Source organism: Zingiber officinale, chromosome 9B, assembly GCF_018446385.1.
Source record: "Zingiber officinale cultivar Zhangliang chromosome 9B, Zo_v1.1, whole genome shotgun sequence".
Lineage (NCBI taxonomy): Eukaryota > Viridiplantae > Streptophyta > Magnoliopsida > Zingiberales > Zingiberaceae > Zingiber > Zingiber officinale.
The window spans coordinates 17,429,560-17,573,738 of record NC_056003.1 but is presented as its reverse complement, the minus strand read 5'-3'; the positions used below and the strand labels follow the sequence as shown (position 1 = coordinate 17,573,738).

The following is a 144,179-nucleotide window of genomic DNA, read 5'->3' as shown; positions in this document are numbered from 1 at the left end:
ATTTACATATGAAAAGTGAGCAAATAGTCGATTTTCTAGAGAGGCGGTTGGAAAACGTGTAGCAGAAGGGATATTGTTGCCTTCTTTTTGGAAAAATATGGTTTTTGAATTAAAAGTTGGCAGCCCATTAGTGACAGTATTGTCGAGGGTAAACGGTGAAAAAATGTCTCCTATGGGTTATTATTATGAGTTAATGGACAGGGCCAAAGAAGCTATTGTTCCGTCATTTAAAAATGATGAAGAGAAAATATCGTAGCGTTTTTTGAATACATTGACACAAGATGGAACACGTTCAACTCCATCGACCTTTGCACGCAGCTGGATATTTCTTGAATCCACAGTGTTTTTACTCAAACCCTGACATAGAAAATGATACAGAAGTGATGGAGGGTTTGTACAAATGCATATCTAGATTGTTGAGAGGTGAGGATTTACAAGATAAGATCACAAATCAATTGGAAAAATACAAGAAAGTAGAACTTTTTGGTTTGCCAATAGCTATCGGACAAAGAACTTCAAAATCACCAGATAAAGTTATAAATAATATATTGTGCAATATCAATATTGGATGGTAATAAAGTTAATCTTATAATTTATATGTTTTTGTATTTCAAGTTGATTGGTGATCTTCTTATGGTGCATTAAAAACATTTGCAATGAAGATTTTAAACCTCACATGCTCTTCTTCATGCTGTGAACGTAATTGAAGTGTTTTTAAATATGTAAGTTGAAGTTTTTTTAATACATATTAAAATTTATATTATGGACTTAATCTTTTGCTTTTTAATTTTTTTAGATACATTCTAAGAAAAGAAATAGGTTGTCTCAACAACGATTGAATGATTTAGTATATATCAAGTACAACAGAGCTTTGAGGCGAAGATATGACATGTGAAATAAGATTGATCTTATTACTTTGTTCGAGATAGATGATAGTAATGAATGGTTGTTAGGAAAATTGGATGACAGTGATAAAGACAATGATAATGATTTTGTCTATGAAGGTGAAGATTTGCGTTGGAGTGATGTAGCACGAACATTTGGGGTTGGTGAAAGTGCATATGACTTTTGATCTCGAAATGCGTCTTCTTTAAAAGGAGCATCATCATCTGCTTCAGCAAAAAGAAAGGAATTTTCAATTTAAACTAGTCTTGTAGATAAAGAGATTAACCTTAATGATGAAATTGAAAAAAAAGATACCGATGGATACAAATCAAGCGATGGAGCTGATGATGACGTAGATTTGGACAATGAAGATGAAGAAAATGATCATTTTGATATTTGATATTTTATCTATCACATTTTCAAAGACTTTTGATTTTTTTTTTGAGTTTTTTGAATAATCTACAGCTTTATCAAAGAATATTTTATTTATGGTTATTTGGATTTTTAAAGATATTTTCAAAGACTTTTAATAAATATAATAGTCCTTTTGTTTATTACGTTTTTTTTTTTCTGTAAAGCCCGCGCTTCGCCTTGTGCTTTAAGCCCCAAGACCCTTGAGTTCTTCTTTGCGCCTTGCACTTTTGACAACTATGTAAGCTTAGATAAGAAGAGTAAACAAGCTTGAACATAATCAAAGTTAACTTGTTGACTGCAGTAATAATTGAAAAGCAAAGAAATAAAAACAACAAAACACAGCATATTTGTTGGATCCAATTTAAAATGAACATAACCAAATGTCTTAAAATAATAAACCAAAAAGAAAACTGCAAGCACGTTAGGAAACAATATAATAATGAGGTGATAGAATAAATTATGCTTGTGCTGTGAGAAGGATAGAATTACACTCTAGACTTGTAGAAGAGGATAAATATGTGAATATATATATATATATATATATATAATGCCCCAATTAAAAATGGGGAAATAGGAAAGAGAAGTTGATGGAGAAGAAGATATGTTTTGATGTGAGAAAAAAATTAAAGAAAATAGTGGTAAGAGAGGATAAGCTGCAAAGCAATCTACAGAAAAAAAAACAAACTAAATTAAAGTCGAGATTAAATGAAGAAAATTCTACCAATAGAAGAGAAGAATAGACAAGAGAAAATGGCAAAGACAGAGAGAAAAGGAGGAACATGATTGAAAGGTTGGAATGATTGTATGGAATTACATAATCAAAGTTTTAAAGTTCTTATCCACTTAAACGATAGATGGGTTACATAATACATGTGCAACATATATAAGCACAATTGCAAGAATATATGGTCCTATTAAATAATTTTCTAAAATTAATCACTCAAAATAAATTTAATAGCTGTGGAGAATTTATGCAACACCAAATCGAATCTTTAAATCACATTGAAGATTGAAGCAAAATTAATGAAGTAAAAGAAAATAACTTGCGATAGAGAAGTGAAATGCAAATTCTTATTGATTGAAACAAGACAATCAAGACAATTAGAGGGACTTTTTTTAATAGAGCCTACCCTAATGAAAACTAGGAAACAAATAATATAAATCAAAAAATCTTACCAGACCATATTTGAGAATACAATTATTCCTAATTAACTACCAAAAAGAAAAAAAAAAATATGACAACCCTGAATTACGAAACATTTTTCTCCAAATGATAAAAATCTCTCTTTAAATTAAATTTGAAGATGCACCAATTTTAATATATTCTCTAATTATTGCCTTAATTAAATCTTAAATTATTCTCTAATTTATATCTAATATTGTTTCTTTTAATACGCTATTAATTTCCTTCTATCCATTATTCTCCCCCACTTAGGAGAACTCGAGTACAAGTGAATTGTTTTCTGTTTTTGGGTTGTCGCTTCTAAGTACAGGGAATAATTGTTTTACTAACTTTGCTTCATTTTTGTTGTCTTTGAGCGTCTCTTCTCTGAGTAACAAATCAATGCACTTTCCTCTTACAACGCCTTGACTTTATGCTATTCATTTTTGGCCACTCATTCTAAAATAAGCAAACATACAAGTTTGTATAGGATGAAAATGTTGGATGTGAGGTAGTTAATGGTGAGGATGAATCTACACAACGTGATAGAGTTAACATATGAAGGTGAACAAATTCCTCTTGACAAATTAGCATATTTTCCAATTTTAAAATTGAATTTGTGTTTAGATAAGTTAGAAAGATAAATAAATAAGCATTGTAATTATTTTTTCTTATAATATGGTCGAATAAATTAGATACCAAGAATATGAATGCATTTAAAGTAGACACGATGAGGAAATTAAATCCATAAATGTAGTTATCGTATTACTAAGTGCTTTATAATAAACATTACTCAGAACAATTTTTTCTAGTATCGATAGATATAACTCTCATATACAAAGTGGAACTCTCAATTTGGTAGATATAAACAAAATTTAATTAAGTATAATGAACATTGTGGTCATAATTAATTATGAAGGAATCATGCCAAATAATTTGTAAATTTTTAAGTTGATATGCATTAGTAGTTAAAGATGTTGATGATCGAACACACTAGGTGTCACCGTTTGTAGTTTGGAGGCAAAGGTGTCTTAGACGATTATTGAATTTAAGTGGAGAGGAGTCAACTATAGTGCAAAAGAATGTGTCATGGTCAAGTGATATAATCTTTGAGAATTTTACTCTATATTAAATTCTCTCCTAGTCTTGCCAATCCTGAACGATAACTGAATCAACATTAATGCTACTGTAGAATTTAGTAATTTAGTATGTTTAGCGACAAATAGTTGATTTAAAAAAGTAGGTATGCATAGAACCAAACCAACTTGTAAAGATGGTTGAGGGACTAAACGAGCATTCATTCGTAAGATGATATGTAGGTTTTAAATGCAAAGAGAAGGGAGATATTATTAGACATGCTTAAGGCTTTAAACTCTGAACTTGAAGTTTGAGTGGTGCAAGCAATAGGATGACCTCCAAGAACTAATGAATGTTGAAACTAATTGAGATGTAAGTTGTATACTGAGCAACTTGCCACTGAAGAAAGTCTCTCTACTTGTCAATTTATATATCGATGGTATGCCCGTGTTGAAAGCTTTACCATCAAAAAACCATTCCAAGAAGGTGAATTTTTTTTTCCATAAATTGGAGGTTTCACAATTCTGGATCACTGAGATATGGAAATTAAGGCTTAGCATATCAGCAATAATAGGTGCTAGAAATCTGGAACAGCACTAGTCTGATCATTTTTACAAGATTGGAGATCCTTGTTGCTGTCACTACCAGAGATAACCTGATGAAGAAATATTATTCTCACTGTTCAGGAGCAAATCTGGTCATATTCACAGCACTCTGCAGTGAAGTAAATAATCAAACTAATTTGGGACCAGCATTTGTAACTGAAATTGGTATAACGAACAGTGGAATCTGCAGGGTTGCAGAATAGGAATCTGATGAAGAATTGCAGAAGTGAACTGTTATGAATAATCCTTGTTAAGCAGAATACAGAACTTTTCTCAAAGAATTATGATATCTGCACTACACAGAGAATGAGAAATTGTAAACTGCTGGAGAGGAGGTTGCTTTCCTGTTTTTGGATGAGAAGGAAGCAGAATTGGCAGATAGATGGACTTGATGCAAGACATAAGCTTACAGCTACAAAGAGTCAACATGCAGAGAGAATCATGCAGTGGAAGACTCAATGTGGAAAATTTGCTAGTTGAAGTCAGGCTTGTGTGAAACACATGCTCATTGGGGAAATTAATTATTAGGGTTCTTTCCCCTTGGCAGTCCCAACCATATTGTTATAGATTACACATTATTAGTTTTTTATGTATATGCCCCTCAGGTTGGTTTACTTACACTTAATCCCTGTTCTATTTTGCACTTTAATAGTCATTCAGATGTGTGGTGTAACCAGAAAAATAATAATAATACGCCCTTTTAACTTTCTAGCTGGTAAATGAACTTGGTTTCCTCTCTGTCTTATGTTGTTTTTTTATCATTATTTGCTATCTTAATAATATGTTTGACTGGCTGATCCTGTTCTCTCTTTTACCAGCTAGTTTCCATGTGGTTCCATTTTCCTGTTAACATTTTAGTAACATTTTTACCACATTATGTTGTCTTTTTCTTTGTAGAGCACTCTTGATATTCCTTTGGCATTGGTCTCACTAGCTGTCTTTTGGAATTTCTGCTCTCTTTTTAATTCAAAGATATGGTGAGTTCTTCGTGGCTTTGCTATTATTAGTCTACGTTTACTTCTTTTGCATCCAGTAAATAGTTTTTTTTCTTCAGGCGGCACACATCAAAAAAGAATGGAAGTGCATTGCAGCAAAACACATCGTCCCATAGGCAAGCTGAATTTTTGACTCCTACATCTAAGAAGATGACAAGAGTACTTTGGGCAAGCTCAAGTCCATACACCTTATCTTCGCCGCCAATAAGAGGTTTGAACATGTTCGCTTGTGGAACTTATTTTTCTATGCACATTAATGGAATTTGGAAAAATAATTGGTTATTATCAAGCAATCTTAACTGGCTGAATCATATGTTGGACAAATTATATTTATGTGCATTACACTAAAAGATCTGTTTCTGATTTTGTGTGCCCTCCATTTCTCCAAGGGCTACGTCAGTGGTGTTTTGACTGGCATAATTTTGCTCACAATAACACTTTCATCAGTGGCGATTCTACTGGTTTGTCATTCACCAACTAAGTATTGCTTTCATATATGTATTACAGGAAAGAGCTATTCATCACTAGCTAAACGAGCAAAGCAGCAAAACAATCACTACTACTCAACCTATCACAAGATACCAGCAAAAAAGTTTACAAAAGAAGAATGGGAAAATCTTACTCGCGAGTCAACTAAGGTTGCGCTGCAAGAATGGGCTTCAACTCCTGAAGTGGCCAAATGGATTGCTGATAATGCTAACCGGATGCGACTAGACCAAGGGAATAGCTGCTCCACTGACACAACAGAGAGCTCATCAGATTCATCTGAAGAGACCATAGAGAACGACAGTAGATTAAGCTTCTTCAAATGGTTATGAGCTTGCAGTATCTATTGCATGGTAGTGTTGAGAGGCTTTAGTTTAGGTAACAGCTAATTTTGCAATACTCAATCCTTTTGGTTAGCAGGAGTTATGCAAAAAAGAAAAGGATGCCCGGATTTTATCGGAATAGGGTTTTTTTAGTCTGAATCATATGGCTTCGTTGTTATTTGTTGCACATATTATGCCAATTAAATGGTGCTCTTTTGTCAAGATAAAAACAAAAAGAGATCCTTTTAACGATAGTTAAAAAGGAGCACATATAGTATTTTAGGATTTTAAAATTAATTTTATTATTCAAATTTCTATTAAAAATATTTTTTATATTATTTAGTTCTTTCATCAAAAGGGCTTGGTATTTTTGTCAGATGAGTGTCTGTCTAAAGGGCTTGGTATTTTTGTCAGATGAGTGTCTGTCTAAAATATTTTTATATTATCTTATTATATGATTGGGTAGATTTAAATAGACAAAGGAGAAGGACAAAAATACAAGAACACAAGTTACTTTTTTTTTTACTTAGTTTGTAAAAGACAAACTAAGTATAAGAAATCTTTGCTTTTCTACCCAACAAAGTTAGTATAAGAATAATATAAATAATAATTCTGTAAAATAGAATTATGTAATAGATAATAATAATATGCATGAGTAATATAGATAGATAGGATTATCTTGATCTCGACTAAAAAATCTCCTAAGATTTGTCTCAATTGGGACACGACTTCATTGTTCTTTTTTTCAAAAGAATCACTCTACTCTGGGAGTTTATCTTAACTTACTTGCAAAACATCTAGTTCTCTAGATCTATTTAGACTTCATCTTTCCATTTAGTGTTTAAGTGACTCAATCCACTAAAACTTTCTTACAATGCTGAATTGGCACAATAGATACAAATAATAAATGTAAAACAATGTTAGTGATATCCAATATAATGGTTCGGTCGACTGTACTCCTCTAAACTTCTCACTACTTCCCTAAAGTTTTCTGTTTGCTTAGAGTTTACTCTTTCAAGACTTCACCACCTAAGGCTCACTCCTTTAAGATTTTTTTTTGCCAAACATTCGGTTACCTTAACTTACTTGAACTTGTTAGTCACTCGGTAGACTATTTATCCTTGCTAGACATTTGCGCACCTTGATCTGCTTGGATTTATCAGTCACTTAGTAGAGTACTACTCACTCTTGCCAAATATCTAGTCATCTCGACCTGCCTAGACTTGCTAGTTATTTGATTAGGTCAACTTTGACCAGACTTTATTAAATATATTGTCAAACAAATATTAAAACCCTGAAGATTGATCGCATTAACAATAACTTTTACAATATGTAAAAACTAATACCCTTGTATTATCTGATCACTAGGTCGTGTAGAAGCTAATACCCTTGCATTATCTAATTACTCGATCGTGTAGAAGCTAGCATGCAACTTTTACAACATATAGAGTTAGTTGCTAGCTTCTACAACAATGAATTTATATTATTTTGATTTTGCTTATATGAGTAATAAATTGATTAAAATAACATTTCAACTAGTAAAATAACTGATGTAGACTCCATGATACTCATTACACTTCAAATAAATATTATCTATCATGATCCACCGTAGAAGCTGTTGGGTTATTCGGGCCGCGAAAACCGCTTTTTCGCGTCGCGGAAACCCCGAAACCCCCGGCCACCGGATCTGTGCGAAGGAAAAATAAAACAAAATACGAGTACGAGTTTCTAAAGTCTAGATCTACACTAGATAAGAGCGTTACCCTCGATGCGATGCCCTTCGCTATCCCGCTAGTCCAACGGTTTGCCGAATCTCAAAATTGTCAAAGTAGACAACCCTCTAGAAATATCCACACGAACAAAATTAGGTGGAGGGGACCAAACAAAGGTGTGCTAGCACCTAGGGTGTTCAGCCAAGAGAGGAGGGAGAGCAAGAAGAGAGAGCTCTAGGAAGAAGATGAGTTGAATGAATCAATTGAATGAAAAATTCATTCCACATTCATTTTGTGTGGCCGGCCACAATTGTAACTCCTTTACAATTAATGTGGCCGGCCACATTAAATGGGAAAGAGGTTTGTAACCTCCATGATGTGGCACACACATGTGCTAGTCTTGATGATGTGGCACATCAGCATTAGTCCTCTTATTGCCAACTCACAAATGAGGTGGCAAATGGTCAAGTCAAAATTGACCTTTCATCTTCCTTCTCAAGTCAAGTCAAAATTGACCAAATCTCTCTTATGGTTGATCTAATCTAATCATTTGATTCAAGCCAACTTAATATAATGAATCTAATTCATTTAATTAAATTGATTCAATGAGTCATAATCTAAATTAGACTCATTGAACACATGAATCAACTTGAGTCCAACTCAATTAGCCCAATTAGGATTACTCTTAATCCAATTTGATTCATCAAATGAATATAATCCTCTTGGTTCATCATATGAACCTAATCTCCATCTAATTGTCCTTAGTGTGTGACCCTATAGGTTCTTGTAACGTTGGCAATGCCCCTAAACCCATTTAGGAGCATAAGTAATGAGCGGTATCTAGCAACACATCATTACTACCCAAGTTACAAGAATGTTGAGATCCAACATCACCTTGTGACTACTAATTGTGACTCCTCACAATATATGACAAGTGTCCTTCTATCCTAGACATCTAGATTGATCAGTGTGAGGCATAGACCGTGTCATCCTCTGACCAATCTAAATCTTGATCTCCAAGTAGACTCACTAAATCAAATGAGCTCAATATCTCATATTGACTCATTTGAGCATGGGCATGCACTTCGTGGTCTCACTCTATCAAGAATATCGATGTCTCTTCCGTCATATAGGAGGGATAGATCTCATCTACATCACTCACATCCCTCTGCATAATTCGTTACATACCCAGTAATCGCCTTTATAGTTCACCCAGTTGCGAGTGACATTTGACGAAACCAAAGTACATAACTCCTTATGTAGGGATCCATGGTGACTTCAGGTCCAAGGACTAGTAGTCATACTAATAGCCACATGAGAAAGTATATGACACTCATATAACGATCCATGATACTTTCTCATGGCGGGTCATTCAGTATACATTCTCCAATGCATACCCATGTGTCAACTTGATATCTCTATATCCATGACTTGTGAGATCAAGTCATCGAGTTGACCTACATGCTAGTCTTATTGCATTAACATTGTCCCTGAATGTTAATACTCGACTAGGAATGATTAAGAGTAGTGTTCCCTATATCATCTCACTATCGGTTCAACTAACCGATTGATATATGTGAGAACCTTCTATTCAAGGACGCTATTATACTTAGTTTATTTGACACCAATACAAGTAAGTATAATAACCAAAACAAATGCCTTTATTTATATAAGAATATGATACAACAAGTCCATGATACAATCATCAAATGATTGGCTCTAGGGCTCTAACTAACAAATCTCCCACTAGCACTAGTGCCAATCAGTGTAGACTCTAAGCCCCAATGACCTAGTGTGACCATTATGCTTCCTCTGTGCCAAAGCCTTGGTCAAGGGATTTGCGATGTTAGCCTCTGTAGGTACTCTGCATATTTTCACATCTCCTCTCTCGATAATCTCTCGAATGAGATGGAAGCGCCGTAGTATGTGTTTGATCCGCTGGTGTGAGCGAGGTTCCTTCGCCTGTGCTATAGCTCCATTGTTGTCACTATAGAGTTCAATAGGGTCAACGATACTAGGAACCACCCCAAGTTCAGTGATGAACTTGCGGATCCAAACTGCCTCCTTTGCTGCCTCTGATGCAGCAATGTACTCGGCCTCTGTCGTAGAATTAGCGACTGTGTCCTGCTTCGAACTCTTCCAGCTCACAGCACCACCATTAATGCAAAATACGAACCCTGACTGCGATCGGTAATCATCCTGGTCGGTCTGGAAGCTAGCATCACTGTAACCTTTTACAACTAGCTCGTCATTGCCTCCATATATCAAGAAATATTCTTTAGTCCTTCTTAAGTACTTAAGAATATTTTTGACCGCTATTCAGTGACTTTCACCTGGATCTGATTGGTATCTACTCATCATGCTCAAAGCATACGAGATATCAGGACGAGTACATAGCATGACGTACATGATAGATCCTATGGCTGAAGCATAAGGGATCTGATCCATACGGTCTCTCTCCTCTCTAGAAGAGGGACCTTGAGTCTTCGAAAGACTCATGCCATGTAACATCGGCAGAAATCCCTTCTTGGAGTTCTGCATGGCAAACCGAAGGAGTACCTTGTCAATATATGTACTCTGACTTAGGCCAAGCAATCTCTTAGATCTATCTCTATAGATCTGTATCCCTAGAATGCGGGATGCCTCACCTAAGTCCTTCATTGAGAAACATGTCCCTAGCCAAGTCTTGACAGACTGTAGCAAAGGGATGTCTTTCCCAATGAGTAGTATGTCATCCACATACAATATGAGGAAGACAACTATATCCCCTATAACCTTCTTGCAGACACAAGGTTCATCTTCATTCTTGATGAAACCAAACTGTTTGATTGCATCATCGAATCAAAGATTCCAGCTCCGAGAAGCTTGCTTTAGTCCATAAATGAACCTATGCAACTTGCATACTCTGCTAGTATGCTGTGGATCTACAAAACCCTCAGGTTGTGTCATGCACACATCCTCGAGTAGGTTTCCATTCAGAAACGTGGTTTTGACATCCATCTGCCATATCTCATAGTCATGGTATGCTGCAATAGCAAGCATGATCCGAATAAACTTAAACATCGCTACTGGAGAAAAGGTTTCATCATAGTCAATACCATGAATTTGCTTGAAACCTTTAGCTACCAAGAGACCCTTATAGATAAGTCCATCCATGTCAGTCTTTCTCTTAAAGACCCACTTACACCCAATGAGTTTTACCCCTTCAGGTGGATCAACCAAAGTCCATACTTGGTTGGTGTACATGGATTCCATTTCGGATCTCATGGCCTCTAGCCATTTCTCGGAATCTTGTCTCATCACAGCTTCCTGATAGGTGGTAGGCTCATCCTCTATGAGCACAACGTCATCATGGTCAGACAAGAGAAATGAATATCTCTTAGGCTGACGACGTACCCTATCAGACCTGCGAAGAGGTATGTCTACTTGAACTGATTGTTGTTTCTCAACTCTTTTTGGAACAACATCATCCACAACACTTTGTGGTTCTAGTTCAACTTCCATCGAGGCTTCAGTGTTATGGTCCACATCTTGAATTTCTTCAAGATCGAACGTACTCCCACTAGTCTTTCTAGAAAAAAGTCTCTTTCTAGAAAGACCCCCCAGTCTTTGCCACAACTACCTTGTGCTGACTGGGAATGTAGAAGTAATATCCCTTAGTTTTCTTGGGATATCCAATAAAGTAGCACTTGTCGGATTTGAGTCCTAACTTGTCTGAGACTTGACGTCGAACGTAAGCCTCACAACCCCAAATCCTCATGAAAGACACCTGGGCATCTCTCCGAGTCCATATCCTATATGGTGTCTTTATCACGGCCTTGGATGGAACTTGGTTGAGTAAAAAAGCTGCCGTGTCTAGAGCATAGCCCCAAAGGAATGTCGTAAGATCTGTGTGACTCATCATAGATCGTACCATATCTAATAGGGTACGATTCATCCTTTCGGATACACCATTCCACTGTGGTGTCCCAGGAGGAGTGAGTTGGGATAGAATCCCACACTCAGCTAGATAGTCACGAAACTCATGGCTAAGGTATTCTCCACCTCGATCTGATCGAAGTATCTTAATACTCTTGCCAAGCTGGTTCTGTAATTCATTCTTGAATTCTTTGAACTTTTCAAAGGATTCAGACTTATGTGTTATCAAGTACACATAACCATGTCTACTGAAGTCATCAGTAAATGTGATGAAGTACCTATAACCGCCTCTAGCAGCGACATTGAAAGGGTCACATACATCACTATGTATAAGTCCTAACAAATCAGTCGCTCTTTCGCTGTGTCCACTAAAGGGAGTCTTGTCATCTTGCCTAGTAGGCATGACTCGCACGTCTCATAAGATTCAAAATCAAATGAGTCCAGCAAACCATCCTTATGGAGCTGGGATAAGCGCTTGTCATTTATATGACCTAAGCGACAGTGCCAGAGATAGGTTTGGTTCAGGTCATTTGACTTGAACCTCTTGGTATTTATGTTATAGATAGGGCTTTCAAGATCTAGAATGTAGAGTCCGTTCATCAGAGGTGCACTACAATAGAACATATCTTTTAAATAAACAGAACAACATTTGTCCTTAATTATAAAAGAGAAACCTTTCTTGTCCAAACAAGAAACTGAAATTATGTTCTTAGTTAATGCAGGCACATAACAACAATCATTCAACTCTAATACAAGCCCAGAGGGTAGAGATAGAAAATAAGTCCCTACAGCAACAGCAGCAACCCATGCTCCATTGCCTACTCGTAGGTCCACCTCGCCCTTCGCCAATGCCCTGCTATTTCTCAGCGCTTGCACATTAGTACAAATGTGAGAAGCACATCCGGTATCTAATACCCATGATGAAGAAATAGATAGATTGACTTCTATAACATATATACCTTAAGTGGAAGTCTCACTTTGCTTCTTCTTAAGATCTTCCAGGTACACCTTGCAGTTCCTCTTCCAGTGTCCGGTCTGACCGCAGTGGAAGCAGGTAGCATCCTTGGCGATCCCTCCTTTAGGCTTCAGTGCCTTGCCTTTGCCCGTGGCTTGGGACTTTCCTTTGCCTTTGGGCTTGCCCTTGCCCTTATGTTTCTGAACCATCAGAACAGAGTGGGGCTTTGCCTTCTTAAGGTTCAGCTCAGCAGTTCTCAACATGCTAAGCAGCTCGGGCAGTGACTTGTCAATTTCGTTCATATTGTAGTTTAGAACGAATTGACTATAGCTATCCGGCAAGGATTGCAAGATCAGGTCAGTGGCCAGCTCTTGGCCAAGCGGGAACCCCAACCTCTGTAGGTTTTCTATGTACCCAATCATTTTGAGTACATATGGGCCTACGGGAGCCCCATCTGACATCTTGCACTGAAATAGTGCCCTTGAGATCTTAAATCTCTCATGCCTCGCTTGTCCTTGATACAGTTGACGAAGATGTTCAACCATATCGTAAGCGCCCATCAACTCGTGTTGCTTCTGAAGCTCAGAGTTCATGGTCGCGAGCATTAGACAGGACACATCTAATGCGTCATCTTGATGCTTCTTATAAGCATCTTTGTCAGCTCGCGTGGCATTGGCAGGAGGAGCCTCCGGAATGGGCTGCTCCAGAACGTACAATTTACATTCCTGGGTGAGAACTATTCTCAAGTTCCTGTACCAGTCCAGGAAATTTTCTCCGTTGAGCTTGTCATTCTCAAGGACAGAACGCAGAGAGAAAGTGTTCGTGTTTGACGTCATGGTTATCTACAACAGAAAAATACAGAAAATAAATATCATATTCTTTTAAATCATTTAATTAGGCCTTTAACTAAATGATGCTCCCACTAAATTCTATAATTCATGTGGGACAAGATCCACATCATACTACGCCTTGAGTTAGCTTTGGTTAAATCGCCCAAGACTTAGTATGATTGGTAGGTAATGATTTACCAATTACATCTCTATGCAACTCTTGTTTATAGGATCATTATCCACAGTTATATTAAAACTTGAGTTAGATTTGGCTAATACGCCCAAGAATTAAAATAAATGTGATTATGTCCTATCTTTCCAACCATTGGAAGAATGTCTATAGTTGTACTCGATCCAACCGAATTAACTAGGAATACTCAATCTAATTGAGTTTGTACTCGCCCATGCGTTGATAAGCGGGACCAAGATTGTCTCTCCGTACCCTACCAAGATAATATGTGTTGCTCTGCTTTGGCAGATTCAACAACACATGTAATCAAGGTAGTGATAGGTATTACGGCACGGTAGGCATTAGAGTTGATGCGATTGAGATATAATCTAATCGAGAGGGTGCATTTTGTACACGATTTAGATCTAATCTAATCGTTAGGCACTAATTAATTACTAATCATGCATCACATACACACAAGCAATTAATTAAATTAATTTGTGATTAGTCATGGCCCTACTACGATCTTCTCAAGCCAATGAGAAGATCGGATGGTCAACCTAGGGTCAACAACTTCTCAAGCTCCTCCCTTTGACCACCTTGTGTTGCTCGCGCCCTCCTCGTAACTCCGTCTCGAGTGGACCTTCCACGACTCCAATTTTATACATTACAATTTTGAAACTCGAGTTACATTCGAGTCTAAACTAATTTACAACAAGAATAAATGGAGAAAGGCACGACGCGCAGGTCGTGTATCAAATATACAGCACACACAACACAAATGACGGCGCGCAGGCCGTAATATGAATTACAACACAAATCCAATTAGATTGGGTCTTTTTGGGCCATGACTATCACAAATTATACATAATTCTAAATTATGTAATTTCCATAATTTTCTGTAATTTTAATACTAATTTTTACGAGTAAAATTTCTCGGCGGTCCCGTTTAGCGGTTTTCGGGCGCAATTACGGAACGAATCCCCTTGCCGGGCCAGGGGCAGTGCCCCTACCCGCGATCTAACCATCGCGAGTGTCCCTAAGCGATCCTACAGCGCCTTAGCCCGCTGTCCCAAAAAGTTTTAGGGCGAAACCTTGCCGTTTCGGAAAAAACTTCTCGGTAGTCGAAGCCTACAAGTGTCGAAACACTTGTGCTTCGCTTCTACGAGAAAAATACCCATAAAAACTCTAAAAATCATAAAATTACAGAATGTTACAGAATCTATATTTTTCATAAAAATACAAACTAAACTCGTACAAGTCTTTGCACGTGACTCTGATACCACTGTTGGGTTATTCGGGCCGCGAAAACCGCTTTTTCGCGTCGCGGAAACCCCAAAACCCCCGGTCACCGGATCCGTGCGAAGGAAAAATAAAACAAAATACGAGTACGAGTTTATAAAGTCTAGATCTACACTATATAAGAGCGTTACCCTCGATGCGATGCCCTTCGCTATCCCGCTAGTCCAACGGTTTGCCGGATATCAAGATTGTCAAAGTAGACAACCCTCTAAAAGTATCAACACGAACAAAATTAGATGGAGGGGACCAAACAAAGGTGTGCTAGCACCTAGGGTGCTCGGCCAAGAGAGGAGGGAGAGCAAGAAGAGAGAGCTCTAGGAAGAAAATGAGTTGAATGAATCAATTGAATGAAAAATTCATTCCACATTCACTTTGTGTGGTCGGCCACAATTGTAACTCCTTTACAATTAATGTGGCCGGCCACATTAAATGGGAAAGAGGTTTGTAACCTCCATGATGTGGCACACACATGTGCTAGTCTTGATGATGTGGCACATCAGCATTAGTCCTCTTATTGCCAACTCACAAATGAGGTGGCAAATGGTCAAGTCAAAATTGACCTTTCATCTTCCTTCTCAAGTCAAGTCAAAATTGACCAAATCTCTCTTATGGTTGATCTAATCTAATCATTTGATTCAAGCCAACTTAATATAATGAATCTAATTCATTTAATTAAATTGATTCAATGAGTCATAATCTAAATTAGACTCATTGAACACATGAATCAACTTGAGTCCAACTCAATTAGCCCAATTAGGATTACTCTTAATCCAATTTGATTCATCAAATGAATATAATCCTCTTGGTTCATCATATGAACCTAATCTCCATCTAATTGTCCTTAGTGTGTGACCCTATAGGTTCTTGTAACGTTGGCAATGCCCCTAAACCCATTTAGGAGCATAAGTAATGAGCGGTATCTAGCAACACATCATTACTACCCAAGTTACAAGAATGTTGAGATCCAACATCACCTTGTGACTACTAATTGTGACTCCTCACAATATATGACAAGTGTCATTCTATCCTAGACATCTAGATTGATCAGTGTGAGACATAGACCGTGTCATCCTCTGACCAATCTAAATCGTGATCTCCAAGTAGACTCACTAAATCAAATGAGCTCAATATCTCATATTGACTTCGTGGTCTCACTCTATCAAGAATATCGATGTCTCTCCCGTCATATAGGAGGGATAGATCTCATCTACATCACTCACATCCCTCTGCATAATTCGTTACATACCCAGTAATCGCCTTTATAGTTCACCCAGTTACGAGTGACGTTTGACGAAACCAAAGTACATAACTCCTTATGTAGGGATCCATGGTGACTTCAGGTCCAAGGACTAGTAGTCATACTAATAGCCACATGAGAAAGTATATGACACTCATATAACGATCCATGATACTTTCTCATGGTAGGTCATTCAGTATACATTCTCCAATGCATACCCATGTGTCAACTTGATATCTCTATATCCATGACTTGTGAGATCAAGTCATCGAGTTGACCTACATGCTAGTCTTATTGCATTAATATTGTCCCTGAATGTTAATACTCGACCAGGAATGATTAAGAGTAATGTTCACTATATCATCTCACTATCGGTTCAACTAACCAATTGATATAGGTGAGAACCTTCTACTCAAGGACGCTATTATACTTAATTTATTTGGCACCAATACAAGTAAGTATACTAACCATAACAAATGTCTTTATTTATATAAGAATATGATACAGCAAGTCCATGATACAATCATCAAATGATTGACTCTAGAGCTCTAACTAACAGAAACTAGTTATTAGCTTCTATAATAATGATTTTATATCATTTTGATTTTACTTTTTTAGATAATAATTTAATTAAAATAATATTAATAACTAATGAATATTCTACGTTACTCATTATATTTTAAATAAATATTATCAGATGACGATGTATCATGTAAAGTTAGCATATAATTTTTACATATTGTAAAAATTAATATGTAGTTTTTCCGTGACCGAATGATTAGAGAATAAAAATATATTGACTTTAGTTAGGGATGAAATGCCATTTTGATAATTTTATAAATGATGGACGTTTTTTTTATTTTTACTTTTGCCGTTTCTTTTTTTATGTAAATTTTTAAATCCGGATGAAAAAGATTAAAGGTTGCTGCTTTCTTTGGTAAACAACCCAAGTCTTATACAACTTTGAAAATTTTCAAAAGTTGAATGCCCCTTTTTGTAAAATTTTCATTACTTTTTGCTACTTCTAAAAATTACACAGTTTAATTATTTTATGAAGTATTATTAGGTAAATAACTTTAAGTCCATGTATTTTCTATGGACTAGCCGTATTTTCTATGGACTAGCCGTTTACCTTTCTATATTTAAAAAATAAATTTAAAGTAAAAAGAAAAAAATTAGCAAATGATCAAAAATAACTTATTACTGACTAAATCCTAATTTTAAATGTTAAAATTATTTGACTAAAATACTTTTATTGAAAAAGTAACCCTAAATTTTTAGAATAAAAATAAAAAAAAATCCCACATGTATGTTGAAAGCTTAATCTTAACTTTCTAGAAGGTGAAATTATTAAAATCTTGTTCTTCTTCTATTTCATCTATTCATCATAAAAACTCATATCCATCATTTTTTTAGATGCAAATAGTAGCTAACATCTATTAGATGTTATTAGTTTTGGGTTTATATGATTATTAAGATGTTTGAACCCAAATCTGGTAGTCACAACAACCTATAAACTTCCTTTCTTATTTTGTAAAGTCTTTGACGTGTGTATTGGTGTAATTTAACACTTCACTTATATTTTATTATTCTTTACATTTGATAATGAGGAAGAGATTTTTAATAATGAACTTTATTCTATCTTCATTTAATTTTAATTTATCAATTTAAAATTCTGATTTTTTTAGTTTGGTGAAGACGATGGAATAAGTTTTTGGATGATTATTCTTTTCAGAGTTGTTATTTTTTTATTATTTATGCTAATTCATGTATGAATTTAAATTTTTTTTTTCAGAAACAACTATAATTTTTATCAGATTTGATTAAGGTTAAACTTTTAATCATTTTAGAGGATTTTTTTAAGAAGTATAAAGTTATTTTTAGTAAGTGTTCAAATCAGAATAATTTTAATATTTAGAATTTGAATTTAGATTAGCAAAGTAGTCCTTTACTTTTTTTTTTTCTTTTGATTACATATTAAGGGGATTAAATGCTATTTTTTTAAATAAGGGGCAAATTAGTAGTTGATAAAAACTTTAGAGCTTAAAGTTATTTAGTCTTCTTTTTTCCTTCTTCTTCTTCTTCTTCTTCTTATTATTATTATTATGTTTTTTAGTTCTATTTGAATTAACCATTTTAAGCAGGTTTAATTTGACTTTTAAAATATAAGTTGCCACATTTGGGACTATACGCAGTCACAGATAAGGAAGGAAGGAAGCAGCCGGGAGATAACGCGCTGAAGGGACGATGCAGCATCAGGTTACTAGCTTTGCTAGCTATGGTGCATTCAGGACGAGCACGCCGCCTCCACCGATATCTCCATTTAGCGGGGCATGGAGGAATAAAACGCGTGGAATCAAGGTCCAATGCTCCTTCCTCACCCTCCCTCTGCATCATTCGGCAAAAAAAAACCCTTTTTTTTCTTCTCGTTTCCTTCTTCTTTGGTTTATGAGGAGCATAATTTCATGGAATGCAGACGGAAACAGTCGGGACACGCCTCCCGAGGCACGCCGCCATCGTCGCCCAATTGGAACTGAAGCCCCTGCCTTACTCTTTGGTACACGAACTTAAACTACTTCCTTCCCTTTTATACTTCGGCTTGTAGTTCATTTTTGATGCTTGTTATTGTTGTCATCGTCGTAGGATTGCTTAGAACCGCACATGACGCGGCAGACATTGGAGTTGCATTGGGGAGGGCATCACCGGGCCCATGTTGTTCGCCTCAACAATCTCATTGCAGGGACGGACCTGGATGGGAAGGGACTGGAAGACATCGTGCTTGCTACATATAACAAGGGCAACCCACTACCAGCCTTTGTTCATGCGGCGCAGGTAATATTGCCCAACTGTTGCCCTAATTGAATTGCATGTCCTTAGCCTTTTATACCCAGAAATGCCTTCTTGCTCGCCATCTTCCGGTAGAAAAGAGGTCATATTGTGTCAAATATTTATGTTATATATGTTTACTGCTGCAATTAGTCAGCGATGTTTAATCCTTGATTATCTGTGCGATGCTTGCTGGACATTCCTAATGCACTCGATGTGCTTGTAAGTTTGTATCTTAGGTCTGTAGAGAATTTGGAAAATCTGAAATTGCTTGATCTACATGCCTAGTCAAATGCCTAATTTCGGATAAACCTCACTTCATCTACACGGATTGAGTTGTAAATAGTATCCTACTTCCCTAACTGATTGAGGATATATTGTAAGCCTCAAGGTTAGGGATATCCTTAAGTAGCCTTGGATGTTGCTGATTCCCTTGGCTACCAGTCTTTCGTTGGATAAACCCATTTACAAGTTACAACCTATAAGTTTTTTTCTATAGCAACTTCACCAATGCCCACGTTTTGTTTTTCTCTAATGCTTCTGTTTTTTCATTCATAGCTTGTTTCTATTTCTCATTTGATAAAGCCTCGGATAAGGTGGTAGGTGGTGTTTAGATAACTAAGAAGGCTCTATGTGATGGTCAAAATAATTATTTAAATGATAGGATTGCACAAGGAAGTGTGCAAGAGGATATAAAGGTCGTTTTTTGCACTCTCTGGTTCCTTTCCTAATAGTAATAGAAAGGTCTAGGCTCTCATCATCTACATGAAATTGAGTTTGAACTTGTAATGCAAAATTAGAAATTGTTACCTCATTCTTAGCATCTGGGTTGGATTCTTGTACTTGTACTAGTTCAGGGATAGTCATCTTCTTCTTCTAGTATGCCTTGTTAAATTTCACATTCTCAATGACAGAGTTGAGAGATTTAGACAAATTTGGCTCAAGTTCTGACATAGGATTTGGTATGAACTTAGATACTAATTTAGATGCTAGAAATAATGACAGGTTGAGTAAGAATCCTTCATCCGTATCTTCTAGTATAAAATTCTCCACTCGAAGATAAGGCGTGGTGAAGTAAGATTCTTACTTGTTAAAAGTAACTTTTATTAAGACGAAAGAACTTTGTAACCCCTTTTAGAGTTGAGAAATAACTTACAAATACACATTTTAGTAACACACACTCAAATATGCTAAGGAGTAAGGATAAGATTATTTGTAGTGTACATTTTGGATAAAAGTTTTGAATCCCAAGATTTTGGAAGATAAACAATTTATAAGATGAAAACTATAAGAACTTTCTTCGAAATGATTTAGGCACACTTTTATGGAATAAAAAAGCTCAGGTTGACTATAGGAGATGACCATTTTTTCCTTTATACAATTTTGTTTTGTTGTCTTATTTGCATTCCTTTTTCTTTTATCAGTAAAATTTTGAAAAAACTAATTTGATTTCGAAATTAAAATTAAAACTGAGAAACAACATTCTTTTTTCCACGCATCTGAAAACAGGTATATGAGTAGTTGTGGGAACCTTAAACTTCATTCCTGTATGGCTTAAATTGTTTGGCTACAGGTTCATAGCCTTTTTATGAAATAGAAACAAGAGTCATGGCACCACTGACTATGCTTTGAATCTCTTTGTTATCCACATTTTTATTCCTTGTTGTATGAGAAGTCAAACAAAATCCAACACATTTATCTGGAGTTCATCATGATTCTTCTTGGAATTGCAAATTACCTCTTAAGCATTTTTACATTGTTCTTGCCTGCTAGGTTTGGAATCATGATTTTTTCTGGCAATCCATCAAACCAAATGGCGGAGGACATCCATCTGGAAAACTCATGGAGCTGATTGAGAGAGACTTTGGTTCATTCAATACGATGTTGGAAAATTTCAAACAAGCTGCAGTAACACAATTTGGTTCCGGTTGGGCATGGCTTGCTTGTATGTAATGATATGGTCCTTTGTTCAAGGCATTGCTACCAAACTCTAAGCACAATTTAACGAGAAACCAAAATAAATGGCTTGCAATAACACTTTTGCTTCTTTGGAATTGATATCCTCGTTTTCTTCTGTTTCAGATAAGGCAAATAAATTAGATGTTGGCAATGCAGTTAATCCTTGTCCTTCAGAAAAAGACAACAGGCTTGTTGTGTTAAAGTCTCCAAATGCCATAAACCCTCTAATTTGGAATTATGCTGTAAGTCTTATTTAACCAAATAAATATACTATTGTGATTTTATGTAATCATTTAGTAGTTGACCTGGGCATTATTTCTATGTAGCATTGCTTCTAGATTTTAATTGTTTGTTGAGATGCTCATAATTGGAACCAACCAATGGACATGCTAGCCTATGTAGGCAAGATGTATTTGGAGATGCTAACCCATGTACGTAAGAGTACATTTTCTCTTGTTCGATCCCAGTTTAAACTTGAATTTTAGCCTGAATCCAAGCTTGATCTGAAAGTGACTTTCCATGCCTATGTATTAAGCTTTTAGTATTACAACAAAAAGATATTGTCATTAAAATAAACTCAAATTATAATACCGTTTGGGCATTTTCATTGGTTTATGTCAGATAATTACCTCTGCTCATCATTTAGGCATTTGTATGAGTTTTGAAATCATGATTATCAGCAACCTAGACCTTAGTGAACATCTTTCTTGTCTAGTATTAGATAATTGACTATTTCCTTTACCGAGGAACATTTGAATCTTTTATCTTTGTTTGCTTCCTTTTCCATAGAAAATTCCATGCACGCAATACTAGCTCTTCATGGAAACTCTCAACAATGCCTATATACCTTTCTGGACTCTTGGATATTGATGAAATGATCAAATAACGCCAACCAAAGACTTCTCTTTCTCTTGATTGATCATTTGGCACCTATGTTGGGTGTTAAAAGATTCAATTATGTTTTCTTCCTCAATTGAGTCAAGTTTTAATGAAGAAGAAAGTATGATAAAATAATGATTGGAACTTCTTACTTTTTTAAAAAGATGTGTTGTCTGAATTTCACATAAAATGATTTCTTGTTTTGCTTTACTGTCTCTAGGGAAAAATTATTCTCACTGGTAGTGCCTTTTCCCTCTATCTACTTTTATTATTCATAGATGTAAATTACAATTTAAAAGAAAATCATCAATATTGGCTGCTTTCAATTCAGATCCCTGAATTGGATCAGAATTGGTAAAGGCCGATCTACATTTTTTCTGAGAGATTTGTTATCTCACAAAAATTGTTCAAGAAGTTTATAAACTTCAAGTTTCAAAGAAGTTATCTATAATAACACACTAGAATATAGCTGAAACCATTAAAATTTGGTCAAATCAATAGCAGAAATTGATGATCACTTGCAATTTAGAACTCAGGGATTTAGCAAACCATGCCTGAATCCTAGTAATTATAAACACACACAAGAGGATGAGAGACTCTTCTTCACTCTTTTTAATTCCAACTTGAAATTTTCAAACTTGCCACTTGGCCTTATTGTCACATAGATTTCTCTATCTTAGAGTTAATTGAGAAACATACTATTGATTGAGAGAATCCGATATACCCAATTTCAATGTGGTTTGATTCTAAACTTAGACTTATAATATCAAAGTATTTGTCAATGTGAGTTAGTTCTAAACTATGCCTTATAATACCAAATTTTAATTTATAATGTGAGATTATTTAATTTTATAATAATAAATTTAATTTTGTTATATATATTTTTAACTTTATTATTTATTATGACACAATTTTGTCATTTATTGCTTCCATATTAATAGATATGATTTATTATTTATTAATGTTCATGTATATATGCATTTATATTAATTAAAAGTTCTAAAATATATATTATCAAATCATAAGTTACAACAATCACAAACTCGTTACAATCATTAGAAAATGCATGCATGAATGACAATATTAAAGGTATAAATATGCAGTGGAAAATAAATATAAAGAAGCACAATGCTAAAATGGATATTTGTGTCTTCAAGACTCACTCATCCATTTATGGCCTTTGCTGTGTCCTATTGTGACAACACCAGTAGAACCCATCATCATCATGCTCCTTAACCAAGGCAATAAAGTAAACTTCTTCAAAACAAGGATGAAACTCACAAGCTAGAGAGCTTTGCAGAAGGAGAAACTTCATGGAGGATGCAGTCACACAAAAAACTTGGCTCAAATTTGCAAAATTTTTATTACAAGATGAAATCAAATAAGGATGAAAGCTTGATGTAAACAATGAGATTTCAAATCTTGTCGCTCTAAAAACCCTTGAGAGATTCTCACCTCTTACCCAAAATAACAACATCAACCAAGCTTTTATCCCACTAAGTGAGGTCGGCTATATTGATCTTTCTACGTTATTGGGCTCAATCCCTCTACTATATCATCATTTTTATTTAAATAAATTTTATCTTATTTTAGATTGCTTCAATAGCGAGCCAGCAACTGATGTTACCAAAATTTGTTTTCATCGTTGTAGCTTCATTTCTTCATTGCCTAAACGTATATCTGTATATGAACATTCTTGTTGCATGGCTGGTAGGAATATATTTTGTTTCCCTGTTTTGTGAATGCTAATGCTGCTTTTTACTTACCTAACTAAAAATTGTAATATTGTTGCAGCCGCTCCTTGCTGTAGATGTCTGGGAGGTAAAACTTACCTTTTCTTGAGTATTTCCTGGCGTTACTTCCTACATTTCTTTGTACTAACTGAATACCAATCTTGGCTTAAATCCATTTTCCCCCAGCATGCATATTACCTTGATTATGAGGTCAGTTTCCTTAAAATGTGATTTACGGAAGGAGTTAATATGTGTAGAGAACAGTGTCATCACAGCTTTTACATCTGCAGAATAGAAGGGCTGATTTTGTTTCAGTATTTGTGGAAAAGCTTGTTTCTTGGGAAGTTGTCAGCCATAGACTTCGGATTGCCATGGAACAAGCAGCGGAGAGAGCACGCGAAGAGACGAGAGAAGATGATGACGAGGAGGCAACTCGCAGTGACGCGGTGGAGATGTACTTGGACAGCGAGGGTGATGACTCGGAAACTGAATGAAGAGTAATCGGACCGAGACTGAAAGTTTTAGCCAACTAGCAAATGTTCTACAGTGGGAAGTTACCTTAGATAATGTAGCTGGATATATTATGCTGAGTGTATTTCTAGCTCATTTAGCATAAGCATTTTATCTGTATCGAATTGTATCGTTTTGATCTACAGAAATACACTTGTATCTGTGCTCGTCAGCATCGTAAACTTAGTGAGAAAGATGCGTGTCTATTACTCACTCACTGCAGAAGACAAAACGAACAATCTAAGTTTACTCAGTTCGGTTCTACTGGAAAAGCTAAGAAATAGACAGTGCGAATAAAGATTAACAAAAAGGTGGAAGGGAAGGATAATCAGCTCATGAAATTGAATTCCTCCATCTCCTCTGGCCTTTCTTCTCAGACTCCCCTCCCGGTGCCCCTGGCATCTGAGAGCCAATCTCATGCGCCTCGGTCGACGTCTTGGTGAGCTTGCTCAGTCTCTTCCACCCTGTGGTCCACGGCGACGACGACTGCTTGCTGGTGGGTTTGGAGGACGGCACCTTCTCCATCTGTCGCCGCAAATTGTCCATGTCATTCTGCAGCTCCAGGTACTTGGTCTTCATGCTCTCCAGCTCGAACTTGAGCGTGTTGATGTCCTTCTTGGCGGCCGCCCATCCTTCTTGGAACGACTGCGGAGTCCCTTCCAGTAGCTGCCGGCGCGTGGACACCATGGATTGAAAATGAGACTCCACCGTTTCCTTGAGCGATGAGTTTGCTAGGGCGTTGCTTATTTTGACTTGCTCCGAGAAGAGCACCTGCACCACCACGCGCAGAGGCAATCGCTCGTTCTGCGCGGCGTGCATGCACGCATCCACCGACAGCTTCTGGCAGTCCATCACCCGGCATAGCCTCTTCCTCTCGTGCTCTGTTAGCATCGGATGAGCCTATATAATTTATAATATACAATATATTCAGCCTTTGATCTGTGTCTAAATTCTAAAGAGAGATTGAGATCGCCAATTCAATAATCCGTACCTTGAGATAGGAGTCGACTGCTCGGTACAATCCGTCGTCGCAAGCCCTGGCCGCCTCCGGCAGAGCTTCCGATAGAACTTGGAATTTGGTGAGGGAGAGATTGCGGTCCCTCGACACCTCTGTGAGATAGCTGTCGAGCAGCCTGGCGACTCTGTTCTTGGCAGTCGGGCCAGTGGCATTTCTTGGATTTGCCTCATAGATGCCGTGTTTCTCTAGGCACGGCTCCCTCCCGGGGCTGGACGATTCGATCTGTTCTTGAACCAAGAAGTGCTCCAGCAATCTCTGTACCAAATCCACGTCGTACATCGTGTCCATCTTCTGGAAGGAAGGGATCAAGAGATCGGGCAACGTGGCTTGCTCCAGCTGCATGCCCACCCGCTTCTCCAACTCGGTCACCAGCGCCGGCGCCACCTTCAGCATATTGGCCAGTCTCAGAAGCCGGAGAAGGAAGCTGCAGGAGACGGAGTCCTTGTGCGGCGGAATTATGCTGATGAGACTCTCGATCACCATGCGCTGCTCGCGAATCTGGGAGCTCGACAAATCCTCTTTGCTGGCGATGATCAAGTGGAGTCCGGTGCTGCTCCCTAATTGAGTACCACTCCACGACTCCTCGCTGGCGGGCAGCGAGGGCTCCTTGGCCATCCCCGGCAGCCACTTGGACGCATAATGCATGATGGCGGCGCCGATGAGGTCGAACCGCATGCCCTTCACCTTGATGGCGGTGACGACGCGGACGAAGTGGTCGATGCGGAGGATGGAGACGTCTTCGAACCACCAGTCCGGGGGCACCGGTTGGCTCCGGCTGGGACTGTTTGGGTCTTTGGAGTCGGTCCCATTCCACCGAGGACTGGAAGAAGCCTTGGCGGGCCTGCCGGTGTAGGCCCACCGGATGCCCCGGGGATTGGCGCAGGCCTTCCAGGCGATGGACTCGCTGCAGCGGCGCACGATCTGCAGGTTTTCCGCCCAGGGCGACAGGCTCTCGCAGCTTTTGAGGACCACGATGGAGTCCCGCCAGGAGGAGAGGACTACGTAGCTGAGGAAGGCCTCTGTTTTGAAGATCAAGTTCCCCTCTTCCAAGTCCTCCGTCATCTCCAGGTATTCGGCGGCGCAGCGGAGCCCGGAGATGTTGGAGGCCGACAGATCCACAGCGATGCCGTAGCAAAATTTAGCCGCCAGTTGGAACGCTTCCGGACCGCCGGGGATGTCGTCCAATTCCACCATGCTCGCTTCACTTTCCCTCGATGATTCCTGGATCATCCTGTTCATTCGTCCGCTTCTCGACAGCAAAGGATACTGCGATCCAGAAATATATCCATACATACATACATACATACATACATATCAAACAGTTCATCGTCAAAAGCTCAAATAAAAGCTAAATCAGCAAAAAGATTCTATAACCTTGTGCAGATGGAAGCTGACACATCCCACTTTAACCAGCAAATTGCTAGGAATATCGCTGGAAACGTACCTGCACATTCCAGATTGTTATTATTGTTTCATTATTTAGTTCGATTTAACTTGCGCCATCTCCAAGAACAAAAACACAAGTTCTCTCTCTCTCTCTCTCTTTTAATTTTTTTTAGTAAATCTCATGCTTACTGTTTAACAGCTGAATGAGAAACATACCAGGACTGATCTCTGCGCTCGAACACATCGGTCTTGAGGCTGTCGTGGTTGTCGAAGTCGACCGAGCTTACTCCGGGGTCTCTTCGGCCGCCATGGGCCTCGCTCTCATACTCCCACATGCTCATACTTGGACGATTGGAAGACAGAAATCAAAAGAGACGCCTCAAAACACGGAGAATTCGACAGACAAACGCCGCAAAAGGTTTCACTAAACGAAACTAAAAAAAAAAAAAAAAATAGAAAGTCAGGAAAAAAACACAAGAAATTTCTGGAATCAGCTTCTTGTACTCTGCCTAGTTACTTGCCATCCACACAGCTCGGACTCGAATAGAAAGCAATGTGTACCTGAATCAACTACGCTATAAAACTCTTCAGATTACCTGCGAAGATTATAGCTTACCTCAGTTAAGAAAAGGAGAAATGGGCACTCTGCGAGAGTGGAGGATGATCATGAAATTATCACATGGGATGTATTCTGTCTCATGGACTTTTCCAAGATGTTGTATCATGGGCGCCCCTCACATACTCTGATGTTTTCCAGATTTTTTTTTATTTTCTTTCTCTTTATCTAAAAAGAAACGTATTTTTTAATCAGATGGAAAAGATGTGGATCTGTTCATTTGCTCGATCTCTATCCTCCTCGATCTAGTCATCTGGCTGAAGACGATGGGTCAGTCTTCGTGGCTTTTCTGTTTGCTTCTTCCATTGATATGTTAGTTTTTTAGCCGCTCGAGAGTGGATCTACCTCACTGAAACTCCTCGGCATTGGACATCGTTCCATTATTGGTGGTAATTGGTAAATATGTCGATCATTAGTATTCTCTTATGCCATAATTTAACCGGATATTATACGTCGATCGTCTGAATCAATGGCTACTTGGCAGCACTAGGACCTCGTCTTTCACAATTAGATATATATATTTTCCTTCCGTTTATGGAAGTAATTAAACCACGTCGACATTCTCTTTCAAAGAGTTTGGTCTGTTTCTGGACGCGAAGCATCAACATCTTCCCCGAGAGTCTTCTGCAGCTCTATGTGCAATTAATTAATAAAACGGGTATTCAGATCAGATCAGATCAGATCAGAGAATTAGACAAAACAGATCTAAGGGGATTCGAGACAAAAATTCTGCTTGTTAATGAATAAAAGAAATTATTTAGAGTTGATGCTTCGCACGCTGTATACGCACGCCCCCAAAACTAATCTTATGTGAAATTTTACGAGAACTGATGATAAGCGAATTCTACCCACACTCAGATAAACGTTAGAGACAAGAAATTAAGGAAAAAATCTCTGATGCAAGCCCTCCGACATTTAAGTCAGGTCATTTTTCTCCAGAAGAATAGTGTACTAAAGAACAAGAACTGTTGAAGACGAGTGTGTATGTGCACGTACCTGCTCAAGGGAGAGGACCTCCCTTTTTATATGACTGTGCATACCTGCTCAAGTATGACCGATGTTAGGGGATGTCGGGTGTCAGGATTTGTCGGGTGAGAGAGGTTGTACGGTGACATCTCATTAGTAGAAGGAAGGTTCTATTCTCAGGGAGTGGCAGACCACTAGAATATTTTTTGATGGATGACAGTTATTCTCTGACAGGATGTTACAATTCTTTGACACTGTTGTCGCCTAGTGCTATCTGCCCTGCCCAGGTTTTAGCAGAAGGTCGCTCGGGCTTACCGCTCAGATGTGCTAGCATGATTAAGCCTTGATGAAGAGAATGAGCTGTAGTGGGCCACCCGGGTTTTGTCTAAGACTGTGGCGAAAAGGCTAGCTTTCACGATCTGACCGCTGGGGAGCCAGTCGGGAGCTATCTTAGCCAAGTACCCGGGCAATCTATAAAGTATGAGCTGGGAAGATCTGATTAGTCGGGGGCAGGTCTAGGGCTAGTCCAAACCTTGTTTTATGTCCCATATCTGAGGGTCTAGTCTGATGATGACCGACCAGGAATTATGTAACTAGTGGCGTGGGGCAGTTTAACTCCCATCCTTTCTTGACTGTTGATTGTCACGTCCTTTTTGACTATTGACTGTCACGCCCCTTTGACTTTTGACTGTCACATCCTCTTGATTTCTGACTGTCACGTCCCCTTCACTTTTAACTACCACGTCCTCTTGACTTATGACTGTCACACCCCCTTGACACTTGACTGCCATGTTCTCTTGACTTTTGACTTCCTGACCCCTTTGGGGCCCTCATTTATGCACAGTATCACAAGTCTCCCCTCCAAGTCTAGTCGAAAGAGGTTCAAGTCCGACTGACTAGACCTTGGTCCCTTTGTTGCTCCCTCCATCGTGCAAGGGACTAGGGTGTGGTCGACTATCTCAGTAAAGGCCGAATATGTTGGTGTAGTTTGCACTAACGGTCTAACTCAAGTTTTGATGAATGACAAGTTAAGTTAGGTTGTGTTGTGATCTAACCACTTGATCAAGTGTGCAGGAAAAGTCCAAATAGGTCAATTGGCTGACCGGATATCTGGTAGAAAATCTAGCTAGGTCAACGAGTCGACCGGATAGCTAGTATGGAATCCAGATAGGTCGAAAGGATGACCAGATATCTGGCATGAAGTCCAGCTAGGTCAACGGGCCGACCGGATAGTTGGCATGAAGTCTAAACAGGTTGATGGGCTGACCGAATGTTTGGCAAGTTGGTAAGTTAAGGCAAGTCACTAGAGGAGAGTGACATTGTGAGGATACGTCCCGGTTGAGAGACAGTAGGCGTCGGTCCATTTTAGATCCATTTGGGATCTTTAAAACTGAGACTGTGACTAGTTCCTAGTCCTGGGAGGACAAGAACTAGCTACTACTCTTTATTATTAATTGTTATTGTCCTAATAATTATTTTGTAAGTTATTTGGACTAACCTTGTTTTGCGGGAAAAAAGAACAAATTTTTCTTCGGATGAACAGTGTCCGAAGGCACCTTCAAGCAGTGAAGGCACCTTCATACTATTCATAGAAAGCGCCTTCTGCAGGATGAAATTTTGACTTTGCCGCGGATAAGTGCCGGTCTGTTCAGGATCAAATTTTCCAGGTTGAAGGAACATTCAACAGCTATGGAAGGCACCTTCCATGCCTTATATAAGGCAGACTCGAGAATGCTTCAATACAACACTCATATATGAGTTACTGTGCATCTGTTTGAGCTTCCGACTACTCCAGGCTCCTGCTACGACTTTGCTACGAAGCTACTGTGCCTGGCAACTGTTCCGAGGACTTCTGATCGCGGCCGGTAGACCGACACCAACACACGAACGCTCTCACACTCGATCCTTACGTGTTGGTAACAAGTTCTATTTGTGTACTTAATTATTGCAAAAGGACAAGTGCAATGTGTTGCACTTGTTCTAATCTTCTTATACTCGATTCCCTTTTCCAGAGGTACCAGAAGAAGCTTTTTAGTGGATTACCCATCGATAGGTCCGCGAGACTTGGGTCTTGGAGTAGGAGTCGTCGAAGGCTCCGAACCAAGTAAACCGACTATGTTTTCTTGTGTTCTTTGTTCTCGCTTTCTTATTTCTTTCTCCGATACGTACTTTGTTTTTAGATTTTAAAAAGAAAAGATGAGTTTTTAAAAATCACGTGATTCACCCCCCCCTCTCACGTGCGTATAGATCCAACAAAATCTTGCTTGAGTACGAAGATGGCTAGCACTTTCTGCAAAGCGGCTCCATTGCAGTTGTTAGTCAGGTATCATTGATGCTTGAATGGGGGTGATAATTCGGCAAGACGATAGGGAGGAATGGGGGCGATAATTTAGCAGACCGACAAAGAGGTCGTTGGTTGCGAGAGCATGCTCGCTTATAACTCGCGCTAGGGTGAGAGTCTAGAGAGCTGACCGAGAGGTCGTTAGTCGTGAGAGCATGCTCGCTTATAACTCGCGCTAGGGAGAGAGTCTGGAATGCCGACCGAGAGGTCGTTGGTCGTGAGAGCATGCTCACTTATAACTCACGCTTAGGAGAGAGTCTAGGACGCCGACCAATAGGTCGTTGGTCGTGAGAGCATGCTCACTTATAACTCACGCTTAGGAGAGAGTCTAGGACGCCGACCAATAGGTCGTTGTTCGTGAGAGCATGCTCACTTATAACTCGCGCTAAGGTGAGAGTCTGGAATACCGACTGGGAGGTCGTTGGTCATGAGAGCATGCTCACTTATAACTCATGCTAGAGTGAGAGTTTAGAAAGCTGACCGAGAGGTCGTTGGTTGTGAAAGCATACTCATTTATAACTCGCGCCGAGGCGAGATTTTAGAACGTCGACCGGGAGGTCATTGGTCATGAGAGCATGCTTACTTATAACTCATGCTAGGGCAAGACTCTGGAACGCCGATCGGGAGGTCGTTGGTTGTGAGAGCATGCTCACTTATAACTTGCGTTGGGGCGAGAGTCTGGAATACCGATGAGGAGGTCATTGGTCGTGAGAGCATACTCACTTATAACTCGCGTTGAGGCGAGAGTCTGGAATGCCGACCGGGAGGTCGTTGGTCGTAAGAGCATACTCACTTATTGTTAGGACCTTTGGTGGTCGGCTAGAGGGGTGAATAGCCCCTACACAAATTAAACAAAATAAATACTTTTCTCAGACTTATAACTTAGAATAAAACAAATACCTTTCTCAGACTTATAACTTAGAATAAAACAAATACCTTTCTCAGACTTATAACTTAGAATAAAACACCTGCATAGATAAAATAAGAAATAAATTGAAAAGACAAAGACACAAAGAATTTTACTTGGTTACAACCGAGGAGGTTGTTAATCCAAGGAATAAAGTCGAGCTAATTTCTCCTTCAGGCGGAGAAGCCTCTTTCCATCAACGAAGCACAAAAAGACGAAGCTAAAACAAATAAAGAAGCATGTACAAGTGTTGCTTGAATAGTTCTTGTTCTTTTTAACTTCTGGGAGCAGGGCTACTTATATAACCCTGCTCGGGGCACCTGGAAGGGTTCCAAGTGCCTGGAGGGGGATAAAACTTTATCCCCAATGCGCTGGTCAAAGGTCACGTCGATCTTGATAAAATTTGGGTTCTGGGCGCATGAAGTCCAAGCGCCCCAACCAGGTCCAAGCGGCCCGAAGGGTGAAAGTCAACAAAATGTTGACTTTCACTTCGGGCCTCCAGCTTCGGCTCCGTTTGCTTTGGTCCGGGTCTTCCGCTCTAGCTCTGCTCGCTTGATTGATTTCGATTATCCGGAATAAGGCTCACCCGAACCCAACTTCCGGCCTTCTCGAGCAAGCTTCCGCTTCGACTTCTCGTCCCTAGGAAATACCGCACGCCTCCTTCTCGTCGGCCTGCGTACTCTTCCGCAGCCCTCGTCCCTCAGACGCACTGAGCCCGTCGGCTCTCTCCAATGCTGTCCTTCTCTCTAGCTGCATCTTTTGCTCAACATCCTGTGCTCCTAAGTTCCTGCACACTTAGACACAGGATTAAACACAACATGACCTAACCTAACTTGTTTGATCACATCAAAACAACCTTAGGGTACCAACAATTTTTTCATTTTTGATGTAAGCAACCCAAGCTAAGTTAGGGTAAACTAACATAAAGTAAAAGAAATAAATTTGCAATTTAAAGTGCAAAAATTTAAAACAGTTAAACTAGCTCCCCCTAAACTTAATCTTCCTTTCTGCCTCTTTGATCACATAAAAAAATGGAGTAGCAAAAAAAATCTAAGGGTAACTTTTTAAAAAAAAAAATAGTTTTTTTTTGTTTTAAAAAAAAACTTATCAAGTTTTTGAAAACTTTGAAAAAATATAAAAATTATTTTGATATCACTTAGAAAATTTTGCAATAATTTTAGAAACTTTAAGTTTTGCAAAAAAAAATCAAAAAAAAAAATTCTAAGTTAAAAACACTGAAAATATTTGAGTAACTATTTAAAGTATTATTTAATTACATTTAAATGATTTTGTCAGTTAGTCAATTAAACATTTTATTTCATTAATTGACTTCCAGGCTATAACGAGGCACTAGGTCTTCTTCGTTATTGGAGCAACAATTACTTTCTAGACAAAACCTCTCAAGGAAATCAAACATTTAATTTTTTCACTGAAAGCGCTAATTCTAATTATGATTTAACTTATATAAGATTTTGAAACCCAATATAGTTTCCTTCCAACTGGATTAATTACAAATCTTTTAGGAATATATTTCTAATTTGTCCCTTGTGGTAATTAAAATACCAGTTCAAATTATATTTCCTAATATTTTGATTTTTAACATTTAAGCATGTATGATTTTTCAAATTTTCTACTTGTATTTTTAATTTATCATTTTTCAATTTTAATTTTTCAAAATCTTCTAATAGACAAGATTTGGCTAGAATTTGCTTTAATTATTTATTTTCTTTTTCTAGTTTGCAACAGTCTTTAGATAATAATTTAACAAATTTAAATAACTTATCGAGAGAAAAAGATCGTACCTGACTTACCTTGTCGATCTCGTTATCCGTAGCTCCCCCTAATCTACTGCTTTCTTCCGATGTTGCTGCCCCTTCATCGATGCTCTCGATGCTCATTTCGGACGAGCTTGCTTCGTTTTCATCTTATTGATGACTTGCCATTAACGCAAGTCCGAAGAAAGCCTCAATCTTTGATTCGGACAACGTTTCGTCCCACGTCGCCTTCAAGTTTTTTTGCTTGTTTGTTTGGATGGACTTCTTGTTCTTGCCCTTGTTCTTCAATTTAAGGCAGTTATCTTTAACATGTCCTTCTTCATTGCAGTGGTAGCATTTGTTTTTCCTTTTCTTTCTACCCTTGGATGGTTAGTTTTCTAGATTTAAATATTTTTTAAATTATCTTACTATCATTATTGTTTCATCGTCGTCCAGAGAGGATTCTGAATCTTGTTCGTCCATCTTAGCCTTGAGGACAATATTGTGCTTCGACTCCTTCGAATCTGCACATCTCGTTTTATTGACTTCAAATGTTTAAAACATTTCTTCTAAGGTGACATCTTCTAAATCTTTAGAAATGTAGTAAACATCTAATAATGATGCTCACTCAGTAAATCTAGGAAATGCATTAAGTGCGTACCTTAGTGAATCTCGGCTGCTTACTTTTTCTCCGAGATTTGTGAGCCCGCTGATTAGTTCCTTCATTCTTGACTGAAGATGTGCAACGATTTCTTCTCTTCCAATTTTATGTTGCTTAACTGATTCCTTAGCAGATCTTATCTCGCGAGCTTGGCTTCGGACATCTATTCGTGTAGCTCAAGGAACTTCTCCCAAAGCTCCTTTGCTGAGTCGTAGGCGCCAATCTGGTTGACTTCTTGTGGTAGTAGGACGCTCAACAGATGGAACTCTACTTTATCGTTTGCCACGAAATCAGCCTGCTCCTTCTTCCACTAGTATTCTTCCTTGCCTTCGGGTGTTACAAAACCGAATTTCATTATTAAAAGTAATTCAAAGTCGGTTTTAAAGAATATCTCCATTTTCTTTTTCCAGCTCGCGAACACCCCCTCGAACTTTGGTGGACAGTCCGGCTATTTTGTGTGTTTCATTTGGCAGTTAGTCCTCCTGAAGCAACCTGGCTCTTATACCACTTGTTAAGACCTTTGGTGATCGACTAGAGGGGGGGGGTGAATAGCCCCTACACAAATTAAACAAAACAAATACCTTTCTCGGACTTATAACTTAGAATAAAACACTTGCATAGACTAAATCAGAAATAATCTGAAAAGACAGAGACATAGAGAATTTTACTTCGTTACAATCGGGGAGGTTGTTAATCCAAGGAATATAGTCGCGTCAATTTCTCCTTCAAGCAGAGAAACCTCTTTACAGCAATGAAGCAGAGAAAAACAAAGCTAAAATAGACAAAGAAGCGTGTACAAGTGTTGCTTGAATAATTCTTATTCTTTTTAGCTTTTGGGAGCAGGGCTGCTTATATAGCCTTGCTTGGGGTGCCTAGAAGGGTTCTAGGTGCCTAGAGGGTTCTAGATGCCTAGAGGGGGATAAAACCTTATACCCGACGCGCCGATCAAAGGCCACGTCGATCTTGATAAAACTTGGGTTATGGGCGCGACGCACCGGTCAAAGGCCACGTCGATCTTGATAAAACTTGAGTTCTAGGTGCCCGGAAGGGTTCTTGGCATCCGGAGTCCGAGCGCTTCGGATTGGTTCAGGAGCCCCGGACTAGTCCGAGCACTCCGGGCCTCCAGCTTCGGCTCTGTTTGCTTCGATCTCGGTCTTTCGCTCCGGCTCCGTTCGCTTGGGTGATTTCGGCTATCTGGAATAGGGCTCACCTGAACCCAACTTCCGGCTTTCTCGAGCAAATTTCCGCTTCGACTTCTCATCCCTCGGAAACGTCGCACGCCTAGGGCTGTAAATGAAACAAGCTTGGTGTTCAGCTTGGTAAGAGCTTATTTATGTTTATTCAATATACACAAGATTAATTAAACAAACAAGCTTGAACAACTCGTTAAGCTAAACAAACAAGCTTGAACACATATGTGTTTAGCTTGTTAATGTTTGTGAACAACGTTCGTGAACAATGTTCGTGAATAACGTTCGTGAACAACGTTCGTGAACAATGTTCACGAACCATATTCATCAATAAAACTCTTTTCAATATGTTAAATAAATAATAAAATAAATAAATTTAAATTATCAAGCTCAATAATCAATCAAACAACTAAAAGTTTCAAACAATCAAATAAGGTTGAATTGAGAGGTTGATAACATCTAAACGAACTAAGCTCAAGTCAAGCTCGAACTAAGCTCAAACCAAGCTCAAGCCAAGCTCAAGCTAAGCTTGAATTGAGAGCTTAATAACATCTAAATAAACCAAACTCAAGTTAAGCTTCAAACAAGTTCAAACTTATAAAAATAAATCAAGCCAAGCTTGAACACTCATTTCAAAAGTTTGGTTCATTTTAAGCTCGGCTCGGCTCGGCTTGGTTACCTTATCAAACAAGCTTGAACACCCCAAAACTCAGCTCAACTCGGCTTGTTTACAGCCCTACGCACGCCTCATTCTCATCCACCCGCATACTCTTTCGCAGCCCTGGTCCCTTAGACGCACCGAGCTCATCGGCTCTCTCCCGTGCCGTCCTTCTTGCTAGTTGCATCTTTTGCTCGACATCCTATGCTCCTAAGTTCCTGCACACTTAAATACAGTATTAAACACAACATGACCTAACCTAACTTGTTTGATCACATCAAAACAATCTTGGGGTACCAACACTTATAACTCGTGCTGGGACAAGAGTCTAGAACGCTGACCGGGAGGTTGTTGGTCGTAAGAGCACGCTCACTTATAACTCGCACTGAGACGTGAGTTTGGAATACTGACCAGAAGGTTATTAGCTGTGAATGCATGCTCACTTATAACTCGCATTGGGGCGAGATTCTGGAAAGCCGACCAAGAGGTCGTTGGTCATGAGATCAGAAATCAAATCCTCTGTCCCCAAATCTCCTTGTCCCCGTGTCCCACACATCGTTCCAGCCAACCGTCGGCGGCCTCCGGCCGTTGCCCCGATCAATACTATAACCCTTGGGGAAGGTGAACCCAAGGGGGTCGCCATCGGTACGATCAGTGCCGGAATCCGACCGGATCAGAGTAGGGGCTTAGATCGACGGTAGAGGAAAGTTTGCTCAGATCCGGCAGGATTTTGGCGCCGATCATGCCGATGGCGACCCCCTTGGGTTCACCTTCCCCAAGGGTTATAGTATTGATCGGGGCCGCGGCCGGAGGTCGTCGGTAGTGGGCTGGGGTGATGAGTGGGACACGGGGACAGGTGATATTGGGGACAGAGGATTTGAACTCATGAGATCATGCTTACTTATAACTCGCGTTGAGGCGAGAGTCTGGAATACCGACCTAGAGGTCGTTGGTCGTGAGAGTATGCTCACTTATAACTCGCACTAAAACAAGAGTCTGGAACGCCGACCGGGAGGTCGTTGTTCGTGAGAGCATTGGAATGTCGACCGGGAGGTCGTTGGTTGTGAGAGAATGCTGACTTATAACTCACGCTGGGGCGAGAGTCTGGAATGCAGACTCGGAGGTCGTTGATCATGAGAGCGTGCTCACTTATAACTCGCGCTAAGGAAGAGTCTGGAACGTCGTCCGGGAGGTCGTTAGTCGTAAGAGCATGCTCACTTATAACTCGCACTGGGGCGAGAGTCTGGAATACTGACTTAGAGGTCGTTGGTCATGAGAGTATGCTCACTTATAACTTACGCTGGGGCGAGAGTCTGGAACGCCAACTGAGAGGTCATTGGTCGCGAGAGCATGCTCACTTATAATTTGGGCTGGGGTGAGAGTCTGGAACGCCGACCGAGAGGTCGTTGGTAAACAAAGGAGATGCACCTGTGGACTTAACCTTTGTGACCAAATTTGAAACTTCTCCTGATTCCGAGGTTGGGGTGAGGCATCAAGTTTTAATCCGCGATTCCCGCCACCTTCTAATCCTTTTCCCAAGGTAGCCGCATGAAATTTTCGATCCTCGAGGCATGGTGTCGGTGAGACATGGTGTCAATGCTCCCATATCGGGCTTATGATTTTTCTATCATTTCCATTATAAATTCCCTTTCATAGGAAACTGACACGTGCCCAACTAACTTTCTTCGATACGATGCCTGACGCAGGCTTTCTGCACGCGACTCAATGGTGCTTCATTTCCTTTGATCTAATGGCTACCATGTGCAACACTGTTCCGATTATCCAGCTCACATCCCTATGTTCCTTAAGGTTTTTGGTGTAAAAGCCCTAAAGTCCTCAAGCGGCTATTCATTACCGCTTCTTCTTCCCCTAACCTTTCCTTCTCTGCTTGTTCACATCACCCTTCATGCGTCTTGTTTGTAAGTGCTTCTTCTCCCTCTCCCCCTACTCTTGCATTTTTTGATTCGATTATGGCTAGAGAGACTTTAGTCCCCTGGTATGCTTTCTTCCGCTCCAATTTTGATAAGAATGACCTTAAGTTGGTGCATGCTAGCTTGTAGCTTTCTAAAACATATTAGCTTCACATTCCTAGGCCTAACGACCATCCTTGTTATCCTCCCTCTAGTTTTGTGACTTCTTCAAGGATCAACTTCTTGGTGATCTGCGTTTCCCCATCCCTTCTTTTTGCTCGACGATGAGTCAATATTTTTGTATTCCTTTATCTCAGTTTGCCCCCAATGTATTCCGTGCTATGTGCAGGATGGTAATTTTGTGTCATCTGTATGACATTCCTTTAACTCCTCAACTCTTTCATCATTTCTATTCTCTCAAACAATTGGAACCGAGTGTTTTTATGGTGCAGTCTAGGACTGGGTATAAATTCTTCCAGGGCATGCCTTTTTCCAATAAAGGTCAGAAGTCTCGTTTCTTCTATATACAACTACCCGAGTTTGTGGCTTGACCCACTGAGTGGCGTTCAAGCCTTCCCCTTACTTCTGAGTTAAGTGACCACTAGCATAGGCCATATTGTTTCACGGCTTCTAGGAAATTGGGTTGGGTGCAACTCCAACTCTCCTCCTTGTTATGGGAAAGCGTGTTGTACACTTTCAGGCTGAGCCCCATCCGGACGCCCTTGACTGCACCTTTCGGTAATATCAAATGACTCCTCCTTCATATCTTCACTAACTAAGGTATCTTCTTTTATCTACAAAAGTCATCATGTTCAGAGATTTCACTCTTGACTCCTCTACAATGCCCAGTGACATTCTGCGGAAACGTGGAAAAGAGATCATGTCGGGCCAGGAGGTTCACCAGACCAGCGCCTCTACAGGAGCCTCCTCTCAGCAAATGGGAGAACACGAGACCCTTGAAGAGGAGTCTCGCCCTTTAATGGAACCACCGGCCATTGTTGCAGACAGTTAGAATACCTCTTCTTTAACTTCAGAGCGCCCCCTGCGCCCGCAACGCAAGAGGTGACGAGTTACTCCCTCAGTCCAGTCTTCCCCCCAGAGGCCGCCTCTATTACGAGTGCCTGCCCAAGCTACCCAGGTCAAGACTCCCACTCGGGTAAGCACTCCAGCCTCCTCGATAGTCGCAGCATCTTCTCCCATCCCCACCCAAGTTCAGGAACAAGCACCCTCCCGATCGGAGGGTCGGCCAGCGACTTTAGCTCCTTCTCTTCCTCTGGCTTCCTCGAGTCAACCCTCTTCGGCGTCTCCTACGCCCTCTTCCCAACCCAAGGGCCGCTCCAAGGGGCGGTATGCCTTCACTCCATCTTTTCGACTATCGTCCCTTTAAATGCTGGACCCAACCCCTTCTTCCAATACTTTCCCAGACTACAGCTAGGTACAACTACATGGTTCCCTGGCCAACTCATGGAAGAACATCGCCGACCAAATTTTAAAATGCCCTTCACTGGGCTTGGTTGATGAGTTGTCCCAACGGCTGGTGTCGGTAAGTTTATCTACTCCCTTTTCATATCCTCAAAGCGTTACTAATCATGCATTTTCTATAGGCCTGCATCATGGGACTAAGCATCTCTTAGTTTGTGGCCGGTCTCCAATGGAAAAATGAATCTTTGAGGGCTCAAATTTAAGAGTTGGCATCTACTATGACCGCTGGTCGCATTTTTGACCTGACAACCCCTGAGAGCTTACTTCAATCCCACCTATATAAGGCAGAGGACCAAACTCGCACCACCTGAGATCTGGCCCATGTCAAGTCTGATAAGGTGAAATCCCTGGAGGTCGCCTTGAAGACCAACGCCGCTAAGCTTAAGTCTGAGGGCTTGAGGCAAGTTCAAATCTTAGCCAACCTAGAGGCGAAGGACACATAGGTTACCAACCTCTCCTCACAGCTATTGGACCTCCAGGAGGCCCATGCCTCCTTGCAGACAGAGCTGGCAGCTAATACGACTGACTTGCCCGCCAGCTCTGATTGGGAAGTTGCCCTTTAGAAAAAAGTGGACGCATCCTAAGTTACACTCAAGTCTTTACGGGTGGAACTTTCGGTAGCTAAGATTGAGGCAGCGACTACCCGCCAAGAGTTGGCTGGAGCTCGAGATGAGGGGTGCAAGGCCCAGGAAGAGATGAAGGATTACTGATAACCATGATTTAGCTATATTATTTTAATTCATAATGCATGCTTTTGATGGTTTATTCATAGCCTAATCTCACATTTACATTACATTTCATAAATTGCATGTGATCTTAGACTTAATTGCAATTTAGCTAATTATCACGGTATTTGATACTAATATTTGATTATCATTTTGTAGGCATCAAAAGAGTTGTGGACCCGATCAGATCAAGCCACACTTGGGCTCAAATCTAGGGCTAAACGGAGCGATCAAGCCTTGGAATATTTTGGACCATCCATTGAAGATTAAACAGATATGAGACATCCATTGAAGATCCGGCTCATCTAACCTAATGAGGAGCAGATCTGGACCGTAGATGAAGATCGGTACTGTTGGATCAGATTTTTGGATATTTTCCACCGTTGATCAAGCTTCGAGAATTCTTAGTCGTCCGATCAGATTTGGGAGAGTTTAAATACCGTGAGAAGCTACAGAGTACAGTGAGCTTGGTTCGCGATTTTGAGCTACAATGCCTTTGTCTTCTTCGCCTCAACGCCGACGCTCCCATTCCTCAAATCAGATTCGAGAGCTTACCTTCTTCAACGACTGCGATCCTGAGCTGCAGGCGTTCATCTTCCGGTGACCAGAGAGCATTGAAGGAGGTTTCCTGATTGCGATTTTAATTCTGTTCCACTGCCGCATATCCGGTTGAGGAGGTTTCCAGATCGACGTTATTCGTATCCATCAGATGCTTAAGGGAGGTCTCCTGGAAGCTACTGATTTCTTTCCAATCACCATTTCACAACAATACTTGGACGATGTGGCCATTCGATCCGGTTTGCAAATTCACATATTCATGCTCTGTTTTTCAGATGGTGAGGTTATCAGTTGGCTATGAGCTGAAGGGAGGTTTCCTGGAGTTATGATCGTTCCCTGGTAATAGCTGGAAGCTTCGGGATTGTGTGTTGAATGCTTAAGGGGTTCCGAGAGCATTTCTGTTGTTACAGCAGATTGATGAGGAGTTTTGTTCCGGATTTGGTTGAGGAATGCTTAGGGTTTTGTTTTCTTTATCTTTGCCTTTAATTTGTTCTTGAACTGGCTCAGATCTGAAAATCTGATTCTTTCTTTGCAATTTCTTTCCTATTTGTTTTTCTTTGTTGCAATCCCAATCTTGTTTAACTTCTAACTAATTTCTGATTTGAATTTGGTATTTCTGTGAATACAAATCTGTGTTTAGTTTTTAGTCTTAAATTCAGAAAATTCTTGTTATGTGCTTGGATTTGTTGAGATAGTGCTTGAGTTTAAATGTTGAATGAATCATTGAGTATTTACATTGTTGCCTCTTTTTACATTCTTGATTTAGGAGGTGAATTGAAGTTTTGCTAGTTAATGAATTAATTTCAATGGTGCAAGTTGAGCTGTTAATGAATTATTTGATCTTTGAGTAAGATTCAGAGTTGAATGTTAGATTGGTTCATGTAAGATTGGTTAAGTTTCAAGTCTTAAATGTTGAACTCTTATTGTGGTTATCAATTAAAGGTTTAGTGATTGTTTTTCTTGCTTCACTGATGCATTTAAATTCTATTAGTTGATGTTGAATTTAATTGTTGGTAAGTTGGTGTTGAATTAACCTTGATGATTTAAGAGTATGATTGGAACCAATTCAAGAATGCACACACACTTATTAGTTATCCTTGGAAAAATACGACTTGGGACTCCTTACTACACGTGTTTCATTTAGTTTATGTGAGTTCCAATCTTTATTAATTTGGGGTGCCACGTGACATGCAAATGGTGAACACCAATTACCAGGCGAGTTTGTCCTCATTTGTAAATTGTGTGACATCTGATGGGCTCCTAACCTGTTTCACTGTTTTTTCACTCCTCGACTCCATAGTGAGGGTCTATTTCGTTTCTAAGCTCGCACTAGGATAACTCCGTTCGTTCCCCTACCATCCTCCGAGCCAGAGTAGAAAGAGAAGTATTTCTTTCTACGCTTCCCTTTTGTTGTAGCTGGCCCACCACATACCACTCAGCTCTCCCTTCTGTGCCTTTTTTTGGAGACTATCGCTCGGACTGGCATTTATAGAGGCGTAGGAGCAACTAGCGGGCTGGCGCTTTGACTTGCACGTGCTACTGACGGAGGACGTTCTGTATTTGTTTGGGTTGAGCTTCGTTTCTTCAAAGCTGTCGCACTCTCTGGGTAAGTACTTGCCCTAGCTTGCTTTCACCTTCCTATTTTGAACATCGCTTTGCTGCAGTAGACACTATTGCCTAGGCGTCTATGATCAGACCTCTCCCACTAAGTACCTTAGAAATAAATCGTCGAGGGCGAATAATCCTGAGCGAGCAGGGCATCTCATCCTCCATTCTAACTGCACCCCGGATGGGCGTGGTTGCTGCTACCTCTCATCCTTCCGCCCCTCCGGTGACACAACCGGTCCGTTCTTCCTCAGATCCTACTCGACTAACTCCTCTTGCTCATCACCCCTGAATCCAAAAGAGAAGTCAGATTCAAACGAACAACCACTTACGCGTCGGTTGAGGCGCGGACCTGCTGGAGCCTCCCCTGTGGTTGGGACCTCCTCTACGGTCCATATACCCAGGCCGGCTCCAGCTTCTGCTCTAGAGCTAGGACCCCTGGGTGGCTCTACTATTCCTCCGGAAGTTCAAATAGATCCTGACAGAGGGAAAATTGTTAGAATATATACTAAAAGTCTAATTTTTTGTAAACATTTATTTTGAAATAAGAATCACATTGGTCAAATGTCTACATTTATGTTAAATGTAGTTGCCCATTTAATTTATATTGTAGATAACATAGTGTGTGGTGCCACATAGAATATCATGTTATCAGTTTCTTATAAATTATAAATAGTAGCTCACAACTAAGATGGAATGGGACAAACCATTGGAATGATTGTAGTGCAATTTGGTATTAGTTTATCTTAACTATAAAATTACACTAGTACACTATGTGTGTATTGAGCATGACTATTTGAGGTTGTTTCTTTTTATACTGGCTACATAAAAGAATAAAATCTTTATTATTATGGATGTGCGTACTCTTAATCCCGATATAATAACAAGCACGTATACTTAGTATTTATTTCTTTGATTTATCAATGGGTGAGATTTAGTTCGATAAATCAATAGGCCAAATAAGTTGGGAAATGATATTATTTATATGGTGTGTTGTTGATTATAGAAGAAAATTATGTCCTAGTAATATAGGTTGATGATGTCCCCTTGAGGAGCTCATAAGGATTGTCATGTAAACCTTGCAGGTGGACCTAGTCCAGCATAACAATGAAGTTGAGTGGTACTACTCTTGGAGCTAGATATTAATTAAGTGAGTTGTCAGTAACTCATTTAATTAGTGGACATTCGATATCTTAAATACAGGGAGATTAATGCACTCATGATAAGAAGGAGCCCATAATGTAATTTGGGATTGGTGCGGTAGTTCAATAATAACTCTTTAGTGGTATGAGTTATTATTGATGAACTTGAGTTGGGTGTTCGAGGCGAACACAGGAAAGTCAATCTCATCGGGAGGACAAAACCAATTTCTCCTCTCGGTCCCCGTTGTAACCTCTATAAAGCCTTGTATCCATCAAGTCCACTTCTTACCCAAGTAATGGGTCGGACACATCCTTGCTTGGAGCAAGGGGGTCCGCCAAGCATTTACTTGGAGCCCAAAAGGTGGTCGGCCAAGCCATGCTTGGTGTCCAAGCATGGGGCCGACCACACCATTAGAACTAAAGAGAAATTTTATTTTTTGTTAAAATCTTTCCTTTTGTAGTCATTCATGAAGAGATTTAAAAGAGAAATTTTCATTTTAAAATTTCCTTTTATAGTCATCCTCATGGTTTTAAAAGAGAGTTTTAAAATTTTAAAATTTTTCCTTTTATAGTTATCTACAAAAGATTAAAGAGAGATTTTAATTTTGTTAAAATCCTTCCTTATTTGTAGTTATTTATAATGTTTAAAAGAGATATTTTAATTTTGATAAAAATTTTCTTTTTGTAACCATGATTTAAAAAGAGAAGTTTTAATTAATCTTTCCTTTTTTGTAGAGAGAGATTAATTTTAAAACTTTCCTTTATTGTCATGTACAATAGGAAATTTAGAAAAAAGAGATTTTAATTGTTGTTAAAATTTCTTTTTTAATGGGAGGCCACAAATAAGGAAGTTTTAATTATGTTTAAAACTTTCCTTTTTTGTCGTGACCAAGGATTATAAAAAAGAGGTAGAGGGTGCCTCATAAATAATATACACATAACCTTAAGCATCCTCTCTTTTCCTTGGTGTGGCCGACCCCTTCCCTTCTCCCTTTCTCTTAGGTAGGTGCCACACTTATCTCCTTTTTTTTTGCTTCCTTAGGGCCGATGGTATCAAGGATTGAAAAGTCCTTGTGGTCGGTTACTTGGAGAGGAGGAAGAAGAAGAGGAGAAACACTTGGTGGCCGGTTGCTTGGAGGAGAAGAAGAGGAAGAAAGTTTCCTATTTTGGCATCCCTTGGTGGCTCGAGAGTCTTGGAGGAGAAGAAGTGGTTCGGGTGGATTCCATCTTGGTAGATTGTTGCCCACACAACGTCCAAGAGGAGGAGAGGAATACAACAGAAGATCAAGAGGTCTTTAGCTACGAAGAAAGGTATAACTAATTAATGGGTTTCACTTCGAATTAATTAGTTAGTTTTTTTTGCATGGATTCTGAAACACCAACACAAGAGGCTAGTGATTTTATGTTTCGATTTCGTGCTATCGATTTTGTATTTCTATTTTGCGTTTCGATCTTGTGTTTCTATTGAGGTTTCTTTAGTTAAACCTAGAGCTACTGTAAGAAGTTAAAAATCCATTTTCTTTGAAAGGCTTTGTCTAGGAAGTAGTAGATGATCCTATACCCAAGAAGGCCAAGTGTTTCGCCATGTTTAACCTGGAAGCCAATCTTTGAAATAGATATTTAATCAACTTCTATAATATGATTTAACTTAGGAAGATCACATCGGTTAAACTTGGATTAAAAATATCAAGTATCGTTTCCAATCCAAGTTTAACATCTGAAGAGAAACTTGAATTAATAATGTTAAGTATCGTTTGCAATCCACCTGTAACTTCAGTAGAGCACATGGGTAGCTAGGTTAAGTTTTGTGCTTGTACAAATTTTTGTACAGGGGAAACAGAATGGTATTCCGAGTAGCAACCAACAAAAACTCCGATCGATCAGGTGAAGAGTGCTCCGAAGAGGCGATCCTCACGAGCTGCCCCGGTCGGACCTTCCTCCTCTCGATCGTCTGCTTCCTCAAGATTGCTCATGGATCCTCTAGGACCCGGATATTTTAGTTTCACGCCTCTGTGCCTTCCCAGCGGGGCCTACATCATGACCCCCTCTTCATGCGGGTACAATTTTGTTGTGGGGTAAGCTAGGGGATGCTTAGGCGGAGTCTATGGAGCAAACAAATATCTTCCCCTTCCTGCCCAAGCGGACGTATTTTCTGAAGATGCTACTACGGTAAGCCCTCACCCTCCTTTATTAGTCTTCTCTTCTGATTTTGGTTGACCTTTTCCATTGCTAGTTCTTTACCACGGGGTTACGCTTAAGCTAGGCAGTCATGGACATGTATCAACAGAACAAAATCTTGAAGGACCGCATCGAGGACCAGGAATCCCATCCTTCTAACTCCATCCTAGCACTGCGCCAACTATAGGCAGAGGTGGAGTCTTTAAAGAAACTAAATGCAGTCCAGGAATAAATCCTCAATGAGGCTTTATTGGCGGCTAATGTTTTACAGGAGGATAAGAAGAAACTTGAATCCCTTCACCAAACGACCGATGCCAAATATCAAGAGGAGTTGACCCTCAAGGAGAAGGCACTGTTAGAGCTGGCCCGGCAGACCGCGGCCCTGGATAGCTTCAAGCTCATGCATAAGTAGGAGATGGACCACTTAACTAATGAGCTTAATTCCAAAGACCTGCTCCTTATGGACTATCACAAGGATTTGGAATTCCAGACTATCGAGCTTGGCTCCTTACAGACGGAGCTATCTCAAACCTGAGCTACCCCGTCCAACTCTGTCATCGCCTTAGAAGCTTATAAGGCAAGGGAGAGTGATCACCTTCAGACAAGCCAAGAAGAAGACCTGCGCTCTTTAGAGTTTGGCTCCCAAGTAGGAGATCACTTTGTCATATCGCTCACGTATGGCGCAATAGGAGTAGTCCAACAGCTCAGAGAAGGAGAGTACCTGTCATCTGGCCCTCTAGCGGATTTCCTAGAACATCATCGGATCATCAAAGAAATGCCCGATGATGTTTTTTCAGAGTTCAAGTGACTTCTTGTCTAACACATTTGTTGTTTCATTTTTCTTTTACTTCCTTTGTCTATAAAGGCTTATTCTAGTTCTTTCATCCTTGTTCTTCATTCCTGCTTCACGACTTCTCTTCAAGCTAGATCTCGTTGTAGGAGTACCTGTAGGAGATCAGTGGTCGACTAGAATGGGGGTTGGATAGCTAGGTCACCCCCAACTTCGATTTCTTCTCTACAAAAGATTAGTGCGTAGCGGGAATACGAAAACTAAAACAATGAAAGCAAACAAGAGAAAATACAAACGCTAACATGATTCCTTTACGTGGTTCGAAAATTGCTTGCTCTTACTCCACGACATGTTCTTGAGGTGGACGAACCTTTGATCCCTCGGTGAATTAGTCCCAGGCAATCTCCGGCTAGAGCTTACTCCTTCTTGGTGGAGTACAACCTCTCACAAAGCTCTCTTCCTCTTACAAGATGGAACTTAGGTTTGGAGAGGAAGAGTGGACTTGGAAGCTTTGGGCAAAGACTTAGGAGTTATTTAGCAATCATGAGTAACCCTCTTCATGCCCCAAAGCTTCCTATAAATAAGAGGAAAGAGTTGATCTTCATATCAACTCAACCGCGACATCAGTCGACTGATGTAGCCGTTAGACACAGCCAATGGCTCTCTGCAGAACTCATTTTCTGCCAACGGCCATATACCAGTAGACTGATCCCAGGACCAGTCGATTAGTCTTCACAGCCAATGAGCACAGAAGCATTTTGTGCTCTTCGTGAATTTGGACCAGTCGACTGATCCAAGTACCAGTCGACTGGTACCTTACATTCACTCACACTCATCATTTCCGGAGTCGCCTTTGAAGCCCTCTTCCTCAGCCTTCGTCCCTCAGATGCACCCGAGCCCGCGGCTCCTCTCCGTGCCATCCTTCATGTTGCCTTGAAGTCTGCTTCCCTCGGCTCCACTCCATTGCTCCTCGTCCGAAGGCCTCTCGGATGTCTTCCACACCATCCTTCACCGACTCAAGAATCCGAGCCCTTGGATGAGCTTTCCAAGCTTGGTTGCACCAAGTTCTTCATATATTTCATCAAGTTCTGCAAGACTCAAACACACATCAAACACATATGAAAGCCAAAATTAAACTTTTTGACACACACATCAAAACCATGATCGTACCGATCAAACCTAGGTCGATTACACCAATAATCTCCCCCTTTTTGATGTGTGGCAATACGTTTAAGTTAGGCACAAATAATAACTTTGAAAATTACAAGTAATATGTAAACATGAAGCATAAAACCCAAACTCCCCCTTAACATATGCTCTCAACCTTAATTTTGAAATTTTGTACACGAGTATGGGAATAAAGGTTTCTAACTTAAACCTACCTATTTCTCCCCCTTTGACACCATCAAAAAAGGTTGTACCAAACAATCATACACTATATGACATCAAGTATGACCAAATTTTGACCAAAAAATTGAGTTCAGAAAGAAACATAATGCTAGAAGGCTGGTACCAGTCGACTGGTAACTGATTCAGTCGACTGGTATACAAGCAGCTCGAATTTCAGCTTTCTGAAGATAACTTCAGAAATTTAAAAAAAAATTCAAAAAATTTGAAAAAATCATGAAATTTAGACAACATATTTCTTGAAATGCCTTTTAACTAGGAAAAATATGTTTTCATGAAAAGTCAAAGTATTTTTGAAATTTTGACCAAATTTCAAAAATCACAAAACATGCAAGTTTGTATCAAATTAAATCCTAGTTTTGAATTCATATGTTTCAAAATAACTATTCACTGTAAATAAAATATAGAATTATTTTCAAAACATTTGAAATGTCCAACTATGATCTATAGGCAAGATGTTCATTAATTAAACATTTGCTTTACCTATAGTTGGTATATGATTACTAAAAATTTGATACATTTCATAACTCATCAAAATACCATAACCATAAGTGAATTACAAGTATCATTCTATCATCTCACATCTATGTTTAGAAAATAATGTAAGTCATTATGAGATGAAATAAAGGTAACCTCTACTTAGCCCTTTTGATTATGAATTTCTATCAAGGCTAAGTGCTCCCCCTTAAGGTCTCAAGTCAACCATAAAAAAATTAGAATTTATGACTATCATGGTTGACTTGACCCAAAATCATCTAATCCTTGAGGATTAATTTTGACACCCAATAGAAATTCTTTCTAATTGGGTTAACCAAGTATTCCTTAGGGATCCATTTTCTATCTATGGTCTTAGTTTTTGTTGCCCCTAGCAAGTAGACAATGATAGGTCTTTTCATTGTTGGGTTCATTGTATCCTAACCCATTTTTCTTAAAACTTTTCCTTTGACTTCCAATGATCATATTTAGGATTTTGGATCCAATTTCAAATTTTCTAAGGGTATTGGTAAGGTAATCTACCTTTTCCCTTAAGGCCTTATTTTCTTCTTCTAAACATGAATCATTCGAATTAGTAGAAGAAGCATGCATATCATTATCCTTAAGAGGCATGGATTCTAATTTTTCCTTAAGCATGTAAATATCATTTTTCAAGGATTTATTTTTCCTTTTACCTTGAACAAATCCTCATTTGTACTTTTAATAATTTTAATTAAAACACAGGGAGGAAGATTATGTACCTCACTTACCGAGAAGTCCGAATCCGATGTTTGACCTCCCCCTTCACTTGAGCTCCCTTATTCATCTTCACTTGAGCTCTTTCCTTCTTCTTTTTCGGATGAGGTGGAGGCAATGTCATCAATTCCCATTAGTGCAAAATGGGATACGTGGTGTTCTTCTTCCTCCGATGAAAATGGGTCAGCCCATGTTGTTTTTAGATTGTGAGCCTTCTTCCCCTTTTCTTTTGTCTTCCTCTCCTCTTTCTTCTTCTTTCCTTCCTTCTTCTTCAAGAGAGGACAATCATCTCTCATGTGTCCTTCTCTTTGGCAATTGTAGCATTTGATCTTTCTTCTTCTACTCTTGTCCCTTGAACTTCTCCTAGAATGTGATTTGTTAGAATTAAAATTCTTAAATGTTTTTTCATCTTTCTTACCATATATGCCTCTTGATCGCTATCCATTGAGGCACTTGACTCTTCGGAATCGGAAGATGGTGGAGATGGAGATAACTTCTTCTTTCCCTTTCCCTTGTTTGTAACAAGGGCTACTCCTCTTGATCTATTGGCTTCTCCATCTAATCCTTCAATCCGAGTCTCATAGAGTTCCATTGTTGAGAAGAATTCATCTAGAGAAGATTTATCTGGATCCTTTGAAATGTAGAACGAGTCTACAATTGAGCTCCATGTCGAGGTTCTTGGGAAAGCATTGATAGCTTTCATCGTAATGTCCCAGTTGGAGAGTTTCTCACATACACTCGTTAGTCCACTTAAAATTTCTTTAATTTTAGCATGAAGTGAAGATACCTTTTCTCCTTTTTCAAGTTTGATGTTGATGAGTTGAGTTCGCAGAAGGTCTCTTCTAGCTAACTTTGCCTCCGATGTGTCTTCATGAAGCTCTATGAGCTTTTCTCATAAATCCTTGGCACTTGTATAGTTTCCAATCCTAGTAACCTCTTATTGGGGAAGAACACTTAGGAGGTGATGCATTGCTCTTGAGTTTGCTACATGCTCTTCCCTTTGCTTCTTGCTCCACCTTACTTTCTCGATTAGTTCATTGTTTTGATCCCTAGGCATCTCAAAACCATTTTCTATGATTAGCATGATATCAAAATCAGTTTCAAAGAATACCTCCATTCTCCTCTTCCACCAAGAGAAGTCTCCTTCGAATTTGGGTGGATGGATGCTTGAACCGGCCATTTTGATGAAATGTTCTTCTCGGCGATTAGTCCGTTGAAAGGTGTCCTCGCTCTGATACCACTTATAGGAGATCAGTGGCCGGCTAGAAGGGGGTTGGATAGCTAGGTCACCCCAACTTCTATTTCTTCTTTACAAAAGATTAGTGCGTAGCGAAAATACGAAAACTAAAATAATGAAAGCAAACAAGAGAGAATACAAACGTTAACACGATTCCTTTGTTGTTCGGAGATTGTTTGCTCCTACTCCATGGCGTGCCCTTTAGGTGGACGAACCCTAGATCCTTCGATGGATCAGTCCCCGGCAATCTTTGGCTAGAGCTTACTCCTTCTCGGTGGAGTACAACATCTCACAAAGCTCTCTTCTTCTTACAAGATGGAACTTATGTTTGGAGAGGCAGAGTGGACTTGGAAGCTTTGAGCAAAGACTTAGGAGTTATTCAACAATCATGAGTAACCTTCTTCATACCCCAAAGTTTCCTATAAATAAGAGGAGAGAGTTGATTTTCATATCAACTCAACCCCGACACCAGTCGACTAGTCCATGCACTAGTCGATTGATGTAGCCGTTAGACACAACCAACGACTCTCTGTAGAACCCATTTTATGCCAATGGCCATATACCAGTCGACTGGTCTTCGCAGCCAATGAGCACAGAAGCATTCTGTGCTCTTCGTGAATTTGGACCAGTCGACACGTCCAAGTACCAGTCGACTGGTATCTTACATTCACTCACACTTATCCTTCATGTTGCACCCGAGTGTCATCCTTCACGTTGCCTTGAAGTCCGCTTCCCTCAGCTCCACTCCATTGCTCCTCGTCCGGCGGTCCCTCGGATGTCTTCCACACCATCCTTCATCGACTCAACGATCCGAGCCCTTGGATGAGCTATCCAAGCTTGACTGTACCAAGTTCTTCATGTGTTTCATCAAGTCCTGCAAGACTCAAACACATATGAAAGCCTAACTTAAACTCTTTGACACACACATCAAAACTGATCCTGCTATGGGAAGGGTAGGGGTGGCACTTGGGTTCGGGTTCGGGTTGACTGGTTCGGGTTGGCAGGTTGGTGGGTTGACAAATGACAACCTGAACCCGACCTGATTATTAATTCGGATCAAAATATTCAACCTGAACCTGATCTGTTTATTTGCACTTGACCCGAACCCGACCCGTTTGACCCGTTTAACCCGTTTAACCCGTTTAACCCGTTCGACTCGTTCGACCCGTTTAACCTGTTTGACCCATTTGACCTGAATCTGACCTGAATTCATTAAATAAATTTTATATATTAAATTAAAAATTTAAAATAACATTTATCTACACAAGTTGAAAATTCATATCATAAATGATAAGTCATAACAACATTGCAATCAATAGCATAACATATCTCTATGTTTAGGGTTTTTAACTTTTTAAAATTTGTAATTTTAGTTTAAATTTATAATTATTTATAAACGGGTTCGCGGGTTGTAATTGGGTCATTTCAGGTTGACCCGAACGCGACCTGTTTATTAAATGGGTCAAATGGGTCGACCCGATTTCGACCCGAACCCGAAACTATCCAACTCTAACCTGATTTTTTCTTATTCGGTTCGGGTCGTGTTTTCGTGTTGGGTCAAAAATTGCCACCCCTAGGGAAGGGGCTCTCCGCCCGAGGAGGGTTAGTGACATATGGAAGGTCAAAAGGTCAATGCGGTCAACGCCAGAGGAGCTCGGCTGAACGGGCCATTCACTTCCCCGATCGGATAGAGGGACTACCTGGCACGACACTACTATAACTTGGATTAATCCCGAGCTTCCGACGGTTATGGGCTCAGGCATGTAGGAAGGATATTGGCTGAGCGGGCGTATCCCCGGCTATGCAGCTAGGGCATACGGGCGACCCGGTGTGCATCAGGGCCGAGCGGACATCACGCTCGGCCCGGCCAGGCTGCCAGCTAGGATAGCAAGCGGCTCCCCCGCTCGGCTCGAAAAGGGCTAAGGGGAGCAGTTGGCGATATCTTCTCAGGGAGCAGCGTCGCCAACAGGCGACAAGGTCGGCAGCAGAGTCAGACAGAGAATAGTACGGTGGAAGCTTCCACTATCACGTCAGGGATATGCTCGTACTATTGAGGTATGGTGTCAGACACGCTTTTCTGACACACCCATTCCAGGTATGCTTCGAGGGGCGTGCACATCTCAGGGAGCGTGCATGTGCCTCTGGGGAGCCCTATATACGGACCCCTATGCTTTGACGGAGGTATGCTTACATCTCTACTGTAGCTATAGTTCTCGCTTCTACTTTACTTCTTTCTTTCTTTCTGCTGGAGATTTGACTTGAGTGTCGGAGGGTCATCACCGGGGAACCCCTCCTCGGCTCGACACTGTGCTTACAGGTCCACGACGGCAAGGGATCTATGTCTTTGTAGTCTTTGACTCATCAACAGGAGCGCCACGTCCCCAGCGTCCATCGACTCAGCACTCGGACAGGATCAAAAATCATGATCATACCGATCAAACCTAGGTCGATTGCACCAATAGTACCTTCGGGTTATTGCGTACTCAAGCTAGAGGAACCCCTTATGCTGAGAGCCACAAGAGCTAATCATGAATGAGATTTTAGATCCTCGCCCGATCGAGCTCGGGCGATTAGGCGGAGTCTGGAAGAGCTCTACTTGGGGCTTGTACAAGGAGAAAGGGCATAAAAGACTTAAGTATAATCCTGGCCAGGTTTACCCGACCGGGTACTTTATGCATATGCCTGTAGTACTCATTCCCCGATCGTGGATCTTTGTCTCAAACAACTGTTAGTACAAAGAGTAATATTTTCAGACATGATAAGGTTGAAGGTAATTAGCACTCCATGGGCGGTCCAACTTTCTACCCTGAGCATCCTGTAGGTAATAGGCACTAGATGCTAGTTTTTTAATGATCTTATAAGGGTCGTCCCACTAAGGTGCTAACTTAGTTACCTCTCCTACCGATCTGATCCTTTTCCATACCAAATCCCCTTCTTCGAAGAAACAATGGATTAACTTCTTATCATAGTTTTGCTACATCCATTGTCGGTATGTGGTTAAACGAGCGGTCGTCCTCTCGTGGATTTCACTAATAAGATCCAGCTCTAAAAGTCGTCGCTCGATATTCTCAGGGTCATACAGTAATCGTCAGATGGATGGAACCCCAGCCTCGACCGACATGACTATTTCATTGCCATAGACGAGATGAAAGGTAGTGACAATGTACTTTCTCGTGGAGTCGTTCGGTATGCCCAAAGGATGCTGGGAAGCTCTTCTACCCAATTGCCACCCACATGGTCCAACTTAACCTTCATCCCCCAGACTATCTCTCTGTTAGTGACATTGGTCTGCCTATTACTCTGAGGATACGCCACGGAAGTGAAGGTTTGAGTGATACCAAACCCTTGACACCATTCCTGGAGCTTGCGCCCTTAAAACTATCTCCCATTTAAGACCAATTTATACGGAATTCTGAATCGGCATAAGATATTCTTCCATAGGAACTGGATAACGGCTCCTTCCGTTATCCTAGCTAGGGCCTCTGCCTCCACTCACTTGGAGAAATAATCCACCGTAACGAGTAGAAATTGTCTTTACCCAGGAGCTATGGGGAAAAATCCCACGATGTCCATACCCCATTGGTCAAAGGGATAAGAGACTATTGAGGTCTTCAAAATATCAATTGGTCGATGGGTTAGGTTCTGATGCTTTTGTCAAGAGAGGTAAGTGGCCACCAACCGTTGGGCATCTCTATGTAAGGTGTGTTAGAGTGTATACTAAAAGCCTAGCTTTTGTAAACATTTATTTGTTGAAATAAAAGAATCACATTGGTCAATATTTGTATTTATTTGTTAAATGTAATTGTTCAATTAATTTATATAGTAGATAACATGGATTGTGGTGTCACACTCAGAAGATCATGTTGTCGGTTCTCTATAAATTATAAACAGTTGCTCGCGACTAAGATGGAAAGGAACAAACCATCAGAATAGTCGTAGTGTAATTAAGTATTAGTTTATCTTGACTAATAAATTACACTGATACACTTTAAGTGTTTTGATTATGATCATTTAGATATGTTATTTTTGTACTGACTTAGTAAAAGAACTAGACCTTAGTTATTATGAAAGTGTGTGCTCTTAATCCTAATATACTAACAAGCACATATATTTAATATTTATTTCTTTGACTTATCAAAGGGTGAGGTTTAGCTCGATAAATCAATATGCCTGATAAGTTGGGAAATAATATTACTTATAGTGTGTGTTGATTATAGAAGGAATCTGTGTCCTAGTTATCTAAGTTGAGAATGTCCCCAAGAGGAGCTCATAAGGATTGCCATGTTAAACCCTGCAGGTGGACCTAGTCCGACATGACAATAAAGTTGAGTGGTACTACTCTTGGAGCTAGATATTAATTAAGTGAGTTGTCAGTAACTTACTTAATTAGTGGACATTCGTAATCTTAAACATAGGGAGACTAACACAGTCATGATAAGAAGGAGCCCATAATATAATTTGGGATTGGTACGGTAGTGCGGTAATAACTCTCTAGTGGAATGAGTTATTATCGATGAACTTGAGTTGTGTGTTCGGGGCGAGCACGGGATACTCAAGCTCATCGGAAGGCCAAAACCAATTTCTCCTCTAGGTCCCTGTCATAGCCTCATTATAGTCTCAAGTCCATCCAAATGTAAGGCTCTTCTTGGTGTCCAAGAAGAGGGTCGGACCATTGCTTGGTGACCAAGCAATGGCCGGCCACATCCTCTTGTAGGGGCCGGACCTATAGCTTGGTGACCAAGCTTGTAGGGGTCGGCCATAATAATTCAAAAAGGGAGGGTTGTTTTGAATTTTAAAATCTTCTCTTTGTGGAAAACTATAAGTTTTAAAAGAGAGATTTTAATTTTTAAAACTTTCCTTATTTGAATTAGGTCACATGTTTAAATAGAGAGTTTAAAAGTTTTTAAAACTTTCCTTTTTTTAACCATCCTTATGGTTTAAGAAAAAAAAGGAAAAGAAGTTTTAAAATTTAAATTTTCTATCACCATGTTAAAAAAAAGAAATTTTATAAGAGAGTTTTTAAATTTAAAACATGGTTTTAATTTTTAGAAACTTTCCTTTTTTAACTTCTACTTTAGGAAAGAGAGCTTGTAAAATTTTGTAAGAGTTTTTTCTCTTGTAAAATTTTATAAAAATTATTATTCCTTTCACATGGTGGCCGGCCACCTTGCTTGGTGCCCAAGCAAGGGGCCGGCCAAGTTTAATCCTAAACCAAATAGGATTGATCTCAACCATTGATTGATGATTGATTTAATCAAGAGGAAAGAAAAGGATAAATAAAAAGGGAAAAGGAAAAACTCTTGGATGATTTTATTTTTTGTAAAAGTTTTTTTTTCTTATTTTCCTTGGGCAAGTAATATAAAAGAAGGGGTGAGGGGACTTCATGAGAAACAACTCTTATTCTTTTGCTTGGGTGATCTCTTGGTGTGGTCGGCCCTCTCCCTTTGCTCTCTTCTCCTTGGTGGTGGTGGTGGCCGGATTTTAGAAGAAGAAGGATGAAGCTTTTGGGTGGTGTTCATCTTGGAGGATCGTTGCCCACATGACGTCCAAGGTGAGGCGAGGAATACGGCAGAAGATCTCGAGGTTATTAGCATACAAAGAGAAGGTATAATTAGCAATTGTTTTCCGCATCGTGCTAGTTTTTCTCTTTGTAAGAATTCTAAATACAAGAGGCAATTAGATCTAGTTTTTTGAAATAGTTTTTCGAGTTTGTGTTTTCTTCTTTTTCGAACTTGTGATTCGATTGTTCCTTTTGGTTAACTTAGAGTTATTTAAGGAAATAAATATTAGCTTTCCTTAAAAGGCTTTGCCTAGGCGGTGGTGGTTGCTCTCATATCCAAGAAGGCCATGTGCCTCGCCATGTAGTCTTGGAAGCCAAATTTGGAAATTAATATTTATGGAATTAATAATCTAGGTAGATTTGAATCAATAGTATTAAGTTCCGCTTGCGATTCAAATCTAAACCATTAAGAACAGATAAGTTAAATTTGGAATCAATGATGTTAAGTTCCGTCTGCGATTCCTAATTTAACTTCTAAAGAACACAATAGGTTATTTAAGAAAAGGTTTGACACTTATACAAAAATTTTGTACAGTGGAATCGGTACGTTTTCCTAGGATTAACCAACAATTGGTATCAGAGCGAGGGTTTGGCTCTGTGTATTTTTAGAATTCAAATAGGTTATGCACATGTCATACATAATTTAGACAGGAAAATAGTAGGATGTGCTAACTCTTTGGTTGCAGGCTCCAACTATTATGGCTTATTTATATTGTGTGTGATTGGACCCTTGGACATGTCAAGGGCATTATTTGTGTGCATGATTGTATGTATAAAATACAGCAGGAGCTGTATTATTTTTAGAATTTTATTTTTTGATCTAGATTACATGTACATTTCCTCAAGGAATATAGGATCGATATATGTAAAATTCTTTTCTTGTCGCGAATCAGATTCTTGCGAGGCGTGGTACATTGTAGCACCAGAGGCGTAGCGGAATAAGAAGCAAGATGGATGCGACAACTCGACCCGATGGCGGTGGCTAAAGATGACAGTAGCTAGGGTTGGAGCATACTGAAGACAGTGATGGAAAATGCCATAATAGTTGGAAAATTAATTTCCAAATTTATTGCTTTTATTTACTGTGATGTTTATATGCATGTGATGTATGCTAGCATAGGATAAAATCCTCAATTTTAAATAACTAAGTGGGAGAGGGATTTTAATAAATCCCATGGTCTCCATTACTGGTTTGTAAGTGATGCAACAAGCCTGCGTGTTGGCTCTGAGTGCCTCCCTCCACAACGGATGAGTTTGTTGCGGATCACTAGATCAAACTTCCTTTTATGGATGGTTATAGGAAATTATTTAGGAGCGTGTGATCTTCTCCAACTGAAGGGGCACAATCCTATTTAATGGACTTAGTATCAAGTAATGGTATACACTTAGACGCATTCAATAGTATCCTCCCCAACGGAGTCACTGCTATTGTATTGTGTGACCAAAGTAAAACCAACTATTAATTTTATTTGTCATAAAGTTAGGATGACAAGATAATAAAATTAATGGGTCACACCCTTCTCTTACAAATGTTGAATTTGTATACGTCCACACTAACGTGGCATGTAATATTCACGGTGATTTGAGGTGTTGGTTAATTTAAAATAGTATTGTTTGAGGAATCAATATTATTCTAAATTTAGAGTCTTGACCAAAGTTTATTTTTGTGATTCTTAGGATGACTTTCAATCCACTAGCCATTATACTGAAAGAGAACAAACTTACTGGTCCCAACTATATTGATTGGAAAAGAAACCTGGATATTGTTCTTACTACTGAAAGCTATAAGTTTGTACTGACTGAGGCTTGCCCTGATGCACCTTACGGTGACTCTACCCAGAGGAGATTGAGTATCATAAGAAATGGGTAAAGGTTGATGAGATGGCGCAGTGTTACATTTTGGCATCTATGTCAAATGTATTGCAACATCAGCATCAAGATTTACCAACAGCTTATGATATAATGAACAATCTCAAAGAACTCTTTGGGCACCAGAGTCGGACTGCTAGGCAAGATGCAATGAGGAAGCTAATGACAGCCACCATGTCTGAGGGGACACCCGTAAGGGATCATATCCTCAAAATGATGGCTTATCTAAATGAAATACAAGTCCTTGGAGGAGAAATCGATGGGGAAACTCAGGTCGATATAATTCTCCAAACGCTACCCAGGAGTTTTGAGCAGTTCCGCCTGAACTATAACATGAACAAAAAAGAATATACGTTGGCAGAACTTCTGACAGAACTACAGGCAGCAGAAGGAATATTTCGTCACAGTTCTCAGATTCACTATGCTAAAAATGGTTCTACTTCTAAGTCGAAAGGTAAGAAGAAGAAGAAACAGGTCTTTTCAGCAAAGAAGGTAAAAAACCTCAGAGTACAGGACAAAAAGCTAGGAATGAAGAAGCCAAAGGGTAAGTGCTTCATTTGCAAGCAGTCTGGACATTGGAAAGGAGACTGTCCTCGAAAGAACCAGAACAATAAAGGTATATCTCATACTCTAGTAGTTGAAACATGTTTAGCAGTGTTATCTACCAGCACCTGGTGTGTAGATACGGGAGCCACTGATCATGTCTGCAATTCTTTGCAGGGGTTCCAGGAAACCCAACGACTATTTGATGGAGAGATAGCTGTCTACATGGGCAATGCTACTAAGGTGACGGCTTTTGCAGTGGGAGACGTCTACTTATCTTTTGATAGGAATAGAAATTTAATTTTAAGAAATTGTCTTTATGTACCCAGTTTTAGAAAGAATTTAATTTCAGTTTCTAAACTATATTTGGATGGATATTCAGTCTCTTTTAGTAACAATGTCGTTATAAAGAGAAATAAGGTGATTTTCTGTTCTGATACGTTGGTTGGCAATTTATACACTTTAAATTCAATTTCTCCCACAAAGCAAAATATGAAAATTAATAACACATCTTCTAACTCTAATAAGAGAAAAGAACCTTCGGAAATGAACCAAACATATCTTTGGCATCTAAGGCTTAGACATATTAACTTAAGTAGGATTCAAAGGCTTGTAGCCGATGGACTCTTAGGTTCATTAGAGTTGGAAAACTTTCCAACATGCGAATCCTGCTTGGAAGGTAAAATGAGCAAGAGACCTTTTAAGGCCAAGGGGTATAGAGCCAAAGATGCGTTAGAACTGGTTCATTCTGATTTGTGTGGTCCTATGTCTATCCAGGCAAGAGGTGGTTATGAATACTTCGTCTCCTTTATAGATGATTATTCAAGATACGGATACATTTACCTGATGCACCGCAAGTCTGAATGCTTTGACAAGTTCAAAGAATATAGGGCTGATGTGGAGAAACGTCTTGGTAAAAGACACTACGGTCTGACCGTGGTGGCGAATACCTCTTTGGAGAGTTTAGGAATTACTTATCAGAAGTCGGGATTCAATCCCAATTGACTGCACCTGATACACCCCAGCAGAATGGTGTGGCAGAACGAAGGAATAGGACTCTTATAGAAATGGTTAGATCAATGATGAGTTATTCAGAATTACCGAATTCGTTTTAGGGATATGCTTTAGAAACAACAGTGTACATTCTGAATATGGTACATTCTAAAACAGTTCCTTCTACTCCCATGGAATTATGGAATGGGCGTAAGCCTAGTCTGAATCATATCCGGATATGGGGTAGTCCAGCACATGTGCTGAAGGGAGATACTGACAAGTTGGAATCACGTACAGAAGTTTGTCTGTTTGTGGGATATCCTAAGGGAACGAAAGGTGGTTTGTTTTATAATCCTAAAAATCAGAAGATCATTGTTAGCACCAATGCTCGATTTTTAGAAAAAGATTATGTAATGAACCATAAGCCCATGAGTGAAATAGTTCTAGAAGAAATTAGAGAGGACACGTCTACTTTAGTACCAACAGTACAAGATGAAGTACCACAAGAAACTGCAACACGTGTCACACAGCCAGAGACAGTGTCTCGTCGTAGTGGGAGGTTTGTGAGGCAATCTGAGAGATTCATGTTTTTGGGTGAGTCTTCGGACTTGATCCTAGGTAAACATGAACCAGATCCCCGAACATATGACGAAGCACTCCAAGATTTAGATGCAGTATCTTGGCAAAAGGCAATGAATTCCGAAATAGAATCTATGTAGTCTGGGAGCTTGTAGAACCACCTAATGATGTAAAAGCCATCAGATGCAAGTGGATCTACAAAAAAAAAAGAGGGATAGATGGGAAGGTAGAAACCTTCAAAGCAAGGCTTGTTGCGAAAGGGTATACTCAGAAAGAAGGAATCGATTATGAGGAGACTTTTTCACCGGTAGCCATGCTTAAGTCTATCCGGATACTCTTATCCATTGCTGCTCATATGGACTATGAGATTTGGCAAATGAATGTCAAGACAGCTTTCCTTAACGGAAGTATTGAAGAAAACATCCATATGAAGCAACCAGAAGGGTTCATTGAAAAGGGCAAAGAGCATCTAGTGTGTAAGCTCAATCGGTCCATTTATGGACTAAAGCAAGCTTCAAGATCTTGGAACATCCGATTTAACGAAGTAATCCAATCATATGGATTTATTCAGTGTCCGGATGAGTCTTGTGTATACAAGAAGTGTAACGGAAACGTGGTGGTATTTCTTGTACTATACGTAGATGATATTTTGTTAATTGGCAACAACGTCAAGGTATTATCAGATGTAAGGGTATGGTTGTCCAAACAATTTGATATGAAGGACTTAGGAGAATGTGCACACATTCTTGGGATCAAAGTTATAAGGGATCGCAAGAAAAGAATGTTGTGTCTATCCCAAGCTTTATATATAGACACAATCCTTGCTCGTTTTAGCATGCAAAACTCCAAGAAAGGTTTCTTACCTTTTAGACATGGAGTAGCCTTATCTAAAGAAATGTCCCCAAAGACATCAAAGGAGATTGAGGACATGAAGGCAGTTCCCTATGCTTCGGCTGTAGGAAGCCTTATGTATGCAATGCTGTGTACGAGACCTGATATCTGTTTTGCCGTGGGCATGATTAGCAGATATCAGAGTAACCCTGGACAAGGACATTGGACTGCTGTGAAGCATATTTTAAAGTACCTGAGAAGGACTAGAGATTATATGCTAGTCTACCAAGCAGACGATTTGCTCCCTGTGGGTTACACGGATTCAGATTTCCAATCAGTTAGGGATAATAGTAAGTTTACGTCAGGCTATGTGTTTACTCTAGGAGGTGGAGCCATTGCATGGAGGAGTGTTAAGCAGAAATGCGTCTCAGACTCAACCATGGAAGTAGAGTATGTGGCAGCCTCTGAGGCAGCCAAAGAAGTTGTATGGCTCAGGAACTTTCTATTGGACTTAGATGTGATTCCTGGTTTACCCAAGATCATCACAATTTATTGTGATAATAGCGGTGCAGTTGCAAACTCGAAGGAACCACGAGCTCATAAGGCAAGTAAACATATAGAGCGCAAGTACCACCTGATACGAGACATCGTCAAGCGAGGAGAAGTTGTCGTCGCCAAAATTGCATCAAAAGATAACCTAGCAGATCCTTTCACAAAGGCTCTTCCGGCGAAAGCTTTTGATCGGCATGTGGAGGGGATGAGAATCAGATGTAAGGCAACAGATATGGCAGCTTAGTCTTTTAGTATAAGTGGGAGATTGTTAGAGTGTATACTAAAAGCCTAGCTTTTGTAAACATTTATTTGTTGAAATAAAAGAATCACATTGGTCAATATTTGTATTTATTTGTTAAATGTAATTGTTCAATTAATTTATATAGTAGATAACATGGATTGTGGTGTCACACTCAGAAGATCATGTTGTCGGTTCTCTATAAATTATAAACAGTTGCTCGCGACTAAGATCGAAAGGAACAAACCATCAGAATAGTCGTAGTGTAATTAAGTATTAATTTATCTTGACTAATAAATTACACTGATACACTTTAAGTGTTTTGAGTAGGATCATTTAGATATGTTATTTTTGTACTGACTTAGTAAAAGAACTAGACCTTAGTTATTATGGAAGTGTGTGCTCTTAATCCTAATATAATAACAAGCACATATATTTAATATTTATTTCTTTGACTTATCAAAGGGTGAGGTTTAGCTCGATAAATCAATATGCCCGATAAGTTGAGAAATAATATTACTTATAGTGTGTGTTGTTAATTATAGAAGGAATCTGTGTCCTAGTTATCTAGGTTGAGAATGTCCCCAAGAGGAGCTCATAAGGATTGTCATGTTAAACCCTGCAGGTGGACCTAGTCCGACATGACAATAAAGTTGAGTGGTACTACTCTTGGAGCTAGATATTAATTAAGTGAGTTGTCAGTAACTTACTTAATTAGTGGACATTCGTAATCTTAAACACAGGGAGACTAACACACTCATGATAAGAAGGAGCCCATAATGTAATTTGGGATTGGTGCGGTAGTGCGGTAATAACTCTCTAGTGGAATGAGTTATTATCGATGAACTTGAGTTGTGTGTTCGGGGCGAGCACGGGATACTCAAGCTCATCGGAAGGCCAAAACCAATTTCTCCTCTAGGTCCCTGTCATAGCCTCATTATAGCCTCAAGTCCATCCAAATGTAAGGCTCTTCTTGGTGTCCAAGAAGGGGGCCGGACCATTGCTTGGTGACCAAGCAATGGCCGGCCACATCCTCTTGTAGGGGCCGACCCTATAGCTTAGTGACCAAGTTTGTAGGGGTCGGCCATAATAATTCAAAAAGGGAGGGTTGTTTTGAATTTTTAAAATCTTCTCTTTGTAGAAAACTATAAGTTTTAAAAGGGAGATTTTAATTTTTAAAACTTTCCTAATTTGAATTAGGCCACATGTTTAAATAGAGAGTTTAAAAGTTTTTAAAACTTTCCTTTTTTTAACCATCCTTATAGTTTAAGAAAAAAAAGGAAAAGAAGTTTTAAAATTTAAATTTTCTATCACCATGTTAAAAAAAGGAAATTTTATAAGAGAGTTTTTAAATTTAAAACATGGTTTTAATTTTTAGAAACTTTCCTTTTTTAACTCCTACTTTAGGAAAGAGAGCTTGTAAAATTTTGTAAGAGGTTTTTCTCTTGTAAAATTTTATAAAAATTATTATTCCTTTCACATGGTGGCCGACCACCTTGCTTGGTGCCCAAGCAAGGGGCCGGCCAAGTTTAATCCTAAACCAAATATGATTGATTTCAACCATTGATTGATGATTGATTTAATCAAGAGAAAAGAAAAGGAAAAATAAAAAGGAAAAAGGAAAAAGGAAAAACTCTTGGATGATTTTATTTTTTTGTAAAAGTTTTATTCTTATTTGCCTTAGGCAAGTAATATAAAAGAAGGGGTGAGGGGGCTTCATGAGAAACAACTCTTATTCTTTTGCTTGGGTGATCTCTTGGTGTGGCCGACCCTCTCCCTTTGCTCTCTTCTCCTTGGTGGTGGTGTTGGCCGGATTTTAGAAGAAGAAGGATGAAGCTTTTGGGTGGTGTTCATCTTGGAGGATCGTCGCCCACACGGCGTCCAAGGCGAGGTGAGGAATACGGCAGAAGATCTCGATGTCATTAGCATACAAAGAGAAGGTATAATTAGCAATTGTTTTCCGCATCGTGCTAGTTTTTCTCTTTGTAAGAATTCTAAATACAAGAGGCAATTAGATCTAGTTTTTCGAAATAGTTTTTCGAGTTTGTGTTTTCTTCTTTTTCGAACTTGTGATTCAATTGTTCCTTTTGGTTACCCTAGAGTTATTTAAGGAAATAAATATTAGCTTTCCTTAAAAGGCTTTGTTTAGGCGGTGGTGGTTGCTCCCATATCCAAGAAGGTCATGTGCCTCGCCATGCAGTCCTGGAAGCCAAATTTGGAAATTAATATTTATGGAATTAATAATCTAGGTAGATTTGAATCAATAGTGTTAAGTTCCGCTTGCGATTCAAATCTAAACCATTAAGAACAGATAAGTTAAATTTGGAATCAATGATGTTAAGTTCCGTCTGCGATTCCTAATTTAACTTCTAAATAACACAATAGGTTATTTAAGGAAAGGTTCGACATTTGTACAAAAATTTTGTACAGTGGAACCGATACGTTTTCCTAGGATTAACCAACAAGGTGGGCTAAAAATACCCAGTCAGCAATACTTTGCGACCTAGTGTCCTTCCTCCTACGTAATTACCACAACATCCCTGGTGAATTTCTTGCAGGGCATGCTCCGCCTCATCCGGGCTTAAGCATTTGAGCGGCGGTCGAGAGAATGCCCGCTTGTATAATTTATCCCCGATCAGTGTGTACGCATGAGCTCTCCTTTTAATCGATCTAGCTGCTTTAGCATCAGCTAGTAGGATACCTTGCTGAAGATAAATGATCATTAGGACTCTCCAATCGATAGGTTCTTTCAAGTTGTTCTACAAGTCGATCTGAGCTATCAGGAAACTCTGGGCTATCGACTTGTCCAGGGCCTAAGTGGTTAAAGAACTGGCTATCTTGAGTAATTCATCTGCTTTTTGATTGTCTGCCCTAGGAATTTTGGTTATGGTGACTTCTTTAAAGCCCTCTTTCATCTTCTCATATGCTTCTCTGTAAAGTTGTAACTTCTCTTTGTTGATCTCAAAGTGGTCAGCCACCTACTAACCCACCAATTGGGAATCTGAGTAAATGATTACTCGTGTGGTTCCCACATGTCGAGCTGCCTGTAATCCAGCTAAAAGCACCTCATATTGCGCCTCGTTGTTAGTAGCTCTAAAGTTTCACCTAACGACTAGTTGCATAATATTTTCTTGAGGGGATATAAGAAGCATCCCTACTCAATTTCCTTGCTGAGTGGATGACCCATTTATATATATCTTCCATATTTCCTCGGAATCATACTGATGAATTTCTATCAAAAAGTCGGTCAGGGCTTGTGTTTTGATTGTTGCTCGGGGTTGGTATTGTATATTGTACTCTCCCAGCTCGGTTGCTCATTTTATGAGACGATTGACTATTTCAGTGTTGGTAAGGACCTTTCCCATGGTGTTGTTGGTCAGTATAGTAATGGGATGAGCTAGAAAGTAAGGCCTTAGACGATGAACCATGAAGACCAACCAGTAAACTAACTTATCGAGGGTCGTGTGCTGGGACTCGACCCTTTTAAAGAGATGACTGAAGAAATACATTGGTTGTTGTGCATCGTCTTGTTCTTTTACTAGAACTACCTCCACAGCCTCAGGGTAGCCGACAAATACACCCAGAGCGGCTCCCCAGCAGTAGGTTTAAATAATGAGGGTAGGGTCTCCAGGTGTCGCTTCAGGTTCTCAAAAGTTTTGCTGCATTTTTTGTCACACTGAAACTTGGCAGCCTTTCAAAGCACTTTAAAGAAGGGAAGCGCCCGATCTGCAGACCGGGATATAAACCTGGAGAGCGTCGTGATTCTACCCACCAGCTTTTGGGCTTCCTTTAGATTCCAGGGTGCCCGCATGTCTCAGAGTGCTTAAACCTTCTCCAGGATGGCTTTGATTCCCCGTCGGTAACGAGGTATCCCAGGAATTTTCCTCCTCAAGCTCCAAACAAGCACTTCAAGAGATTTAACCTTAGCCCATACTGCCTCAGCGTGTCGCGGGTCTCCTCCACATCGGTAATCAAGTTTATTGTCACACCAGACTTGATCAGTATGTCATCTACATAGACTTCCACGTTCCACCTTATTTGCTCCCAGAAGATTTTGTCCATCATCCTTTAGGAAGTAGCCCCGACATTTTGCAATCCAAACTGTATAACAGAAGGTACTATCTACCATAATAAAGCTAACTTTCTCCTGATCTTCTTAGGCGAGAGGAATCTGGTGGTATCCTCGGTAAGCATCGAGCATGCAGATTCTTTTGCAGCCCAAGGTTAAATCCACCATCTGATCGATTCTTGGTAAGGGGTAGCAATCTTTGGGACTGATCCGATTGAGGTCCCGAAAATCGATGCAGACCCTCCACTTATTGTTAAATTTGGACACCAAGGCTACGTTAGAGAGCTAGGGCGGGAATTGTACCTCTTTAACGTGTCCTGCTTTCAAGAGCTGATCACTTTAGCTTTGATGATCTTATTTTGCTCGGCCGAGAAGTTTCTCTTCTTCTGCTTGGCCGGCCAAGAATCAGGCGGGAGATGAAGCTTGTGTTCAGCTACCTCGGGCTTGACTCCTCGCAGCTCCTTGGGGGACCAGGCGAGGACGTCCCTATTGCGCACCAGACATTTGACCAAATCCGTCTTAATTTCGATCGACAGGTTATTTGATATGCGAGTGATGCTCTTCGAACAATTCAGATAAAGCTAGACCTCCTCCCAGGGAATGAGTTTTTCAGTTATAGGTAGAGGCTCCTCTTGGATGACGTGGATTCCTCCATCTTTGGTTCTTTGAGCTTTGCGGGACTTGACCTTCACCATGTCGACATTGTTGATACAGTCTGACCTGGATGTTGTTTTGCTGTTGACACTGATTTAAGTTTGTATCAGATAATTAACTCAGATTAATTACTAATCCAGGTTGACTAGGTTGACCTGATTGAAGCAGTTGGAAAGTCCTGGTGAGTGAAGCCAGGTGAAAACCCTAGTGAGTGAAGCTAGGTGCAAGTCCTGGTGAGTGAAGCCAGGTGAAAACCCTAGTGAGTGAAGCTAGGTGCAAGTCCTGGTGAGTGAAGCCGGGCAAGGGAAAATCCAGATGGATCAAGGGTGATCGGACATCTGGTGTTGAAAAGTCCAAGAAGGAAACTTGGCATGCAGAGTCAGAGAGGGTTCGGTAGCTCGTTCTCTAGGACCAGATGAAGTCGGAGAGGGCTAGGAAGCTCATTTCTCCGGACTAGGTCAGAGAGGGCTCGACCCGGACTGAGTCAAGAAGCTGGATCGGTCTGCAGACCGATCTAGTGAAACCTTTATACCGATCGCCGACCGATCGTGAATTGATGGCTATGAACGCCATCGGTGCGCCGATCGAAATCGATCGAGCCATCAGGATTCTTACCGATCGATCTGCGGACCGATCGAATCGATCAATAGCCCATCGGATTTTATCGATCGGTGCGGACCGATCGAAATCGATCGTAGCTCATCGAGATTTTACCGATCGGGAGCCGATCGCAGGCTTTTCTTGGACGGCGACATTACGATCGGTCCGGGGACCGATCAGATTATGCCTCGATCGGTCCGCCGATCGTGTCGCGCACCCGAAAGAGCGACGCTGATCGGTCCGGGACCGATCAGATTAGTTCTGATCGGTCCGCAGACCGATCAGCGATGATCAGAGCTGTAGACCGACCCACGGTATTGTTTGCTTTGCATGCACTTTTTCTGATTGCCGTTTTTGTATTCACCTATCTGTTTTTAACCATTTGCTGTGAGTCTTTCTAGCTTGCAGGTTGCAGGTCACATTCTCATGTTTGGATTCAAATTAAGCTTCATTAAGAGAAGGAGACAAGTACCCTTTTCACTGTAATGTGCTGCAACAGATGCATTTGAGGCATCAACGTTCACTGACGAAATCTGATTACGATTGGGCTGCTCAGTTTGACCTCTAGCTATTGGTTCGTATCCAGAGACGCCAGTGATTTTCATTGGCATGGGTTCAGAGAATCAGAAGAGGAGGAGGTGTGATTGGCTACGCCTGGCTGGCAGCAGCGATTCTGCAGACGGCGGTGATTCGAGCCAGTGAAGCAGAGAGACATAAGAAGGAAGAAGAGGAGTTCAGAAAGGTAATTCTGAATTCTCTGTCTTTTGTGATCAAGCCTTCGAGAAAGCAAGTTGGTGAAGCTGTGAGCTCTTTGCTGAGAAGGTTGATTGTGCGCTCTCTGCTCTGTTCTCTTCTCCGCGTGGCTGTAAGCTCATCTTAATATTTTTCTCAGCCACTGTAAGTCTTGTGCTTAAATCTATAATCATCTGAGACTTTGTTGAGAGGTTGCTCCACCGAGAAGGAGACATCTTTAGCCGGATCTTGTCCGGGGTGTGATCTACCGAAAGATCAAGGAGTCGTCCTCCTTACGGACACGCCGAGGAGTAGGGGCAAGTTATCCCTGAACCTCGTATATCCTTGTGTCTGCTGTGTGTTTGTTTTCTTCCGTTTTAGTTTTTCTACTTCCGCTGTGCTGTGCTAACAAAGTTCTTGAAGAAATTTCTATTTAGTGTTTTTCAAAGAGGCTATTCACCCCCCTCTAGCCATCTAAGATCCCAACAAGTGGTATCAGAGCCTGGTGCTCTTCATTACGGCTTAACAACCCAAAGAGCTAAACAATGGCCATGAAGGAGGGACTCAGCACCAACCGTCCACCTTATTTCGATGGAGCAGATTTTCAATACTGGAAAAGCCGCATGGAGTATTACCTCAAGACCGATATCTCCATGTGGTTCTCCGTCAAGGAGGGATTCTCACCTCCAAAGGATGAAGAAGGTAAGGAACTTGACTCATCGAGATGGTCAACCGAGCAAACTCGCAAGGGACAAGCCGATGCCAAGGCGGTTGTCACTTTGCAATGTGGGATAGCCAAGGATCAACTTGTCAAGGTTGGTCCTTTCACAAGTGCGAAGGATCTATGGAACAAGCTCATCGAGCTCCAAGAAGGGACTCGAGACTCTCGGATCGCCAAGAGGGATTTGTTCCTAAACCAACTACAGAACCTTGTCATGAAGGAAAATGAAACTGTAAGTGAGATACATGGAAGGTTCAAGGAGATCATCAATGGTCTCCATTCGGTGGATGAACGAGTAGAAAACCGTGACCTCGTAAGGTATGCTCTAAAAGCTTTTCCTAGGAATGCCTTGTGGTCATCTATGGTGGATGCCTACAAGGTATCCAAGGATCTTTCCATTGTTAAGTTAGATGAATTTTTTTGTGAAATGGAATTACATGAACTTGCTAACAAAGGGCAAAAAGAGAAAGGTATTGCTTTGGTTGCAGAAGAAAAGAGCAAGGAGGGAAGAAGGAAGAAAGAAAAGAAGAAGGAGAAAGAAATTGTTTCATCTTCATCCTCCTCCGAGTCCGATGATGAAGGTGAATCATCATCAAGCGAGATGGCCAACTTCGTGAGAAGAATCATGAGAAGGAGCAGAAGATACAAAGGGAAAGGTAAACCTAGTGAACAAAATATTGACAAAACTAATGTTACATGTTATGAGTGCAACAAAAAGGGACACTATCGGAGCGAGTGTCCAAATTAAAAGGAAGGAGGAACGAGCCAAAAAGAAGGAGGAAAGAGTCAAGAAGAAGAAGGCTCTAAAAGCTACATGGGATGAGTCTTCTTCAAGTTCATCTGAGGAAGAGAAGAGGGAGAAGAGTACATGGCAGTTAGCCCTCATGGCAAGAGAGGAGTCCGAGTCCGAGAGTGAGGACTCAAGCTCTTCAGCCGCGACTTCATCATCTTCGGATGATGAAGAGGTAACATCTCCCCATTTAGAAAAGTGTTATAAAACAATTGCACATTTGTCTACTTCCCTTAAAAAATCAAAAACAGAAACTAAACTGCTAAAAGATGAAATAGAGAAATTAAGGGCCCTTAGGGAAGATGAGGTCGATGACCTTTATCAAGAGGCCCTAGAGGATGAAAACAAAACCTTGAAGGGTGAAATTGAGAAGCTCAAGAAAATGCTTGAGAAATTCTCAACCAGCTCTAAGACCTTAGACATGATTCTAAATGCCCAAAGGGCGGTCTACAACAAGGCTGGATTAGGATACCAACCTAAGGAGTCTAGTTTTATTTCTTTAGTGTCAAGAACCCAATTTCATAGATCGCATGTTTCTAGGGTTCATGAGACTAGGAAGAAGGTAACAAAGGCATGGGTGCCCAAGTCTTTCATTGTAGATGCATTATGTCCCAAGATTTGGGTACCTAAAACATCTATCTTTCGTGTCTTGTAGGCATTGGTAAAGGGGGAGCGTCTATCAACTTGGTTTGTTGATAGTGGATGCTCCAAGCACATGACCGGGGACAAGTCACTATTTTCTACCATTCAAAACAAAAATAGAGGTAATGTGTCATTTGGTAACAATGGTAGTCTTAAGGTTGTAGGAGTTGGAGACATTCATATATCCGAATGTCTCCATATCAAGAATGTCCTTCTAGTCAAGGGGATGACTTTTAATCTCCTAAGTGTCAGTCAATTGTGTGATACGGGTTACACAATTGAATTTCATTCAAGTCAATGTTTGGTTAAACACATTGACACACTTGACACGGTACTAGTAGGCACAAGGGTTGATAATATTTATCAAGTATCATTTAAAAGTGCTACTAATGCTTTGATTAAGTGTTTCATGTCAAAAGAAGAAGAGTCTTGGCTATGGCATAGAAGGTTGGCACATGTCAATATGAAGAACATCCGGAAGTTGGCCAACCAAGGATTAGTGCGAGACTTACCCAGCATCAAGTACCACAAGACCAAACTATGTGATGCATGTCAAAAGGGTAAGCAAACAAAAGGTGTTCATAAAGGTAAAAGCATTGTAAGTACATCTACTGCTTTAGATTTAATGCACATGGATCTATTTGATTGCAGTAGTGTAATATCATTGAATGGAAGTAGATATTGCTTGGTAATCGTTGATGATTTTACTAGATACACATGGACTTTCTTTTTGAAACATAAGGACCAAACTATAGATATTTTTATTTCCTTTTGTAGAAGAACTGAAAATGAAAAATCAACAACAATTAAAACCATTAGAAGTGATCATTGTGGTGAATTTCAAAACCATAGGTTTTTAGAATTTTGTCAAGAAAAAGGGTATAGACATGAGTTCTCAACTCCAAGGACCCCACAGCAAAATGGGGTTGTGGAGAGAAAGAACCGAGTCTTACAAGAGGCTGCACGAAGCATGCTCAATGAGTACTCACTACCGAGTTACTTGTGGGCTGAAGCTGTGAATACAGCTTGCTATGTGCAAAACCGAAATACATAGGTTTTAGGAAAGACTCCCCATGAACTTTGGTTTGGGAAACCACCTACAATTAAACATCTTAGGGTGTTTGGTTGTAAGGTGTTTATTTTAAATACCAAGGACCATCTTGGAAAATTTTCGGCCAAGGCTGATGAGGGGATACTGGTTGGGTACTCGCTCACCAGCAAAGCCTATCGAGTCTACAACAATAGGACTAAATTGATTGAAGAGTCCTCTGATGTAGCTTTTGAAGAAATCCCTAACTCAAATGATCAATCAAGGGCTATAGGAGAAATTCAATTTGAACTTAGAAATCTAAGTTTGAATGATCAAAATGAAGAACGAGTCGAAGTTGACTCTGATGTTGATGAGCAAAGGCAACAAAGAACTCAATCTGATCCTTTGCCAGATATTGAGTCCTTGCCTGTGCCTAGTGAGACCATTCATGAGCCACCACCAACACCAAGACAATCTAGGATAGCCTCTAGTCATCCCCAAGACCAAATTGTGGGAGACATTCAACAAGGGGTTAGGACTAGGTCATTCTTCAGAAATGAGTCTAATGAAGTCGCATTGATTTCAGAGATTGAACCAAAATTAGTTGATGGGCATTGCACGATCCTGATTGGATCATAGCTATGCAAGACGAATTAGGTCAATTTGAAAGGAGCCAAGTGTGGGACTTAGTTCCTAGACCGAAAAAGACCACCATTATTGGAACTAAATGGGTCTTCAAAAATAAGTTAAATCAAAAGGGAGAAGTTGTAAGAAACAAGGCAAGACTTGTAGCCAAGGGCTATAGTCAAGTCGAAGGTCTCGATTATGATGAGACTTATGCTCCCGTGGCACGATTAGAGTCCATTCGTTTGATGCTAGCTTTTGCTGCACATAGATGTTTCAAACTCTATCAAATGGATGTTAAATCTGCCTTCTTAAATGGTTTTATTAAAGAAGAAGTCTATGTTGAACAACCACCGGGGTTTGTGAATACCGAAGCTCCAAACCACGTGTACAAGCTCAAGAAAGCACTTTATGGGCTTAAACAAGCACCACGAGCTTGGTACGAAAGGTTGTCAACATATTTACTAGAAAAGGGTTTTGTGAGAGGCCAAATAGACCCAACACTATTTCTGCGAAGAGATGGTGAAAATATTTTTATAGCCCAAGTATATGTCGATGACATAATTTGTGGCTCAAATAACAAGGGCTATTTGAATGAATTTATTTCTCACATGGAAAGTGAGTTTGAGATGAGTCTAGTAGGAGAATTGACATTCTTCCTTGGACTTGAAATCAAACAAACTCGAGATGGAATTTATGTCCATCAGACGAAATACACTCAAGAGATGCTTAGAAAATTCAATATGAGTGACTCTAAGGAAGTGTCCACTCCAATGGCGACAAGCACTCGCCTTGACAATGATGAGAGTGGAAACCAATTGATCTAACGCAATATAGAAGCATGATTGGTAGTCTTCTATATCTCACAGCTAGTCGACCAGACATACTTTTTGCTGTGGGCATGTGCGCTAGATATCAAGTCTGTGCCAAGGAATCTCATTTAATTGCAGTTAAGAGAATATTGAGATACCTTAAGGGCACAATTCGAGTAGGTCTATGGTACCCTCGTACAGAGTCTTTTGACTTGATAGGCTATACCGATTCCGACTATGCTGGGTGCAAATTGGATCGGAAAAGCACTAGTGGGGGTTGCCAATTTTTAGGTTCATCTTTAGTTAGTTGGTCAAGTCGGAAGCAACATTGTGTTGCTCTCTCCACGACCGAGGCCGAATATATTGCCATGGGAGAGAGTGTATCGCAATTGTTGTGGATGATACACACCCTAGAGGATTATGGACTTTCTTATAAGGGTGTACAAGTGCTATGTGACAACATTAGCACGATCAACCTAACTAAAAATCCAGTCCATCATTCTAGGACCAAGCACATTGAAGTGCGTCATCACTTCATTAGAGATCACGTAGCTAGGGGTGACATTGTGCTCACATATGTGGAGTCAAAGTCAAACCTAGCCGACATTTTCACCAAACCCCTTCCGGAAAATGAATTTAGTCATTTAAGGAGGGAGTTGGGGATGTGTTTGGCTCCTTAGGTCCTTAGGACTTCATCATGATCAATAAGGACAAATTAAAATGACAAAAGAAATTGGGAATGATTTTGGGCAACTTGGGAACATCTCACACAAACTATAAGGTTTAACAAAATATTTTTGTTTGCTAGAAATGGGGTGAGATGCTAGGAACAACCAAATTATTCAAAATGTATCATGCATCCCTTGAATAATTAGGTTGAAGAGACATTAATTGAGTATGGGGAAGACCATTACATAATTCATGTGTATTTGGTTCCTAGATCTTACTCATATATTCCAACCAAGGAAACTTGGTTGGACTTTTCCCTATAAATCATGTAACCTTGATTGTTGGACTGTTTGATACCTTTGATCGACCTTTCGTGATTTTGATTGACACTAGGATAGGTCATTGAAATAATGATAGAAATTTGGACATATTTTGCCAAATTTGGGACTGGACATAGCAAGGTTGAAGATTTCAGTTTTTAACCTTGAGTTGTCTATTTTGACAAACTTGAAACTTGTCTGAAATCTCAGTGTTTGTAGTCGAATTTGAAAGTCTCAAATTATAAACAAATTCACACCATAAGAGCCCATCGTTAGGACATAGTTATGCTTGTAGATTCTCAGGGTTCTAGATATTGATTTTGAAAGTTTTACTGGAGAAACTTCTACGAACTATCAAACATATCTAAGGATTTCGGTTACTGAAATCACTGAAAATTTCAGTATCAGACACTGATCGGGCTACAGCCCGATCAGGAGAAGATGGATCGGTCGACAGACCGATCCAAAAACTTCCCAACCTTTCTGTCTGTAATCTGATCGGTCCAGGGACCGATCAGGTTATTTTTGTGCGCCTCACTGATCGGTCCAGGGACCGATCAGGATAATCTGATACGCATAAGGCTCTTCTGATCGGTCCATAGACCGATCAGTGGTTCCATTGGTTAAGTCTGTGACTTAGGGGGCTTACTGATCGATCTCTGATCGGTCTACGGACCGATCAGGAAGTTCCCTGATCGGTCTGGTGACCGATCAGGGGGCTTCGCTGAATGCTACTAATCACCTTCTGATCGGTCTACAGACCGGTCAGGAGGTTCCCTGATCGGTCTGGTGACCGATCAGGGGGCTTCGGATACCTTCTGATCGGACAACCGTCCGATCATTTCTTCACTGTACACTCATCTAAACCCTTAAAACCTCCCGATCCCTCCTTTTCCTCATTCACGCGAAACCCTAGCCGACTCTTCCCACCAGTTCACCCTTTCTCTTCTCTTTGCACGCCGAAGCTCCAGCCCTCGGAAGCCCTAGCCTAAAGTTCAAATGGCACCAAGGTAACTTCTTACCTCTCTAAAACTTGGCATTGTGTTTTCATTTCTCACTGGATCTTCTGTTATTGTTGTCTCGGTTCTTATTTGTTGGTGGCTCCGGTGCTCACTCATTGCCCCATTTTACCCCATTGTGTCCCCTTAGGAAGAAACCCACTGATGGTGAGGGAACCTCTAAGGAACCAACCAAGACATCCAAATCCAAAACTCCTGCTGCTCCTTCCCGACCCCAACCAGCTAGTTCCAGTAGATTCCCAAACCGCCAGTCTGAGCAAGCTTTTCAACAAAGGACATTCAAATTACTCCCTTGTAGGTCCGTGGATAGAAAATTCATGGACGAATTTTGCCCACAAGTGTCCGAAATCATAGCATACTACAAACTCGATTCACTAGTCTACTTGGAACGGGATATCAACTATGACTTGGTCTCTGAATTCTATAATAACCTTCATGAGACTAATGATCAAGGTTTTAAAACAAGAGTTGCTAAGCGGACTCTTGATTTCAGTATCTCATCTTTCTTTGCGTATCTCAATTGTCGGAGGTGTTCCGGTGATGTCTTTTCGATATTTCCTGACTTACCAGATCAGTTACTTCCACCGTTTGATATCTCACCTGACGATATATATGAGTACTTCTTCAGACAGCCTAGACAAGGGCTAGATGAGCTAGATGTTGACTTCCCTACTTTTGCAGCCTTGAGATTATCTCCTCAAGATTACATTCTTTTTAAAATTGTCACGAACTGCCTTCTACCTATCACATCTAAACCATTATCTGAGATCCGATCATATCATTGTCTTATGCTTTATGGTTTGCGTCGGCGTCTCGATTTTGATATCATGTCGAACATCTACTCCTCGATCATATCATATTCTCAGCCTAGCGGCTTCACTATTTATATGCCTTATGGGCATATAATTACTGATTGGCTTGAGACCCTTCAGGTTGATGTCTCTAAGGGTAGAATAATCAAAATGGTCAGGCAGGATTGCCGACTTGGGAAAAGGGCATTGTCCAAGGCGGGAATCATAGGGCAAAATGGGGATGTTCAGTGGAAGGATGGGAGAGCTTTAGGGGAGTTACCACGACCTCCACGACAGTTGCCTCCCGCTCCTCCTGCGACATTGAGGCGGATCCGACTGCTACCGCGATCCGAGTTGGAGAGCCGATTTGATCGTCACGAGGAGATGGTGATGCGAGTTCGATGGACTACGATACGGATTGACGGCCACGATGACTGCGGGCATATTGATGATGATATGCGCGATCATCGGTGGTGACACAGCTTGCTACTCGGATGGATGGCACGCTACCCGCCTCCGCAGTCTTACCCATGCTATCCGCCTCAGGATTTCACCCTTCCCGCCGATGATGATGATGCTCCTCATGTTGAGGACGTTGATTGATATACCTTGTCTGTATGTATCTTGGATGTTATTTGTTAGTCTGTCCTGGATGTTTGCATTTACGATGCTACTCATATATTTATGCTACTCGGTTTTATATTTGCTTGCTCCTTATTATGCTTCATTTTCTATGTTTTTTTATATATATATTGTTCCTATGCCATGATTTGATTGTATCTTTTTCTTTCTTCTGTCATATTGTGACCTTAGAGGGAACTCTAGGTCGATTAAAAGAAGGCAGTATGGATTAAGGGGAGCCTTTTTAGTTTTTGTCACCTCTTTTGCACCTTTTCGGTGTTTGACAAAGGGGGAGAGGATACCTAAGTTTAGAAATGTATGAAAGCTTGATTTTAGGGGAGAGGATAACGGAAGGATCTTGATTCCCGTCCTTGACTTGGTGGTGTATCCGTCTTGGGGAGGATCCCGATTTCCTAAAATTATGGGTATATGAGCATTTCGATCTAAACTTAAATCGTGTTGTCAAACAACAAAAGGGGAGATTGTTGATCTCCACGGATGTTGTTTTGTGTTGACATCGATTTAAGTTTGTATCGATAATTAACTCAGACATTACTAATCCAGTTGACTAGGTTGACTGATTGAAGCTTGGAAAGTCCGGTGAGTGAAGCGGTGAAAACCCTAGTGAGTGAAGCTAGGTGCAAGTCCGGTGAGTGAAGCCGGTGAAAACCCTAGTGAGTGAAGCTAGGTGCAAGTCCCGTGAGTGAAGAGCAGGAAAATCCAGATGGATCAAGGGTGATCGGACATCCGGTGTTGAAAAGTCCAAGAAGAAAACTTGGCATGCGGAGTCGAGAGGGTTCGTAGCTCGTTCTCTAGGACCGGATGAAGTCGGAGAGGGCTAGGAAGCTCATTTCTCGGACTAGGTCGAGAGGGCTCGACCCGATCGAGTCAGAAGCGGATCGGTGCGACCGATCGGTGGCTTATACGATCGGTGCCGACCGATCAGGAATTGACGATGGCTCGAACGCATCGACGGTGCGGACCGATCGAAATCGATCGAGCCCATGATTTTACCGACGCGGACCGATCGAATCGATCGAGCCCATCGTGATTTTACCGATCGGTGCGGACCGATCGAAATCGATCGCAGCTCATCGAGATTTTTGATCGAGAGACCGATCGCAGGCTTTGGGACGGCGACATTCGATCGGCGGGACCGATCAGATTAGTGCTGATCGGTCCAGCCGATCGAAGCTGCGCACCCGAAAGAGCGACGCTGATCGGTCCGGGACCGATCAGATTAGTTCTTGGTCGGTCCGCAGACCGATCATGGTCTGCAGACCGACCCACGATATTGTTTGCTCTGCATGCACTTTTTCCGATTGCCGTATTTGTATTCACCTATATGTTTTTAACCATTTGCTGTGAGTCTTTCTAGCTTGCAGGTTGCAGGTCACATTCTCATGTTTGGATTCAAATTAAGCTTCATTAAGAGAAGGAGACAAGTACCCTTTTCACAGTAATGTGCCGCAACAGATGCATTTGAGGCATCAACGTTCACTGACGAAATCTGATTACGATTGGGCTGCTCAGTTTGACCTCTAGCTATTGGTTCGTATCCAGAGACGCCAGTGATTTTCATTGGCATGGGTTCAGAGAATCAAAAGCCTGGCTGGCAGCAGCGATTCTGCAGACGGCGGTGATTCGAGCCAGTGAAGCAGAGAGACATAAGAAGGAAGAAGAGGAGTTCAGAAAGGTAATTCTGAATTCTCTGTCTTTTGTGATCAAGCCTTCGAGAAAGCAAGTTGGTGAAGCTGTGAGCTCTTTGCTGAGAAGGTTGATTGTGCGCTCTCTGCTCTGTTCTCTTCTCCGCGTGGCTGTAAGCTCATCTTAATATTTTTCTCAGCCACTGTAAGTCTTGTGCTTAAATCTATAATCATCTGAGACTTTGTTGAGAGGTTGCTCCACCGAGAAGGAGACATCTTTAGCCGGATCTTGTCCGGGGTGTGATCTACCGAAAGATCAAGGAGTCGTCCTCCTTACGGACACGCCGAGGAGTAGGGGCAAGTTATCCCCGAACCTCGTATATCCTTGTGTCTGCTGTGTGTTTGTTTTCTTCCGTTTTAATTTTTCTACTTCCGCTGTGCTGTGCTAACAAAGTTCTTGAAGAAATTTCTGTTTAGTGTTTTTCAAAGAGGCTATTCACCCCCCTCTAGCCATCTAAGATCCCAACAGACATAACACTTGCGGGAGACGAGCTACTCGCCTTTAACCTCCTGACCTAGTCTCCCACAAGGAATTTTAGTTTCTAATGAAAGGTGTAGACTATCACTCGGAATTCGTGTAGGGCGAGTCTCCCTAAGATGACGTTGTAGAAGGATGGAGAATCCACTACGATGAAGGTGCTCCTCCGTGTCCTCACCAATGGTTCGCTGCCCAAAGATATGGCTAAGTTAATTTGACCCATTGGTCATACTTCATTGCCTGTGAACTCGTACAAGGAGGTGGTTACGGGTTAGAGCTCACTGCATCGATCTGCATGCCCTCGAATGTATTTTTGAACACACATTGACAGAGCTTCCGGTGTAAATGAAAACTCTGGCCACGTGGTTGTTGCTGATGATAGTTTTGATTATGAGGGCATCATCATGAGGGAGCTCCACTCCCTCCAGGTCTTGCGGCCTGAAGTTGATTATGGGCCCTGCAGCTTGTTCCCGGATGCACTCTACCGTGTGTATCTCTAAGCGATACTCATGAGACTTCCGGACTCTAGTGGAGTCTCCATCAGTGAGTGCTCCAGAGATCATGTCGATCTCCCAGATGGTGATATTTCCCTTATTCTCTTCCTTAGGAGATTCCATTGGCTCCTTGCCCTGGCCTGCTTGCTGAGTTCCCTAACCCCAGCTCTCGAGCAGAGATTTACTTAATTGTCCTACGACAGTAGGCGGGTTAGCCAGCAGCTTCTGAAGCTTGGCGCGATCTCAGGTGGAGGGAGGCCCAGTTCGTCATGGGAGAAAGCACTCATCAAGATATCTGAGGTAGTGGATAGGACGCCCTGGACTACCTGGTTGAAGCATTTTATATAGGCTCTTAGGGGCTCTACAGGCCTCTGCCTGAGAGCGAATAGGCAATGATTAGTCTTCTAAGAAGGGTTTTTCATTGTAGAGAAAATAGTAGATTTTTCATTTTTGATATGACATTGATATGACATATTGATGGCTAAAAAACATCTCATTTAAAAGTTTAATCATTGAAGATACCCTTAGAGCATCTCTAACCGTGAGAGTTTAAGTCTCCACGGGATGATAAATATATTAGAGGATGATAAATTTGTTATAATGAGGGTAAGAAATCAATCTTGATGAACATATATCTTCAGGAAAAAAAATCTCTTCTATCATCTAACTAATTTAGTACTCGATTATAAATTGACATTATAATTTATTTCCCTTCATGTCATCGTAATCTACAGAAGGACTATAAAAATATATAAGATAAATATAATCTTCCACTACCATAACTATAATGAGAACTTTTGATAAAACTTGCCACCGCATCAAAAGTAAAATAAATCTCACTTAATCTCTCCACAATTAAAAAAAAATCATTTAACAACTGAGTTTCACACTTACACAAATTATAATTAAAAAATTACAATCTCCCACTAGGTGGGAGCCATTGAGGATTCTCTTAGCGTATAATAATAAAAAATATATAATTTAAATTTTAAAAAGGATAAATATTTTAGAGGTTAATTTTTTAATGTACTTTTAGTTTATTTGGTAGATGAAGGAATTAAGTAAAGATCATTTACTTTAGAATTAATTAAGTGAAACTAGGACGTTTAGCTAGATTATAAAAAAAGAATAATAAATAGAATTTCGAAGGATTTTAAAAGAGGAATTTTAAAAATATTTTTTTTGTAAGGTTTTAAAAATATTTTACAAAGATTTTTGAAAATGTTTTTCAAAGGTCTTGAAAATAGTTTACAAAAGGTTTTCAAAAATATGTTTCCAAGGTTTTTGAGAATATTTTTTAGAAAGATTTAAAAAATATTTTGTAAGGGTTTTTGAATTTTTTTTCTAAAGGGAATTTGAAACATTTTGTAAAAGAATGTTGAAGATATTTTAAAAATATTTCATAAAGATTTTTTTTAATATTGCAAAAGCTTATTTTAAAAAACTTTAAAAATTATGCTTAAAATTATTCAATTTATCCTAAATTAGAAAAATACGTTTGGGGGAGTTAATTTGTATTTATACTATGTATTTGTATTTTTGTCTAAATCTAAATTAATTGTCAAACATAAAAAACAAGGGGAAGGTTATTTACGTACGAAACACTAAATGGTCAAATCAAAGGTTTTGATGTATGATATAGGATTTAAAATTAGATATTTTATGATTTAATTAGTTTGTAAGTGAATACGTGTAGGTGTAGGTAATTTGATAGATAAATCCTGGTATATTAGTTAAATCAGATAAGGAAGTCTTGAAAAATCAAGTGGACGGAATACTAGGGTTTAGGGGAGATGAGATTCTCTGTCTTGAAAATGACATGTCCTCGTGTCCTAGCATCGATTGGACGGTTATGATATTTTCATGATGTACACTGCATCCTTGAGATGTGATTTAATTCGTCCGATCTGTGCTGGGATATGGGTACACGGTATTTTCAGGATAGATAATCTCATCTCGATTTAGGGATTTAGGGAGACTAAAAACTAGACAATAAATCTTGAAAAATAAAGAGATCATATACTAAAGAGTGAAAAATTCTAACACATCAAAGTTGATAAGTACTAGGGAAATTGTAAATCAAGAGATATTATTTTGACAAATAAAGTTATGAGAGAATGTCTTTATTTCTAGTGTGGTTGTGTAGATAACCTACGTATAGAAAAATTTGATCTTAGTTAAAAAAAAAAAAAAGTTGATTATTTAATTTTAATTTAATGATTCATCCATTTAATTATTAATCAATTGTTTATCATTACACTATATTGCAGAAAAAATCATGGTAATGTGAGATTAAAGTTAAATAACTCAAGACTAACTATTTTTTATGCACCTTTCTATTTCTTTTCTTAGTTTTTGAATTTCTAATTTTCTATTATATATATATATATATTTATTTATTTATTTTCTCACTTTTCTATTTTTTATTTTAAATTTTATGTTTTTTTTAATATATTTTAGTGCTTGTATGAGGATAGAGTTCTTGGCATTTTGCGGTGATTTGATGGGCTGTCTAGGTGCCGACGGTTGGTGTTGTACTCATTCCAACATGATATATAAATAAGTGATTTAGTCTCGTGCCATGTTTTGTTTACGCGGTTAAAAGTTAAAATCAAATCGAATCCACTTAAACGAAATCCAAATCAAATAAAAAATATCAATTAATGTGGTTAAAAATTAAATTAATCAAATTAAATAAATTGATTTAATTTTTTAAAATAATAAAAGATTTAATTGAAATTATTTTTTAATAATAATAGAGATTTATCTGTTTACTTTTTTATTTCAATTTATTCAGTTAAATAAGAAATTTTAAATTTAAATTAAACTAAATCAATCAAAAATTTTTTTTTTTAAAATTAAAATACTAAATTAATAAAATTAAAATTTTAAATTTGATTAGTTTAATCGATTTATTTGTTTTAATCGAATTGTTGTTCACTCTTAGCGAGTTACCAATTTTGATTTCCATATTGAATATTCAGATATAAAAAATTAAAATTTAATTTAGAAATAATATTTTAAAAGAGCTATTAGTAAATTTATTTACTTACTAATTTTATTTAGATGTTCAATTAAATATTATTTAAAATAATTATATTCTTAAAAATTAAATTATGGCTCTTAAATAGTTATCTATGTTTTTTAAATAATTATATATATTTAAATAAATTTGGATGGAAATTTAGTTTTATGAGAGAGGATTGGGTTTTGAGAGTAGTTCAGATTAATTTTTTGAGGTGGCATCAGCCAAGTTAAGGTTCTCGGCTATCAAAATATAGATCCAAACTTCGTGGCTTTTTACGGCCGGAGGCGTCAATTTTCTGTGTTAGGGTTTCGTTCTCTCGAAAGGGCCATTTTCGTTTTGCGCGACGATGGCGTGGAAAGCTCAATTGTCTCGCAATCTGAAGGAGATTCGTTTCCTTTTCTGCCAGACTTCGCCGGCCAGTGCGCAGACCCGGTAGTCGCTTTGTACTCATAAGCTAAATACGCCATCGGAGCTATTTTTTGACCTTTTTTTTGGGTTTGGTTTTACAGGGAATTTCTACACGCGAACTACAAGGAACTGAAGACGCTGAACCCCAAACTCCCCATCTTGATCCGCGAATGCAGAGGAGTTCAGCCTCAGCTTTGGGCGAGATATGGTGAGTATTTTTTTTTTTTTAAATTACGCTGTCTTGATGAATTCTGCTAGTCTGTTATTTAATTTCATTTTGGCGATGATAAACAAAGCTATGAAATTGTATTGCAACGGACATTGACGTCTACGGCTTAATTGAATGCTGTATCTGGTGTCTTTTATTATTATTTTTGATTTCTTAGCCAATTTGTAAGACCGGATCATAAGATAGCGAGGACCGTCAAGAAAATAATTCTAAATTCATTGGAATCAATGTCTAATCAATAATTTAGATAATTATAAACTTCAACTGAAAATATAAAAAAAATATTTTTCAGGGTCCTTGAGTGGATTGGTTCAGTTATTAATTAAGATATGAAGAGTATCTTGGATTGTTTACCAACCTCAAAATTAGGGGCATTGCTTGCTGTTTATACTCTTAGTATGCAACTGTTTTACAGATTCTTGCCTATTTGTAAAATTTCGTTGTTCCCCGGTGGATTTCTTCTTATTTCTTCCTTTTTTTCTTGCTTTCTACTACATTCTTTCTTATTTCTTTTGGCTTAACCTATCTGGTCTTGATTGACTGAGATATTTATGGATTGCTATGCCACTTATCCATGCTATTATTTTATTGGAAAAGAACTTCATTTATCTTGCTTTTATAAAATGAGCCTCTTTGATGCATCACGAAATTCAGTAAGTTTGGAATAAATTGCTGATTAATCTTTTATATGATGTCCTTGAGTAATTTTTATCATGAATTTCAAGATTAATAATCTCAATCATGTTTGTTCTAATTTCACAAGGCAAATTACATTGGTCTTTGCCGATTGACCTCTTGATTTGTTAAACTTCCAAAAAGACACCTAAACACCACAGAAAAAGTACCCATAGACAACATAAATGATGCTTGGTTGATCAAGATGAAAGTTGGTTGACCAAAAATGGATCTGGAATACAGTGTCAACTAACAAGTAAGTGTTGGTTGACCAATAAAGTTTTAGTCGACCAACTTGGGCTTGGAGAACATGTGTCAACCAACAATAGGTTTTGGTCAGCCAACATTCTTGGCTAGGCTAAGAATATAGGCTTGTAACACTAACTATACCAACAAACACTCCAAACAAACCCTTATAATCAGTAATAATGTAATAACCAATCTAAACACATATGTACCAAACAAGACAATAAAACGAGAATAAACATGCTAGGCTATACTAGCAAAGAAAGTCATGACAAAAGCATTATTCAGAGCAATATATGTTGGCAACAATGCTACCAAAATCACTCAAAATGAGGTAGGATTTATCCCCACTCAAAAAGAGATTGATGCACTACACAACGACAATGAAACACCATTCAGTGAAAGACACTTTTAGCTTGTGTAGTTAAAGGTCACTGCAAGTCCAGATATAACCATTAGCAACTTAGCAAGTCTCAATAGGGCTACCATTGTCACAAATCCATCTCTATCTCTGAATCTTCTATGGTTTTGTGTTTCTTCCCACCTATCAACATGGAGGCAATATCAACATGACAACAAATGGAAGTATCAATTCAAAGTCAACAATATCAACAAGAAATATGTGCGATCAAATTAATTTATTAACTATGTATTAAAGTATTCACGCATACAAAGTAACTATTACATTAAATTAATGATTACTGCAGGTCAAATAGTATTGATAGATAACACGAGTATATATTATATACCAATATTTTAGAATAAACATGTTCAAAGCTGAAATGGAACTAAATTTTTTCAAGGACATTACATGATTGATCATTGAAAGCTGTGTTCTTTTATAGATTTGATGGGATTATTTTAGCTGACAATTGTTTTGGAGGCTCTAAAAAAAAGGGCAGTCCGGTGCACAAAACTCCCACCATGCGGGGTCCCGGGGAAGGATCTATTGTACGTAGTCTTACCTTGCTTTTTGCAAGAGGCTGTTTCCAGGATTCGAACCCGTGGCCTTTTGGTCACATGACAACAACTTTACCGTTGCGCCAAGGCTACCCTTCTTTTGGAGGCTCTAAAAGCTCTATAAATATTGATTCATGTTGCCCTAACTATTATGAATTTTTTTATTATTAAGGGTAGCCCGGTGCACGAATCTCCCGCTATGCGGGGTCCCGGGGAAGGATCCATTGTACGCAGCCTTACCCTACTTTTTGCAAGAGATTATTTCTAGAATTCGAACCCGTGACCTTTTTGGTCATAAAACAACAACTTTACCATTGCGCCAAGGCTCCCCTTCAATTTTTTTATTATTTCTCTTCAAAATTTTCATATAATTCTTTCACTGTCACATCTTATTTTCTATCTTTATCTCACGGGTGAGATGTAGAACTTGATTATTTGTGAATTTCGTGTGAGTTTCGTGTGTTTATTATCTGTCGTAATTTGTTCGCTCATGCATGTTTTTGTTTTCTTGTTTACTAATGTGTATTTTATTGCATATACTTTTCATCCTAGCATGTCTTTACCTCTGTTTTTTACCATGAATTCTTCATAACTATCCCATCTTTTCATGGAATTACATTGGCCTTCTATTACCAATTTCTTTTAATCATGTGATGTCTTCACGAAATCACTTTGGCCTTTTAGCTCATATATAATCTTGAAAATTGTATAGAAATAGAAAAAAAAAGACTTAAAAATATTGTCTTATAGAATTGGATAGATGTCCAAGGGAAGGGAATTAGGTAGATCCACGAACACCTTGATTACTTTGAGGGTGCGTTTGGTTTAAGTTATCATGCATAACCCATAACCAAGGTTATGAGTAATAAAACATAACCTAATATTGTTTGGTTCAATTCTAGATAATGCTATAACCTAATTTAGCGTTTACTATATTACCTTGGTTCAATCCTAGATACTTTTCCAACTAAATGAATTTGATATTTGATTAATTTTTTAGAATAAATTAAATTAAATTATTAATATTAATAATGTTAATGATAATAATACGTTGATAATATATATAATAAATAAAAATAATTGATTTCTATTTTTTAAAGTTTAAAATAAATTTATATATAGTTTAATAGGATAATATAATTAGGGTTTGAGAAAGCCTATTTAAATTATCCTATTAAGTTAGGAGTTGATTGAATAAATTAACTAAAGTTTAAATTAAAAAACTAAACTTCAATTATCATTGCATTATGTCGTCCTATTCCTTGTGTTGTCCTTTGCCTGTCGTCGTCGCTGTGCTCTCACAACCGTCGGCCGCTACACTCTCATAACCGCTGGCCATGCCTCAGAAACCAGCGACGTTGTTCGTGCGTCCCTCCCCCATCTCCGCTCCTTCCTCGCCCAAAGGTCCCCTCAGAAACTAGCAATGTCATTCGTGCGTCGTCCGCGAGGGCTCTGACAATCGTCGGTCGCACCTCAAAAACCAGCTACGCTTTTCGTGCGCCCCCTCCCCTTGCCTCCGCTCCTTCCTTGCCCTAGGCGTCCTCTCAGAAACCAGTGATGTCGTTCGCGCGTCGTTCGCGAGGTGCTTCTTGAGCCCGACCACACGTCAAGCCAGGGCATCCCCACATCCCCTTCGTCCGCCCCTGCCCTAGCTTTCGCTCCTTCCTTGCCCTAGACCCGTCTTCGCGTGCAGAACGAGCCATGAGAATAATTTTGGGAACATTTTTGATAACCTTGGAATTGTCAAAAAGCTCACATTTTGACATTAATTGCATTCCGAGTTTTGTTGATGTGGCTGACGTGGTTGATTACTTGGGAATTGTTCATTATTTAAATCAAACAAGGTTAAACAATATAACTTTGGGTTGATAACCAAACCAAATGCATCCTGAGAGTCATGAACTGCTACTCAAGCATACTGGACCAAAGAGAACTAGGTTGAATAGATTTGTGATTAACATCATCTATAGTTAATGATCTTGGTGGCAAAAGGCGAATACACTCGCCCCTAGCGCCCTCGCCAACCTGTCCCAGGCAAGGTTGTCAAAATCGAGATTCTACATTGAAACGGAAGGGAGTTGTCGAATCGTAAACTCGTAGTATCGTAACACGAATCGTAAGTTTCTACCAAAATGTAAAATTATATATAAACATATATATACTCATAGAAAATAACATACATAAGATTAATAACCTCAAAAACACATTAAACATTTGATTAAACTAAACATTTATAAGGTCTTCTACAATCCACACATAAAATAAGTCATAAGTCACAAATTTTAGATAACATATAAGTCTACAACATGAAAAATAATAGTCAAGTTCTAAAGTCTAAACTTCATAAATTCATGAATTCATAATCATCCTCCATGTGTTCTTCATCTCCAGCATCCTCCATGGCATCTCCACCTTCTTCAACTTCATCATCATCATAACTAGGCAGCTCCAAATCATCATGAGGTGCTCCACTACTAGGTCCTTCTTCAACTGGAACCAAATCTTCATTTGAAGCATCCAAATCTAAATTTTCACTATCATCCACAATCCAATCATCATCAGAAGCTAGGTCATCAATGCTATAGTCATTGACTTTCCTCAATTCCTTCTTCTTGGCTAATTTTGAATTAGCCATCACAAAGACTACATCATTCATCGTTTTTGCCTTCAAACGATTTCTTCTCTTAGTGTGGACCTAAATAATAACAAAATCAATTAACACATACTCATATAATCACATACAACTAGGTAATTTCATTCAAGAATGAAATGCAATACCATCTCAAATGCACTCCAATTCCTCTCACAGCCAGATGAGCTGCATGTCAAGCTCAAAACACGAATAGCAAACTTTTGCAACTCAGGATGTTCATAACCATATGATTCCCACCATTGTGCTGGAGTTTTGGTTTCAATTTCACAAGTGGCTACTGCACTACCAAAGAATTTCTTTCGATATTTGAAGTCTTCCAGTTGAGCATCAATCTTCTTTACTTCTTCCATACTTTCAACCATCCTTTGTAGACAATCATATATTCCTCTTTTCACTTCAAAGTCAGCTTTAAAATTAGGACTGTAATGAAATTGAGGGTTAAGGTAATAGCCCGCAGCATGCAAAGACCGATCTGTGAGAAACACGTGACGAAGGCGGAAATCAGGGATCGGCCCTTGCTGATCGGTCTGGGCCGATCAACCCCTAGGCCGATCGGCCCTTGCAGATCGGTCTGTGGACCGATCAGGCCATAGGTGGATCGGTCCACAGACCGATCTTCCTATTTTTCTGAAGGAGAAACGCACGTGTTATTTGGAGCGGGGTTTCTTGGACCCGTGTTTGATCGATCGCTGCGATCGACCTTCTGGTCTTCTGGTCTTGGAAAACCAGCGGACATTTCGCGTAGAATCGCTGGACTCTTACGAGTCTACGATTTCCGCTACGCTTCCACGCGATTCTGCACGATTCCACCAGATTCCGCTTCCGCCTGGGCACGCAACGCGGAAGGCCACCAAAAATGCGTAGAATCGTGCGATTCTACGTTCCGACTCACGATTTTGACAACATTGGTCCCAGGACCAACACGGAGAAGGTAAATCACGAGCGGCTACTAGCTTTTGGAATAGTGACTAGCACATAAGGGAGATATTTACTTCAGTTTTGTCGAGATTCGAACCCCATACCTCATGATGGCAACACCTCATGTGCTAGCCACTAGACCGTCCCAAGGGGACAAATGACATTTTCGAAGTATAGTTGATGATCTTGTCTTTATCTTAGGTTTCCTTTCAACCTTTAGGCCTTAGAAATCCTTTGGAATTTCCACACTTTATAAGACCAATGGTTGTAGAATTACTTCCCCTAAAAGGATTTAGGCGTATTTTTCTTGAATAAAATGGCTCGAGTTAACTATAGGAGATGATCATTTTTCCTTTTTGTAATTTCATTTTGTTGTACTATATTGCCACAAGATGACTCAAGTATTATCCTTAGGCCTTGATTGAAATAATATCATTATATGTTCAAAACCTTTTGATATTGACCTAAATTAGTTTTTAATCATGGAGCAAAAAATTGGGAGACATTGCCAAGATTTATGATCAAGTAAAAAAAATCCAAGTATTACAAGTGCAATTATCAATGAATTACACCAATCATTTTACCCCATAAACATTAGGACAAGGACTTACATACACAAACCTTTTTTTCTTTTTCCCATCTTAACTTTTAAACAGTAATTTTATACTTAAGACAATTAATTATCTTTACATGCAATGATTACAAGATAAAACATATCTGATACGGGTTATAGCGAACAGATTTCCAAAATGATGTGGTAGTCAAAGTCAAGGTAGGGTGGGGGTTAAAGTTAGAATGAGGGAGCACTTCTTATATGACTCTGTCGATCACTCCACGATAAAGTTCTAGGGTCCTAACCAAGTGGTTACAAAGTAGGATGCTCGAATAAAGCCAACCGGCCATAAAGCTGGTCAGATATAAGGGCTCTAACGTTTTACTATGAAAATGAGGAAATAATATACCTGATTAGTCAAGTAGTCGGCTGAATGTAAGGGAGCTTGACCAGGTGAAAATCTAACCGAGCTCTAAATGCTTAAACTGTCAAACTCTCTGAAGACCTCCTAGCATAAAACTGACCGAGTAGAGGTCGATTGAACATATGACTCTCCATGTACGCTCGGGCGGGTAAAACCCGGACGGACTTAGAGACACATGACCTTATAAAACTCATAAAACTCTTAGTATGAGATCGGCCAGACAAAGGTCGATTGAACATACGGCTCTCTATGTACGTCCGGGCGAGTAGAGTCCGGACAGACTTAGAGGCACGTGGCCTTATAAAACTCTTAGTATCAGATCGGCCGAATGAAGGCCGATCGAGCACAAGGATATCGGTACACGCTCGGCCGAGTAAAGATTGGACGGACTTAAAGACACTTGGCCTTATAAAAGTCTTAGGATAAGATCGACCGGATGAAGACCGATCGAACACAAAGCTGTCTGTCTACGCCTGGCCGGGTAAAGGTCCGATGGGCTTAAAGACATTTAATATTGTGAACACAAAGCTGTTTTGATAAGTATTTTTTTTGATAAGTAACCGAAATTTAATATTGATTAACATTGGTAATCTCTACCTTTATCAATCATGCCAATGAAAATTGTGTTGTGGTGACAGTTTATGTGCCTTGGTACGTTATTACGGACATGAAGAAGTAAATAAATAATATTTATCATTTTTTGTAGTTTGTGTCAACTCAACGCGATCTTAAAACCCTTTCACTCTCCGGCATGGAATGATACTTCAACTTAGCCTTAGATTTGTAATTATCTTCTCTTCTTTTTCTTGTATTTCTTTTCTTCTTCGTTTGATCTCTGATTTGCTACTTACATTATGTGTTGCATTTGGACATTGTTTTAGTCAACAACCAACAACAATCAAGCCTTATCTCCCTGGGTGGGGTTGGTGGGACATTGTTTTAGTCAATGGCTAGAAATTTAACACGGTTTGAAATTTTGAATCTGGTATGAAATCACAAGTGACATAGTAAAAAGTTTCTTATGCAAGTGATAGCTTCGGCTATTTTTAAAACGATGGTCATGGAAATTTTCATTTTCAAGTTGTTTGATATTTCCAGGTTGCTTTGTTAATGTCATGTTTGCATTTTAGTCGGAAACTCATATATGCACTACCCCTTCAGTGTTGGAGTTTTGCTTTGCTTGAGAATTCATCTGTTATCTTGTGTTTGATTCTTGGCAAATATTTTGGTTATTCTGCAAGACGCCGGCGTCGAGAGATGTGCTCATTTGGATGGTTTGAACGAAGCTCAAATTAACAACAAACTCGAGGAACTTGGTAAAGCTTGACCGGATTCATCATGTGCTCTGTTTGGGACCTCATTAAATAAATGGCCTCTTTGTATCTGCCTGTCATTAGACTGATGGGACGAAAATACCTCTTGTTTTCTCCTGTCGTGTTCTCAAAAGAAGCGGGACACTATATTTATCTGAGTTTCAACTTGGATTGTTTTAACTTCTGATGTAATGGAAGGCTTTCTCATCGGGGTCTTCCTCTGCTAAATTATTTATTTAGATGCGAATATCTTCATCATTAATCACAGTAAAATTGTTAAAGTTATATTGAACACCACTTCAGACAACGGATGATGAAAGAAGTTTGAGTTTGTTTACTTGCTAGCGTCTAATATTTGTTATACAAGGATGACTCCTTTCTGAAGTGGGGTTTTGTTCTACTTGCACGACCAGAGTAAAAACCTTCTTTCTATACCTTGCATTTTCTTATGTAAAAAATAAAAAATATTGAACGAGCTAACATCAAAGCTGGGTATCTGTTTATACATGTTTTTTTAAAACGGTGCGATGGTTGAGATATGAAGTGTTGTCACATAAGGTTTTGGGATTTGAAATTTGATACGTCCAAGTATGTTGTCTTCGTGTCTTGGTCATTTGTATTAATGATTAATTGTAATTTATGATTTATTATCACTGTATTGATTTAGGAATTATATTGATTTAGGAATAGACGTGGGCATTGGATGAGCGAATCTTTTTTTACAACCTGAGTGTCTGCTATAAAAAAAAACAAATCGTTTACTATTAAAATATTATTTTTTTTCAAATAAGTTAACAAATCCGAAAATATTAAACTGAAGTCGATGTCACGCTTAAATTTTCAACTGAAGAATAAAGGGCAGAGCACTTTTTTTTTTGAATCATTAAAAGAATTTTTTTTCTAAAATGATAAAATGGCACTTTTGTTATAAATACATTCAAACTCATTGAAATAAATTACTTGTTCTTAAAAAAATAGACGGGCTGTCAAATTGGTCAAATGTTTGGATCTAAGTAAATTTATGTAATAGTTTTAGTTAAAATCATTTTAATAGTTATAAATTAAAAAATATTTAAAAATAAATAATTTATGCAATAGTTTGAATTAAAATTATTATAATAGTTATAAATTATATATATATATATATATATATATATATTTGTTTTTCCAAAAATAATAGAGTGTAAAATAATTTAAATTCTAATATGTTTTTAAAATTTGCTATATAAATCTAAATTTTAAAAAATTATTAGTATATATAAAATTTTAAAGAAATTATCAAAATATCTATTAAAAATTATAAAGAATAATATCAAAAAAATGTGGTTGAAAGGTGATACAATTTATTTTTCTAAAGTTTAGTCGCAAATTATTTTCTAAAATAAATTACTATTTAGAAAAGTTAGATATCATGCACCGAATTTTTTACCCATAAAAATACTATCGAAAAGTTAGATTTCCTGTGTGCCGAAAATCGGATTTAACCCAATCTCAAAATTGCCCTTGCGCGAGGAGCACCAGAAAGAACCCCAGCAGAGAGGGAGAGATGGTGGCGAGGCTGCGATGTGCGATGGTGTGCTCGTCGAACCAGAATCGGAGCATGGAAGCCCACGCGCTGCTGAAGCGGCACGGCTTCGATGTGTCTTCCTACGGAACGGGCGCGCACGTCAAGCTTCCCGGCCCATCTCTGCGGGAGCCCAACGTCTACGACTTTGGCACCCCCTACAAGTACATGCACGAAGACCTTCGCCGCAAAGACGTCGATTTGTATGTTCTCTACCCCATGATTCCCCCGCTTCCACAAATCGTCGCTCTTCATTCTCGCGACCGCTTACAGGTACAAGCGCAATGGGATACTGCCGATGCTTAAGAGAAACCTTGGCGTCAAGAACGCGCCACAAAGGTGGCAGGACAACGCCGCTGATGGCTTCTTCGATGTCGTCATGACCTTTGAGGAGAAGGTGTTTGATATCGTCATCGAAGGTCAATTGCTCTCTTTCCCTTGCGATATTGCTAGTATTCCAGTCATTTTGTTTATGAGTTTGGGCAAATTGCTGCATTACCTAATTTGGGGAATTTGAGCTACAATGTGCATCGATTACAATTTTACTGGAAGCACTTTGCCGCCAGTACATTTCTGTTTTCTCTTGTTTGAGTGATCGATCTTTGGTTTTATTCAATGTTAATTTCTTCTTAGTTCCTGCAAAAACAATCATAATGTATTTTTTTTTATAGAAAATTACCTTGAAATTTCAGATTTTTTTTCGTGCAGATCTTAATAATCGGGAGCAAAGGTTGACAAGAAGTATACTAGTAATTAACTTGGAAGTAAAGGATAACCACGAAGAAGCTGCTGCCGGTGCCAAGCTCGCTCTGGATTTATGCCAAGAGGTAAAAATGTCTGCATTGCCCGATTTATGTGCTATAATCATGTGTGAGCATTTTGGATTCAGTTGTTGCTAATATTTTTGGCTTGTTGCTCTCTCTCTCCTAAGACCTATTAGTTTAGTCGATCTTCTGGTCATATATTTTGCACAGACACATTATAAAATATGTGCACATGTGTCATTATTGTCCAAGTACATGCTCCCTTAACCTCACATCTATCCATCACCAATATCACTGAATTTCCAAGTCTTTTTGATATATCGAATTAGCTGATTCAGTGCAAATATCTTTCATTGGTACAAATCATGCTCATATCATTAACTATTAGTCATAGTATGCATCAAAAAATTTAGTCTTTTTTGGTTCTATGTAGTTTGCTGGGGTAGTTAAAAAAATCTGTGCTACGATTTGTCTTTGATGTCAATGCCAAATATGCTTTTCCACAGCGACATAGACATTGATGTCCATGTAGACAATTTGACATGTGAGTTGTATACTTATTCGACTAAGCTTGCCTTGTTTTTTTTAGTTTTATCGAAATAAATATATACCATGTTAGCTCCTGATGCTCACATATTTGGTTGATCGAAATATTACCTTCCAGTAGTTGTATCATTTGGGGATATTCTCTCTTTTTAGCCCATTTTTCTATGTTTGCACATTTTTAGATAACCTCATGCCTAACTTTCAATTTATCGATCTAATTAGAACTTATTAACTTATAAAGGACTAACATAGCAGTCTTTAAGTTCAAAACATTTTGGCACATATGAAACTGAGTTTTGAATGTACATTGCTTGCACCCCTTGAATGGTCATAACTTCAACCTATTGGTACACCATGAACATAGAACATGTAGTTGCTTGTATTTTCTCAATATATGAACATTTGGCCTGTGAGAACAGAATGTCTATATTCATCTAATACCTTTTACAATGCAAAACCATATCGAGTGTATTGACCATGACAAAGTATCTTATTGATCAACTGAACACCTAATTTAGACACATCAATTCTCATGAAATAAAGCTACTTCTTTTTTATTTCTTTTGAAGTTTCATATTGTCAAATAACCAACAATGCTTTTGTCACAAACTCGGGGATGACCACTTCAGTAAAGCCACAATAGGAATTAGTCCACTATAGCTTCTCACATGCAAAGTTGAAAGGTGTCGTGGGCATTGATTGTCTAAAAAAGGAGGGTTTGCATGTGGGATAAACACGGACTTGGTAGGTTTGCATTTGATAGTCTTCAAGAGGTGATGAAAGTTAGGTGAAGCTGTACTCTTGTAAGCTTCTTCCAGTTACAAAATAAGTAGAGGATGCTCTTGTAGAGGCAACATGTGGAACCGTGTCATTCATAGTTCTTTTGGAGGTGGAACACCCAAATCATGTGTAGGAATGTGAGGATTGCATCACACTTTAAATTCTGGACATGGAAATGCTAGGGAGGATATAGGTGAGGATTAAAATCATATAGGAGAGAAAGCCAATAAAATTTCTGTTCTTCATATTGAATAGTAGTCTTAGTGATAAGTAAGACATATAATACTTCTATTTGCTTTGGCTTATAGCCAATACCCACTTTGTTATAAACAACACATTGATTTCCAAACATTTTATTTAGTTAATTAGAGATCAATGTGAATTGTTCTAGGCATTTTACCTTTTAATTCTTCCACTTAAGGGATTTTATTTTGTCCTTAGATCTAGATAGTGAATTTGTAGATCTAGATAGTGTATTTGTCAAGCATGTAATAGTTTCATATAATTGATCTACTTCGGGAAATTTTGCCACTATCACTTGAAAATGATCATGGATTCTTCCTCATAACTAGTACTTCTTTACCAACGTTTTTCCATTACGTTGTCGATTGCCATGAAAGAAATGTTTCTTGTTCCTTTATGTAATTTTCATTCTTTTGATGATTTGGAGATCCCAAGTAGCTTTTAAAGCTTTCTTTTTCTTTATCATTTCATCTTGATTATTCAACTCGACATTTGGACTTGTATTGTTCCCATTGCATCTAAAACAAGTTATACTAGATTTAAATTTGGTTTTAGCTTTATTTTTTGTTGTCTTTCTCGCTAAGCCTCTTGCTTATTATTATTATTTTCTTCACAAAAAGATGCATTTTGGTTGTAGATACTATACTTTCGCTCTCAGATTCTCTCCTTGATTTAGATGAAGATAATTTCATTTCTTTTTCTTTGACTTCTTTTCTATAACCAAAGCTAAAGTTTTCTCTTTTGACACAAGGTTACCTTAGTCATATAATTTGAATTCTCAAAACAATTTGTTTAATTTAACAGCAGATAGCTCAATATTTTGTATGCATCTACTATAGATGACCAAAGTGGGATCTAGAATATTTGAAGACATACCTTATGAGATTTCAATTCTTAATCTTTACTCTTATCGCATAACCTTTAAGTACCCCTTTAAACCTTCCATACATTTGCTTAATTTTTTCTCCATTTTTCATTATTATATTTTCAATTGAGTTATTAATAAATCACATTTACGATACTAGAGTCTTGTACCATGAGGATATCCTATAGGTCTTTTTCACTTTTGAATTGATCTATGTTGCTATATTTTTCAAGTGATAAACCACATTATAATGTTGTTGTTGCCTTGGCATTAACTTGTGCCTTATTCATTTTGGCGGTTCAATTATTAGACTTGGTTTAGACTTCATATTCATCCATGAGCATTTCGACCAATTGTTAATATCATTCATAAGATAATATTTCATCCTTCCTTTTCAATATGCAAAATTTGTGCCGTCAAAGAAGGGTGGACGCACCGTGCTATACCCTCTTGCATTGCGAATTGCTCAATGTACTCCTTAAGTGGTTAGTCTATTGGGAGTGTTCTTGTGCATCACCACTTGTTGGATCAATGGGGCAAATAGCCGATTGCTTGTTAGTCTACAATTTGATTAATACACAACAAAAACAAATATAAAATACAAAAAAAAAAAAGCAATGCTAACAAAGGAAGTTTTATGTGGTTTGGAACTTCCATTTCCTATTCCATGGCTTATGATTTTTCGATGAGTCACTCCTCGAAATTCATTACATTTTCTGGTTTCAAATATTCTGGAAGTGGAAAAACATCTTGCAATTTCTTCTTTAAGGAGAATACTTGCACAAAGAATAAAATTACAAGCACGACAAGTGAGATCACAAAGTAATTGAAACAAAAAACAGAGTATGAGTATTTTTTAATAACCTTTTCATTGTTCCTTTGTCCCCTATTTATAGGCCATCAATGAACTTTCATTTTATTTTCACAGTGCTAATATAGTTGATTGGTTCAAGCTTCCAGTTGACTAATGTCTCATTTATATTTGCTTTAACAGTAACTTTAGTTGACTAGATTTGCCATTAATTGATTGATCTTGTTGAAGCTTTTAGATCATAAACCATTATAACTGTTTTGTTGTAATAGAATAATCATTCTTCAATCTGCTATCAGTACTTCTTGTAAAAGCTTCGAGATCATCAATTGTTGAAATAAAATAATCCTTCGGTTGTAATAGAATAATGGTTTCTTTAGTCAACTTAATTTGCCATTAGTGAACTGTTTTTATACTAGAGGACAATTAGTCAATTGTCTTCCAAATAGAGATGAACAAAAATATTTTGTTCCCCTTTTCTTTTACCTGAGTCGATTGACCAGTCAATTGAAATATATCACCGACTTAGATTACTTTTAAGATCTAGTCCATGCCTAAATTTAGTTTCACAAATAACTCTTTGCACAATATACATGTGCACTCAACTCTAAGCTTCACTGATTTGTCTTAGCTTATCATGAGGCAAAAAGATGTCCATGTTTCCATAGCGATCACAAGTCATAGAGGTGATATCGTTGAGAAAAATCAATAAAAGTATATCCTGTGACAAAGTCAACATACAATGATAACATCAATGATGGAGGTTCATAATTCTCCTCAAATTAGTATATCTTCAAATTGAAAATTTTAATTCTCCTCACTTATTGTGCAGTTAAATACGGGTAGAAATCAAAAGGGGAGTGGAAGATGGTGGGCATGGTTGAAAGGGAATTGATGACAACTCAGCGATGATGAGGAAGAAATGACATTTTGAATGAAGAATGGCGTTTGGAGGGGGGGATGGACAATCGATTGAACATGGAGGAATTAGGGATGATGAATTGAAATATCAAACACAGACTAAATCATACAAAAATTGAGACTAAATGAATAAAATAAAGGATAACTATCTTACACACAGAAAAAAGAACTTCATGTAGAAATTAAAAGTGGAGCAAAAGCTGAATATAGATACACAGCATTTTTATATACTCAATTGTTGATTAAATTAGAAAAAACATCATTAAAATTGAAGCAACTCCAATTTTAAAGAGAATCTAGATAAAATTGGAGCAACTCCAACCTATAAGTCACTATGGAGAGCCGAGAAATTACTATTATTCTGCACAATGCTGTTCATAGAGCTTAAGGGACTTTCCCCACATTAGCATCTTGGGCATTGTTTTGATCTCAACCTGACATGAGAGCAATGGTTATTATCCCATATTTTTATCTCCATAGTTAATTACACTTCTTTTTCACTTGTGCTATCAGTGAAGAAATAAGAAAATTGTGGTATCTTTGTATCAATTACTGATATAGGCGAAATCATTTGCCACTTATAAGAGCCTTGAAGATTGTCTAAAGAATGCCACATGTACGGTGAGGGGGAATTTCCATGCATGTACCTGATGGCTCATAGAAGAAGGGCAACATTAACTGGCTCGTGACACCTAACATTGCGATATTCATGGGTATCTTTTCTAAGACATATAATAGGCATTCTGCAGTACTAGAAGCAGATTAGCAGTAATCTTTTTCAGAGTCTGCGACCTCTGGTATTCTTGCATGACTGTGTAGCCATAGTTTCCATACAAGCGAAGGAGAAAAAGTAGCCACATGCTTTTGAGACTTTTTGAGACTTCTGGCAGACGAACTAAACACCTTAGTGAACTTTGCTAAGTGCACTCCCAGCAGCCTCAGCTAAACTGTAATACCCTACTACAAGCCTCATCAAATTCTACTTGTAGGCATCTAATTCTGAGCCTGGTAGTGGCCCCATCTAGCTTAATATAAAGCATACATCTGTTGATCATATTTAATGTTATTATAAATCAGACCATAATCATTAGTAAGCTCTCAATGTTGTTCCTGCTGAACAGATATTCATCAGCCTTGTATTGATGAGTCTAAATGAACTACAAGTGGCAAAGTGTTTTACTAAGCTTAATTTGATTTCAACTCCTGCCAGATAGGAGCATATTTGCTAGACATGGGGACAACTTTTGTTACTCATCATTGCCATTTCAAATTCTTCATGATGTCTTTCACCCTCATGAATGTTTCCTCTCCATTCCAAGCATTGCTAAATTCCAATCTCAATTATAACTTTATGTATGCTGCTTCAACACCCCAAGCATTGCTATAAATCTTCATGAATGCTTCGTTGTTCCAGCACTGCCTTGATCAACAAATAAATCTCGCTAAGCCGCAAACAGGCAACTTACATCTGGGGCTGGACTTTCGACTCTTTTTGCTATTAAACATATTGCAAAGGTTGCACTGCATTGTCTTCCGGATATCATTTTCGATGGAGGGAGATTGTTGTGGAGGTAGAATATGAATGTTGAATTCATTGTGAATAATACTTTCCAATCTCTAAATTTACTTAAACATTAACAGACAACCATCTGCAGATATGTTGAATGAGAATTTGGGCATGGTCCCACAGAACTCTGACCCTATCAAGAATCCACTAATTTTCTATACTGAACGACCAAACCAACCATTCAATGTAGGAACTCTTGGTTAGCAGATTGTTTGGATAACTAGCTTAATTTCTATTTATTCAACTGGGCAAGGTACGACGTGATTGTGAGCTTAGGCAATGTGCACAGCATCTTCACTCTGTAACGATCACAGGTAAAATATTGCCTGAAATAAGTTGTAACCTCAAGCTCTTTAACAAACGTCTCATAATTGGTTCTTCTTTATGGTGAAGAATTATAGCTATATTCAACCACGGTTAAACTTGTATATATTTGTGCATATAAATTTATATCGAGAAGTTAACATGTTCGATCATTCTGCAGATTGACGCGGCAGGTTGCTGGGAGGATGAGATTGACGACATTGTTTCTAAATTCGAGAGACAACACAAGCAAAAAGTTCTTTATACTATCGCATTTTATTAGAGTTGGTGTGTATCAGGAAGATGAACCAGTGCATTTGAGGGATTTTACCCTTTGATACACTCTATGGGACCCTTCGAGGGTTCATTGTTATTACAAAATTGTTTGAATGAATAATATATAATTTAAAATTTAAGAAGCTAAATTATTTTGAATTCTAAATTTAAGTTTTTTTTATAAAAAAAGTTAGTTTGTGCTTATAAAATATAATGCCCTTTATATAAAATCGGGGTGACCTGGGTACCTCGACCTGTGAGAGTTGCCTGGGTATATGGGATGGGGGGAATTTATCCCGCTCACCCACCATGAGCTCCTTCACAAGCAAATTAATCGGGGTGTTTGGAAGTGACGTGGGTACCTCGACCTGTGAGAGTTGCTTGGGTATATGGGTAAAATGTTGCAATTGCATTGCGTGACTAAGTCGGACTAAAATAACAACCATCTTTATGCTGTGTTGTGCGATTGAGTCGAAGTCGGGGTGTCCGAATTTTTATGATTTTTTTAACGTGATTTGTAAAAGTGAACAGTTTGTATCAAAGAGTTAAATTTTTAGATATTTTAAGGTTTGTGAATCGTAATTGTGAAAAATAAAAAGTGAACAGTAACTTTAAATAGTGATTATGAGGAGTAATCTTAAACATCGATTGTGAATTGTAATCTCAAATTTTCTCATTTTTACTTCTTCTTAATTTTATCTTATTAGTCAAGTTTTACCTTGACCTTTATGAGTCTTAGAATTCTAAGCTTTTAGTAAGTCTTGCTTTCCAACTTAATTAGCATAGACTTTATAAGCTTAAATCATGAGATAGTTTCTAACTTTCAAAGAAGTTGTCATATAAATTTTATAGGAAATCACATAAACTAGGAAATTGATAGCATACGTGCTAATTTAGTTACAGATAGACTTAATTAGTTAATGACTAGTTTTGATATGTTGCATATATTATTTTCATGACTGCGCAACTGAGTAAATTGTGACATTTGAAAGTGATCTGGGTGTCTTGAGTGAGTCGGAGTGTCCGAATCACTTTTAGACACCTCGGCTCTCAGTCAAGAAGTGGAGGTGGAAAGGTGCATACTATATCAAAACACAGTCTCTCTATATATATTATTAAATCTACTCAGACAAATATATATAGTTTTGATATGCTGCATATTTCATTTTCATGACTGCGCGACTGAGTGAGTTGTGACATTCAGAAGTGATCCAGACGCCCCGAGTGAGTCGGAGTATCCGAATCACTTTTAAATCCCCTGACTCTCAATCACGAAGTGGAGGTGCGTATGAAAAGATGCACAATATATCAAAACACACCCACTCTATATATATTATTAAATCTACTCGAACAAATATTTTAATGGATTAAATAATGTTCTTGTAAAATAAAATAAAAGACTTGAGGTAAAACTGTTGGTGCAACAGGGCCGATAAGAGGGGGGTGAATTGCCTGCAATCAAATAGTATACCCTCCTCAAAGAACTTTAACTCAAAATAAAAGCAACAAGACTATTATAAATTAAATAACAGAAACAAAAAGAGAGACGACTCAGCTATTTGACTTGGTTACAACCGAGACGGTTGTTAATCCAAGGCGGTTGGAAAACACACTAGAAACGTCTCCTTCTTTGAAGGCGGAGAAGCCTTTTACACTTTGAGAGCACAGAAGTTGCTAAAAATGAAAGTACAGAGTTTCTTTTCATTGTTTCAAATAGCTGTTCGAGACCCCTTTATATAAGGGTTTCAACACTTATCCAGATCACCTGATTTTCGGGATCAGGAGTTGACATGAGAGGGATCGGTCGACCGATTCTCAGGTTCGGTCGACCGAACCTGATGAACTTTCCCAGCTTTCCGTCTGGATGCAGGCTCTGTGGATCGAGCTTAGGTTCGGTCGACCGATCCTTGTGTTCGGTCGATCGATCAGCCAACGGTCTCTACTCGATCTGACCCGATCAAATCGCTCGACCCAGTCTCTGATTATCTTCAGTTCGGTCGACCGATCAGAAGGTTCGGTCGACCGATCACTTCATCAACGACTGACTGCTTGTCGTGGCTTCTGACGTGTCACCAACAACTGGCTTTCTGATGATAGGGGTTCGGTCGACCGAACACTTGTCAAGTCAACGTCCCAGTTGACTTGCTCTGATTCTGCTCACTTGGGTGATTTCGCCCATCCGGAATAGGGCTCACCCGAATCCAGTTCCCGACCTTCTCCTCGAGCAGTCTTTCGTCTCGGCTTTACGCCCCTCGAACGCCGCGTACGTTCTTCTCGCGCCATCGGTGTACTCTTTCGCAGTTCTCTCGTCCTTCGGGCGCACCAAGCCCGTCGGCTCCCTTCCCGTGCCGTCCTTTTCGCTAGCTGTGTCTTCCGCCCGACTTCTTGCGCTTCTAAGCTCCTGCACACTTAGACACATGGATTAGACAAACATGACCTAATCTAAACTTGATTGACCACGTAAAAATAACTATGGGATCCAATGAAAACATCAGAAATATTATAGTAAGTTGTTGCTTAATATTTAGAGAAAATTAAAATTTAGTTGTAAAAGTGAGAATTATGACGAATTTAAAGTAAAAAATGTTCATATAGTATTAGTTATCAATTAAAATAAATGACGTGCCACATGTGTCAATTTTTTTTTAAAAGTAAAATTTATAAAAATTGTGAGTCCAATATAAATCTATTTTTAATATTATTTTATTAAAAAATAATTTAAATTTTCAGATGACTCATTTAAGTCCGGACCATTTCAATTTAAGACTAGAAAAGTCTAGAATTGTCAAGGGTGGGCCGAGCCAAACAGACACCTTTCGCGAATGGGAAATGAATTGAAAATGGCTCTTTATTGGCACGTGCCCTGCCCGCTTCGGTGAAGTGCGAGACTATGGTGGAACACGTGCGACGCTGTCCCCTGCCGACGTGGCTCCCCCTTTGGCACGCGCCACGCTTCCCTTATCAACGCCCATGGAGGGGCCGAGCTCGGTCGCCAATTCCTCGTTGAAACGCGAATGATACATTTCTAATTTCCATAAAGATAAAATTGGGAGGAGGGTGGAGGAGGGTGCGGCTCGAAGTTCGTGGACGTGGTGGTGGCTGCTGGTCTGGAAGAAGGGATCGAAACCCTAGGTCGAATTGAGGGAAGTGGCCCATGGCGACGCCATTGGCGGGGGACGGAGTCCTCGCCCTGATTCCGCAGGAAGTTGTCAACTCAATCGATCCAGTGCAGTCTTCTCCTGCGCCGGCTGTTGCAACGGCGACGTTCGGCGGCTTGCCCGAGAGATCCCCGATTTTGATCTTTGTTTATTTCCAGAAGGCCATCCGGTCGGAGCTCGATCGCCTCCACCGCGGCGCCGTCTCCCTTGCAACCGATGGAAGCGGCGATGTTCATTCCCTGGCGGAGCGATGTGTATTCCTCTATGATATATACCAGCACCACTGCAATGCTGAGGACGCGGTATGTATTTATATTCGCAGACAACAATTTAGTCCTCCTTTTTATCTTAAAATTTATCCCTTTGGGGCTTGGAATTTGGTCAAATAGTTTCTGGTCAAAAGGATGCGATTTGTTTGAAGAAGCTGGCCATATAGTGGTCGGTTTCTACCTTGAATTGTAGTTGCGTTTTCTTGTCTGGAAATGAATCCTATCTGCAGATCTGAAATTTGACAAATTTGGGGGAATTCTGACTAGTTCTGTTTCCTACTTTTTAAGTGATGCCTATGATTTGAATCGCATGATTCATCATACAAAGTAGTGTTTAAGTAGGTCATTGGCTGGGTTCATAATTCTTTGATGCCCTCTTGGGTGTTTCCTATGTTAATAAAATACCCATTTATCCTTTGTAAGTATGAACATAAATCACTACTAGCTGTTCTTTGTTGCTTGATTAGATTTCCTGATCAGAGAACTATATTGGTCTCATTGTCCCAAGAGATTAAATGTGAGAAAATGAGTTAAGAAAGAGGCTAACAACTGATTTAAGAGTTCAAACCGTGAAGGTAAATAGTGAACTGATGTTATTAATTTCTTTATTGCAAACTACGTGAGTTGAAAACTTTAAATGGAGCTCAACAGTAGAATAGATTGATATATCTGAACCTGAACAATTGTGACACATGACTTTTGCATGATATTATTGTTGATGAGCTACATTTCTTTAAGTCAAACAATTGTTTCAGTATGATATTAATATAACTTTATGGTGTCCGGAATATTGTTAAAATGTTGCTGTATTGATTATGGAAGATATCTACTATCTAGTTTATGCTTTGATGTTAGGATATGCGCAAGGGATAATATGTGCTATGGTCTATTGTGCTTGACCTTTAATTGCACATCATTTGAAAATTTTCTTGTGTGTCATCTTCTCTTGTAAACTAAATTCTTAGTTGCCCAAATAAGGAGCCACAACTAATGTATTTGTTGACAACAGTGTGTCCGGTAGCTATTTTCATGCGCTAGACACACACAAGAGAAGTGAATTCTAGAAACAATAATAAAGTTCAAAGTTTTTTTAAAGAATGTTAATGTGGAGTTATATTCTCTCTTTGAGATAAAATATTGGTTTGTTAATTTTTGTATTGCCAAAAGATAAATGAAAAAACTTCTTCTAAATTTGAATAATTAACTAGCTTTATTCGTAGTGGTTCGTCCTTGGCTCAAGTTTTCTTAGTTTTTGTTTGACCACGGTTATAAATTTTATATATTTGGAGGGATGAACGATTTGGTTCATGAACCACCATCAAAACAACTATAAAATATGGGAACTAAGTGGGAGATCCACTGATAGGGCAACCTTGTCATAGGGCATTTGTTGTAGGCATTCCTTTTGAGATTGGTTCAATGTGTGACTTATCCACCCCTAGGGTTCACTAGTTGTGACTTGTGAACTGCAAGACTGAATGTTCTTTTTCTCTGTCTTTATGATCATCTTCTTCACCTATCTCCTCTTCAGTCTTCATTTTCCATCTTCTCTTCCCTAATCACAATAAGTATTGTTGAACACCAACTCGTGTTGTCATACACTTTGACATTGCAAATATTTGAAACTTTGAATCGGACAAACTAACCTAAAAAAGTATCTTTGGCTATCCAACCACCAAAACTTGATAGTCGAATATCATTATAATTAAATTATCCTTGATGGCGAAATTGTTTTATATTATAGAAAAGAGAATCAACAAAAAAAATTGCCAATCAACTATAATAAAGGAAAAGATATTAGTTGGTTCACTTTATTTTTTCTTTTTTAGCTATGTTATGTTCTCATCTGAGTCGCACAATTACTTTTGTTTTTTTACTTTATGAAGAAAGTTTGGATGGTAAATGGGTGACTAAAATATTACTTATTCACATAATAGTTTGATATAAGTTATTTTATTTTTGCTTTACTTTGCAAATGCTGGTAGATGGACCAATTACACAACACCTTTGCAGAATGTAAGAGAGATGTGGTTAGAGTATTAAGATATCTTAAAAGTGTAGATAGACTAATATGTATCCAACAAATAATTAAATATATTATCATTCTATCCAATTCATAATTTCACATAGAAAAAGAGTCATACAATGTAAAGAAAATAATGTAACAATCGACAAGAATCAAAAGAGCATCCTTTTTTATCAAATCACTAAAGGGTCAACCTCTTTGATTTATCATTAAAAGGCATGCCATTTTGTGTTTTATGCCAAATTTTCCCCACTAAACTTTCCTCAACTTTAGTACCTTCACTTGTTCCCTTAAAAAAATTATATTGGAAGTCCAACCGACTCACCCTTAACTTTCCATTTTCTGTTACGTTTCCTTCACCAGTCTCTTGCCCTTTTAATCACACGAGATTCTCTCTCGATAAGACTAAGCTATGCAAGCTGCAATAGTCAAGATTAATACGAAATATTTAGACATGTTTATGGTTTAGGTTTTATTTCGACATGTTTATTCGTTATGAGCTGATTTAACGACTACTTTTTGTGATGCTCTGTTCATTTTTTAGTCTTTATGCTTTTAGAAGCCAATGAAGTTATGCTATTGTAGAAGCCCTAGGGGATTGTCTAACAATTTTAAATAGGCTAGATGCACTTAAACTGTAGAAATCTATTGTAGTTTTGGACCTTCTTGCATGTCGCTTTTGATTTTTTTATTATTTTTTTTAAAATTCTTTAGGTTTATGTTACATCGACATATACACCTTTGCTTAAGTTTAAGAAACAAGCACTCCTCTAGGCTTCTTAAAGGAGTGCTCTATATGTTGGTCCCTTTGCGACTGGCTAGAAGGGGGTGAATAACCTGTACAATAAAAACAAACAAAATTTCCTTTCTCGATCTTCTAGCTCGATTATAATAGACACTTGTATAAAAGAAATAAGAGTCTGATTAAAAAGAAGAGGCACAAAAGGATTACTTGGTTTGTAATCAGGGGATTGCTAATCCAAGGAAGTTGAAGCTCACTAAACAATCTCCTTCAGGCGGAGAAGCCTCTTACAGCAGTTGAAACACTTAATTACAGAACAAAATTAAAGAGGAATCGTTTACAAGTGTTATTCTGACTTACTGGGGTCAGAGCTGTATTTATAACCCTGGTCGGGGCGTTTGGAAGTAGGGATGTAAACGAGCCGAACCGAGCCGAACAGTATTAGGCTCGAGCTCGGCTCGAGCTCGAATCGAGCTTTTATCACAAGGCTCGAGCTCGGCTTGTTTTAGAATTATCAAGCTCGCGAACAGTTCGAGCTCGGCTCGTTATTAGCTCGATTATCAAAATTAACGAGCCTAACTCGTTAAGCGAGCTCGGGCTCGTTTTCGGGCTCGTTTAGAGTTCGTTTTTTTGGCTCATTTTAAGGCTCGTTTTAGAGTTCGTTTTTTTGTTCGTTTTAGAGTTCGTTTTTTTGCTCGTTTTAGAGCTTGTTTTTTGGCTCGGTTTAAGGCTCGTTTTTTTGGCTTGCGACCCTATAAACGAACATGTTCACGAGCTCACGAGCCGAATATCCTTAAGCTCGAGCTCGGCTCGATAAAACTGTCGAGCTTGAGATCGAGCTCGAGCTCGGCTCGATAAGATAAACGAACGAACTCGAATGAGCTTTTTACCGAATTGAGTTCCGAATAGCTCGCGAACCGTTTGGTTCATTTACATCCCTATCTGGAAGGTTCGAGGCGCCTGGAGGGGATAAAACTTTATCCGTTCGCAACGGAACGCTCCACGTTGCGTTTAGCTGAGATTCCAGGTCCAAGCATCCGGACCGAAAAGTCAACATTTTGTTGACTTTCGGTCCCAGTCTTCTGCTCCGATTCCGCTCGCATTGGCCCGGGTTTTCCGCTCCGCTTTCACTTGTTTGGGTGATTTCGGCCATAGGGCTCACTTGAACCCATGTTTCGTCTTCGAGCGGTTTTTTGCTCCGGCTTCTCGTCCCTCGGAAACGCCGCGCGCCTCCTTCTCGTCTGCCAGCGTATTCTTCCGCAGCGTCTCGTCCCTCGGACGCACCGAGCCCGTCGACTCTCTCTCGTGCCGTCCTTCTCGCTAGCTGCGTCTTTCGCTCGATCTCCTGGGCTTTTAAGTTCCTGTACACTTAGACACAAGACATCAAAATAACAACAAGACCTAACTTGACTTGGTTGATCACATCAAAACCATCATGGGGTACTTACACTATATGGATCTAAACTTAAAATTTACAAATGAGCACTTGCACTCCCTGAAACCTGTTGAGTCATTCTACCACTTCAATTTTTAATTTTGGGCACTTGTAAGTCTATGTAGTAGTTTTGGCCAAAACACTTATGTAGATGTAAACTGTAATTTTGAAAATGATAAAATAATCCCTCTGCTATGTATTTTGCAGTTTTTAGAGTGATTTTATGCGATTAGTTTTATTGTTTAAGTACTATTAGGTTTATATATTAGGTCTATATAACACTTAGTCAAAATTCTAAAAGCTGTTACATAAATCTAAATTGCTAAAAGTTACAAAATGACCCCTATATAGTGATCCTTGCATCCCTTGTAGTCATCCTATCTTTTGTTTTCCAATTTTAACTAACTTAGGTGCATATAATAGCTTTAGTCAAAAGTACGATATATCCCTCTCAAAACAAGCACACTGGTATGCTCCCTGTAACCTACTTCTATTGAGTTGTTCTATATCTTTAATTTTTAATTTTGGGCAGTAAAGGTCTTATAAAAGTTTTGACTAAAACTACTACACAAAACTAAAATGCCTCAAATTAGAAAAAATTATTCCTTTGTTGTGATGTCTGGAAGTTCTGAAATCATTCTATATTGTTATCCTTTTGTTTAAGTACTATTAACCATATATAACATTTTTGGTTAAAAATGCTATATGGACTTGGATGTTAAAATTTTAAAGTATCTTGTATGTTGTATTCTTTGTAGTCGTTGAAATCATCATATGTCTTTATTTCTTAATCTTGACCAACTTAGATCTATAATTTGTTTTGGCTAAAATGCTGGTCATATTTTGAATTTAACACCTCTTTGTCTTTCTCGGAGCCTTTAAACTAGTTATATGCTGTTGGTTTCGTTGTTTTCGTCCTAATATGTTGTGTAATAGTTTTAGCTAAATTTGCTATATATAGGTTTATACTGTCTAAAATCTAAAGTTAACCTTTTATTGTATTCCTTGAGTGTTAGGAGTCATTCTACACTCACTTATGCCACTTTGGCAGTTAATCACCTGGCTACCATGTGACATTTTAAACCAAAAGTGCTAAGTTATTGTATATTGATTAAATTTCATAAATAACATTTCTTTTTGCATCTTGGTATCTTTTGAGTTGCTTTTGAGTTGGGTCTTCAAATTACAATTTTTACCCGTTTAGATGTATAGAATAGATTAGTAATATATGTTTTTATTGTCTTAGTGTTAGTGATTTCAAGTTCTTCACAAAAAGCTGATGATGTTGATTGCAATTTTCATGAGTAGTGATTCTTCTACAATGCAGAATAATAGATTAAAGAAATTCATGTTCTTTCCTCTTCTTGCTTGTCAAATTTGTTAAAACGTATCCTTTTCCATTTTTTTCATCTCGTATATCATAGTAGAATCATTTGATCTTTATCTAAATTTAGCCAAGTCTTTCATGTGAGATTTTTTTTTTCATCTAATATTTTATAATTACTAACTGATGTTTCTCCTTTTCTTCAAGTGCCTTTATTCTTGGCCATAATTATGCAAGACTAATTTATGCATATAAGAGAAAGGAAATTGGATGCATGGTTTGAAATCTCATACCATGCGGGGTGAAATAGATGAAATGTATCATTCCGGTAAATCATCAAGACTTGATACCACTTGACAAAGATGCAAAATCTTGAGCTGTGTCGTAGTTTCGGTAAATGATTAGAAAAATACTATTCTAGCATCGTGTTGACTCTCTAATGTATGGTGTTGGTGACAGATTAGACGTTGAAGGAGGAAGGAGATAAAATAAAGGAATGAAACATTGTTTGTATTGAGTGATATTGAGTTTTGATAATTTATTGGAATGATATGTTTTGACTCTTTTGCCGGACATGCAAGATTTAAAACCATGTTCGATACAACAATGTTGCTTTCCTATGTTTCATCTCCTTACTTTTTCAACTCTAATCTATTGTCGACACCATATATCGAAACATTAGTACGATACCTCGAAATAGTATCATTTTAGTAAAAGTCTAAAACTTCAGCACGACTTGAGATTTTGAACCTTAATTGGAGGAAAGGAGATTAATTATCATTTCACATCTTTGGAACAAAAAGTATTTGATGAAAAAATGTATTCATATGTAAGATTTAGCAAATTTAGAAAAAGACAAATTTACCGTGTTGCAACCTAGAAAGAGGAAAGGGAAAAGGATGGGTTTTGCAAAATGGGAAGAATTAAATATAAAGGAACCTTTCTTGATTCTTTTGTGCTATATCGAATATGCTATACAACAAGGAAGGCTTTAGAAGGGTACTAGGGGTGACTAGGTACTCATGAATTATGCTAAATGGAAGTTGTAACTTTGTAACTTGGTGAACCTAAATTATAATTTTTAACTTTGTAACTTATGTATTTTATATTTTATTTGCATATATGCTATTAGTTCATATACATGAGTATTTAAGAGTTGGTATGCTAAAGTTGTATATATTGTAACTTGCACTAGTCAGATGTAAGTATGTAACTGCATATTTTATGGTTAATTTTTAACTCTCCCCTGGTCATATTGTTACTTGCATATTTTGCATATATCCAAGTTGGTATCTCACTTGGGGTGTAACAACTTTACTAATATCCAAGTTGGTTTTGGATTCAGATGTAATTCGACTTGGAATTTTTTGTGATTAGTTATGCATTTTTATTTGTCAGAATTTGTGATTAAGCTGGCTAGTAGTCATCTTAGAGAAAAATGTTTGTGTCCTCAAGTTTTTTTCTCCCAATTCTGTTATCAGGTGATGTCTTAGTTAGGGGTTTTTATTGTTTGTGGAGGCTGTGGTAGAGACCATGGGGTGAGAAGTGTAGTTTTTGTTCCTTTTGGACTGAGGATGGTTGCTCATACAGGTGCTTGTTATCAATATTATCAGAGAGAGCCTGAGTTTGTTATTCGTAGGACGAAGTTGATAAAGTTGTGAAGGAAGAATCTTTCATTCCTCCGAGTGCTGATGGTTGCCCTAGTGACTAATCATCCTCAGGGTGATCTCTCAAGTTCATGAGTTTGTTAGACAGAGATGTAAGTCTTTGGGAGAGTCAAATCCACAAAAAGCTCAAAAATGGCTTGATAACCTAGAGGAAGCACTAGGGTTTATGGGCTTGGGCGGAGTAGCTAGTACCCTTTTCACCTATTATCTTTTGAAAATGCCTGCTCATGGTGAAAATCCTGGAAAGCTCTATTTGGGCTAGGCAAATCCAGATCACTTGTGGTGTGTCAGTCTGCCTTTAAATAGATGTATCATGTCTGTCTATAACTTCTAATATCACTATTTGAACTTGATGGCACAATTATTTTTTAAAGATTTTATGCTTCTCATAATATATCTAGACAGAGTATAAGTTGTACAATATGGGTACTATTTGATAATTATTAAGTCTGGTGCATATGCTTTTCTATATCTTTAATGTCCTATGTCTGTGTCTATGTTTTGTGAATCTAAACTTATTTCTCATGTTCATTTCTTACATATCTTGAATTGTAAGCCTGTTTAGATTCTACATGGTTCTTTTGTATGGTATGTTTTGGAACATAATTTTTCTATGCTGGTGTTAAAATATCCATATAGTTTCATTTCTATTAGTTTCACAAAGTTCTTGACATCTGCAGGAATACTAATCTGTTCTTTTTTTCTCTACTGTTCACTTCATGAAGAATATAAACATAAATTTGAAATCTCTACATTGGATCTGTGAGTGACCATGACTGAACGAAGTAATTTTTCTGATAGGCTCACTATTTTGCTAGGATGTTGGCATTTTCTTTGTAACTTTGGTGGATATTTCTTCTTTATTATGGGTGAAGATATAGTGTTGTTTGTTTGTTTAATCTTGACTTGGTGCCTATCTTGAGATATCATAAAGTTGGGTGCTAAACAGAATAGATGCTATTAAGTGATCTTATGTGCATGGAAGACATGCTAGTTCACCAAAGCATTGTTCATAAAGTTGGTGCCTATGTCCCCACAGGGTGCCAGTTGGCTAGTGGTTGGCAGATTTGCTACAATGGGGCATGAATCAATTCCCGATAGGCACATGCCATTGGGGAAAAAAACTCCTACCCCCTAGCCACTTGGCGGTCGCTATAAGCTGACCTTGTGATTTACCTCCCTTCACATAACCTTAGGACGCACTATGAAGGACTTATGGGGTGAGCGTAATCACCTTTTGCTACAATAAAGTTGGTGCCTATATCTATTCATATACTTTTAGTTGGGTGCTAAATGGAATATATGCATTCCATAATTATCTTGGTAGAGGTTGTTTGTGATTCATATAGTTTTATATTTGTGTACCAGTCATGGCCTTGAGCAAAGCTGATATGATGTGTACGTATTTCAGGTTATCTTTCCAGCTCTGGACATACGGGTCAAGAATGTGGCTAGAACATATTCTATTGAACATAAAGGGGAAAGCCATCTTTTCTATGATGTGTTTGTTTTGTTAGTTTCACATGTGAAAAATGAGGATCATATTCGGAGAGAACTTGCTCTTCGCATTGAATCTACAAAAATTTCATTCGGTCAGCATATGCCCAAGGAAGAGAAGCAAGTATTTGTTTCAGAGGATCATTTCCGAAGAGAACTAGCTTCTTGCACTGGAGTCATAAAAACATCACTCAGTCAACACATGTCTAAGGAAGAAGAGCAGGTATGAATTTTAAAAAATAAATAAAGCCTTTTGTAAGTCTATCTTTTTTATAAATACGAATTATTTTGACTTTTCTTAATATGCTATTGATCTATCTATGATTGCTTACACCTTGTGAGGTAGTGGTTTAAGATAGAATGATTACAGCATTAGGTCTTCTTCCTTGTATAGTGTACTGTTTGATTTGAGAGGAAAAACAATTGGAACAATAATTGTCAGATGTTTTATCCTGCAGTCTATAACTTCAGCTTCTCTTGATTGGGTTTAACATAGTGATCTGAAATTCCTTTGTAGTTGATTTACTATATTTGGTGTCAATGTGGCAATTAGTTATTGAAAACTTGTGTGTCTGAGCATTATTGCTAAAAATGTTGCTTTATTGGTTCAAGAGTCATTTAGAAAATGGGGCAAAATACTGCCAATTTAGTTTCTTCTCTGGAGCCTTTGTATGTTCTGTCAACTTGGTCACCTCATGAAAGCTATATTATTTTGCTTTAGGAAGAGTAGTATTACATTTATGGTTAGCCTTTTGTTTTTCTTTTTTGATCTTTTGATTTTGGGGGAATCAGGTAAAATAATTGGTAGCTTTATTTAATTCCATTAAGGTATTTGTATTAATTGATTACAATGAGGCAATACATCCACTGTTTAATTTTGTGATGGAGATATAATTCATCAATTCTTTCTGTGCATGGTTTAAAGTCTTGACCCATGGTTGCTGTGAATGAAAAATATCATCTACTCTTGAACCAAGAAATGGAATGGAGTCGGCACTGGCACCATGATATCCTCATCCTCACAAACTCTCCTCTTGTCAACCGGCGAGATATGTTACAATTTTAGATTGTCATTCTCGTTGTGAGGAGAATCATTGTCAGCATCTTAATCTCTTGGTGATTCTGGATTGTAATTCTTCTAGCATTGTGATCTCCTTGCATTCTCGCATTCTGAGTAGCAATCCCCTCAAGTTCTGGTAACACCCTCTAGGTAAGTTAGTCTTTCTCATCCTCTAGCTCATGTTTAGGACAACATTCTTCTCGTGATCTCCTCATGTTTCGATAGCGGCCTCCAAAATTTTTGATGACACTCTAGGTAAGCTCCTATTCCTCACCCTCTGCATCATGTTTCAGACAACCTTTCCTTGTGAACTCCTTGTGTTTCAATGATGCCCTCCTGGTAAGGTTGTCTTCTTTCTCCTACTCATCAGAGCAACTAACACCATACTATCAGCATGGCCAAAATAAGTGTGTTAGGGACCCAAACCTTTACTCACAATCTTTACTTCTGTGATTGACCAAAATATTCTATCCTACTTATTAGAGCAACCAGCACCATACTTACGGCATGACCAAAGTAACATAAAAGTGTTTTGTTCTTCTTTCTCCTACTTAACTGAGCAAGTGACACCATAATGTTAGCATGACCAAAATAACATAAAAGTGTCTCGTTTTGGTTTAGGGACTAAAACCACAAAATTTTAAACCTTACGTCTTGATTGACTGAAATAATATAATTTCATAATTGACATTATATCTGTCTTTATATCTTTTATATTTCTTTATAAGTAAATGTATTGATTATTTTCCTTGTTGAATTTCAAAAAAATATGTTTGATGGTTTGAGGAGTTTGTTATGTTATTAATGCATCTTAGCGATCAAAGAGGAAAAAAGCCAATACTTCATCAGTGGGAAATTTGATAGATAATGCTTTAGTGTGTGGTTGAGAAATTGGGATGTCTTGGAGATAGATGAAGCTTAATCCTAAATTGTTACAATATAAGGTGAAACAAGTTATACCTTTTTTAATTAGAATCAAATGATTAGATATCTAGAATGATTGTAGTCCATGGATGTTACAGCACGCACATGAAGTTCAAAAGAGAAAATATTATACATTACCGATTGTTCACTCTTTCATATTGTTTTCAGGTTTGGTAAAACTGCATACTTCCCACTCAACTGTCCTGTTTTTCTTTTTTCTTCTAATTATATATTTTCTTCATCCCGATGACCGTCTGAGTATTCAGCCCGTGTCTTCATTATATTGCATTCAGCCTTTTAAAAGAGGCTCTTATGTGTCAAGATTGGCACTGAAAGTTTGCCAATCAATCTTTAATCAGAATATAGAGCAAATAGTCAAATGAGCTTTGTTCAATTTTTTTTTATTCCCCACCTGGGAGACACAGGTTCATGTCCTAGAAACAAATGAAGCTAACCAAAGGTCGCCCGGTTGTAATGTTTTTACTAGAACATTAACAAGTGAGGGATCCATATAAAATTTATTTAACAATAAAACAAGATAAAATTTATTTAAGTGTAGATGATGATATAGTAGGAAATAGAATTCAAGTGACGTAAAAGGATCTATATAGCCGACCCTACCTAGTAGGATACGGCTTGGTTGTTGTTGTATTAACAAGTGAGGGCATGGAGCTAGTTTTCATTGTTCTTTTTGTTGATTCGTAACTCATTACAATCAGTTACTGCTTGTTTTATTTTCATTTCATCTGATATAGTAATGATAATTGTTTTTTAATCTGCCTTGTTAATTAATGATCACTAAGCATTTGTTTAGAATTTGCAACAGTTTTGATGTTTCAAGTTCTATTTCTATGTGATCTTCTGCTCCAAAGCCAGCTGTGGTTAATTTGTTTGATATTGGTACAGGTCTTCCCCTTGCTTATGGAAAAGTATTCATTTGAAGAGCAGGCTGATTTGGTTTGGGAGTTTTTATGTACCATCCCTGTGAATATGATGACAAAGTTTTTTCCTTGGCTTTCATCATGTATTTCATCGGATGAACATCAGCATGTGCTCAACTATTTGAAGAACATAATACCCAAGGAAAAGATTCTGAAACAGGTACTACTTATTTTTCTGCAAGGTTCCACTCCCTCACATCCAAAAATCATTTGACCGGAACTGTTCTATTCATTTTTTTGATATGTAGGTAATATTCACTTGGATAGAAGACAGAAGCATGACCAACAAGGGTGAAATGTGTGTTGATGATTTTCATTCACATAGTTCTCTATCTGGCTGGTCTGATGATTATACTGAGAGGCATGTCTATCCATCTATTCTTTCTAAGTCTGGGAAGAGAAAACATAATGATTCAGATGGTCAAGGCCCAGATCATCTTGAGTTGTATCCAATAGATGAAATATTGAATTGGCATAATGCTATTAAGGAGGAATTACATGATATTGCAGAAGATGCAAGAAAAATCCAAAATTCTGGCTATTTCTCAGACTTGTCTGCCTTCAACAGAAGGCTTCAATTTATTGCTGATGTATGCATCTTTCACAGGTAAAGGATTTTTGTTTGATAATTTTCCTTTAATTGAAGCAAGATAGTTATGAATTTTGGATTAGGACAATTGGGTGTAGCTCCAGGGATGATAAAATGACAGACTGTAGTTTAGGTGGTAATGACGTGTTTAAATGAAACATATATTTTATTGTTTGATAAGTTGAACATATTAGAATGAAGATGTAAGAGGCAGGGGGAGATCAAAGAAAACTCTGCTAATATAATAAAATTGGTTTGATTGAATCAAAGATTATTAGTGATATAAACTTGCAGTGAGTGTGACGGACGAATAAGATTTCCCCAAATAGTTGGGACAAACAAATGCAAATGATTTGTCTCTTGATTTTTTAGTTGCTTGAAGTTATATAAATTTGGATAAGGATTTGCCTATGCAAATGCAGTTATGCGGAGGATCAAGTGATATTTCCGGCAGTACTAGATAGAATGGAGCCCCTTCTTCAAGAGCATGCCAATGAAAAACTTCAGTTTAACAAGTTCAGGTGCTTAATTGAAGAAGTTCAGAGTGCAGGGGCTATTTCTTCTTCTGTAGAATTCTATTCAGAGTTGTGCTCACATGCTGATCAAATAATGGATACCATACAGAAACATTTTCATAACGAGGAAGCTGAGGTAGGTTGTCATCGGCAGTGTAGAAGTTTACAGTTCACATTTATTAACATCTGAGAATATATTATGATGTTGTATTTTAGGTTCTTCCTTTAGTCAGGATGCATTTTCCTCCTGAAAAACAGCGAAATCTCTTGTTTAGAAGTTTGTGTGTTATGCCCTTGAAATTACTTGAACATGTTTTGCCGTGGTTTGTCGCAAAGTTAAGTGATAATGATGCAAGTACCTTTCTGCAGAATATGCACCTGGCAGGTTGGATTGCTTTCTCATTTTGTGTTTTTCTGAATCTTTGCTGTGTCTTTCCCTGTGTCATATATAAACCATCTAACACTTATATCACGTGACAGCCTCGTCTTCTGAAACTGCACTGGTAACACTTTTCTCTGGTTGGGCATGCAAAGGTAGGAATGAGGATATTAATAATGCTGGAAAGTTTGTATGCTTCTCTTCCAAGGCAATAAGCTGCTTCTCGTTAGATGATACTGCTGATACACCGGAAGATTGCGGAGACAAATGTGCATGTGCTTGTCTACTTGGATGTAAGAAAGATGTAACATCCACTGAGAACAATGCTAGACCTGTTAAACGTGGCAACTTTTCAGACGTGTGTGGGAATTCCAATGATGGCAATCCTTCAGAAAGTAATGGCATCGAAAGCGCGCTGTGTAATAAAAAATCCTGCTGTGTTCCAGGGTTAGGAGTCTCTAACAGTAACATCGGATTAAGCACACTTGATGCATCAAAGTCTTTATTGATCTCGTCTTACAATTCTCATGCTCCTTCCATTAAATCCAGTCTGTTTATTCCAGATATGGAATTGAACTCATGCAGCAAAGAGAACACATTGAGGCCAATTGACAACATATTTCAATTTCATAAAGCAATTTGTAAAGATGTGAAATATTTGGATGATGAATCTGGAAATCTTATACCATATGACGAAGCCGTTCTTCGACAGTTCATTGGTAGATTTCGCTTATTATGGGGTTTATATAGAGCACATAGTAATGCTGAAGATGATATTGTCTTCCCTGCTTTAGAGTCAAGAGAAACTCTTCATAATGTAAGCCATTCATACACTCTGGATCACAAACAGGAGGAGAAGCTATTCAACGATATTTCCGAATTACTTTCAGAACTTTCACAACATCATGATGCCTTGGGAACAATCAATTGTAAAGATACTGCAAATGGAAGTGAATCTGGCTCTTCTCATCAGGTAATTGATTGCACAAGAAAGCATAATGAACTTGTCACTAAACTTCAAGGAATGTGCAAATCTCTTCGAGTTACTCTAGATAATCATGTCTTTAGAGAAGAACTTGAGTTATGGCCATTGTTTGACAAGCATTTTTCAGTGGAAGAGCAAGATAAGATTGTTGGTCGAATTATTGGAACAACGGGAGCAGAGGTCCTCCAATCAATGTTACCTTGGGTAACTTCTGCTCTGAGTCAAGAGGAACAGAATAAAATGATGAATACATGGAAGAAGGCAACCAAGAATACAATGTTTAATGAGTGGCTAGATGAGTGGTGGAAGGATACTTCCTCTTCAGCAACATCTGCAACAGAATGTTCTAGTCTTTCAAAAGGTGTTTTTTCATTAGACCATGTTTTATTACTCCTGATTTTTCTCCTAATGTAAATAATTATCAATATATTTTTTGTCCATGCAGCTACTGAGTGCCAAGAAGGTCTTGAGCAAAATGATCAAATGTTCAAGCCTGGTTGGAAGGATATATTTAGGATGAATCAGAGTGAGCTTGAATCAGAGATAAGGAAGGTTTCGAGAGATCCAACACTTGATCCAAGAAGAAAGGCATATCTTATGCAAAACTTGATGACAAGGTTTGTGTTCTTTATATTTTTAGTCATGCTGCTAATTCTTCTAAAAACAATTTCAAATGGATTTTGTAGTCGGTGGATAGCTGCTCAGCAAAAATTACCACAAGCCAGAACTGAGGAGGCTTCAGATGAGGAAAGTATACCTGGGTGCTCTCCATCCTTTCGTGATCCAGAGAAGCAAATACTTGGTTGTGAGCACTACAAGAGGAACTGCAAACTCGTTGCTGCATGCTGTAACAGGTTATTCACCTGCAGATTTTGCCATGACAAAGTTAGTGATCATTCCATGGACAGGTATCAACATTATTTCTGATGAACAAATGGCAGTTTCGCAGTCTATTTTCATGATACTTAGGCCAAATCTATGTTGATTCTATATAGTTTGAGTATTTGACACATTTTGTTGTATTCCCTTTTTATGGTGTATATACCTAATTAATAGGCTAAAAGGTTATATATATCTGTTAAAGAAGATTTTGTCAATGTGAATTGGAAGTCAACTGAGTTGCTTTTCCTGTGCATTTATGTTGAAACTTTTTATTATTATTTTTACATAATGGTCTCACTGGTTTACAGTCTAATGGGATTTGTAGCAAGAAGACAAATGTGGAAGATAAATCAGTTAAAATATGACATTTTCACTAAAGGGGTGCTAGGAGAATAACAACAGAATGAAAAAGAAAAGTAGTTAGGAGCCAAAAATAGATGGGAAGTATTCCGAATTCTGTCTTTATTGCTGTTATAAAGTATCCGTGCATCTGTCTATGTACCCTAAACTGGCCAATTACCGCCAAAAGTAATAATTTGATGCCCAAAGGTGTAACAACCATTTGTATTAAAAAAAATCTCAGGACTATTCCTCAATTGGTTGCAAGATACTGATTTTTGAACCCTATTCCTTACTAGGTCATGTTATGCTACGAGTGTTAGTTGCATTTTGCATTCATGATTGAATTATTTGCTTTACTGAGTCAGGGTAAATCTTTTATAAGCACAAGTTTCCTTGATTCAGATTGGTTGCAGGATACTGATTTTTGAATCCTTATGTCTCAGTATGTTATGTTAGGTTTTAGAGTATATGTGCCATCTCAGCTTGGTGATTGAAGGATTAAAATAGGGTGTCTAACCAAATCTGAACTGGTTAAAGGGCTCCTTTTCTCTGGTTTAGTTCTTGATCCCCTAGTTGCAAAGGAATTACTCCTGTAAAAGTGTATAACCTTGTTATTATATTTTCAATTGATTACCATTGTTTTCTCTTATCTGTAATTTAACAATTCTGTTAACAAATTAAAGGGCTAATGCTTTGGGTCCATTAGGTAGGAGTTGGAATTTGAAATTTTATATTACCATTTTCCCTTGGTCTTTGTAGAAAAGCAACGAGTGAAATGATGTGTATGCGTTGTCTGAAGGTTCAACCTATAGGCCCAACTTGCAAAACACCTTCCTGCAGTGGATTCTCAATGGCGAAGTACTTTTGCAGTATTTGCAAATTTTTTGATGATGAAAGGTAGAACACTTAATACTCAATCCTTTATCCTTTAGCATTATGAAAGTCGTCTTCCTGTTTCAATGTTGATTTATCTATTTATTTTCTATTGCAGGTTCTGTAAGTTTTATTTGATAACATTTGTCAAGTATCTGAGCTATTTTTCTTAGGAACACATGGCTTTTAGAAGAATTTATTCAGGATATCAACTTTTTTGCATATGTTATGAGTTTTGTTGCAAAGTGTAACAATTATATTGTATGCAGAGCTTTTTTGGCAGCTAAACCCTTAAGAAACATGTGCTTTTGTTTCAAATAGCTAATACTTGAAGTGTTCCAGGAGTGTGTACCATTGTCCATTTTGCAACTTGTGTCGTGTTGGAAAGGGACTTGGCACGGATTTCTTTCATTGTATGACATGCAATTGCTGCTTAGGAATGAAATTGAAGGAACACAAGTGCCGGGAAAGAGGTTTAGAAACAAATTGTCCTATTTGTTGTGACTTTTTATTCACATCAAGTGCAGCTGTAAGAGCTCTACCTTGTGGACATTTCATGCATTCAGCATGCTTCCAGGTATGCTTTGTTTCTCTTAAATTTTCTCTGATGAGGATTTTTTTTAATAGCTGTGCTATCTTATTGCATTTCTTTGGTTCATGAAAAAGTCTAATAACTGGCCCCTTTTTCATTCTATGTTTGTGTAGGCTTACACATGCAGTCACTATACCTGTCCAGTTTGCAGCAAATCCTTGGGAGACATGGCTGTAAGATATCATAACTTCTTTCATGATAATTTGATACCAATGTGGTATGGATTCATTCACAGTAATTTATCCAAGAAGCAATGAATCTGGCTAATTCTTTGGCTTGTTCTCTCTTATCTTTACTAGCAATTAGGGTAGGTCGGAGAATCACATTTCTTGCTTCCATGTTTCAATGTAATATCGAGTCCTTGATTTTCTCTAGAAACTTCAATTTGTTAATGGTAATGGCCAGTAGAACATTAAATAATTTGCCAATTAATAGTATTTCTTGAAGGCTATTGTTGAAAATTTTCTTAATATCCCTGCTTGATTTGATAATCAATTTGTATTTGTATTTAAGGAACACTGTTACTCGTGACATTATCATTTGATAGTGATACAAATCCGTAACTGACCATTTCACTTTGCCATAAGTTTTGCAAAATTCTCCTGGACTATCAAAATATTCCTGCACCCTTGGACCTTTTAATTTCATTATTTTAAGTTACTATTTTACTGATGCCTATAAGTTCTTTAATTAGCTATGATATATTGTTTCAAATGTAAATTATTTATTAGACTTTTCAATCTGAGCTGCATAAAAGTTCATCGCTGAAATTTTCCTAATCATGAAACCATCTTTTTGGGGATTCTTCACATTTATTGACCTCAAGAATATGCGGTTGGTTCTGGTTGGCTATATTGTTGTTTGGTTTTCATCCCATTAACTTATTCTGGTCTAATACCATAACCCCTCATTGGTGTTGAGTCTAGCTGATATGGACTTATCCCTTGTCCTAAATACTACCAATCTTAAACTTATCTTGACCTCCATACCTATCTTCATCCTATTATTTAATGGTAAACCACAACTAAAAAAAGACCTACTGGTTTTCTTCGTCTGCCTTATTTGCAGAAAATTTTCACCTGATTAATTTTATTTATACAGTATGCTCAGTCTTTCTGCTTTAGTCAAATAGTACGTTTAACAATATGTATATTTCGGGTTTCATAGGGATCACATTTCATTTGTGTTAGTTCAAAACACAGGAAAGCTTTCTCAATTTCACTATTTCTGATTCATATTTAAACCTTATATTCCGAATCAACTGGTTGTAAAAATGAATGAGTAGGCAAAGTTAATTATTATGCATAAAGGCAGCACTAGAACTAACATGTGTTGCAGTAGTAACTGCCATGCAACTCTTTTTTAGAACAGGCTTTAGTGAATACATTACTAAATATTTTTCTAACTGGAACTAATGTCTTTCTGCAGGTATACTTTGGCATGCTGGACGCTTTGTTGGCCGCTGAAGAACTTCCTGAAGAATACCGAGACCGATGCCAGGTGAGAATAAATCATACGATACAATCAACAAACAAATTTTTCCACCGACTGAGATTTGTTCTTCTCTCCCTAACTTCATTTTCCATTTTTTTTGGCGATAAAATTGGACAAATTGGGAATGTAATATTATAGTAGTATAGTTAGATTAAACGATGTGGCTAATTATTTATTGATTGGTGTTCCCCAGGATATATTATGTAATGATTGCGGCAAAAAGGGCACATCCCCCTTCCACTGGCTTTATCACAAATGTGGTTTTTGTGGGTCTTACAATACTCGGGTGATCAAGACTGACATGTCAGATTGTCCTACCTCGCACTAGGGGAAGAATCTTTGTTTCGTTCCCTTTTTCATATTTTCCCCCCAGGAGTGTAAATATACTCTTAGCAGTAAATCACATTTGTGCTGTAGCACTCATCTCATAGTCCATAGCCTATCAATTTGTTTTTTTTTTTGTTTTCTTCAGAAATGCACAAAAAGTGCAAATACTGATTCAAAATGATTGTTTTTCCAACTTGTAGTGTGGTCTCTGTATCATGTCGCCCTCTTTAAGTATCGCAACGTGGATGCAGATTTTAAGTGCAATGATCTTCTTTGTCATGGAACAAAAATCGTTCAGCCCAATGACTGAGTGATATAAAATAATATAATATAATTTATAACAAAGTAAAAAAAAAATTGATAAACCCGACAAGTTTTTATCACAGAAAATTTCCGTCAGTCATAAATAAAAAATATAATAATTAATTTATAACAAGGACAATAGTCAAACGTAGGAAATTATATTTCTCATAAAGTATCTCAGAGCGGTGTCGAGTTAGGGATGGATCTTTAATAAATATCTGATGCCTTGACCCCACGCGATTGCTGTTAAATTATGAAAACCTTGACGCTCCAAACTTGATAAATTTTAAATTACTAAAACCTAGAAATTGTGAAAACCTACGCTTTCGTAATAAATTTTAAATTATTAAAATCTTAAAATAATGAAAACCTTCGCGCTGGGCCTTGAGATTAATGTCTAGTTGAGCGGTTCATTCAGGGTGTTTACTTTTTAACAGGGATAAAATGTATTGCGCTAAGATAAAATGTCATCTTACCGTGGCGATTGTCCCGAATAGCTTGAGATGGGCGATATCTCTGCTCCAGATACAGACGTGATAAACTGCAGCACCCCACACAATGATAAGATCACCACGCTTCATTACCCATTTACCCTCTCCGCTTTGCCAAACAATCACAACTTTCCTCGTAATGATAAGACCACCACGCAATTCTCTTCCCATAACTCATCCCTCTTCTGGATAACGAGAGGACTGTCGCTCCATTTTCTTCCCCTACCTCCTCTCTTCCTCATTTCCGATTTCTTGCACAATGGCCGGCTGGCTCGCGAGATCCTCCACCTTGGCCCGCCGTCTGGCAAGGACGTTGTCGATGACTTCTCCGGCCGCAGGAGGATGCCTGAGTTCGATACGCCGCCATGGAACCTTGAAAGCGGGCGACACTGTGTTGTCTCGTACGGATGATCCTTACCGACATCAGGTTTCATCCTTCCCCATGCCCCGTTTCATTCGCAAACCAACTTTATAAGTAAGCTCCTCGAAGAAACTTATCGTCTTTAATGCGATTAGTTGAGATGTGTACCAAAATGGTCCCATTGGAAAGTCCCAAATGTTGATGTATCACAACTATTTTGATACTATTTTCTTGGTTTTCTAATTTTTCTGACGCCTGAAAAATCTGTGGAAGTTTTTGGAGGGAAGTTCTTTGGAAAATTGCTTATGACATTTGATTTTAAACTTTATAGGATTCGTCTGGTACTCGTCCTCTATGATCCATGTCACCTATCTGTGATTCTTTACGATGTACTCAGTAATTCTATGAGGTTTTATAAGGAGCTGATGTTGGTATACTCTGCCTTGCAACGGCATTACGGATCCTCAATTTATAGAGGTGTTAAAGGTAGAACATATAATATGAAACAATACGAATATGGCATCAACCATAATGAGTGTTCTAGGTTGCTATTTGACTAGTTCGTGTCTCCTTAGGATGGCTATGATAGTGATTGCAGGATGAATGCTACTTTCTTTAACATTATTTCTCTAACTAAAGGTGCTGCAAGTATCTTCAGTTTGTATCAAACATGATCATAACATATACATGAATATCATAGGACTTTATAGATTGACTAAAATCGAGTCAAATGATTTGCCTAACCTCAAAGGTGATTTGAAAAAAGCTTCAGAAATATAAGATGCCTAGAACATGTCCACAATAATGGTTATGGTCGTGTGCTCTTCTACTCCACGGATGGCCCATTTAACTCTTTGAATGATTTGTGTGCTCTTCTAGATTTAACAGATTACTACACGACCAAAGTTCTAAATTATTGCATACCACAATAATGGTTATGGTTGTAAAATTCATGATTCACATATAAAATAAGATGATTCTCATATATGAATTAGAATATAAAATAACAACGAGATTCATTCAATTCAATAAGATTCGATCTAAAAATAGAAAAGAAAGCTTATTGGATTTTAAATTCAATACATTAGAAATCAGTCAAACCTATTATAAAAAAGAAATAAAACATGATAAAAGTATAAGGTCAATAGGAGTGGAATTCTAATGCCAATGATGATGTAAAATTAGAAAAATCTGAGACACAAAGTTGATGAACTTGACATTAACATGATGATTGAGAAGTACAAATCTTTTCACCTTGATATACAAAATCATAATTAAGCCAAATTGATAGTAGCATAAAAGTTAGGTTATGTTAAGTTGAATTCTATTCTATTCTGATTTTCACATATCATGATCATTGTTTGCCTCTCTCTTCTATTATGTTGATGTTATCGAGGGTCGACATAATTTTTCTATATTAAAAGCATTTAATCATAAAATTTGCTGTTGCTTATTTTATTTGATTTCTTAATGGAATAAAATAAATAATAACTTAATTATGATTAGAGGGGGCAATCATATGGTTTAACCTAGATTAGCATTATATGGAAGGAGCTATAACATACACAATTTTGTTGCATATACATAAATCTAACTTGTGATAGTCAAAACTCAGTATACTTGTTGATACAAGTTGTTCCCACGACGATAGCTACGTATGAGGTTTGACACATGGATTTGACTTGGTTTGGACCTAGGTATGGCATGACTTGTTGATGAAATTATGCTAATAAGTAGTCAGATATGACATGGTTATTGGGTTATTTTGTTGTGTTCAATAATGAATTTAAGTTAGATTTAACCTGTTTTTTTTATGTGTACATCAAGTGTATTTAAATTTGATAAAGTGCACATATAGCTTGCAAAGCTCATGACTGAATGAGGTTGAGCTCTTATGGTTTATGGATGACTTGACAGTCAAGTTGTATGGTTTTGCTCAATTACTAAAGATTTGTAATGGGTGGATTTAGAGCTGATCGAAGAATAATGGTACGAAACATCTTAGAGATCAGAAATTCCTACCAAGGTGAACTCTTAGACAAGCAGCATAGAGAGGTTATTGGTTTGATGATTTGACATCTTGTAGCGAGGTGAGCTTGTTGGTGATCAATGAAATATGGCATGGAGCATCTGAGAGACTGAAAATTCCTAGCAAAGTGTACTCTAGGGAAGCCCTATAGGTGGTGGATTTTGTAGGTGAACAATGACGGATGACACATTGGAGTAAGCTTGAAAGGTTACTGGGTGGATAATAAAAATGTAAGATGGGAATGGAAATCAATATCAAGAAAGCCTTGAGGCTTAATAAATCAATTTAGCAACCTTTAGGGGCTTTCTTAAATCCAACATATCCTTTTGTTGTTATTTAATCTAACATAATCTGCAAACGTCATGTTAAAATCTTCCGTCCGTCAACTTTGTTATTTGATCGCTAAAGTAGCATCCATGTGACATGTTGCCAAGTCCATAAAATGAATATTAAGATACTTATGTTGAATATTCATCCTATTAAATCCTCTCCCTCTTCATGACCCATCCACTACCACCTCTTCCACCATTCTCCCTCTCCAAAACCCATGATCACATAGAGATCCTCCATTGTTGTGTCTATCTACTTAGTGTAGCAACCCACTACCACGTCAGCACTTTCTTTCCTTTGTCCTAAAATATTACCCAAACAAATCCTCTAGTATCATCGTCAACATGCAATTCATTGCCCAGCCTCTTGCCTTCCTTACCACCTCCCACCCATTCCCCAACTTCCTCTATTAATAACTTAGGCAACACTATCCTCATCCTAGTTGGGATTATCATAATGAGAGACAACATTCCATCACAGTGGAATTGTCAATTTTTTTTATGTGAACCTGCCTCCCTCACCGCCTCCCACCCCTCCTCCCTAACCTTTATTAATAACTTGGGCTACCCCCGCCCTAGTTAGGATATTAGTACATTGAGAGGCAACACACCATCACAGTAGAATTGCTATTTTTTTTGTGTGAACCCTAGCCATCAATGAAATTTCGCTATGATGTTAGGTCTATCTTAAAAAATAACAATAAATTCAATTATGAATAAATTCGTCATACCTTTGTGAGAAATGTAAACATGATAGGATGCATATCCTCTATTTTATCCACATTGCATGATATCCACTCACAATGGAGGTTGCTAATGCCTTTTGTGGAGGAGGAGGAGATATTGGTTTGATTAGCGGTCGAAAAAGAAGAGAGAAACAAAGGATGATGACTAGGATTCTAATCTAATTAGAATTATGTTGTCTTACTTAGATCTCAACCCAAGCCACACATATATAGGTTGTGAAATCTAATATTAGTTGTTGGATCTCAACTAATAGAATAGTTAAGATCCCATCCTTTTTATTGTCGACTAATTAATTAATTAATTTTGGAAAATTATAAAATGATCCTAAAACTTAGAAATTTTAGCATCTTTGTATTTTTTTAAAAATTACTTATGATGCTCAATTAATTATGTAACTTTTGTAAAAAAAATAATTAAGCTGAAATATATTTAAGTTAAAGTCTAATTCACTCTTAGTTAATTATCAATTTAACCTTCTAGATTTATACTGCAAATAAAACTTTTAATTTAATAACTTCTATCTTAATTTAATAAAATAAATTGACAAATAAAATTTAAATTAAATTTATAATTAATTACTATAATTAACTCTTATTAATTGAATAAGAAAAATAACATTTAGTTATCCATCATTTCTTTCTCAAGTTACTTGTGTAGCATGCCAAGCATGATTTGTCTAAGGGGGTGTTTGGTTGATGAGTTTGGGAATGAGGGAATGGAATGATAGTAAAAGATAGTGTTTGGATTGTGGGTTTGAGAATGACATTTTGGGAATGATTACTAGATTTATGGGAATCAACCAAACCCATATAACTTGATGGGTTTCATTTCCATTCCTATTCTCATTCCACCCTACTATCAAACCCATACCCATAGTAAATCCCATCATTTAACCAAACGCCCCCTAAGTGATCGAACTCTTTGATTCCATATGAAGACTTTCTTCATTGCTTTAAGTCTTCACAAGTTGATTTGTCTTTAGCAAACACATAAGGATTATTTACTATTTAAGAAGTGTTGGTTCTCACAAAGCCTTCTATTGCATGGTTACTATATATTACATTCTTCTTATTATTCCATTCACAACATTCTTCTAAGACTTGGATTAGTGTCTGTCTTATGAAGACACATCATCCAACTGTTCATTTGATAAATCATGATGAGTAAGGTGCAGGTTGGGACATTAGTATTCATGCGTTTGTTTTGACATTAGCATGTCTATAGGTGTAAGATCATCTACCGTAATCATATAGAAAAAAATATAACACACACAAGTCATATTGAGAAGTTAACATCCTATTTTTAAGATCACTATGACCATGAGCTTTTCAACAATATTACTACTTGCTTTAGAATCATCACATATCAATATGAATTCATTTATTATTGAAGTAATGATATTATGTTCTTTTATCACAATCCTCCAGTCACATAAAGTCAACAAGATTGGTAATAAGAATCATTTCATGAATTAAACATGTAATTATAATTTATAGTGATCCTTGTTAAAATTTTGATTGTGTTTAAAGCACTATCACTAATAATCTCTTCCTTTAGCTTGCAAAATGTCTCCTCTAGCCTGCAAAATGGCATCATTGTCAAGTTATGTGGTTGTGATGATGGCCACCATCAATAGATTGTGCCCATGTCTAAGACTTTGAGGGTGGTGCCTAGATACTACAACGAGTGGATGGAGACTGTCACAGAGGAGGTCTCGGTGGCAGTATTGTTTGGGAAGGAAAAGAAGAGGAATGAGGGTTGTGGTTTTTGTTGAAGGGGAGGGATGAAAAAGGTTAATCAGATGAATATTCCATAGACATCATAATATGCATGTCACATGTGTGTCAACATACTGCATGGATGTCACATTATTTTTTTAACAACAACCAAATGGAAAATAATGGATGCTAAATTTTAACACGTTAAAAAGTTGTGTGAAATTTAAAAGAAAAAAAAAACCCTAAATATATGCTAGGTCAATGTATTAACAACCAAGCCTTGAAAGATAGTTTAACAGTTTAGAGAACCATAAGCTTTAGAGGGGAGGGGGCATGAAGCAAGAAAGAGTTAGGAGCTAGGAATCTGCTATTTGAGGTAGATTTTCCCAAGTTTGGATGCAATGATACTTGAAGTCTTAGAATGAACTCCTTCCAAGGGTCATGGACTCTACAGGGTGTTCCATGTAGTGTATGACTTAGGTAATGTATGAGAAAAATGAAATTAGTTTGATCTAATTAAAAAGAAGCTAGTAAAGTAGAAAAATGGAACCAAAAACTAGGTGCGTTTGGTTGAATTGGTCTTGTAACATGGGTAAAACATGGAAACAAGATAAATAGTCCAGTAAGTGAAGCATTGTATGAAACATAAAGGGGCGAGTATGGGAAAAACAACTTACTGCAATGAAAGTTGAAACACCAATGTGAACAAAGGCCAAATTAGGGTCAAAGCAAACATTTGAGGATCCAAGAAATGCGATAGGTGAAAATGAATGAAAATAAAGGTACTTTATAGTGGTAGGTGTCATGCGAAGGAGGTAATAGTTAATATGGGAGTGACTTGAGGAAGAAGTGGAAAAGATATAAGAGAATGCCACGCTAAACTTTACGAACAATGCTTCGAGGGGAGTGATTAATGTGTAACTGCAACTGAATGTAACCTGGAAAACTTTTACGAGGCAAAAAAAATGTGTGAATAGGAACCGATTTAACAAATCGAAATAGAGTCAATTCAAGAATTACACTTGTTAAGTTGGAGAAGCTTTATAAAAACAGAAAGTAGCTGGATCTACTAACGGTCAGCACCATGGTGTAAGAGGTCAAGGAGAAAGACTAAAATTGAGGTAATCATGGAATGCATAAACAGCAGCAAAGTTCTCCCTAACATGGACATTCCTTGGCCTCACTTCGAACCATAATATTTTTGCAATGCCACATTTATGTACAATAGTTAAACATGATTTAAAGTGTCATGCCGAGACGGTCGAAATGGGCGAAACATTTGGTTCCGTTCGACGACCGACACCGGCACAACCCCGGCACCAGACCCGCGACAGCTGTGACGTGTTCCGCGACCCCGTGGTCGCAGCGGAGGGGTCGTTCAACCCCGCAACAGCAGCGGAGGGGTTGCATAACCCTTCTGCTGCCGCCGCGGAGGCATCGTGTGGCCATGGCTGAGGGGTCGCACAATCCCGCGGCAGCGCCGAAGTCGTGCGAGCTCGTGAGTGGTGTCGGATTTCAGAATTTTTTTAATTAAACTTAGGTTAATTATTTTAATCAACTCCTAGCTATGATGGAGATAATCTAAAGAGACTTTATTAAACCCTAATAAAATTATCTAATTAATTTTATATTTCATTTATTTTAATTTAAAAATTATAATAAATTTTTATTTATTTATTTATCTATTTTCATATCTTTTCCTTTTTTTTAAATATTTATGTGAAATATTTTAGTTTTAAATTAATATATTTTAAATTTAAAAAATACCGAAACTATATTGGCATGACATGATACGGTACCGAAACCGTATCGTTCTAGTCCAGAACCGAAACCTCGGCATGGGTCGAAATTTTAAACCTTGTAGTTAAACCACCTAACCCAAGCTCCACCATACACCTAAGCTATTTTCTAGTCTCCATCTTTCATTGTCCTAGAACCAACCAACTCAACTGAACCTCTAACAAGTCAGGTATGTTGACTTTCACTTCATCCCCTCCTTTTGACTCAGTCAAACTGGTTCCGTTTAGGAAAATTCTATTTGAGCTGATCTAAGATTGACTAAGCTTCATCTGACTTTTTTTCCTTTGCTCATATTATATCTATTATAGAAATACCCCAACAAAGACATTAAATAATTAACTGCATTAAAACCAAACTTGAAAAAATATTGGTCTATGATTTGTCCATAATCAAGGAACCCTGGGACCTATATGTCCCTTTTATCAAATGCTAACTTGATCATGTATGTTGAGAACATAAGAATTTGATAACTGAGGATTTTGTATTTAGTGCCAGTTTAGTACATATTGAGCTGATAGAGCTGAGAAAGAGATCTTGACCTGATAATGTGTAAATAACTGATTGGGAAAAGTGATGGTACACTTTAGACTGCTTTCGAAGATATATTGTAGTGGATGGTAACCAACTTGCAGTATTGGACCAGATTACAAGACCAACATTTAAGACGCACTGTTTATTTTCTCTTATTTTCAAGTCTTATGTTTTTGACTTCTGCTGCTTAAGGCTTCTGCTTATTATGAGTTTCACTGTTGTCATATCAGGCGCTTGATTTTCCAGGAGGGAAGGTAATGTTTGTCCCTGAAATGAATTTTTTGCCAGGGTCTACCAGTGAGCGAATTAACTGCTACCGTGTTCTTGATGACAATGGACAAACATTCTCAAAGAGCAAATTCCAAGAGGTTTGAGTCCTTTGCATATCCTTTTTTACTATACTGAAGAAAAGGAGTATTCAAATTTAAATACTTTAGCAGTCCACAAAAAGAAAATTAATTGTTATTATCTAATGTAACCAACTAACAGATGTAGTTTGGTCTATCAGCTGAGCAAGGAAGATGCTGTGAAAATGTACACTGACATGGTCACTTTGCAAGTTATGGATACCATTTTCTATGAAGCTCAAAGACAAGGAAGAATTTCCTTTTATCTTACCTCAATTGGTGAGGAAGCTATTAATGTTGCATCAGCTGCTGCACTAACAATAGATGATATCGTCTTTCCTCAAGTATAGAACCAAACTTACTGACTTTTGTTTCATTCCTATTATTGCTGGCATAAAATCTTAATCTACCATGTCTGTATGGAAAATAAATTCTTAATCTAGTACAGGGAGCCTGGTGTGCTTTTGTGGCGTGGCTTCACTCTTCAAGAGTTTGCAAATCAATGTTTTGGCAATAAACTAGACTATGGTAAAGGACGTCAAATGCCAATCCACTATGGATCTAACCGTCTCAATTACTACACAGTGTCATCACCTATTGCGTGAGAACTTATTTCCTATTTGAATGGGAAAGCTTTAGTGAAATCTGCTCAGATATAGTGCTTTGCAGAACACAGATTCCTCATGCTGTTGGAGCTGCTTATTCGCTTAAGATGGATGGCAAAAAGGCATGCACTATCACATACTTTGGAGATGGTGGCACCAGTGAGGTATTAGAACAAGCTCACTTGAATCGACTGAATTCTCTTCATAATCAGTATCTTTTGATGGTAAGATTTTTACATAGGGAGATTTCCATGCTGCTTTAAACTTTGCTGCTGTAATGGAGGTACCTGTCATCTTCTTTTGCCGCAACAATGGTTGGGCCATAAGCACCCCTACGACAGAGCAATTCCGAAGTACAAACTTAAACTTATAATAATTTCCTCGCAACATCTCAAGCTTATATGCCATGTTTTTTTTTTGGAATGGAAGGTGATGGTGCTGTCGTTCGAGGACAGGCCTATGGAATTCATAGTATTCGCATTGATGGCAATGATGCTCTTGCTGTCTATAGTGCAGTTCATGCTGCTCGTGAAATGGCCATCCGTGAATCCAGGCCAATTTTAATTGAGGTACAGCTCCATTTTTATGTTGCAATATATCTGCCATCAGCTAATCTAGACATCAGTTATGTGAAATTTGATTTGTCTAAAATGAACAGGCACTCACATACAGGGTGGGTCATCACTCTACATCAGATGACTCCACCAAGTATCGTTCCACAGATGAGATAGAACACTGGAGAACTGCTCGAGATCCAGTGTCAAAGTTCAGAAAATGGGTTGAAGGAAATGGTTGGTGGAGCGATGTTGCGGAAGAGGAGCATAGAAACAATACCAGGAAGGAGGTATCTATCAATCTGCAACTTATATTACTAATTCACTCTTTTCCATAATTTTCAGCAACATTGACTAGAATGCCACTGTGCAATGTTCATTTCAGTTATTGCGAGCTATTCAGATGGCAGAGAGAACTCAAAAGCCATCATTGAGCGAGCTATTCACCGATGTGTACGACCAAGTTCCTCGAAACCTGCAGGAGCAAGAGAGAACTCTGCGAGAAATAATCAAGAAGAATTCTAATGATTATCCATCCGATGTACCTGTGTGACAAAATCATGTGCAAGTATTACTCGCATTCTGGGATGCCCACCAGGCCAGCACCATTGTTTAGCTGAAGGCGAATATTCAAAGTCAATGTACTGACCCAAGAAAAAGTATTGATAAATAAGTCAAAATCATAAGTTCAAGCGTATTCAGCTCATTGTGTCAACCTTTTCTCATCGTTAAACTTAGTTATTCACTTTCCAAGTAGCTGCTGAGTCATGGTTCAACTCAATTAACTCATTTAATTAACTCAAAAAGTAGATAGGTTTTGATCGTGTTTGAAGATTTTAATGGATGTGAGTTAAGTGCACTCGTGGAGAGGCTCGCATTAATTTTACATTTATACCATTTTGTATAAATTAGATTTTACAATCATTTTATTATAGAAAATTAAAGAATCTTAGAGCAGTAATGACACTGTTAATTAGTAAATGATTAATTAATAAGAAAAGAAAACATACAGAGTTAGCATAGGGTCATCCAAGATGGAAACAGAACTGGAAACCCCCACTGAATGACACTGTAGGTTTGAACTAGCTAATGGAAGTCACTGACCGGAGCGCCGCCTGCGTCGGCTGGTTCGGAAACTGCGAGGTCAGTCCGAACCCCGGAGGTTGCCGGACCCGACGTCACGAAGTAGTCTACGCCACCGACGCCACTTCCCACACGCCACGCGTCTCCGGACTCGTCGAGAAGCGAGTGAGTCCCCCACAGCATGCCGTGGCCAAGGCCGAAGCTGGCCATCTCCTCCGCCGCCCCGGAGCCGCACCCGATCCCGAGACCCAGCCCCAGACCGGGCAGGAAAGGCTCGTCCAGCCGCATGAGTTCTGCGCCGCCGGGGAGCAGCGACCCGTGGCCGGCCGGCAAATCCGAGGAGAGCCCTACCAAGCCAGATAGCGGGGGCGGGGGAAGGTTTCGGCCTGGCCGGCACTCGGCCGGATTCGGCCAGGGATGGAAGCGCTTTCGGGAGGCCCCGCCGATGGGGACGTTGCGGAGCGCGCCGCCGAGCGTCCAGTAGCGACGGCAGCACTTGCAGAAGTGCCGGGGCTGCGACATGTTGTAGTTGTTGTAGTAACAAAACTTGGTGTCCCGCGACTCGCACCGAGGGCACCGCTCCCTTCCGCCTCCCGCCGCCGGCGCTGAATCCCCCTCCGCCGGCCGCCTCCGAGATTCCCCTGTACTCTCCATCCCCATCTCCCTCTCCTTTCAATAAACCAGCATCTTCCTTTAGATCTTATCTTTCTTTATAATTTGATAGAAGAGATAGAAGAGAAGAGTTTACACGAATAAGAAGATGAAGAAGAAGTATATTCTCGGGTTGCGCGGAGGATAATAATAATATATAGAAGGAACACATTCGACGTGTTGTCTTGTTCTGTACGGAGCTGATACAAAAAAGGCTGCTTGCTACATGGCGTAATTTGCAGGGGATCCGCGAGGCGATGAAAAGCGGCTGTCTTTGCTCCCAACTCTCGATCGGCTCTTACGGTGTTTCCGTCCAATCCATCGCATCGATCGACCCTTTGGGTAGCCCCAGCTCAATAATTGACGGCACGAGCAACAGACGTGCGTTTCTCTATAACTGAATCATTAATGCGGCATGCATGTATGCATGCAACAGCAGGCGGGAGACAGTAGTGTTGTGGTGGGAGGAGCATCTGCCGAAGCGATGGCGAGTGGGCAGCAGGATTCTTGAAGAGATTGCAGTAGGCCAATTTGGCTGGTAGCATTTGGAATTTGCTGACTTGATGAATTGATAGAGACTGAGGAGGAGGAGGAGGTAAGCGATCGAGCTCCTGCAATTGCATGCATGAAACGAAATAGCAGTCTGACGGTGCAAGAACTCTGACACAGACGTCTGTCACTGTTAGCAGCACCTACAATGACAACAGTGCCGATACAATGTTGCCGTCGAAATATAGTTATGCCTACCGCAATTGAAGCAGTTAATGCGGTGGTAAGTGATAGGGCGGTCTCCCATGCCGTGAGGATGCTTCTCATGTCGGCCAGTTTACACCCGTTGTGCCGAGGCACCTCATTAAGAGTTGCGCTTTCTAAATTTATCTTGACTAATGGAAAATTTTTATGGAATAGTCACACCTCTAGAATTAGTTGAATTGCAAAACCTATATACTTGCATTACGGAAAACTTAATTGAATGACCATTGGTGTGTTTAATTTGCAGATTAAGATGTGGATCGACTGAGATGTCAATAAATGTTTGGTGGATTTACGGTTATTAACGTTTAACTGTCTGTCCATATCGTAGCCAACCTTGTATGTATTACAACAGTGCAACCCCATGCTACTCTTTAGCTTTGGGTTCCACTCGCTGATGATGCCACACTTAGTTATAAAATATTAAAAATAAAAGATATACCATATTGCTTGTAATTAAATTATTCATTTAATAATCCAAATGATCAGATGTAGCTTGATAATCAACACACTGTCCTTAGAAACCAGCTCAAAAGGCAATATACAATAGAGTATATGCAAACAGGAACGCATAACACACGTTTTGTGTACTAGACTAAGGGTAGACAAAATACTAAAAAATTAATATATGATATGCCGAAAGTGTGAAGTTGGAAAATTGAGAGGTGGCGGTTTCGCTGACTGGATGTATACTTCACTTTGTTTTGTAAAACAAATGATGTCAGTGTCGGACCAGTGAAGGAGTCTCCGACATTGGCCCTCCGACGCTCAAGTTAGTTATCGGAATGTGGATAAAAGCGGAGCAACATTAGCAACAGTAGAACTCAAGAATAATGTGTACATCAGCTGGTGAGGGCCCCCCTTTATATAGAGTCTTGGTGGGCGACGTGCACACTTCCCAAGGCATGAGCATGCTCTTCGATATGTCCTATGAAAGGACCCGTCAGGAAAATACCTCTGACACCATACCTTAACAGGGTATGCATATCCCTGACAAGACAGTAGAAGCTTCCGCTGTACAATCAGCCCGTCGAACGTGCCATTGTGTCAGTGACACTATCTCTAAAAAGGATGTCGACAGATACTACAGTGGTCCCGTTATTGGGCCGAGCGAGGTAATCACTTGGCCAGGACTTCGCTCCATCCGCGACCAGGTCTCGCTTCTTGGCCGAGCGTGGTAACCGCTCGGTCGGGATCTCTCCGCTCTGACGACCTCAGGTGGCTCTTCCGTGCGGTAACTGTGTAATAACATGTTCTCCTCTGTTCAGACCAACTATCTGGTCTCCCTCAACATCTCGCTACCCCACATTGAGCGTCAGTTGTCTTACGTGTCATCCCGAGCTGGCCGGTGGTCTGCTCGGACATGTCCCCTCACCGGTCGGGCCTTGACTGCCAGACCGGCCATTGCCATTGTCCTCTGTTCGACCCTCTGGCACTGGTCGTTGACCATCTTGACTTTGACCTCCACCGTAGCAATTGACCCCGTGCCAGGTAGGCCTCCCTCCATCGATGCATCACAAGCCTCTCGCTCAAGTCTAGTTGAAGGAGGCTGCAAGTTCGACTGACTGGACCAGTAGAGTCTTCGAGGGCTCCCATGCCTTTACTGTTCGGATTTGCATTGCTCGATTGGGTATATAACTATCGCTTGGCCAAAGCCTTTCAAAGCAAACTGTGTCTCGGCCGTTTGGCTCTATGATAATCGCTTATCAATGCCGATCGGGCAATGGGCGGCAACACTTGGCGAAAAAAAAATTCCTTTTCCTTTTCTTGCGCTCCTCAGCCGAGCGTCCTGATGTCATCTAGATTTTTCGAAGACCGTGTAAATATCTGATTATTATGGTCGAGTACGCGACCATACCTTTTAATTAAGCCTCATTAATGTCATTCGGTGATTGAGCGCCATGTGTCCTTTCTGCCGTCGCACGTTTGACGCGATAGGCGGATATTCGCTGGCGATGTGATAGACGCCTTTTCAAATTCAACGGCTGGATCTTCTCCTAGTATTCCGTAACCCTGGATCAGACAGCTTAGGTCGATCGACCGTGAGGTTGATAAACCTCGTGTGCGTCGCCATTTTATTCACTTCGCGTGTCTTCGAGCTTTTTGGCGACGTTTCGCTTCTTCTGCCTCTCTGGCAATCCTTCCTGTAAGCCTCTTCATTTTTGTAGTCAAATCTTTCCGTTGTTCTTCGTCGTCCTCCTTATTTTTGATACCAAGCTCCTCACAACCTCCCGCCTCCGTCCCTGGGCACTGGTACACTTCCACCGAGTCCAGGTTCGACGGGGGCGATGTTGAGTGTCACGCCCCAGAGGAGTCTCTGTCCGAGAAAATTTCGGTAACATCTCCCCTGTACGGTGGACAATCTGAAACTTTTCTACATCCTCACATACCTCAGCCACAGGCGGCTGGAATAATAAAAACAATAAAAATACAACTACACATTCCACGCAGTTTATATAACAAGTAAATAGAAGGATAATACCCTGACTCGAAATCAACCCTACTCCACTACACTCATAAAGCTCAAATCCGATGAACTCACATCTTCTGTCGTCCAGGCAGGCATGTAGTAGAATAAATCCAAATCCAAATCCATCGACATAATAAAATCCATACCATGTCCATAAGTAAAATAATCCAAAACATAACAAGTTCAAAACAGTCTAGAACAGAAAAGAAATCAAAAGAAAACCAATCATATCCTCGAGGTTTGCAGGGACCAGCAACTGGAACTCTCTCCTGACAACATCAACCTGAAAATATCAACAATGGAGGTGGGGTGAGTCCAACACTCAGCAGGTACAATTGATATGCAAAGTAAAGAAATAACACCTAGCACTAATCATGCGTACAGTCTCCTGAATAAAATAAAGATAAATGCAAACCGAAGTAGACAGGAGAGAATCTGGACCTGGGTATAAGGACAAACAGTCCAAAAGGTATAGAAGACCTGTATGCATGTCAAACATAGGTATCCAAACAATATGTAGCATATAAATGCAGCAAACATAATCACAAACAATAAATGCATCATGCATATGATGCCAATGTCATGGTCACCCCTGACGCCAGTCAGCCAACTCACAACAAAAGTGGGACCGAGTGCGTAGGGCTGTGACAACCGTGCACTCTGCATCACTACCTCTGATGAGTGACCGAGTCAACGGGATGCTGTCGGAGTACACACGTACTCCTACCCCAAATCATAAATGGGGGAGCGAAATGCTCTCATCTCCCGGTACGCTATGACGGGGAGGGATTTCTAGCGTGCTACACGCTGCGTCACACTATCTATGAGCGGACCAACGGAGCACCGGAAGAGTCAAACTGACGTGCTACCACGCTGTGTCACGCTACCCATGAGCATCACAACGGAGCACCGAACAGTGATGAAAACTGGCAAAGTGCTCGACAATAATGGAGCAATCTTTCACACAGCATGCAATCATGCGAATGGTGCATGTCACTAAGCATGGTAATATGCTAAATCAATCTCTGGACATATAATAATGTGCACCAAAGTAAATAAATTATATCAAGGTATACTGATCAAATAAGGTATCCAACCTAGGTCCTGACATGGTAAAACATGGTTATATTCACTACCCATGAGCATGTGAAATCAGATAGGTATCAATACGAGATGCAACCAAACAATCAATCAAGCAGGTAACATGTATCGGGCAGTGATTAATCGAAACAAATAAGAAAACACAATTAATGCAAATTGTTAATTTCATTACTAAGCATATCAAAGACAATAAGTCAAAAATACCCGCCTCCGATAAAATGGTCCAAATCTGACTCCGAGATATTCGTCTCGCGTCAAAGTCCCGTGATATCAAACATACATTTTTATTTAGCTACAAATTTAAACAAATAGCTAAATAAAAATCCTTAAGAACAATTTAGGGAAAAACCCTAAACCATAAACTTCAACCTTCCTAAATTAAATCCAACGATTAACTAGGGTTAACTGCCTTTAACCCTAATCATAACATTAGATTAAAAATCTAAAGCTAATCCAATCTACATAATCCTACTAACCATGTAATCCATATTTATACTAACAACAATGTATTTTTCTCAATCCAAAACTCACCTAGATATAGTGATTTCTCCGCTGGTCGTTGTGGGAAGAAGTAGCTGCTGGAAACCCACGTAACAACCCCACAACAAATCCTGCTTCACCTCACAGCTTTAATTAAATATTCACAGCACAACCTTGCTGAAATCTTTCCCTACAGATCAGATCAAATTGGTATCGTTAAGGGGGGATTACAAATCAAGCAATAACCTATCTAACAACCTCTAATCAACATAATTCCAAAACTCATCTTACCCTAATCCAGAGACACCCTTGTTGACACTCAGTCGAAGAAGGTACTGCTAGAAGTTACAGCCGGAGTTATGCGAAGCTGCTGCCCTCTTCGATGAGGCTGTAGCAATCGGCCCAGGGTTCGCTGTGGTGGCTCTGTGCCGGCATAAAAACAATCCTCCGAATCGGAAGAAGGCCGAGAGAAGACAGCCGATGTTAGGGCAGGAGGTCAATTCGGGAGAAGAAGAGGGTTGCGGCGGCTTTGGTGTTGGCACGCAGAGATCAGAAGAGGGTGACACCTAGGGCAGAAGCAAAGGGGCACACTGGGTCGGATCTGGTGGCCGGCACTGCTCTGGGCGACGGCAGAGGAGGGCTTCGGCTCCGTGCTCCTTGCTCCTATCCGAAACCCATCCGAGTAGAGACACGGTGGTGAGACGCTGAGAACAGAGGGGAGAAGCAACTCACACTCGGCAGTGGCACGCACAGGAAACACCAGGGCTCGGTCGAATCGGCGGTGGTTCGGCAAACCTGTGGCCGGCGCTCGAAGAAGAGGATCGGCTAGGGCAAAGAGGCGGCGTCGGGGAGAAGAAACAGTGGAATCGGGGAAAAAATGAAGCAAAGAGAAAATAAATAAGGAATTTAAGAAATTAAACTTTTCGTCATTTAAATGGGGTAGCCAAAACAGACTTTTCCCGGCCCCGTTTTTATCCCCGTTAACTTGTCCGTACGAGCTCTGAAAAATTCCCGAAAAATTTCTAAAAATTCCAGAAAATTCCCTTATTAATATTCGCCTATTTTCGGTATTTTACATTCTCCCCCACTAATAAAAATTTGGTCCCCAAATTTCGTTATCTACCATCAGCAAGTACCAACAACAGGTAAAGAGTATAAAATGCTGAACGGTAAATTAAATCACATACCTCAAGTGAAAAGGTGGGGATATCGATATCGAGCTCGGATCGTATTCTCGAGCTCCCAAGTAACTTCCTCTTCCGAATGATACTGTCATCCGACCTTGACCAGCCAAATAATCTTGTTCCGCATCTGACACTCTTTCCGGTCTACAATCCATACCGGAACCTCCTTATAGGTAACGTCAGACTAAATGGGAACTGAGATTATCAGACAACACGTGAGCTGGGTCTGCTATGTATCTCCTCACCACTTCCATGGGTGAAACTCGCAGAAATACATGGTCGCAAATGGAGAACGCTAGGAGTCTGCGTCTCCGACCAGCATAACACTTCTAGTGATCCTGCGCCTCTAACATCCTCCGTCTGATAATACGGATCAACTCTGCCTCATGCTAAGCTCTATGAGGTCCCAACAACTGGGCCTCACGGATTCTCGTCCTGATCGGCGACTGAGCAACTATGGTAACAAGAATACCCTGCTCGGTCTGTCGCTGCTCCTCAAGGTCTAACTCGGAGAAACCCTGAATCAAGTCTGTGACCACAACTCGATGGCAGGCTAAAGTCCCTCTGGACTTCTGGCTAAGTGCATCGGCAACCACATTAGTTTTTCCCGGATGATAGCTAATGGTACAATCATAATTCTTCAGGAACTCCATCCATCTCCTCTGTCGAAGATTAAGTTCCTTCTGAATGAACGGATATTTGAGACTCTGATGATCAGTGCGAATCTCAATGTAATATTATACAGGTATTACCGCCAAATCTTCAGGGCAAAAATAATAGCAACTTGCTCCAGATCATGTACAGGGTAGTTCTTCTCATGCTCCTTCAACCGACGAGAAGCATAGGAGACTACCATATCGTGCTGCATCAGAACAGCGCTCAAACCCTGAATAGATGCGTCGGTGTAGAGGACATATCTGTCCTCTCCAGAAGGTAAAACCAAAATCGGAATCGACACTAATCTCTACTTCAGCTCCTGGAAGCTGATCTCATAATCCTCAGTCCAAGTGAACTTCACGCCTTTCCTGGTTAGGCGTGTAAGTAACATAGCAATCCGTGAGAAACCCTCAACGTATCTCCGGAAATATCGAGCCAAACAAAGGAAGTTGCGAGTCTCTTCTATAGACTCCGTCTACTCCCAACGGTAACAACCTCGATCTCCTGTGGAACCACGGTATACTCCTACTGGTGACCGTGTGTCTCAAACATCTCACAGAAGACAACCAAAATACGCACTACTTATTTTCACATATAGACGTTTCAGTCAAAACATCTCTAGAATTATGCGAAAATAGTGTACGTGATACACCTCAGATCAAGAATAAAACACCACGTCGTCAATAACTATAACGAATTCTAATCCAATATCCTAGGGATACCCAAATCATCGAGTCCATGAAAACATCTAAGGCTCCGCAAGCCCTACTGGTAAAACCAAGACACATAATGTCCGTATCACAACCTTCCTAACCATAAGATCCTCAACAATAAACAGATCTGATCACCAACGATATAAATCACCAAAGAATAGATCCTCCAGTGTAAGAGCAACGCTCCATCACACGAAATACCACATATGTGGGAGAAATCCTCAATATGTGGGAGCAACGCTCCACCACAAATAATCCGAAATATGTATCCATCATAAATATGGGAGCAATGCTCCGCTACAACCAATCCACAATATGTGGGAGAACAAACCTAAGTGCCCAAAGCACCTAACTATCTAACCAGTGACTATCTCGGGTCGCTCTACCACAGATTACTATGGGCAGCCAAAGGTATAAACAACCTAGTAAATAAATCAAATCCATCAACATCGTAGTGAGTCACCCACTGATAAGAATATGGGTTGACAGCGTAATCCAACAAATGACATAATGCAGACACTCCACACCTTGCATTCAACATAAGCAGAATTATCATGCTGCTACCAACAATACACCTGGCACACTTGTCATACAACATATGTATGATCGACATAATCCTCCAATATGTACACACCAAACACACTCATAGCACAGGTATAAATCAATATGATACCTCCAACAATACCTACCGAACCCGTGTGCATATATCAACATAGGTATAATCGACAATACACCTCAAACAACTTCACATGGCATATATACACCTATGCCAAGAGTATAATCAACGTAATACTTCCAACAAAGCCTAATAGACACAAGTGCATCCACAAATCAAATATAATCTATAAAATACCTCAAATATTACACCGAACACATCTGCACATATCAGAACTCATATTAAATCGATAAGATACCTACAAATAAAACAATTAGACACGTATGCCTAATCATCCAGTAACAACCCTGCTCTAGGTTCAAAGGAGCTAATATCGGACAAGAAAGATATACACACCATGGTATAACATTGCAAGTCAATGTTGTACACTACCAAGACTATATCTAATGGGGAAAATTTTATCATTTTAAATTCAAATGTACTCTCCCAGTATACACTAGCAACGATTGTATCCCATAAGTGTTAAGCAATTAGCTCTACACTTCCTTACATCAGCGGGGTCACATATCCCAATGCACTTTCTGAGTCATCCAACCGGGTATATACATTCCATGGTCAAAGTCTTCATGGAATAGGATACATCAATCCTCTATAAACTATCCAAGCCGACAATGGTATATGGCTAAATCAGTCATTTCCACGTCAGTACAAAACATGTACTCAAATGTGCTCTAGACACATAACTAAGCACAAATAACCTAAAGGTTCGAACCTCTTAAAATAGAGTATGGAAATCCTCTAGTGATCAACCAACAAAACTAAATCATTCATCTACTAACTAATCAAGAATACCTTAATCCTCCACAAGCAACTAAGGTATATCAAACCACGACTACCCAACTCGACAAATGTAAATCAATCTTCTACTGACCGATCTAATAAGAGTAAATCAATATTTACTGATAAAAATTAACTAAGATAAAATGGTATACTACATTGTTAAATAACTAAATCAGTTCATGGGTCAATTCAACACTAATTACATCAACTCAAACTAGAGAATGTCAACCCACATAATACCATATGTATAAATGTGTACGACCCAAAAGACAGTCAGAATTCAAGAACTTCAAGACACTCTTATTTTTATCCTCAAAAATATCAGCCCACTTAATATCAGATGAATAAGTTTCTACTTCCCATGAGAGCAAGTTGACATTCAAAACATCAAATCATTATTTATCCACATAGTCCAATATCAGATGAAGCAAATATCAATTTTATCATCCTGTTAACTAACCACAACTAACCAGATTTATTAAAATTCATAGGCACACTCAACCGTAAACTCTCTAGCACCCGATCTATATCTGATCACCAACTATAATCGTCAAACATGTGAATATCATACATGACACTCACTATGTCACCATCAACGACAACCCAAATAATAGATCATTAAAATAATTATCCACTAATAGATCATCAAAACAAATATCTAATAATAGATCATCAGACAAACACATAACATTTACTCTCATAAATCATTAGAAATCAACACATCACAATATCTGATCTCACAATATTCCTCAACCTCAAATCATTCTCAACAATGCTCAAACATGATAACTCCCCAAATGATCAATTTTCATCGTATCGGATACCCTAATATCTAAAAGATATGAGTATAAAAACTCTACTGGCTAAGTCAACAGGAATATGTAGGTATCATCCATTAGCCAGCTAATAATAGCAGAGACTGGTATGTGCCTCCATCTCCTACTAGTAGTAATAGAAGCTAAAACTACTGATAGTATGATATGAGAAATCACCAAAGACTATAATCCTTGATCTCTATTAAGGTCAACCATGCTCAATGGCTAACCCATCACATGTAATATGTGTTACAACAACCAAACAGGTACTACATAAAAAAAATGCTAATACCTATCATAAACTATAAAATTAAACATCATACCTATATGCCGTCTGGAGATGTTCCATCGCTGTCCAATCCCCAACTTCTGACCTCAAAATTCCGAACATGAAAATCACCGGAAATCCATATAAATCCGAAACAGAAGTCCGAAGCATAAACATAATGGAAATTCGTAGCTCCGAAATAAATACCCAAGTTTACTAGTAAACTCGGGCTAACTCCAAAAATACAGAACACCATAAGCAGGTATCATAACCCCCTCGGATACCAATAAATTGGTATCAGATAAATCTCGAAATCAGTAACATGAAAATCAAACAAGTATCGCCAACCTGGCGCTCTAATACCAAATAAATTGGTATCAGGTTATCCCAAATATCCAAAATACAAAAATAAAGATCATAAAACTTGGCTCTGATACCACTAAATTGTCACGCCCCAGAGGAGTCCCTGTCCGAGAAAATTACGGCAGCATCTCCCCTGTACGGTGGACAATTTGAAACTTTTCTACATCCTCACATACCTCAGCCACAGGCGGCTGGAATAATAAAAACAATAAAAATACAACCACATATTCCACGCAGTTTATATAACAAGTAAACAGAAGGATAATACCCTGACTCGAAATCAACCCTACTCCACTACACTCGTAAAGCTGAAATCCGATGAACCCACCTCTTCTGTCGTCCAGGCAGGCATGTAGTAGAATAAATCCAAATCCAAATCCATCGACATAATAAAATCCATACCATGTCCATAAGTAAAATAATCCAAAACATAACAAGTTCAAAATAGTCTAGAGCAGAAAAGAAACCAAAAGAAAACCAATCATATCCTCGAGGTCTGCAGGGACCAGCAACTGAAACTCTCTCCTGACAGCATCAACCTGAAAATATCAACAATGGAGTCGGGGTGAGTCCAACACTCAGCAGGTACAATTGATATGCAAAGTAAAGAAATAACACCTAACACTAATCATGCGTACAGTCTCCTGAATAAAATAAAGATAAATGCAAACCGAAGTAGACAGGAGAGAATCTGTACTAACCAGGGCCCGGTATAAGGACAAACAGTCTGAAAGGTATAGAAGACCTGTATGCATGTCAAACATAGGTATCCAAACAATATGCAGCATATAAATACAGCAAACACAATCACAAACAATAAATGCATCATGCATATGATGCCAATATCATGGTCACTCCTGACGCCAGTCAGCCAACTCACAACAAAAGTGGGACCGAGTGGGTAGGGCTGTGACAACCGTGCACTCTGCATCACTACCCCTGATGAGTGACCGAGTGAACGGGATGCTGTCGGAGTACACACGTACTCCTACCCCAAATCATAAATGGGGGAGCAAAATGCTCTCATCTCCCTGAGATAGACGGGAGGGATCTCTAACGTACCACGCCACACTACCCATGAGCGGACCAACGGAGCACCGGAAGAGTCAAACCGACGTGCTCACCGTGTCACGCTACCCATGAGCGTCACAACGGAGCACCGAACAGTGATGAAAACTGGCAAAGTGCTCGACAATAATGGAGCAATCTCTCACACAGCATGCAATCATACGAATGGTGCATGTCACTAAGCATGGTAATATGCTAAATCAATCTCTGGACATATAATAATGTGCACCAAAGTAAATAAATCATATCAAGGTATACTGATCAAATAAGGTATCCAACCTAGGTCCTGACATGGTAAAACATGGTTATATTCACTACCCATGAGCATGTGAAATCAGATAGGTATCAATACGAGATGCAACCAAACAATCAATCAAGCAGGTAACATGTATCGGGCAGTGATTAATCGAAACAAATAAGAAAACACAATTAATGCAAATTGTTAATTTCATTACTAAGCATATCAAAGACAATAAGTCAAAAGTACCCGCCTCCGATAAAATAGTCCAAATCTGACTCCGAGATATTCGTCTCGCGTCAAAGTCCTGTGATATCAAACATACATTTTTATTTAGCTACAAATTTAAACAAATAGCTAAATAAAAATCCTTAAGAACAATTTAGGGAAAAACCCTAAACCATAAACTTCAACCTTCCTAAATTAAATCCAACGATTAACTAGGGTTAACTGCCTTTAACCCTAATCATAACATTAGATTAAAAATCTAAAGCTAATCCAATCTACATAATCCTACTAACCATGTAATCCATATTTATACTAACAACAATGTATTTTTCTCAATCCAAAACTCACCTAGATATAGTGATTTCTCCGCTGGTCGTTGTGGGAAGAAGTAGCTGCTGGAAACCCACGTAACAACCCCACAACAAATCCTACTTCACCTCACAGCTTTAATTAAATATTCACATCACAACCTTGCTGAAATCTTTCTCTACAGATCAGATCAAATTGGTATCGTTAAGGGGGGATCACAAATCAAGCAATAACCTATCTAACAACCTCTAATCAACATAATTCCAAAACTCATCTTACCCTAATCCAGAGACACCCTTGTTGACACTCAGTCGAAGAAGGTACTGCTAGAAGTTACAGCCGGAGTTATGCGAAGCTGCTGCCCTCTTCGATGAGGCTGTAGCAATCGGCCCAGGGTTCGCTGTGGTGGCTCTGTGCCGGCATAAAAACAATCCTCCGGATCGGAAGAAGGCCGAGAGAAGACAGCCGATGTTAGGGCAGGAGGTCAATTCGGGAGAAGAAGAGGGTTGCGGCGGCTTTGGTGTTGGTACGCAGAGATCAGAAGAGGGTGACACCTAGGGCAGAAGCAAAGGGGCACACTGGGTCGGATCTGGTGGCCGGCACTGCTCTGGGCGACGGCAGAGGAGGGCTTCGGCTTCGTGCTCCTTGCTCCTGTCCGAAACCCATCCGAGTAGAGACACGGTGGTGAGACGCTGAGAACAGAGGGGAGAAGCAACTCACACTCGGCAGTGGCACGCACAGGAAACACCAGGGCTCGGTCGAATCGGCGGTGGTTCGGCAAACC

At 38.9% G+C, this 144,179-nt stretch overlaps 8 protein-coding genes across 11 annotated transcripts in view; 6 read left to right on the top strand and 2 right to left on the bottom strand.

Moving 5' to 3' along the window:
- LOC122023574 overlaps nucleotides 1–6,086 on the top strand; it is a 12,831-nt gene extending 6,745 nt beyond the window's left edge. For both annotated transcript variants that reach the window (XM_042581748.1, XM_042581747.1), the window contains exons 8-10: nucleotides 5,041–5,120; nucleotides 5,198–5,349; nucleotides 5,646–6,086. In XM_042581748.1, coding sequence (XP_042437682.1) covers nucleotides 5,041–5,120; nucleotides 5,198–5,349; nucleotides 5,646–5,956 — 543 coding nt within the window. In that variant the 3' untranslated portion in view covers nucleotides 5,957–6,086. The remainder of the gene's footprint in view (nucleotides 1–5,040; nucleotides 5,121–5,197; nucleotides 5,350–5,645) is intronic.
- A 12,153-nt stretch (nucleotides 6,087–18,239) lies between these two features.
- Nucleotides 18,240–24,171, top strand: LOC122022391 (superoxide dismutase [Fe], chloroplastic-like). Its single transcript, XM_042580369.1, has 8 exons — nucleotides 18,240–18,431; nucleotides 18,547–18,627; nucleotides 18,714–18,902; nucleotides 20,670–20,841; nucleotides 20,979–21,097; nucleotides 23,529–23,555; nucleotides 23,654–23,677; nucleotides 23,758–24,171. Exons 1-8 carry the CDS (start codon nucleotides 18,318–18,320, stop codon nucleotides 23,959–23,961), a joined length of 930 nt encoding a protein of 309 aa, XP_042436303.1. The 5' UTR covers nucleotides 18,240–18,317; the 3' UTR covers nucleotides 23,962–24,171.
- On the bottom strand, nucleotides 24,161–27,158 carry LOC122022390 (root phototropism protein 3-like). Of its 3 annotated transcripts, none has more exons than XM_042580366.1 (5): nucleotides 26,903–27,158; nucleotides 26,598–26,815; nucleotides 26,370–26,439; nucleotides 24,969–26,261; nucleotides 24,161–24,877 (listed from the first exon to the last, which is right to left on the bottom strand). In XM_042580366.1, the coding sequence occupies exons 2-5, from the start codon at nucleotides 26,720–26,722 to the stop codon at nucleotides 24,311–24,313; spliced, it is 2,055 nt and encodes a 684-aa protein (XP_042436300.1). In that variant the 5' UTR covers nucleotides 26,723–26,815; nucleotides 26,903–27,158; the 3' UTR covers nucleotides 24,161–24,310. The 3 variants fall into 3 exon arrangements, with proteins under 3 accessions (XP_042436300.1, XP_042436302.1, XP_042436299.1); XM_042580368.1 differs by having other exon boundaries at nucleotides 26,943–27,158; XM_042580365.1 differs by having other exon boundaries at nucleotides 26,998–27,158.
- A 53,733-nt stretch (nucleotides 27,159–80,891) lies between these two features.
- LOC122024560 (NADH dehydrogenase [ubiquinone] 1 alpha subcomplex subunit 2-like) lies at nucleotides 80,892–89,347 on the top strand. Its single transcript, XM_042583218.1, has 3 exons — nucleotides 80,892–81,135; nucleotides 81,213–81,319; nucleotides 89,011–89,347. Exons 1-3 carry the CDS (start codon nucleotides 81,050–81,052, stop codon nucleotides 89,094–89,096), a joined length of 279 nt encoding a protein of 92 aa, XP_042439152.1. The 5' UTR covers nucleotides 80,892–81,049; the 3' UTR covers nucleotides 89,097–89,347.
- Nucleotides 89,348–90,557: 1,210 nt separating this feature from the next.
- Nucleotides 90,558–97,888, top strand: LOC122025547 (RNA polymerase II subunit A C-terminal domain phosphatase SSU72-like). The gene is made up of 4 exons (XM_042584363.1): nucleotides 90,558–90,849; nucleotides 90,920–91,065; nucleotides 91,355–91,473; nucleotides 97,628–97,888. Exons 1-4 carry the CDS (start codon nucleotides 90,629–90,631, stop codon nucleotides 97,727–97,729), a joined length of 588 nt encoding a protein of 195 aa, XP_042440297.1. The 5' UTR covers nucleotides 90,558–90,628; the 3' UTR covers nucleotides 97,730–97,888.
- A 2,819-nt stretch (nucleotides 97,889–100,707) lies between these two features.
- Nucleotides 100,708–120,007, top strand: LOC122025501 (zinc finger protein BRUTUS-like). Its single transcript, XM_042584316.1, has 14 exons — nucleotides 100,708–101,182; nucleotides 109,755–110,063; nucleotides 112,731–112,925; nucleotides 113,014–113,372; nucleotides 113,777–114,005; nucleotides 114,086–114,254; nucleotides 114,350–115,594; nucleotides 115,679–115,850; nucleotides 115,920–116,141; nucleotides 117,217–117,354; nucleotides 117,673–117,907; nucleotides 118,036–118,095; nucleotides 119,351–119,422; nucleotides 119,610–120,007. The coding sequence occupies exons 1-14, from the start codon at nucleotides 100,877–100,879 to the stop codon at nucleotides 119,742–119,744; spliced, it is 3,846 nt and encodes a 1,281-aa protein (XP_042440250.1). The 5' UTR covers nucleotides 100,708–100,876; the 3' UTR covers nucleotides 119,745–120,007.
- Nucleotides 120,008–120,644: 637 nt separating this feature from the next.
- On the top strand, nucleotides 120,645–130,259 carry LOC122023984 (2-oxoisovalerate dehydrogenase subunit alpha 2, mitochondrial-like). The gene is made up of 9 exons (XM_042582456.1): nucleotides 120,645–120,964; nucleotides 128,283–128,420; nucleotides 128,561–128,743; nucleotides 128,843–129,000; nucleotides 129,069–129,168; nucleotides 129,246–129,357; nucleotides 129,434–129,573; nucleotides 129,663–129,848; nucleotides 129,944–130,259. The coding sequence occupies exons 1-9, from the start codon at nucleotides 120,797–120,799 to the stop codon at nucleotides 130,109–130,111; spliced, it is 1,353 nt and encodes a 450-aa protein (XP_042438390.1). The 5' UTR covers nucleotides 120,645–120,796; the 3' UTR covers nucleotides 130,112–130,259.
- Nucleotides 130,260–130,617: 358 nt separating this feature from the next.
- Nucleotides 130,618–131,309, bottom strand: LOC122022518 (dof zinc finger protein DOF1.7-like). Its single transcript, XM_042580544.1, has one exon. It carries the CDS (start codon nucleotides 131,299–131,301, stop codon nucleotides 130,645–130,647), a length of 657 nt encoding a protein of 218 aa, XP_042436478.1. The 5' UTR covers nucleotides 131,302–131,309; the 3' UTR covers nucleotides 130,618–130,644.
- Between the last annotated feature and the right edge of the window lie 12,870 nt (nucleotides 131,310–144,179).

Excerpts from the sequence above, each read along its gene's own strand:
- LOC122024560 (XM_042583218.1), top strand. The coding sequence starts at position 81,050 with ATGGCGTGGAAAGCTCAATTGTCTCGCAATCTGAAGGAGATTCGTTTC. Across the intron at positions 81,136-81,212 it reads CCGGCCAGTGCGCAGACCCG|GGAATTTCTACACGCGAACT; the intron begins GTAGTCGCTTTG and ends TTGGTTTTACAG. Across the intron at positions 81,320-89,010 it reads TCAGCTTTGGGCGAGATATG|ACGCCGGCGTCGAGAGATGT; the intron begins GTGAGTATTTTT and ends TTATTCTGCAAG.
- LOC122022518 (XM_042580544.1), bottom strand. The coding sequence starts at position 131,301 with ATGGGGATGGAGAGTACAGGGGAATCTCGGAGGCGGCCGGCGGAGGGG.
- LOC122025501 (XM_042584316.1), top strand. The coding sequence starts at position 100,877 with ATGGCGACGCCATTGGCGGGGGACGGAGTCCTCGCCCTGATTCCGCAG. Across the intron at positions 110,064-112,730 it reads TGTCTAAGGAAGAAGAGCAG|GTCTTCCCCTTGCTTATGGA; the intron begins GTATGAATTTTA and ends ATATTGGTACAG. Across the intron at positions 113,373-113,776 it reads GATGTATGCATCTTTCACAG|TTATGCGGAGGATCAAGTGA; the intron begins GTAAAGGATTTT and ends ATGCAAATGCAG.
- LOC122025547 (XM_042584363.1), top strand. The coding sequence starts at position 90,629 with ATGGTGGCGAGGCTGCGATGTGCGATGGTGTGCTCGTCGAACCAGAAT. Across the intron at positions 90,850-90,919 it reads CGCCGCAAAGACGTCGATTT|GTACAAGCGCAATGGGATAC; the intron begins GTATGTTCTCTA and ends GACCGCTTACAG. Across the intron at positions 91,474-97,627 it reads CTCTGGATTTATGCCAAGAG|ATTGACGCGGCAGGTTGCTG; the intron begins GTAAAAATGTCT and ends ATCATTCTGCAG.
- LOC122022390 (XM_042580366.1), bottom strand. The coding sequence starts at position 26,722 with ATGAGCATGTGGGAGTATGAGAGCGAGGCCCATGGCGGCCGAAGAGAC. Across the intron at positions 26,440-26,597 it reads GAGCGCAGAGATCAGTCCTG|GTACGTTTCCAGCGATATTC; the intron begins GTATGTTTCTCA and ends TGGAATGTGCAG. Across the intron at positions 24,878-24,968 it reads CAGTCGACTCCTATCTCAAG|GCTCATCCGATGCTAACAGA; the intron begins GTACGGATTATT and ends TAAATTATATAG.
- LOC122022391 (XM_042580369.1), top strand. The coding sequence starts at position 18,318 with ATGCAGCATCAGGTTACTAGCTTTGCTAGCTATGGTGCATTCAGGACG. Across the intron at positions 18,432-18,546 it reads ATAAAACGCGTGGAATCAAG|ACGGAAACAGTCGGGACACG; the intron begins GTCCAATGCTCC and ends CATGGAATGCAG. Across the intron at positions 20,842-20,978 it reads CGGTTGGGCATGGCTTGCTT|ATAAGGCAAATAAATTAGAT; the intron begins GTATGTAATGAT and ends CTTCTGTTTCAG.
- LOC122023984 (XM_042582456.1), top strand. The coding sequence starts at position 120,797 with ATGGCCGGCTGGCTCGCGAGATCCTCCACCTTGGCCCGCCGTCTGGCA. Across the intron at positions 120,965-128,282 it reads ATGATCCTTACCGACATCAG|GCGCTTGATTTTCCAGGAGG; the intron begins GTTTCATCCTTC and ends TTGTCATATCAG. Across the intron at positions 129,849-129,943 it reads GAAACAATACCAGGAAGGAG|TTATTGCGAGCTATTCAGAT; the intron begins GTATCTATCAAT and ends TGTTCATTTCAG.